This window comes from Sander vitreus, chromosome 21 (genome assembly GCF_031162955.1).
Source record: "Sander vitreus isolate 19-12246 chromosome 21, sanVit1, whole genome shotgun sequence".
Classification (NCBI taxonomy): Eukaryota; Metazoa; Chordata; class Actinopteri; order Perciformes; family Percidae; genus Sander; species Sander vitreus.
Window position 1 is genome coordinate 6,760,007 of NC_135875.1, and position 144,179 is coordinate 6,904,185.

Sequence of the window (144,179 nt, forward strand, 5' to 3'; positions counted from 1 at the left end):
GCTCAGCTTGGATTGGAGTGGGATTTGATTCCATAGACAACACGTGTGCTTGTAAAGGATATTTGCACCATTCATAAAACAAATGTCAATGCCATATTATTTTGTGTACATATATTAAATACTGAATGAGTCCCACTTGTACGGTACATGTCAATTGCAAAATGAGATTACCTTAAATTAAACTAGCAAATAAACAACAAGGAATACTTTTTTTTTTTTTTTAATGGTTAATAAAAAATAAATTACCAGCATACAAAACACACAATTTAGAAAATTAAAAAACACATCCCCTCTCCCCGAACACCACCATTCACCATCACCACTTAAATCACAAACTAAGACAAGCTACCATAACAACCATTAGTATTCAATACATTACAATAAAATAATAACAACATAAACAGCTGTAAACTGATAAACATATGTATATGTGAGAAAACAATAAGCACATTGTATATCTCTCCACAGTACATGGCTTCTTAGCAGCCCTTCAGAAAGTTCAGGTACTTTCTCCATTTTCTAGTGTAGACATTCAATCTGGCAAACCGTTTATATGACATTTTTTTCAAATGCTGCCACCCTAGCCATCTCACAAGCCCACTCCTGGATTGAATGCACCCCTTCATTCCTCCGTCCTCTTAGAAGAATCTGTCTGACTATCATTAAACTAGTCCAAGCTTCTTATGTGCTTATCCATCCTGCTTAGGAGTAGGGCTGGTTATCTTTTTTGATACCGGTACCGTTTATTGGTGTTTTAAGCCCCCAATGTCTCCTTTCAGGCAGCGCTGCCTGGAAGGCACCAGGATTAGGCAATGGTTATGGTTAGGGTTAGGGTGTTAAGGTTAGGGTTAGAGTTAGGGTAAGGGTTAAGGTTAGGGTTAGGTGCCTTGAAGTCAACGGTTGCAGCGCTGCCTGGAAGGCACCAGGATTAGGCAATGGTTATGGTTATGGTTAGGGTTAGGGTGTTAAGGTTAGGGTTAGAGTTAGGGTAAGGGTTAAGGTTAGGGTTAGGTGCCTTGAAGTCAACGGTTGCAGCGCTGCCTGGAAGGAGACGTTGGGGGCTTAAAACACCATTGAGCGATATCAACACCGTGACTTTGACACCGGTTCCTAAACAATACCTTTTTCAATACCAATTTTACAAAAAAAAACATTACACATTACGGCACAAATCTTTTTATTTTTTAGCTCCTACTACATTAGCCCTGTCTCTGTGCGTAACATAGAGTTAACGTGTAACGTTAGACTGCCAATCACATGCATTATTAGATCTTGGTAGACGCATGCGGCATTCTTATTGGCTCACTGACGCTGGTGAGATTTACTCCTTAGGTATTGAAATTGAGTATTGAATGAACAGGCATTTTTTGATACTCGATACTTGAGAGGCAATTTGGTCGGTGCCTAAAAAGTATTGATTTTGGTACCCAGCCCTTAGGAGTGACCCATCTCCCAGAACAAATAGTCTTAGGCCGAATAGAAGCTGGGTCCCTGCAATCTGACATTATCATGTATATAACAACATTCTTGGACCTTAACACAGGACCACAGGACAAGAAGTAACTGCCAAACATTTTTTTCTTTATATAGAATATGACCTCTACTTTTAGAGCAGCATTATAATCGTCCCCCCTGCATCTGTAAAATGTTATTGTTCGTGGGAAATGAAACACTGTGCCGAAACAGACAATCATACTGTTTCATTATCTTTGTTTGAATAAAGCCAGGCTGCAAAGTGAAAGCAGCGGAGATGGCATTAATCAGAAGGTTTCCATCTTGTTGGCCGTGGCAGCCAGGGCCAATGAGATGATCACACACATAAATAACAGGCCAAACAGCGGGGCTAGTCAGAGGACGTACAAGGGCAGGAGGCAAAAGGCCAGACATTGAATTAGATGGCAATTTAAATTAATCCCATCTTTAAATCAGATTTATTGGTCAGTGACAGAGGTTTTCTGGTAACCTGACTTCTGAAAAAATAAAACACAAAGTAAAAGTAAACAAGGGGAAGTTCTTCATTAAAGGAGTCTTGCTGGGAATACATTTGCTTCCTCTTGAAACTATAGCACCCAATCATTAAGATAACATACTGCTACAGACACAATTGTTTGCAATTGGAAGAAACAGGGTTTTCTCCACTGTTTTAGTGGATCATGTTGTCTGAAATGAGGACCAACATCACAAGAAATGAATGTACTTTTTATGAAATCAAATGTCAACTATCAGTGAAAAAGAGCAGAGGCACTTTTTCACACAGCAAACGTCAAATATTTAACAAGTGTGATTGTTTAGTCTGTCATCGGCTTATTGCCGCCTTTGCTTAAATTCCTGGGGGAAACCCTAAAAAGGCCAAGGAAATGAAATGAAGTGGTTAAACAAGGATACAAATAAATTTCATAGATCATTTTACACCAAATATTTTTGTGATGTCAAAGCACAGGTGTCAATAATAAGATTAACAATTGCTGTATTCTATTAAGCAGTAGAAGCAATATATGGTAATTCCAAACGAAATCTTTAGAAACGTCTTTTTTTTTTTTTTACCAATGCTTGTGTTTGTGTTGCAGTGTTTTTACCTGATGGTTGTTTTATTTTCTTATCCTGTTGTTTTAATTAGATTACATTTGATTTAATTTTACTTATTTTTATTGTTTTATCATAAATGTCATCATTATCTGCTTTTATGTTAATAACTTTTCTTGCATTTTATGCATGAATGGTGCTAGGCTAAATGTTATTATTATTATTAATATAATTATTATTATTAATTGTATATTATTACCACAGAGACTGGTAATTGATTGATCAATACATATATTATTATTTTTTTTTGGCATTTCTGCGTTGTTTTTTTAGATTATTTTGCTACTTTTTAAAAGTGTCGGCAGCACAGATCAGAGCCAGAGCCAGAGCCACAGACTGACGTATTGTGTCCCGGAAGTGTTTCTCTTTACAACGAGGTCGTAATGGCGGCTCGCTGCATGTGAAGGGGTCGAAACGGGAGCCGGCTTTATGAGACGGGAATATGTATAAAACGCCATGTAGCAGACTGGCAGGTAACGCAAGAGGAGGTGTATTATTTTGTTTGACATGCCGATGCGTTTTAAAGTCATTTTTAATGTGCGACTGCTGAGAACAGCCTTTGAAGCTAAGGCGGATGCTAGCAGGCTAGTTAGCATGTTGCTAGCTATCCGGATAGCACCTAAGATGTTTGGCAGGAAGCTAGCAGTGACCTTAAATAGAAGTCAACCGCATCTGCATCTGCAGAGACCAAACTTAGCTAATGACTGACTGGTTTTTATAACGACAGCATTTGAGCTATTTTATTGTAACTGTGTGTCACAACAACGTGAAAAGCTAGCGTACTGATCAATGTTGATGTTGGATTTAAATACGGTCAATTTACGTTGCAAATCTGTATAAGAACACTGTCAACAACACGTTCATGCCCATGTTATTATCAGAACTAAACCCATCTTACTCTAAATATAGCTATGTAAGGAAATGAAATGAGTAACGTTAGAGATGTATTATCTACACTAATGATACACTGAAAATACTCCAGTAAAGTCCTGCATTCAAAACCTTACTTACCAAAAGTATGTAAGTATTATCAGCTAAATGTAGGCCTACTTAAAGTATTAAAAGTAAAAGTAGTCACTGGGCAGTAAAATGTTCCCTGTCAGTTTTTTTCCTTTTATATCTGATATTTCTGGATTAATATGACTGCTGCATTAATGTGTATGTTGCATTTTACTGCTGTAGATGTTTAAGGTTGTGCTACTTTTAACTCCTTTTATATACTGTTTGGTAGTTTAATCTACAGCGTTTGTGGTGATGTTGTCCTGTGAGAAACGCGTATCTCTAAAAAGTCAACTTTTCATGGTCAGAAAAACAGCCCTGTTTTCACCTTGGTTATTATGCATTTTTCAGCTGATCCAAGAGGCTTGTTAAAGACTTTATTTAGCTTGTAGTATGAGAATTTTCTCAACACATAAAGGAACACTTCATCCTTCAGTTTATTACAGACATTTAAAATCAACACATCTGGAGATACATAGTTTTCACTTGACAGGAATGGTATGACCAATTTAAATCTGAAAAGTAACTGAAGCTGTCAGACAAATGTAGTGCAGTAAAAAGTACAATATTTCCCTCTAGTATACTAGATAAGTATACTGTTGCATAAAATGGAAACACTCAAGTACGGTATGCACAACATATTGGTTGTGTTACATGCTATTTTTGTTTTATTATATTTCATCAAAGTTTTGTCTTTGTGTGTTCCATGTAAGATTGTACCTGTGTTTTTTTTGTGTCTTTTTTGTCTAGGATTAGGTCATTATGTGTTATTTGTATATTGTTTTGGCACAAACATAAATAAACCCATCCAACGATATATTTTTTTTAAATGACTAAAAAACCTTTACATTTCTTCTAGGTTTGGTTGGTGTAAACGTGAAACAGATCTTAGTTCAAAATGTTCCGCAGTGTAACCAGACTGCTCGCAGCCTTATTCAGCTGCACAGAAGAGATCCATCTAACTGGCTGACGTACCAGCACCTTAACTTCTTGAAACGCCAGGTATCTTTCACTGGGCTCAATATCTCATTGTTTTGTTTTCATTTAGCTTCCTTTGCACTTTTAAAAATGTTGTGTTGCTTGTTATCAAAGCATTTTCTTTACCACACCTGAACGTGAACTTATTTTAGTTTGTAGTACATCTCTGCATTCAGTTTTATTGTCATATAAGCAGATTATCCTATAAATATCTTGTGTACCTGGTTTCCTTTCAGTATGTAGCAAAGAACAACAGTGAGCTTCACCAACGTGCCATCGCGAAACCGGCTCCTGCCCTGACCATTGTGGACGAGAGAGACGACAGCATTGAAAGACAGGTGCAAAGAATCCCAACTATTGATCCTGTGGTCACAGATACTGTTTCACAGCCAGAGGATGTCACGAGTAAAGCACAGCCTGGAATATCAACCTTGAAGCCTAACACAGAAGACGCTGCAGTACAGAAAGATGCTATGTCCAGTACGGTTGTGACCTCAGTCGAGACTCCCCATGTCCATGTGGAGACAGATGAGGCAAGGGAGGCACGTCTAGACAGACAATGGAAAGAGATGAGGGTCGATGTGGCTGACTTGCCAGATATTTACGCCAAGCTTGCCAAAATCAAACTGACAGGTATAGTACAGAACACATCTTTTCTCTCATATAATATGAACTATTCACATATAGAGGTTGATACATGCAAAGTATTACGTGAAATACAGGCAGAATGTGATATATCTCTGTAAAAGTAGTCAGAAATTTGTAAATAAGCCAGATGGATTAGGCACATGCAGAGATGTTTATAACTGCATATACAAACTTGCCTGCTTATTTACCATATGCAAATTAGAACTGTGCAAGCAGTAAATAAATTGATAGAAATGCAAAGCATAGTTTCCGAGAACCATCATGTTGTTCATTCATTGTGGGAGTCTACGGCACTACTGCTGGGTTGCTAGGCATCAGTGTGCCTTTGTTGTCTTAAGCGTGTTTTACAGTAACCGCTGGCGCGCGCATATGTGACGTCATGAAATCGCCGTAACTATTTATACCCGTGCTGAAAAAAAATCCGGGCGTGCCGGCAAGATCTACGTCATTTTGATGTCACGATGGTGCGCGCCAGGTTTGGAACGTATAATTCACCTCTTAGGCTTTGGGCATTGTCACAGGAGACAAGACCTGAAGCATAATCTGCTGTTGATCTGTATGCTGCTCACTATGTTCCACACAACCTTTTTTTTTTTTTTTGCAATAAATTGAGAAATATGCTACCTCCAGTGAACCTTCAGAGCTACAGGGAGCCTGTAGTGTGACACATAAGTATTGGGTTTAGCTATGTTTGTGGAGAAACTGGTGTTGGGAACATACAGATCAATAAGTAAATTGTGTGGTCAGTTTAGTCATTTATTGAATTGAGTTTGTGAAGTTGTACTCGCTTCACCACTCCATATGACTGATTGGTTGACTCCACCAAGGCATGCTGTCGGCTGGATAGCCTATGGATAATTATGTAATGACTGATTTGAATTGGTTTTCAAACGAGGCAGTTCATTTTGCACTACAAGAGATACTGTGCTCTAACTGCTCTTTTCCTGTTTACATTGAAGCAGGCTTCTACTAGCCTGGAAATCCAGACCCAAATCCGAAAGATTAAGGGTCTGGCATTGAGTAATGAAAATGGCCCAACTCGAGGAGCGGCACCAAGCATGCATTTGAAAATCTCACTGCACGCAATTGGGTAACGCTACGACCAATCACAATAATACACGGGGTGACGTATCCAGAGCCCCAATACGCTTAGCTACCAGAGGACCTAACTGGTAGATTAAACTGTCGTCATCTGTTTAGCTCGCCTCTGGCCTCCGCCTATATCAGATACACCGATGTGATTGGTGCAGCTCGGCTACAAGGGCATAGTTAATGAGCATCATTACTCAATGCCAGAGTGACTCGCTGAGCAAATTTCAAACTGTGCTCTCGTGAGAACTCTGGATTTCCAGACTAGGCTTCTACAGCAACAAAGCATAATATTTACAGTGTTCTTTGCCTGTTACTTTAAGAAGTAATAATTAAAGGAGGACACTTTTAAACTCCTGTTTTAATTTGTTTCATTATTCTTGCTTGGTGATTCCAGCACTGGTGGTTACAAGTGCAGCAGCCGGCTATGCAATGGCTCCAGTGCCCTTTGACCCCCTCATCTTCTTCGTGTCTTCTCTGGGAACAGGCCTCGCCTCTTGCACTGCCAATTCAATCAACCAGGTCAGTAATCCGCAGAAAGAGGTCAAACAAGGCCATGCATATCTATTTCAGTATGTAAGAGTGTGGGTTTTATTTTGGCTCTTTGCACGCCACATGTGGACCTAATCACAGCACAAACCTTCTGAATGTAAAACTCATTAATGTGTGATTAATATCATTCACCTTTCACTGTTCGTGGCCTTTAATCGAAACCTCTTCGGCACATTGTCATGAAGAAGAAAGGAGGTACTGCAGGATTATACAGGTGTATCTAATAAACTGGTAACTGTGTAAAATTAATGGTTTGACTCGAGTTAATCTACTAAAACTAAAACAAAACTACTCATACTTCAAAGATCCCATGAAGCAAAAATACCAAACACATGGCTTGTGTAATTGTTTGAAGAATTGTAGTAAATAGGACAGATGTTTCTGGTCTTAAATCTGTTTATTTTTTAAGTACCAATTTCCTTTTGGGAAGAAAGTGCTGAGAGATCAGAGCTGGCAGGATATATGTTGGTCTTATAATGCGTAATACATTTTATATTGACATGTTATACAAACATGAATGTGCTTGTTGACAGACACCCACATTTTTCCTCATAGTGATGCCTGTGTTCACGAAAATGCTGAAGGAGCCAGCATATCCCCTTTTTGACCCACTCCACATTCCTCTTTTGCTACGCATCTCAAAAATGCATTGAGCTGACTTTAATGCTATTATTATTTCCCGCCTCAGTTTTTTTTTTTTTTTCAAAGCTATAAACAAAGGTGAACTAGTGTGCCTGGGCATTTATAATGCCTAGACAAGTAGGGCCTCCCTCTGCTGTCTAGGGTTGACGTTGCACATAGGAATTTGCTCCGTGACTCAAGAATATTAGTATAATGGGTGACCTCAGCCTCAGCCCTAGATTGAACTCTGCTTAGTAGTGTCTTTGGCCTGTAATTTGGCAAAGGCCTTGATTACACTGCAGGTTCCTGCCCTTAGGGCCAACCTCCTGTCCACCTCCTTCCCTTCAACAGCAACGTTCCAACTGCTGTCTTCAACAATAATGAAGTGCCCCACCAAGTCAAACAAACTTGGTTTATACTGACACTGATTATCGTCGACCTGCCTTCTGTAATATAGCTTCCCCCCCCCCCATGCATCACCTTAGGGAGTTGCATCTATAGATCTGAATGTTTAGTTAACAGTTTAGTTTTTGTGGTCAGGTCTGAATGGTGTCAATTAGTCCATCGCTCAGGTTAAAATTGTATTGTCTCTTCAGTGGCCTGAAACAGAGTTGGCTCCAACTCCTCTGTGCGCCTCTACCTCACACTGAGCATTTATGTAAATATCCTTCAGGTATTTGAAAACTGTCCCCCTCTCCTCGTGCTGCTGAGAGTAGCCCAGACTCGAGCTCCGAGACGTTCAGAGCGTTGAGTGATGTAAGAGGCCGGTGCCACTGCCCGTACCCTGGGTGTCCCTTTATCTGTGGGCCGACCCTCACATCAGTCCTGTCAGTCTTCATTTTCTCCACTAACTCAGCCTGAGGTTAGGATACGACATAGCTTCATATTTCATTGAAACAATGTTATTTGCCTTTCAGTGCCCCTCTCTCTCGGCCTCCTCCAGTCAGGTCTAGTTTCAAACCTACAGTGATGGTAAAGCATGGGCAGAGGTGAATTTCAGAGCAGATGTAGCTCAAATTGTAGTTGCAAATTAAATAAGTGTGTGTTAAAACCTGCAGGAAATACTTAGTCAGGGCGTCTATCAATTTGAGAAATTTAGGACAAGTAGAAATCTTTTCCAGGTCTCTTGTAAAAGCCACATTCTTTTTGAAAAGCGTTCCCATTCTTTAAAAAACTTATTCTGAAAAATATGACAGAATTAAGCAGGCCAAAAGTGTTTCCAACTTCTTGCTGTGTCACTTTTCAATTTCTATTCTAAAATAATATACATTTTTGCTATCATAGTATTTTAAATGTCTTGCATTAAACCAGACTAGACTATTGATAAAACGTTAGTGTGAAGTCATAAAAAGTAAAAAGTTTTGATATTTGATTGTATAAATTGACCCTCCAGATACAAATGATGGGAAGGAAGCTATATGACAAGGTTGCCGTTGCCTAAAGATATTTCTGAGTAAATTTTGCCTCATACAAAAAAAGGGCTCTATGATAGAATGTGTGGTATTCTGTGAGTTCTTCACATGGTTTCTGTAAATAAATATACAGTGAATTGTAAAGAGATCCTGGTGGAATATTACTTCAACATTTCTCTCTGTTTGCACAAATGGCCTTGTGTGTGTCTTAGCCTGAAAGTCATCAGTGCTTACCCTGTTAGAGGCCAAGAACTCCTTTTTGTGGCTAGTAGCTGGTATGTGAGCCTAAGCCTTCGCCCTAGTCAGATTAAATCTGCTCCCTTATTCCCTGTTCTGTGTGGACATTTTTCGTGTCATCATAGTCTTAATTGGCAAGAATTGGAGATGGGATTATTGTTTCAGACAAAGTAGACACCTGTCTTGTATTGAGGCTGACTTTGAACTAGGTTATCGGACAGTCGTGCAAGGGCACATTTTTCATTTAAAATGTGGTTGAAAGGATAAACATCAGTACGAAAGTAAACTTATTTGTAGTCGGTTGTGTCTTGTCTCCCTCTGCTTGTCTGGTATGAAAAGTATGTGCCTTTCTACATACGATGTAACGTTAGTTGTTGGTGTTGCTTTGTTTTGAGAAGAATGTCATTTTCCTCTGTAATTATACACACAGAGACACAGGGAATGTCATGTGTGACACATAATTGCCGCTGTGGTGGTCCTCTGCACTTCTTTGCAATAGGCTAACACTTTGTCGGCTCTTTTTGTCAAAGACACACCCTCACCTGTGTGTAATTGATCTCAACACTTTGGTCATCCTAAGAAAAACATCCTACCTTCAGATCTGCTGCCAGTTTTTTTTTTATTTTTTTTTTTTTTTTTTATTTATTTGTACTCTCTTTCATCTTTAAAAAAAACGATGCTTCACCATTAGTGTGCGATCAAAGGTAGAGGTCTTTTTATATGAAAAATCAAACAAAAGCTTGAAAAAGAAATCAGAGCAGAGAAAGACCCTTGTGAAGATCTTTTCCTATGGATTCTGCTGCTCTGTCCTAATCCCTTAATGCTCGACATCTAAAGAGGCAGAGGAGTGTGCAAGAATGTGACCACACAACTGTTGAATTACCTTGAGGTAAAGGAGGAAAATGCCTTAAGGGAAAGAAAAATGCTTTGGCTCTTGGAAGTGGAAGTCGGACCTTCAGTGGAGCTGTCAAAAGCCAAGGCTGCTCTTTGTCCCATTGGGAAGTGCCCGTAGGGCAAACAGAAATGTTGTGGTTTCCTTTTAAAATGTTACTCTATTTAGGAAACTAACAGAAGGGTGTAAGCACTTGGAGTCACGTAACAATGGCATTTCACCGTCTAGAGTTTCTCACCACAGTCAAAAGACTTAATGCTGTCATGTCTGTCTTACAATCAGTAAGAAAAGACAGTCCGCTCCAACAGCAAAGGGATGCAATTATTTGAGCTTCCAGTTCAAGTAGCTCTCATGGGTTAGCAATTATGAACTTTTCTTAGCGTGTTGTGTTTTGCTTACAGCTCCGTCTTGCTGCTTAGACTGCCATCAAAGCCTGTGTGGGGCTGAAAAGCGTAATACTCTGTAGAGAACCTACTCTGAGAGAAATAGCCCAGCTGGCTCGAAGTCGCAGCAGAAGTTTACATAGTTCCTTCTGGATAGAATCCCGGCTAACATTGGTAGAAAAACTGCTAGTTGGTGTGGTCTTCAGAACCCGTGGCCCCACACCAGGCACAACCTCCACAGGTGTTCCAGCCGTCATCACCTTCCAGTCTGGCCACTACTTCTGCTAATTGGATAATTGGGTCAGACGAGAGTTTCAGGCCGGAGCCTAAAAGACCCCAGGGAAGTCTGAGGTCCCCAGCAGTGTAAACAAGACCTGATATGGCCTTTTACTGTCAAATAAGTACCGCTCGACTATTTTGACAGGGGCTATAGTGTATGTCACACCATGTCAGCTCGCATGTTTGTTTTGATGAAAATTCACGCTGGCTTGTTTTGTGGCTGCCTAGTGTCATTTCTGCTTTCGTGACCATGACAGTGAGTTTTCTTTTGTGCCTGTGTCTCTCCTGTGGTGAGCTGTCTGAGGCTGGCACGCATAAGCGAGCCCCCACAAGCCCCCAGCCCTTCCACTTCAAGCTACGCCCTTCTCTCTTGTCCTGTGCAGGCATGCATTATTTACCCTCCTGCATGCCTCCTTCTGTGTGTGTCTTGGTCAGGCCCTTAGAGTGTATAGGTACATGACTGAACGTGAAGATAAGTTATGCAGACAATTGCATAATGCACATCAGTGTGCATTATGAAAACGTGTTTAATTTTACTTTTTTTAAACCTTTAAAAAATCCCAAATCATTTTCTAAGGATTCAAATTATTTTATAACCTTTTTAAAATGCTTAAAATTTGGTTCTATAACTGTAAACTGTGACAGCCAAGTTACCCCTTTATGTAGTACTATAAAGCCATGTTAAAAAAAGTAGTTCTAGAACAAAAGTTCTATAATGACCATTTTGACAATGATTTAAATGTACAGCTTCATGTAGAAGCTTTTAATCAGCAGCATAATGGAAATTGATTAAAATTGATAGCCATCTATACCACACACTATATCAAGGGGACGCTCATGCTTTCAGTTTTAGAAGCACTGTCAAGCTCCTTAGCGTCACAAAGTGAGCATGTCGGGAAGATTGTTCAGGCATATGCTGTTTGAGGCTGTTTTGTTGAGGTTATTTGTATGCCTGTTTCTTATTAAGATAAAAATAAATGTCTACAATGCTATTACATTTACCAAAGGGTGTATGCGTTTTAATGAATTCCACTACTCTCCCTGGCAAGACACGCCCTGCGTAGCAGATGGTTGATGTTAGGCATTGACCTCGAGCGCTCTTGTTCAGCACGGCACCATTGGTCAGGGGATAGAAACTGAATGGATGCCTGGCCAATTCTAGCGCCTAAATTACTTAAAATTGGGCCTCTTGCCTCTGCTGTCCGCTCAAACCTGCACAATTTTGGGGTGATGTTTGATAAATCTATATTGTTTGACTCTCATGTAAAGCAGCTAACCCAATCTTGTTTTTTCCTTCTGAGAAATGGTATCAAATTGAGATCTGTAATTTCAATTGCTAAACTTGAGATGCTCATACACGCATTCATCTCTTCCCGCATTGACTACTGCAACTCACTGTTTTCTGCCCTTGATCGCCTTCAATACATCCAAAACACTGCCGCAAGAAAAACGGTCTGTCACGAGTGACAGAAATTTGTCTATGACAGGGCAGGCTCAAATGACATAAAATACATATAAGAACATAAAAATACATATAGAAACAGTGTAACAACATTGACTATACAAATGTGCAAAATGCAAAAACAGTGCAAGAAGAAGCCAGAATTGGGCTGTTTGATTTTGCTCCATGTATGGCTGTTCAGTGTGATGATGGTGGTGGTGGGCAGGAAGGATTTTTTCATATGTTTTTCCTTGACTTTATAGCGTTGATCTGATGGCAGTAACTGAAAGGATTGGTGAAGGGGGTGGGATCCTGCGTGATTATAGTGGCTTTCCTGAGTGCTGACCGGGTGTACAACTTCTGTTAGGGGGGGTTTGGGGGGAGCCAAAGGCTACTTACAAGGTCAAATATAGAATTCAATTTAAGATTCTCACATTAAGACACAGAGCATGTGACCGACCTACTGGAAACTTATTTGACAGCGCGCCCTCTAAGGTCTGATATGTCAAATGTGTTAGCTGTTCCTCACACCCAGCTTAGGACCTGTGGTGATCAAGCTTTCGAGTCAGTAGCACAGAGACTCTGGAACGCTCTGCCTCCTCCTATGCGATCTGCTGTCTCTGTTGACTCATTAAAAAATCTGATAAAGATCTACTTTTTGAAACATTTATTATTTATTTAAATAAAATTTTGTATGTATTACTTTGTGATTTTTTTAATTGTGCACTGTGTTTTTAATATGTATCATATTGCATGTTTTATGTAAAACTTTTTTATCCGTGAAAAGCGCTGTATAAATACATTTTACTTTTACTCACTTAAATTTCTAAACACATTTCTTGCCAAGAAAAGTAGTGGAATTCATTATAAAAGTATGCCGGTGTTATAGTCAATAATTAGCCATTTAGCCTTTTTTTTTATGTACTCCATTTACTTTGTAAGATGGTTGGCTGCAACTACAATGATGCTTGCCTTCTTGACTACACCAATATGGTTTTAGACTGCTTCAGACAGACTCCAGATGTAGATAGCGGTCCATCAGCAGCGCAGTAGGTGGTAGTAGTCCACCTCAGGCTGGGTTGGCTGCAGAATTGCTGTGCCCCAACAGTCAAGGCTGCCACAACAATTTTCCAGGATGGGGCCCTCTCATTGTAGATTAAGGCACCTCACATAACATGGTACCTCTTGAGAAGATCATTAGTTGTAACAAGACCTTATAGCTGCTAAAACCCCACCATCCATTGTGCTCTTGAAAGAAAATGAAACCCTTCCACTGCTGGATTTGTGTCTGTTCCCTGCTGAGATGTAGTGACAGAAGATATGGTTTCAAACGGGCGCGGGTGGAATACCTCTAGCATGATGACATTTCCATCCTTTTTATGTAATTTATTTTATTCTGCTTGTAAATTACCCCCCACCATTCTCATACCAGAGTCCATTTGATGAATTGCAGTGGATACCTTCAAAACAACCCCTATATTGACGGAGTACTCTATTTGTTTTTCTTGCGTGGAAAGCTTTAAAAGTATCTTAAGACAGATGGAGTTTTAAAAGTATCACTGTGTGTCATATTAGTTCCACTGGCTATGTACTGTAATTGACTGTTCAAAAGGGTTTTGTCTGTCAAAGGATTACTGTATGTTTTTGCTTTTTTAGAGTTAACGGTCAACACATCAGAGGCTTAGTCAAATGGCAATTTAACAAAAAACTAGATCCCTTACTTAGTACAGATGCTGCTCTTAAGATCGTGTTTTCCAACAGCTTAGTAAAAACAAAAGAGCAAGATGAACTTTGATATTGATAGTTTTGAGTTTTTTGTTTTCATGGTCTCCACCAAGCTGTTAGTTCAGCCTGGGAGAAGGAATGGAAATTCCTTTTTAATTGCCTAGCAAGATGGCACGAAATGGACTCGATGGGTGTCTCTCTTTAGTTGCTGGATTAAAATGAATATTTAACTAGACAGCCCTGTTTAATAGTTAATTTCTTTAAAGGCTTTTTTCTTTGTCAACCACAGGGTGCCAATCCATTTCAAACTGTACAAATGGGTCTCTTGCAGGCTCAGACGGGAGACAGATGCTTTCCTCTGATAGTCATGAAGGGTAAATCCACCTTTTATATACCCCCAAGATAATGCCTGAGGGAGCAAATACTGTTGCCAGGCGAAGGGTTAGCTCGGCATAGATTTCCATCCAATTGTGTCTTTTATTGTTTATTTTATTGTGTGTTTTTAATATAATAATAATTTCTTTTAAAAAGAATTTTGCACCAGTGTTGCAGTTGAACGGCACCTTTATTCATTATCTTAAATAACTTTAATGTGTTAAGTTTGGCCAAGTCTGTGCTTTACACAAACGGTGTATTAAGAACCAGTGCCAAAGTGGCATTGATACAAGTCCTGGTTCTGATATATATGTTGAATCCAGTTAAAGATTTCAAAAAACCAGCTGTCTATTATGTAGCTGTTGGCATTGTCCATATACATTTCAATCATAGTTGAGGGTTTAAAACATTTAAAGGTGGAGGATAAACTTAATCAAGTAGATTCACATGAAGCTGGAAGCAATTCATTTATAAAAGAGTGTTGGCAGGCAACAGCAGCAGTCTAATAAAGTACTTGTAGGGTGTTGATTTTACACGGCACAGCTTTCCTACCTTGTGAATCCTTAAAATACCAGCCCACCTCATGCAGTCAATAAAACCTGCCTTATCAAATGTAATGAGTCCAGTAGAGTGAATTTATAATACTGGAAACGGCCAAAGCAAGATCTTTCTCCCTGTCAGTTTTTAATCACTTTTTTCAATTCAAAATGAGCCAAAGCTCCGTGTTTAAAGACTCCAACAATTATGCCATACATGCCATAAAATGTTACTTTTTTAAGGCTAAGATGGCTAATAACATACCCTATTCACATGTTTAAAATGGTAGCTGTATCATTCTGAAGTTACACTTCTTCAGTGGTTGTCTTCCATTGACCCTGGCATCAGAGATTCTAGTTGTTAATATATATTTACTCTAGGGAAATGATTATGACCCCCAACCTCAATGATACACTTTCCCTTCCATGGACACGTAAGCTAACTCTAGCTAATATAAAGGATAAAAATAGGCAGTATAACATAACAAATCGATTGGTACTGTCTTCACTTTTGGCTTTGTGTCTTAGAGAGTAACAACGCACACAACACATTGTATCAATATACATATGAATATGTACATGACTGTTTTTTTTTTTTTTAATACTTCAACTATATATTCTTTTTGAATACTCATGTCTTTACAAATAAAGGGTGTCCTTACTTCAAAAGAAGAGTAACGAGGCTTCTCATTGCAGATGTCCGCAACCTGTCCTCATGTTTTGTGAAGATCACACTCGCAGTACTACTCACACGCAGGGTGTCTCTCTGAGCTTTCAATGCCGCAGCTTGTTTGGGCAAACGCACCTCAATACAATCCGTCACCCGAGGGGATAAACATGACTGACTGATGGGCAGATGGAGCCCCTCCTCTCCACCTACCTGATTAGCCTTTTAGTTTTTCACAAAACACTGTGATTATGGGCTTCAGTGACCAAAAAGGCAAAATGCAGACACCATTGAGACTTGAGTCAGAGAGGGTGAAAAACCACCCACCTTAGCACTGTCTGGCACCAATGAACCTTTCTAAACCTCACGCTGCATTTGGCAATGGCTGACCTCATGCAAGCTGAGTAAATGTTGTTACACCAACTACAACATGCCATCTGATGTATTTGTTTTCTCTCTTTCTTGTTAGTGCTTGTGGCGGTAGTTTCTGCATGTTAAAAGTAGAGGCTGATTATGTATGGCCAAAAGGTTTGGACCATATTTCTGAATCAGAATTTGTCTTAGAGTAACTGCCTGAACTACCTGTGCTGAAAGCAGCTTATTGAGCTCTCTGTAACAGTGTTGGTGCTGTCTGTGAGTGTCTCAATTTCAGTTTCCTTTCCCATCCTGGACCTATTTTCCCACTGAAACAGATAGTGGCATGTCACCACCTCTATCGTGCATTGTGGAGGTATCGGTGAGTGAAGGCAGTCAGTGTAGAGGCCCCTGTATGTCTAGAGGACAAACAGTTCCTCTGGCAGTAGTGTCACACTGAAGCATATTGTAAACCATGGTAATGGGTTGCTGAAGATGCACTAGTTTTAGAAGCGGCCCTCTCTGCTTTCCATAAATCCTTTGCATGGCTGAACATTAGCAGACTGTGGCCAGAGTATTGCATGTCTATTGAGTGGATGTAATATGACTGAATATTGCCAAGCCTTAGCCCAAATGTTTTTGGTTTAGTTGAGCAGCTCAAACTTACCCATTATGACATGAAGAAAGTAAAAAGTATTATAGGCCGAAAAAGCAATGACTTTACAGATTTATATGATGCTAATTTTAGTCAGATGAATATATACTGTGTTTTGTAGTTTGGTGCAGTGTTGCATTAAAATCAGTGACGGAGAGTTGAATAACAAATGTTATTAAATGACCTGCTCTTTTCTGCTTAAACATAATAGTTATTTAGCTTTCTGTTTTTGGCCTCCCTTCTTCTGTTTAGTTGCTGGAGATATAATTGTACATGTGGATGCAATGATAGCGCCTAAACTCTGCTCTTTATTTAGATGCATCGTAAGCTTTTGATCTTAGACCTCTTTCAGACATAAAAAAACTATTTGCTTGAGAATAAAAGACCTGAACAAGTTCTTCTGGTTTTACTGTAGCTAAACAATAAACAAGTAGAGAATGGTGTGTTTTGGCAAGGCTAAGAAAGTCGAGGAAAAGACATGTTTTTAAGGCATCTACTTTGTTAAGACGTCACGTTTATGTATTTGTGTACAGTTTACCGTTTTTTTTCCAGCTTGAAACTCGAGTTTACCCTCTCTATCTGAAGGTAACTTAGCCAAAGGCAAGTAGGAACACTCTTTGTAATGCTGAGATCCGTGGATAATTAACAAAAGCAGCCCTGTTTATGGCGTGCCCGTGAGCCAACACTGAATGCTAATTTGATTCAAACCGAGAAGCTTTTGGGGCAAGGGCATCGCTGCTGGAAAACAAAATGGTTACCGACATACACCAAGGCTTCCCCCTAGCCTTGGCTGTTTCTCACGTTCTTAAAATCTCGGTTTAATAATCAAGTTTATTTGTTTAGCCCAAAATCACAAGGTTGTCTTATATGGCTTTACACTCTGTACAGTAATGGCACGTGGAGGGTTAAATTCATTTTCCATTTTGCCTTTTGCTGAAAGAGTTAAAGCTTTTTGTCGAGATTAGTTAAACCCAGATTAACATTTATGTGGTCAGTTGAGGGCTGTTTCACAAAAGCAGGATATATAAATCCAGGATAACTGATAAAGCGAGGCTTGACCTAGTCTAATCTGTGCAGCCTGGCTTGGTGCGTTTCACGAAGGCCAAGCCAGGCTGAGGAGGAGCGACTAGGTCGAGTCAGGATGAAGTAATTTGGATAGATGCGCGTTCACGGCTTTCCTTAACAGACCGTGAGGTCGATCACAGATTTACTGATCCTAAAATGGAGAATACGCATTGTTCATACTTTATATAGAGTGAGCAGCTTCTTGTGGAAGTATGATAATGTGAAACACTTGATTTGTAAAAAAGAAGCGTGGCCGCTGTAATGAAACGGCGAGAGAAAGCGTGGCAGACGATCGCAAACCGACTGAATGCGTTAGTAGCCTAAATACATACATTAACTGGCTACTCCTCTGAATTGAAACCGTCATAATCATACCATTTAAGGTATGAAAATCAATTTTCTACAACGCTAGAATATGATGCGTAGCCTAAATATCTCTTTCACTCTGTTTCTCCCTCGCTCTCATGGGCTAAAATATAAATGTCCTAAGTCATATTAACTTCCACTGCTCGCTTTTAATGCAAAGTGTACAACTATTTGTTTTTGCAAATGACAAGCTACTCATTGAATGGTTTCAGTTAAGAGCAGTAGTTCCTAAATGTATATTTTTAGATATATCATTCAGTCGGTCCGCTATTACCTGCCACACTTCTTCTCAGTTTAAAAAAATGTTTTGTTTAATTTTTTTACACAGAGGCCGAGTTTCCTTCTTTACATATTATATGCTTTGCTCCCTCGTATATATGAACATATAAAAGAAAGACACTGAAGAAATTGGACTCTAAAATCTAGAAACTATAAAGATAATTAAGTGATAAATTCCATGCACACGGTAAACATGAATGTAACAGAGTATATTCATCAGTTATTTCCCCCCAGCTAAATATATGGTCAAGTCCTCTCCCTGTTGTTTCATGAATGTACAGTAGCCTACAACACTAGATAGTTACTGGTCCAGTGAACTAAGTCTATAATTTGGGAGGATTCTACAATTAGGATACAGTAAGTGCTTAAAATTGTACAATCCTCCCAAATTATAGTCCCAGTTTACTGGACAACACAAATTATGTACTAAGAATGCCAAATACAATGCACATGGAAGAGGAACATACATGATCCTTTTTATTGATAAAGAATACCATTTTTTTTTTTTTATCAACTAAAATAATTTAAGGTGCATTGGTCCACAACACACATATACAGCATTTTATGTATTGCCCTTAGTAACAGACTTCATTATCCTTTCCTAATTATCCCATCAACAGCCGTAATATATTCATCAAACTTCTAACAACAATATGTGAACAGCAGTTTTCATACGGCAATATAACCGTAACAATGACACAATGTCACATGAATAATTCTAAAAAATAATGGTCACAACTTTAAATAATAACAGTGCTTAAACGAACAGCAATATGCACCTGTTGTGTTTTAATGCAGGCTGATAATAGGGTAAAACCAGTGCTGAGTGAACAGAAAAAGCTCCACGATTAATAAATCCTGGCTGTTAGCCTGGTCAGGAGCAGGCTAGCTGCACAGAATAAATCTCTATGGTGACTTAGGTGCCTCTGCTTTTGTGAAACCGAGTCGAGGCTAAATTGAGCCAGGATTACTGGGAAATCCCGGCTTAATCCGCTATCTAGGTTTTGTGAAATAGCCCTCTGGTCCTGTAATGTTGACAAATTGACATATAAAAGGAATGGTATAGTTTGGTTGTTTATTTGCTACAACTTTGACTGATATGAATACTCTTTTCTCTCCATAACTATGGGTCCAGAAGCCTCTCTCGCCTTTAATATGTATGCATTACATTTCCCCTCATCTATTAAAGAAAAATAAGAGCTCCTTTTGCTACACTATTGTAAAGTGCTCTGTATCGGCAGAGCTTTATGAAGACATCGCACCATTACCACGTACCTTAGATTTACACTCACTGTATTTTCTCTCTCCTCTGTAGTTTGAGAAATTGTTTCTGTGCTTTCAGCTTCTGCTCTTATTACTTGAAATTTAAAAAGGGCTCTTCTCTGGTCTCCAATGTCTATTATTCAGACTGAATTTCCTGAATGTTAAGTGCCACCCAGGTCCTCAGTCCCTCATTATGTAATCACACTGCATACCCAGGTGATATTTAGCATACAAAAAAGGTTGTTTTGTATGACCATGGCTTTTGGGTGGTTTTGCTCATAATAGTCACATTTACAAGCAGAGGTGAGGACTGTATTGCCATTTCAATAGTAACGTTCAATACAAAACGTATGTTATCTCTCACAACTCTCTTAATATACATGCTCATATCTGCTAATGCTTTTTAGCGGTGAACCTTAGTTTATCCAGGATCTGCTCCTGATATTTGTGTTAACTACCCTTAAATGGATATGCGTACAGGATACAGGTGTGTTTCACTGTGTATGTTACAGGTATGTTACAGCACACCAGGTGATTAGATAAAGCAAACTGCACTACCAGTACAGTATACGTGTTTCATTGAAATACTGTATCCTCTAGTGTCAGCATAGAATGTGTCTGAAATGATACATTCAGCCCCCCCCCCCCAAATTTACTAAACCCTGTTTTCCAACATAGTTTTTTTTCTTTTATACATTTCAGTTAATCTGTTAATTTATCAGTCAAGTTAAACAGATGACGGTGTGCATCACTAACTGCTCTAAACAGTGAGTGACAAGACAGTAGTAAATTACATTCTGTTAAATTTGCAGGGTTTTTCCTGCATAGAGGAATTGTTGGCACCCCCCAAAGAGGTTTTAGCCAGCCCCAAAGGAAAATCACCAGCACTAAAACGAAAAGAATTGAGAATAAAAACAGCAATTCAAATCTTCTGTGAATGTGTTTAAGAGCAATTTACCAAACAACCGTTGACCAAGTGGAGTGTAAACTTGAGAGCTAATCTCAGTTTTGTTTCCAGAGTCATGCTGGTGATTTATTTGACCAGTTTTGTTTATATGGGTTTTATTTCATTCAGCATAATATACATTTTTGTTTTATCAAATTTTCAGAAATAACGTCACATAGATTTCTGTCAATTAAGGTAACACAGAATCATGCTTACTGCCGTGTGTACTGTGGCATTATATAGCACAACAGGCCTAGGAAGTCTGCCTTTGTGTCTCTGCCTCAGTGTAGCATTATGTGTTCTGTCAGCATGTTGGTCCACCTGTTCTTCTCCACCAGCCATTCGTGTCTCACCTGAGGAAGTCATCCTGCTGTGTTGGGTGTGGACCCTTGTCTGTCTCTGTGTCACAGCAGACACTGCAGATAGTTAGTTACAAGGATGTTCAGCTATATGATGACATGGCAGTCTGGCAGACTCTGTCATGTAGTAACTGTTGATTACTGTTTACATGACAGACCAAAGTGTGTGTCTCTGAATGTGTGCTGCTTGAATATAGGTACTGGTTCTAATGCCTAACTGTACATATCCCTGTCTACTCTATAAATGAGGCAATGCTTTTTGTTTTGTGGCTAACCCCACCTGACGATCACAAAGGGATTGTAAAACTACACTTTTTCTTTCTTTGTTTATGTCTACAGCATAACATTACTTTACCCTCTATGCTGTATGTCTTAATTACTGTTTTCTCTCATTACCAAGGCTCACCTTTAAGCCATCTTTTAGAAACATTGCTGCATTGCCAGCCTTACAGACAAAAGTGACATATCTATTGCAAGTGTGGCTGTATACTAACCTCTGCTTGGAAGGATCTGCCTAAAGCTGTGTTGTTTTATACATTCCCAAAGTTGTGTCTAAAATGGCATTTTATTTTTCCTCCTCATGAGCACATTTTGCTATTGTGAAAAAGGAGACCTTGTATACTTATTCAGGTCCAATTCAACTAAAACTCATGCTGCAATAGAGGATGAGTGCAACATGAGTTTTAGTTGAATTGATAATGCCATAGAGTCTATGGCATTATCTGCCTGCCCACATGCCTCCAACACACCAGCCATGAACACACAAAAAAGGCCTTGAAACACAACACGTGTTTTACTCTGAACACCATTAATGCCACTATACAGTCATTTATTCAAGTAGAAGGAAGTAACCACTGCTGTGTTCCCATTCATTTTACACCCACACAACTGTAATCAGTTTGACAATGATAGACATTGGGGTGTATACCCATGAATGGTTATACCCGTACATGTGTGTATTACTTTGAAAGTCTTTGTTTCAGTTAGCCAGATCCTGGGGATTAAGACATTTCCGCTGTCTGTGCACTGCTAGTGGTACTGGGTGCGTTTGCTCTTTCTCCTGCCAGTGGACCTTTTATCTGTATGCTTCTCTTGCAGTAATTGCTTATGAAGAGACAGGGTGGGTAGGGGAAGAGTGGCTCCAATTTCACCAGCCCACAAATTTTAATAGCACTTTACCACTTTGAAATATCACTTTGTTTAGGACTTTGTTACATCCTTTTATACAGTGTGCTGTAAAGTAGACAAGGAAATGTACCTTTTTAACTATAGCTTTAAGGAGGCTGACAAAATGTTGGTCTCCTGAAACAAATGCTGTGATCTGAACAAGTTGCATTTTCTTAAACTTTCAGACATGATCCCATAGCCATGTTGATTCTTTAAACTAAATAAACCTGTAAAATAACATTTCCAGATATTTATTTGGAAGATTTGACTATTGTGCTTCAGTTGTCGTTAATAATCTAATCTAATCTGTAATTCTCTGGTTTGTGACCATCATTGCGACTCACCGCTAGGCACTGTGCCAACCCTTACTCTTGCCCGTTCAGACACACTGGAAGCTGTGTCATGCCACATCCTGACAAGAAGAATTTATGTTACATTCACAGGACAGGTGGTTGACTGCTCACTTTTAGAACCCGTTTAGAAGCTAACTGGTTGCCTTTCCACTTGAGGGGATGGTGAGAGAGGCGAAGGGGATACAGAGAATATGGCAGAAAGTAGGATGGGTCTCGGGGGGGGCGTTCTGGCAGTAGAGGAGGACAGACTCTGACAGGAACTTTGTTACCCTGTGTTCACAGTCTCCTCCCATTTGCTCCAGCAAACAAGATTGAAACGCATGGCTAAATTATTTACTCATGCTGCTTTTTGCCACTGTTTACTGTCTGTGCCCTTGTGTTGAATGTATCAGCAAATGTTCCACCTCCATATAAACATAGTTCAATCTTTTTCTTATTCTGTTTCCTGTCACTCAAAAAAAGTGAAACTATAAAAGAAGAGGTACGCACACTGGGGTGGGGGTTGTTCAACTGACTTTATAGGCTGAAAACCACAGCTCTTTGTAGTTTATAATCAGAGATGTAACAGTTGGATGGCATTTTTTTATTTAACACCAGCCCAATGTGATGGTTTAAAGAGTACTCCCCTGCTTCTTGAGGCCTGTTCAGAGTAGAACCTTGATGTTTACCATGTGCTCTTTTTGTCTTTTCCTATTTGGATCAAGAAGGAGGTGGTTGTAAAGTTGGGTGGGATGTGATTCAGTTTCTTAGCAGTTTTACTTCGCTGCAGAGACTGAAGAGACAAAGCCAGCAAATCTACTTTCACATATTACATTATAGGGAGAATGCTAATGTCTTTCCATTCTTTCCCTGGCCTTGTCCCTGAACCAAACTGTTGTGCAGCACACCAACCTGAGCTGCATGTGTGTTATCAGAAGTCTAGTTTACAGATCATGCTGGCGAGGAGAAAGGGAAGGAGAACAAAGATGCTGATTGAACAATGTAAAGCCTGTGTCACTTTGTGTTTGGTTTGTTGGACCTGCAGGATATTTTCAGAAACATTACCAGTGAGGAAAAGCAGGCAGTACGAGGTCTGTGACCCATGTCCCAGCGTGCCAGAGTGCTTGCCACAAGCCAGAGATAAAAAAATAAGTAAAAAGAACAAACCGAAAACTGAATAATTAGTTTTGTTTTAGTTTGCTTACAGTATGGCAAACTAATAGAAAGGATGTGTTTCTCATTATGGTGGAATGAGATGGATTATGTTTTACTGCTTTTGATATACATTTTCCCTCCAAATAAGTTAAAAACTTAATAAAAGGTAAAAAAAAATTATATTGAAACTGTGAAAAAAAAAAAGACTAACATTTTCGAGCTTAACTTCCTTTGGAAAATTTCTGGAAATGAACTGACCCTTTGCCACTCTACTCTTTACAGAGCGTGGCATGACCTGCATCTTGTGGTATTCCTAACAATGTAGCCTATTAAAAGTTTAGTTTTTTTTCTGCTAAGTTGACTTTTATTAATAGGTAGTTGACCATTCATTCAAAAATAAAATGTAATATCCTTAAAAGGTAATGCTGTGGATTAGTGGGGAAAAAAACAGTCTGTACACAGAAAACTAGACCTCTCTATGTGTCTTCTTCTGAGATCCTCATCGTTTTGATTTGAAAGGCTTGTTGAATGAACCCGTCTAGATGAATGGTTGTATTTTGCCATGGGTCACTGCCACAAATACAAATCTGCCAGAGGTGCTGATGGCTGCTGTCATGTTTGAGAGAACAGTGAGGGCCTTCATACGTGTCCACACCTTATCACTTGTAATTTCCAAGGGATGCTTTTCTTCAAGATCTTCAGGACTAGCTGTATCAGAGCAGTATTTGAGACAACACACACACACACACACACACACACACACACACACACACACACACACACACACACACACACACATTCACATCCAGTCTACTTGTGGTCAGACACAGCTGCAGACCAAAAATCTAAACACTCACATTCTCTCCAACATACACACGGTCATGCACATGCCTCTTTTCCGACGGCACCCAAACTGTTGAGAGCCTTTCAAACTGTATGTCATGTCAGTCACACCCTCAGTTTTTTGCAAATGCCCACTAATGGCGGAAAGGACTGTTTATTTCTCTTTAAACAAGTGACCACACAGCCTAGTTCTTTGTATTGACCTTTCCCTGATATCCTGTTATATCTGTTTTCCCACAGTATGTGAGACTGAATAGAAAGCAGTCAAGTGTGTGCAAAGTTAACTGTAATCAGGAGCTGGAGTTAAAGGCCCTCATTAGTTAGAATGTTAACTTATCAGGCTCAGACTAGAGATATGGCTTGCCAGCACTCCAACTAAGGAATTTGTCTTGTTTGCACAGTCGATATGTTTACAGTTGAGTGAAAATGTATGTGCTAGCCAGCATGATCCAGTAGTTCAGTGGCAAATGATAGCAAACCACTTTCTAAGATTAATACTGAAACCCCATTTCACTAAAGGATTTGGCTCCAAGTCCAAAGATTCTATATTATGTCACATTCCTATGGTGTGATGCATATTTTGACTACAGTGGCAAATTTATGAATTCAAGGTCTGGGATCTGAAGTGGTAGGTGCTCTTTCTGTGACTTTAAGCAAACATACCCTGTAATGAAAAATCCCTTTTATTAGAGAGGGTCTCTTGATCTAAAGATTTGCTGCCGTCCTCACTGGCATCCACCAAGAGTTTGGCTTGTAACCCGAGTCCTCCCTCACACTAGGAGGCACTGTGACCTGGATGCCACGCAGCGTTATTGATGAAAATGGTGATATGGTCCGACACACAAGGCATCACTTCTAAACACAAGAAACGTATTCCCCCAGGCCCCCTATGTTAGCGGCTTCAGGTGGCCCTTTACGCACAACAGAAATAGACAACCCTCATTTATCTTAAGTTGCACACCAAAATCTTTTCTTTATGTTGTTTATGGAGGCAAAGCAGCAGCTGTCAAAGCATAATTTGACCAGATGAGTTTGGGGGAAAGCAGCATGTAAGAATAATCCTCTGTTCTCTCTTCGTGGCCCAGGCAGTGACAGTATAGCATCCCTCTGCCCTGCAATACGCTTTCCCAGATCCTGCCCATACCTTCAGGCAAAGGGACTGATTATTAGGGCAAAGGCAATGTGGCTCTGCTCAGCATTAATTGGCTGATTAACATAAGGATAGTTTAGCACTTCACTGTCCCACACTCAGGCCATCAATCAAGAGAGAGGCTGTGCCAGCTGGAGTGCTGCCAACAGCTCTACACAGACCGCTGTAAAGACAGGGAGAAGAGGTGTGGGTTCAGCTGAAAGGGAGACTTGATCCACTCTTTGGCCAGACAGAGTACCACAGTCTCTCCAGTGGTGCCTTGAGAGAACTTGGTATACTTAGTATATAGCAGCAGGATAGGGCAGTTCTGGCATTTAGAAGCACGGGTAGCTTCAACAATGCTAGGTACATGGTTTTGAAAGTCTGAAGCAAAATGTCTCATGATTCTGTACATATGAATGAGTGTCTGCAGACATGGATACGTAGATTATTCATTTGTGGAAGGATGTCTTTCTCATAGGTTATGTGATTTTCATGAATTGAACAGTGCAAACACTTAGCTTTTCATGTCTAATCATACCAGCCGATATCCCATCAAAGGATCGCAGAGGGCGAGCGACCCCAGAAACATCTGCCAGCTGTCCATATGTAGCATACCAGACACAGACGCACGTCTCTTGTTTTTATCTTTCACCTCCGCTCCAGATAGTGTGAACTAAATATTGCTATTTTTTTCAGTGACATAAATGAAGTGATGGAGATATCCTCTGCACTTTTTTCCTAAACACTTTATTGCCAAAATCCAGTTTCTAGTGGTATTTCTGTATAAGTCCCATTATGTATTTTGTATTCAGACTTTTTACAACCAAACTTTTTTTCGTTATCATTTGGTCCTGCCTGCATCATTTCATCTTTTTGATTTTAGAATTAAAGGGAAGCCTACACTATTAGTTGCACAGGTTAACATGCAGTAAGTTGTGCACATTGTGCATTTTATGTAATGTGCCAGTTAAAATCCATTCTGTACCTGCCCACGAATAGCTGAATCTAGATCATGGCACACATCTCTAACGGTTTCTATCTTACTATCTATACCAGTTATAAACCACCCATCCCTAATTACAATGCACATTGCTTGCTCAGAGTCTGCGTTCAACCTTCCTTCTTTCTCTATACTTTATTTTTTTAACCTCCTCCTTAAGTTCGTCATTCTGCTTCGTCATCGTCTTCTCTTATTGCCCTTTCATCATTACGTCTATATTTTCTGACTTTTTTCTACACAGACACGCATGCAGGCTCTTGCTAACAGTTTAATAAGTACTTTGGAAGTGTTTAACAGGTTCTTCAGGGAAGCAGTGTAAAATCACAGCATTGCTCACATAGCTCTAAGACTATTCATTTGACTCAAGAGACATCAGTAGCATATCTGTGACAGAACAGCAGTCCTACTTCTAACGTAAAAAACACCTTGAAATAACCTTAAACTGCCATTCCAGCATTTTTGTGTTGTGACTAGTTAGGCTGCATGCCTTGTCTGTTTTGTTTCTTTTCTTTCATTTGACTTCAAAACATTGTGAATGTCTGCCAGAACCATTGAATTGACTTCTGAGGAGAGCTTAATCTATGTAAATCTTTGGCTGCTTGTTTGTCAAGTAGTTGATCAGAGACAGTTCACAGTTGGTGTTGAAGGGGGCTTTGAGAGCTCTCGTGCTTTTTTAAGCAGACTTGGCTCGCATGCATCGGAGCACCACCCTCACCCTTGCCCCTGTGGATGTTTGAGTCTGCCATTCAACTCCAGTGTGCAAACAGGTGACATTCTGACAAGTGATGACTTGGTCTTATTGTTGGGTTCAGCCCATGCACCTGGGTTTCCCTCAGCAGATTGAGAGAGACATGCTGTTTAGGCCAGCTGATGTTCCTGTGAGCCAAAGCCATACAGCTGCTCAGCTGTGTGTGTTCTTGTGCCTGTGTTTAGGCATACTCTTGCCCCTCGAGTAAACACCGTAAACGCACGGTGTGTAGTTACTGTATCGCTCCTCTCCCACCTTCACTGCACTTCCTATTGTTTTAGCAGGCAGATAGGAGGTGTAGCGTTGGTAAGGCAACACTTAACTCATGGAGAGCACAAGGAGTGGCTGCTGCAAAATCAAATTATAAGGTTGTCTTTTTCAGCCTTGTTTATTCTCCTAACTGTTAGTGGTTATATAGGTCAACGTCACGATATCCACCGAGTGAAATTAAACATTTTAAACACTTTGTCAAAACTACGCAGCCCTTAAACTCCTACTGCTAATGTGTTGCATCAATCATATCATGATACAAAGCTAAGTTGTCTTCCGTAGCTTCTACACAAGAATAGGAAATGCCTGCCTGTAGCCTGTTATCAATTGAGCCCTGGTGGTTAGCAATGGATCACGTTCCGTCTTTGATAGCTCGGAGGATCCGGCAACTGTACACCCCCTCTTCTTTGCTTCTCACTTTGGTCTCGCCTGTTTTCCGTTCTCATCTGGCGGATAATTGTCCCTACAGTTATGGGTTTTTTGTGTGTATATGTGTTTGTGTTCATAATTGATAGCAGCAGCCAGACTCTCCATAACTTCCGGTTCAGTTCACCAGCTGCTTCTTTATAGATGTCTCGAGCTGTTCTATAGGGTTGGCGTCGGTATTGTTCCAGGCAGTTTTTGATGTAACTATCTGTGATCTGAAGCCTGATCAATTTTGGATCTTTGTTTGTTAAACTTACGCCACCTATCAAGAATGTCCTATTATGCTCCACTGCTCAGTAAGTGAATCATGAGTGAACTGCAGAGCTCACAAAATAGCAGTAGCCGTCAGTTTCAATCGGATATGTCAAGGTGTGTCAGTGAGCGATCAGAGCAGAGACGTATTGGGTTCAAAACAATCAAACAAATGTCTGTTGCCAGAGGCATTTTGCACATGTCATCACGATAAAAACGGAATTTGAACATTAGTAAACTGTTCATGTTGGAGCTCGAGAGAGAGAGGCTGAAGAAATCTTGTCCAGACCTTCCTGCCACAACAAGCCCCACTGACTATCCTCTTTACAGATAGTATTCAAATTACTGCAGGACACAATACAACATATTATTTTTTTTTAAACTTGTATATGATGCATATTTTTATATATATATGTATGTATGTGTGTGTGTGTGTGTGTGTGTATATATATATATATATATATATATATTATTTTTTATTTATTAGTATTATTATTGTAGGCCTTTGATAGGTATAGGCATCTGTAGTATAGAGGTAAAAAACACTGATTTAAGAGAGGTTGTTACTTTTTTAATTTTATTTATTAATAAAAATGAAGGCCTTTACAGATTGTATTTATGTACTTATTTTGTGTCAGCATTAGGAAAGTGTTTATTTAAAAATAAACACTTATTTACTTAATAACAGCATTATTAACAATATTCTATTCAACTTATATCTATAATTTATGTTAATTGAGTGAGTATTTCGGGAGTAGGCCTAATTTGTTATAACAATTGATTAGCATTTAGTCAGAAGTGCCCTACTGGAGATTGAGCTTGTGGCTAATTACACAGTCAAGTTGTCCCTCCTTTGGGCGGTGGCAGTAGCTCAGTCCGTAGGGACAAGTCCCCGTACGGAGTGTGGACTGGTAGCTGGAGAGGTGCCAGTTCACCTCCTGAGCAAGGCACCAAACCCCCAACTGCTCAGGGCTCCTGTCCATGGGCAGCCCCCTCACTCTGACATCTCTCCATTAGAGCACGTATAGTTCTTGGGCACGTGTGTGTATTTCGGGCCTGTGTGTAAAAACTATAACGGAGTGGAAAAAATTTAATTTCTTCTTCGACTCAATTTAGGTAAAGACCTATCCATTTTAAACGGATGCTCTCTGAACCAATCATTTAGACCTACCTGTAGCAACACACGTGCAAGCACAAAAACGGCCCAATTATTTTAATGCCCTGACTGTAACACATGGCAGCATTGGGCGGAAATAATGACATGGGCTGAGAGGGCCACTGATGCGAACCAGATGAGGCACTCTGACTTAAAAGGCAGAGAGGGAGGAACGAGAGCACAACTGGACAAACTGTGAAATGACAACAGCGCACGCAGTGGGGTGGACTGAGTGGCTTTGACATTCACACAAAATCATCCGCATACACACACGACAGGTTCATCCAAACAATTGCAACACTGTAGATCTTGTATTTTAGATACTGTTCTTACTCTGGAAAGTTCTTTATTTCTTTTATTTACTGTGCAGGTGCATTATACAGTATGCCTGTGGGGGCACAGAGCACTGCTATGCACAGTATCAGTGTCTTTTTTTTCATTTTCTTTTACTACATGTGGGATGATGTTATTGGAAACTAAGTGGATCCTTTTTATGTGAGCATTGTTGCAGTGAGCTTGGCCCTGGGCCTGCCCGAAGCCTGGTTCAGCACTGTTCTGCTCTGTTCTGGCCTGGCCACAAAGTGCATTTCTCTCTCATGCGGCCCCTGACCTCCTGACGCATTTCCTGACCCAGGAAATAGAATTAACACCTCAGCCTGGGCCTTGGGTCCCACAGGCGCATACACAGCTGTCCATTAGCCTGGCCAAGTCCAGTCAGACCTGGCTAGCTAGTGCTCCACTACAACTAAACCAAAGACTGAAAAGGGAAGCAGGAGATTTTCTTTGGAGCGTATATGGAGAGCGCTTATACATGGTTGCTTGAAGGGTTTTAGTGCCACTGCAATTTCAGTAGTAACTGGAGCCAAACTTTTCTAACTGTTGTAGGCATGGCCATCAAAGGCTCTGTTTCTCTTTTTACTCATGCTACATTTTGTCTTCAAAATATTACAAAATAGAAGCATAACTTCATTTTGACTAAACTGTAGCTGTACTGGGTCGCTGTGATCAATTTCTGGCCAGGAATCCTGAGGAGGCTCACTATTGGCTCATGCAAACCAGGGTAACATACAATGACAACCTAACAGCCGGTCATTTCGGCGGTCATTTTGGAATATTGTTGACCCCTGGCTCTGAGAGGATTGGTCTTTCTCCCAAAAGCACATCTAAGAAGGCCAAATTGTTTTCAAACATGTTTGCTCTTTCCGTTGCTGATTTGTATTCGGATCTTAACTCCAAGTCTCAGTCAGGTATTGCGAGAGAGCTTGTGCGTCAGACATTAATGGTGCAGCCCACTCCCTAATGTTCTTCAAAATAAAAATCTATACGAAATGAAATGCAATGCCTTCTACCAGTATTTTTTTTTATTTTTTATAATATGGTGGCTTTCTGATGTCATGAGTGCAGTAAATCTGGGAACTGGGGTTTAAGAAGAGAAAAGTGGATTATCTGTTTATTAGATATTTTATGTGAACCATATATCAGAAGAGATGGGTCTCGATATTCCGTAGTCTAAGTGCTTATCTGTTTTCTTCATTAGTCAAAGGCTCTTATGCAGGCAAGCAAATACACACACACACACACACACACACACACACACACACACACACACACACAGATTAGCCAGTTCCTGCGTTTAAGCACCCCATGTGTTTGCATTTTAGTCACACATTGCCAATCTCATGGGAGCACTTTGAAGCATACTCCTCCGGAGCAGATCATAAAACAGGAGTATAAGTAGTTTTTCACATAGTTGTATCCCAGAACACCCCACACCACCACCTCCCACCCAACAGCTCACTGCCTCCACCTTCCACCTCCAGTCCATATACTCTCGAAGTGCAGGGTGAGCATTTAGTTCAGAGATTTGCTATGAGCATGTGGCTCCCCTAACATTGTCCAGGCACCCCTGGTTGAAGTCCTGTGTTCATTCAGAAATACACCATTCACTTTGTTTGTTTGCATCTGCAGAATAGTTGCGCTACAAATCTTTCTTTGTCTGCTGTAATGTATCTCAGCCCAACCTTTGCACCTCAACATTTACTGAAAATTAACCAAACCACATTGTACCTTTTTGAGCTGCAGTGTAGGTGTGCAAGAACCACACATTAAAAAAAAAAAAAAAAAAAAATAGTTTAGTTCATGATGTAGATTGTGTCATGGAAGAAGATCGATGCGTTTGTGTGCGTCGGCCTGCATTAACACACTTGTATTTCTGTCTCCACAGTACTTTGAAGTGCCCTTCGACTCCAACATGAACCGTACAAAGAACCGTCCACTCGTCAGAGGACAAATCAGGTACAGTTTTATGTCTTTGTGCCTGTGTAACAGATCATGGTCTACTGTATGGACGATTTGGCATAGCAGCCTCATCTGTACTTTTTATTACTTTGAAAAGACTGTGAAGAGTGACTCGAGAGTGGAAAGGAGGAGAGAGAGAACAGCTCAGCATGAGTTGGAGTTCAATTCAGTATATGAGCAGCCCAGCAATGCTACATGACAGCTACTAAGCCTCCCAAGCTGCCTTTTGTACAATTCATACTGGGCGAATGTCAAAGTCTGCTACTGTTCTCTTTCTCACTGACCTTATCCTCGTCTAGGCTTGCTCAGGGACATTTTTCCAGGTGTGAACTTACGGCTTGTGATGTCAAAGCATGTGTATTTTCAGGCAATATTATGAAGATGAAGAACACAGTAGCACTGAGCACACATCCCATATTGATTTACTCTCTTCTGTTACACTTTTAGTTATTGAGTTATTGGTACTGAAAAAGACCAGTAGCTGTGTACAGTATGTGGAGTAGTAGTAGTAGCAGCAGCAGCAGCAGCAGCAGCAGCAGCAGACACAGACCAGAGCTGCCAATAACAAAAATGTGTGCCAGCACTGATGACCCTCTGCTGTACACCTGTCAGGTGCACTGTGAGCTTGTTACCAGGTTGCGAGGGAACGAGGTTGAGGTTAGGGTGTAGTGTATCTGGCCACCCTTACTTTGCTACCTCCGCTGTTTAGATGTCAGATAACCTCTGCATTGGTGCTCAGTGAACTGCGAGTTATCGCCACGCTCCTACAAATCTGACTCAGTGACTTTATCTGCTCGTCTCTACCTGCCTTTGGGAGAATGCCACTCTTAAGCAGCAGGCAGACACAGATACTCACTGATGCATAACCAAAAAAACACACACCAACCTCATGTCCTCTTCGCCCTTTATCAGTGCCAGGAAACTGCTTCCTTTGCATTTCATTCTTACAGCAAAAGCGCCCTGTCTCTCCTTTCCTGTTTTTTTTCTTTTTTCTTTTCAGGAAGAACAAAAGCAAACAACCTGTTGACATAAGCGGATGAAACACAATATACAACAGTCCAATCGACATGCAGCTAAAAAGTGGAAGCTAAAGGCCTCTGTTGCCTGCTTATATATACCAGCAACATAGTCACTTTATGACTGAAACCGCCTGTTGGTATCATAACTGGACCTTGACCCACAGCTATCTCATCCCAGTTTCAGGAATTCTCCATTGACATGCTGTTTAAACGTGTACTCTCGTGCTGTTGAGCTGGTGATTGAAGATGTTCTCTCACTATCTAAACACAGCCTCTTCTCTCGGGCTTTTAGCCTGTCCCTGACCAGAGGAGGTGTGTCTGTCTGTCTCTGAGATGCACAGAGATACAAGATCTCTCTCTCTTCTTCTCTCTCACACATACGATCTTGTACAGAGACAGCTGAGAAGCTGGACTGTCCTGTCAAACAAGCCATCAGAAGGCAACATTTTACACATTTTCCATGCTTTCTTCAGTACAACGCTTTGTATAAGCCAAATGACGTGCCTCCTCTACATCTGTCTTATTGCGGAAATAGTGTGTCATCTTGTGTCTGGACAACAATAGTGTATCATCTTTCCCACCTTTTTTATTGTTTTTTTGTAAAATGTGGATCACAGTCCCCAATCCTTTTGTAGTGGTTTTACAGTGTCAGCCTTCTACATGTGGTGATGCTGACTAGCTTTCAGCTTAGTAAGGGAAGGAACACAAAATATTAGTTAGGATTTGGCTGCTTTCAGCCACATCTCACAGTCTTCGTCAGCAAATTGGGTTTGTTTTATTAAGATTACTTTGTCTAACTATTAACCAGGTCAAGAACTAACTTTAACTTTCAACTGTTTTGATTATGTTTAATTTTTATGACAGGAATCGGTAGCCAGAGAAAAAAAAGCTCTTAGTGCAGAGCCACATCTCTGCTAAAGTTCCCCTCATTCTTATACATGTCCCTTACCTCCTGCTCTCTCGGCATACTTTACCTTCTACACCAAAAGTAGCATTCTTCCTTGGTTTCTTTGCCTTTTCTGTATACATTGCAGCATAAATAAGCAGAGCAAACTGTTTCGGTAAAGGAACACTTCTTTTGCAAGATGAATCATATCAAGGTGTGTCAGTATTTACATTTAATATGTGCTCTTTTCTGGCTGTCAATACGCAAAATATCTGTGTATGTTTGTGGAAATAGTTTTCATCTGTTTAATGTCTGGTCTTTGTAGGTTTCGTTCATCTGTTGTCTGTTCACAGTTTTACACCAGTCCCTGAAGCCACTGTGTTGTAGGCAAGCCTTACACATTTGGAAAGTTTTCCACAGTTTACGTTGACCTCACTGACCACTTGAATATTTAACAGGTAACTACGTTTTAAGTAGAATCATCCTGTTTCTTTAACCTAATGGGTAATCCCTCATGTTTTACATTTGGATCCCTGGGCTCGATTGTGGTCTAACCAGACGGCCACATCTTTAGCTTTCTGTATTGACGTTACCCACCTGACGTTATGACTGCTGCTGCGTCAGACTGTAAGCAGAGGACAGTAAACCCACCTCAGGCCGTGTGACGCACTCCCTCCCCGGACCCCCACTGAGCCAGCCCACAGTCAGACTGTCAACAGCCCATAGCCAGCCTGTACGGCCCCACCTCAGCCCACATAAAACAGACATAACACCACTAATCACATTAATGTACCAACCTACCCTGCACGGCCACACCACCAAAATAAAAGCCCCATTTGCTTTTTGAAGAAAAGGCCTGCGTTTGGTCAAGATTTTAATCTACCCTCTCTTTAATTTATGGAGCATTTACTGGTGAATTTGAACCAGACCTTGCCAGCACTGCTTTCAATAAAAGATGAGGGGGGGAGGAGGAGGAGGAGGAGGAGGAAGTCTTCATCCGGCTAAAAGCCTGAGCCGCAGTGGTTTTCACGGCTAGTTTTGATCTCTGGCGTGTGCACATGCTCTTCATCTTGCAGGGCTACTTTTATCCCTGACAAACTCTTATCAGATGAGCTCCCTCTAAGCCTCCCTTTTGAAATGTGTGTGTGTGTGTGTTGTCTTAGCTCGTGTCTGCGTAAGCCCACAAAACTTTATCATCCTATAGTTCCCATGGTGGTTTTTCTGAGCCTGAATCTGTGTATTTTAACTTCCCTTTATATATCTTTTTCTTTCTCTTGCTGATTTAGCCAATTCTAGGGGTGCACGATTCAGAAAATGTCACGATCCGATATCAATTGTTAGGCTCAAGATTCGATTCAAAATCTATATATATATATATATATATATATATATATATATATATATATATATATATATATATATATATATATATATATATAGCACACCCCTAGCTGATTCTCATCCTCTGTTTCTCTTTCTTTTCTGTTCCTTCTTCATATCAGTCCCCTCCATGCGGTGTCCTTTGCTCTGGCCTGTGGAATTCCCGGAGTCGCTCTGCTCACACTGGCAGTAAACCCCTTGACGGGCTTCCTGGGTGCCCTCAACATCTTTCTCTACACCTGTTGCTACACACCGCTCAAGAGGCTCAGCATCACCAACACCTGGGTGGGAGCAGTGGTGGGTGCGATACCTCCTGTCATGGGCTGGACGGCTGCTACAGGTTGTCTGGAGCCAGGTACGACTCTCCAGCTGGGATGTGGGTTATTAGTGGACCCACGTGTATATATGTACATGTCAAGTTGGTTGAAAGAAAATTATTCAGTTGAAACAGATCTTCAACTTGAAGTTGTTTGTCATTCACTGGATCCAGCTGCTCAAGCAGGTCAATTTGCTGCTTCTCTCTGTTTTATATCAGTATAAGATATATCTTTGGTTTTGGACTGTTGATTGGATAAAATAAGCTATTTGAAATAATTTAATAGATTAAACGACCAATGGATATTGGCAAATAATTGTTAGTTGCAGCCCTAGTTAAATGACATAGCTGTGTTCCTGCACTATTACTCTTTAGTGAGCTGGGTGTGTTGTTGCTCTCCACTGGGTTCATCAGGACCTCTCTGACCAGGCCTGCATAAAGCTTTATTTACATATGGCCCCAGAATCCCTGCAGCGCTGTTAGTGCTCTAGTTCCTCGTTCCTGTGGAGTTTGAATGCTTTGGACAAAAGCGTCTGCCAAATGAATGTGATGTTAAGTTAGTAAAGAGACAGCGAGTAAGGGAGGGATTATTCAGCTTGTGTGCTGGACACATTAAGTGTTCTGTTATGGCAACTGTATACAATGTGTTTTATCATGTGGCTTCCGTATCCCAGAGAAGTGCTCTAGCAAGTTTGTATTTATGCCTCAAATATTTGGTTGGCTCTTTCACAAAATGTTAAAAGAATTGATTGGCTTTTCATTTGTATAACGAAAGCAGTTCTATTCAATTCAAGGACCCTTGATTCCATGTTCAAGGGTCTGTAACTCATCCTGTTCATGAAAGCTTTAAAAAAGAAAAAAAAAGAATATAGAGCCTATACTGTGGATGACCCTTTAAATCAATTGTGTGTTATCAAATGATTAAACCTAATGATTACAGTAAATAAATCTATATAGCCGATGCTCTCTAAATGTCCCCTCAAAGCAGAGTACACTATCAGACGGGCACAGTATCATACCAAAGACTTGCACTGTTTTCATATGGGATTGTACATGTTGTTTACTAAAAGCATGACAAAAGAAAACCTGTATTTGCTGTTCTGTTGTGGAATATTCTGTTTGTTATGCTGACTCACTCAGATTAGTACTTGCAGAGAACATGCCAGTCCACAGGTCTGTTTGTGCCGGTCAGTGCATTTGTTCTTCTGGTTTGACTCATTTACACTAAATGTAACACTAATGATTACCAAAGAGCTGTAATGTTTTTTTTAAGAACAGCTGCCCCTAGGCAAGAAAGGAACCAGTAAAGAGAATCTGCAACATTTTGTGCTGGTTAGGGTTGAGACTAGAATTGAGATAACTGTATATATGATAGGAAAGACATTCACAGTTGTAATTCTGCTATCAGTTAGTAGTGGCATGTCTTGCAAAAATAGTCATGAAATAAAGCACCTTTTATTCCCCATCAGTCACTCAGGAGCTGAGACATCTAAAGTCACAGAAGTCTGAATATGAGATTACATGAAGACAGATGCAACACTGCTGCATTGCTTGTTTTATTATAGTGTACAATATTTTGTTGAAACAGTAGTTTTTGTTAAAATGGGCCTGATGTTTTTGGTTGAATATACTTAAAGTAGTTTTTGGAAAGGCCAAAACACTCTAAATATTCTATATTTTAGAATAAAACAAAGTTTTGCAACAAGGTGTTCAGTTATGTCAAGTGATGTCTTTTATTACCTTTTGTAAGGTTAAAAATAGATACTTTTCATCTAAAGATTCACAACATAAAACTTTAATTTCAGCACTTGGCTTAATATTTGGCATGCTGAGCACATTGGAGTCCCTCAGACTCTGCATCGTCAATCCTCTCCCTCTTCATTCTTTTTTTTTTTTTCTTCCCTCTTTCTCACCCCCCAGGTGCTTTGTTGATGGGTGGTTTCCTGTACAGCTGGCAGTTCCCCCACTTCAACGCCCTCAGCTGGAACTTGAGGGAAGACTACTCCCGTGGCGGCTACCGCATGATGTCCGTCACCCACCCTGGCATGTGCAAGCGGGTGGCCCTGCGCCACAGCGTGGGCCTGATCGGCCTGTCGACCTTAGCGCCCGTGCTGGACGTCACCACCTGGACCTTCCCTGTCATCTCCATACCCATCAACGTGTACATCAGCTACCTGGCCTTCCGCTTCTACCGCAAGGGAGACCGCAACAGCGCCCGCAAGCTGTTCTTCTGCAGCCTGTGGCACCTGCCCATGCTGCTGCTGCTGGCGCTCACCTGCAAGAAGCCTCGCAGAGATCCCGAGGATCCAGCTCTACCTCCAGCTTCTTTACCCCTCACACTGCAAAGCTAACAAGTTTCATAGAGGCTTAAACACTTCGGAGACCTCTGAGTCCTTTACTTTAACTGAGATACTCCCTCAGTGTCTCCCTTAACCACTCGTTGTGCTCGGAGGGGTCTGGATGATGGACTCATTATTTTATCGGTGTTTAACTGAAGCCAGTGGCGCTCACTGTAATTTAAGGAAATGAGCTGGAAATGATTTGGATCCAAATAACTTGATTTACCGAAAACACACTGAATCATTTACATGAGGTTGTAATCAATTCAATGTGTGTGTGTGTACTGTATATATTTATTTATATAGGATCACACCAGTTCCTCTCCATGTTGTACATGACGGTTATTAAATATCTTGTACAGTGTAACTTGCTCCTATGGATCTGCACAGGGATCGCTGTCTGCAGATTATTGCATTATACAAATGCAAAATAGAAAATGAATATATATATATCCATGTATAATGGACATGAAGACATCATGTAATCACAACATTTCTGTTTGATGTTCAGTCAATGTATGAAAATAGGACAAATATAAACTCTTTGAAGCAGCTGACACTGGACTTGATATCTGTTCATTGTGTTTTGACTTTCCCCTCATCCCCATTACTATTTTGCTACTCAGCAAACGCACCGATGGCTCTTTATTCATTTTCATAATGCTTTAATTCAACACGGTTCACCTGTACCAAAACTAAGGGAATAGCTGACCCCTGAAGGAAACACAAGGGCACATGTTCGCCAACAATAAACACGTCATGATTGTAATTCTGTCTTCTGTCTCATCATTTACTCATTTGCTGTTTTCACTTAAAACTCCATTTATAAATTGTGCATGAATGGCCGTGTACCTGAAGACCTCATACACAAAGCACTACCACGCCTCGTTAGGTGGTGCCGACTCCACATAATATATGGATTTACGTTTCAATTATAGCCTTAGTGGATATGTTCGCTTTAAGCACAAATCACCATCCCTCCAATAAGCGCTATTTAGCAGGCCACCTCCGCACCTGTCAGTCAACATGTGCTCCCCTTCCGCCCTTTTACCCCTAGTTTTGGTATTTGGTTACAATTCCATCACCGCATTCAGAGAAACACTGCCATCCTCCCTCCATAAAAAGGGGGGGGGGGGAGCTGTGGAATTTAGCCAAGGCCGGGAGACCTGAAACGGCTCGACGTCCTCGTAAAGTGTCTGACCGGATACAGAGTTTCATATCAGAGGGTGAAAGGGGAGCGATCTGGCCAGCTGTTACAGTTGAGAGAAAAGTGGAGAAAAAACACACACACTCACACACACACACACAACCTGTGTGGAGATTGAATGTCGTAGCCAGCCTCCAGGGCTCAGTGTGATGGCCTGTCATGGTTTACAACATCCGCTCCTATAGAGGTGGAGTGGCGGCGCTGTCTTGTCCTATCAGCCAGGAGAACACCTCTGCTCTCTTTACTCTTCTGGAGTTATTCGCTTTTGGTGTTACTTCTGATGCTGATGAATTATATTTAGTATTCAGCATTAGGCCAATAGTTGTAGCTTTCAACTGCTGACTCTTGATTTATTAAGCCACAACCTACAGAGGCATTCCTCCTCAGATTATACAAGAGATGTCTCGGGGCTGCTGTTCTGATGAAAGGTAAATTTATTCATTATTCAAAAAAAGTCTTGGGCAAGTTTATCCTCCGATGTAGACATGTGAGTTGTTCAAAAACTTTATGAACTTTACTTAAACCAACAAGTGAAGATCATTTAAGCCCCCAAGCACTAGCAAAATGTGTTTTGCTGTTTGTAGCTTCACTTGGGTGTTTGAGCTTCCTTGGGCAGAATGTTACATGTGCTGTTTTCAAATGAATCTTCTGAAGGGGGAACGTTTCTGCACTCGCCTTAAATCTGACTTCACGGCCTGTACGTACGATCATGATTTTGATCACAGCGAGTGTGGGAGCCGATGTACAACTTACGCAAGTGTGATGTGGAAACTTGAAGCCTCCAGTGCACATACACCGAGAATGGACTTTTCAGTGAAGTAGGAAACAGCTTGTGTGCAGTAGTTTCATTTTTGAAATGAGAAACATTTGCATATGCATAGATTATTGAGGATTTTGAATGAGGATAAACATCACACACTAATTATTATTCAAAGCATATCATATACACTATATATACTGTATATCTTAAAAATGTGTTTGGAGAGGATTGAGAGATTTGTGCATTTACTCAAACTCTAAAAAGTCTATATTTCATAAACCAACAATATTATACTCCTCTCTTATGTGACTTATTTTTATACATTCAAACATGGAGGTTTTTCTCTTTCCCATTGCTGATATCAGTCCTTAAATTATTCATGTTATTTGCTGTTCAGTGTGCAGTCTGAGCTCTCTTGCCAGAGTCAACTAAACTGAAGAGCAAAATGTGGACCCAAGAGTCCCCAAACAGCAATCTGCAGTCCGCCCCAGAGCTGCAGCTTTAATATCCACACTGAGTCTCGCATCAGAGTGGGAGAAAAACTGTACAAGGATCCTTCAAAGCGAGCAATGCAATATCAGGATGACGGATGACCTCTGGTCTCCCTTCAAAGGCTGCTTATTGCTAAACACAATCCAAAGAGCTGCAGCAGTACTAACACTAGACTGAAACTATACAAGCACTAATGTATAACTATATTCCTTTAAGTCCCTGTATGAATAATAGAGTTATAACTTGGAGAAATACTTTTCAGATATGAACTCGCATGAACACAGTCAAACTCAACAGGTCTTCCTACTGGGGATTTTTCATGAGGAGAATAGACATTAACTGACGTGAAAAGACGAATCTCCTCTTTAAAATACTTGTATTTTTGCATTAAGTTTGGCTGCGGTTTCGCTCACATTATCTCTTTCTTCATCAAATGTTATTATAATGACTCAGACCGTTATTTCGGCGTGACTTTGACTACGTGAAGTGCAGCCAAAACTACAAAATGAAACCCTTCATGTTCTTAATACAATACAAAAAAACATATCTAAGTAGATGTTGTACACATTTAAAGGATCTGTTCGTTCGTTTTAAAACATAAAAAAAACAGGCGTACTGTCAGTGGGTCTTTTTCATAACGCGGCTGGAGTTCCCGGGGTTAACATTACAAATCTGTTGACTCATCTCCAGTCTCGGATGAAAAAAGTCGCTGCAAGTTTCTTTTTTCCTTCTTCTTCTTATTCTTCTCTCTCTCTCTCTCTCTCTCTCTCTCTCTCTAAATGAAGTGCATATTCCCAATGTTGGGCTTTTTATTCAGAGCTGGGCTCTTCAAGTGCTCCCAGATATTTAGGAAATAGAAAGTAGAAACTGTGTCGCCTGCCTTTGGAACGCGACTGAATTATGTCCAGAAAAAAAACAAAAAACTAATTATATTTGTTTTATTTAATTATTTTTGCCCCATATGTAGAGCGGAGTTTTTCATTAGCAGGCTCTCTTTGCTGTGATTAAGGTCAAGTAAAAAGACATGAATAAAAAACGATCATTAATGGGCTTTTTCTGCTAATTTGTTGCCCATTGAATAGACATCTCAAGTTTAGAAGGATGCATTTATGTCACAAATAAGGCAATAAGAAAACAACAAAGCCAGGAATAATGTTAAAAAAAAGTGGAGATTCGCTGTCCAACCTGTTGAATAAGTGATTTCACCTTAAGGCTCCTTTATTTCAGCCGTGTATTGATTGACATTCTATTAGTAGGCTACCGTAATATCCCTGCGTAAAAACAGGAGACTAAAGAACGTTTCTATAATGCGGAAAGACACATTCAATTTAGACTTAATGAAGACTTAATTAAGATGTGAAGCGAAAAAAAAATTGAAACAAAATGCATTGCAAGTATAGGCTAGTTCTTGTTTATAGTTATTTTGCCATAAATGTTATTCAATTATATGTGTTTATTATTTATTATTGCAATTCTCGGGATAAATAAAGTTGTATCTGTTCTAATCATTATAGTTATTATTATTATTATTATTATTATTATTATTATTATTATTATTATTATTATTATTATTATCATTCGTATTGTTAATATATAGTTTATCCAGGCTAGGCCTAATTGTGTAAAATAACAAGTACCACGTGCACAACATGAATGATCACTAATTATCTAATTAATTATATAACTAAAACGATATCCATTTGTAATGAACGATCTGTTTGACTTCTCTGTTTGATTGTACAGATAGAAGAGTGAAGTGACAGCATGACCTCTGATTTACTTCTCATTCATTGTCAGAAGTAAAGTCAGACTATCAGATTTCACAAAGTGTGTGTTAAGATTTAAACAGATTATTTTGGTCTGCTGATGTTATTTTTCCAAACGCTCTCTCCCTTACTTTGAAAGCTTGTGCTGACGAAATTGATTTGGAAATTTATATATATATATATAAAAAAATAAAAAAAAGCTGACACAAAAGAGTTGCAATGTGAAAAACCATGTCAAAAATAAACCTGCAGGAAACATTTAAAGCCGTCTGAACTCTTTGGAACAACATGTGTGTATGAATGAGAAACAAAGAGTTTATTGGCGTCTATGCCTCAATAAGAAAGTTTTCCAAACTCTCAGCAGAGTCGCGCACACATGCTTCATCTCCATACTGAAGGCTCCCACGGCTGGGACCGCCCGCGCCTCTTTCTGATTGGTCCGCTCCTATCAACACACGGCTGCATATTTAACCTCCGCGCATCTATTGGCTGCTGCTGCTGCCACTCTCCCGCGTGTCTCTCTATAAGGTCTCGGGCTCCAGCAGCAGTTTTAACAAACCTGAGATGAGCCCGGAGCAGCACCGCGGTGCGCCTGTCGCAGCTCAACAATCTTCCATAGTGTAGCCACAAATATGATTACAAATTCCTCAATGCCTTTTTATTCCTGGATCTATCATTCTCTTCGATTACATTTACATTAGTGTTATTGTTTTTTATTTGCAAGTTGTATTTATTTGTAGTTTAAAGGTGAGCATGTGGTTCATTTTGCGAGGGATTGTCGAGGTGCCACCGGGAATGAGTTAGGCAATATGCGCCGCTGGGATATGATATTTAACCGAAAGGCTTATGGAATATAGCCTGGTGTGTCACAGCCTGTATGCCCTCTGGTCTAGCCCCGTGAAGAAGAAAATAATACTGCTCAGCATCATGTTTTTAATCTGGGTATACATGCTGTACTCCTGCGTGGGCTACTGCTCCACCATGCCAAGTTTAGTGGTGGACAGTTACCGGGGCAGGGAGACCGGTTCGGCCGTGGGCAAGAGGACAGAGAACAGCAGGACGGACCTGGTGTCCAGACTGCTGGCCAAACCGCAGCCGTGGGAGGATATAGAGAGCGACTACGAGGAGCCGTCCATCAAGACCGCTGCGTCCAGAGACCTGCTCAATAACGAGCTGGAGACGGACCGAGCCGACGACTGGGACGAGATGCGGGCCGAGCAGCTGCAGCAGAGAGCCCCGGAGCCCAGCGCCATGTCCAGCTTCTCCAACGGCTCCGGGAGCAAGAAGCTGCCGCAGGCGATCATCATCGGGGTGAAGAAAGGAGGGACCCGGGCTCTGCTGGAGTTTCTCCGCGTTCATCCAGACATCAGAGCCGTGGGAGCGGAGCCGCACTTCTTCGACCGCAACTATGAGAACGGACTGGAGTGGTACAGGTAAAAACTACACTCCTGTGTTTGGATGATGGGTGAATGGGTGCAGAAAACTAAATGTATGTACTTGGGGGCTCATTTTAGATTATTTTAGGCTACTACTCCATAAAATGTATTTATAGGGGAATTGGCAAGGCAGTGCTGGAAAACAGTCACGCTGGTATTGAGCAGTCAGCCAATGCGGTCCAGTAGGCTATGTATTTTTTTTTTTTTTTTAAATGTATTTGTTACAGGGTATTTTATTTTTTTTATTTGTATTATTCATTCCCGCAGAAACACTAACACCGTTAGATGCAGCCTGAGAAGCTAATTAACTCCAAATTGGTTTACACGGTCAATAATTTGGACCTCATAAAGGCATCCCAAATGTAGGCTATGTATATTTTGTTTGTATTTTATTTTATAGTATCCAGCCTGAGTTTATTCCAAACTGAACCTATTAAGCTACATTAACACGGTGGCAACACTTTGCTTGGGACTCTTTGTTTAATGTCCAATTACGCCTCAGGCTGTTGGCTCGCACATATGGCTATAATGGCTTATTAATTACATGAGTTATTTTTAAGGTTTGATTGCAGACGTATTTGATCGTGTATGTCATTTAAAATAAGTATTGACTTGTGTCACATTATGAGGCATGCTCGGAGACCCCAGTCAGGCTGGCCTGTTTCTGCGATGCGCAGTGATCTCTATTGGACACAGTGCAACACTGCACCTTCACGGTGACGCGTCCCAAAGGCTTCTCCGTCGAGTTCAAATACGAGATTTGTTGTTTTTTACATTTCGTTACGACTATGAAACGTCTTTATAAATTAGATCCGATTTATTTGGATCAGGCTTTGGCATTGAATTCAAGTTGTGCTGATGTGTTCCCTGTATTGTCACAGTGTTTGTGTGAGCGCCTGTATGACAACATCTGACCCAACAGACATTTTATAGGCTACTTTTCAGTGAATGGTGATATACAGATTCACGTAAATGGTATAATTTGCACAAATCTGACTGATCGCAGTGTGATAAGCTCCTGTTAAACTATTTTTGAGAGTCAAAAAAAAAGAACAAAAAAAAGGAGTAGGCCTATATTACCTAGCTAGTGTTTTTGTCTTGTAGAATATTTAACCTAATAGTGTTCACAGACCTGAAAGCGTTTATATTGTCCTGACCATTCTACTGTCGATGGGCTCTACAGGCCTAACAGCCCACGTTGCAAGAAAAAGAAATCTGCAAGACAAAGTGGGGCTCCTTCTTAGAACAAAACCCGCAACAAAACCGCTTAACATCTTCAGAGGTCCACAAACTAACATTATCCTTTTTCATTTACATCACAAAGTGTTAATATAACGAGCCGAGAGTCTGTCGAGCTCAACCACCGTATGGAGTTTTTCTAATCTTCCACCAGTTTGTTTTTTATAAAATACTTTTTGTTTGAATATTGTAAAGTTTGAATCAGACTGATACATTTACGTTTGTGTTCAAATAAACAGGGTTATGTTATATGGCTAATAAATCGCCGATGGCCAAATCAATGCATTGATTGGCTTTTAGTCATATTGGATACGCTGTGAAATGTCAAGTCTTTTCCCTTCCAGCGTTTTATCAAAGTTGTATCTGAAGTAAAAACAAAGGGAAAGATCATCTGACAAATTGAAAAAATAAAAATATTTTTTTTTTTTTTTTGGATTTCGTGGCTTGAATGAACGGATTTACTCCGTGCTCTTATTGTAGGCCTACACGTTAAATATCAAAGACCTGGAAGGGGGCCCAGCGATGTTGGACATTATGAAAAAAGAAGAGCCGAATGGGGGAAGCAAGTGTTGTCAGCATTCAAAAGCGAAGCTGCATGTGCTTGCTTTGGTTTGAGTTTGTAGGGAGGCTGTTATTTAACTTCCACATAAAGTATTTCTAACTTTTTGGGAATTGTGGAAAAGTGCTGTGTGCTATAGTTTTTGAGCCATGCAATCTAATACATGACTCAAGGTTTTCTGCTGATGTGGAATGGAAGCATATTGTCTGAAGCTACATTTCATTTTAGTCCATTTTCTTTTCTGTTGGTGCCAAAAAAAGTAACCTCATATGCTCAGTCTTACTCGAAGAAATACAGAGAGATGAATTGTCGAGTTTTCATTCGGCATTGAAAACTTATTTGAGAACACTTCAGATCATTTTGGTATTCTGAGGGATTTCATGCTGCAGCAGGATATCCAAACAGTGGATGCTTTTGCCACAAAAATCCATTAACTTGTAGGAAGTGCTCGTAGATTGGGTTTTGAACAGTGAAATCTGACTTGACATATTTTTGAAGTACTGCACTTCTAGAACTGCAGTGAAAAATGTATGCTTCAGTGAAACAGCTGGTGTAAGCAGTCCCTGTAGTGGAGAAAAAAAAAAGTTTTTAGTGATTCTATTTCTCGAGCGAGGATGCACCGAGAAAGGAAATCATACTTCATTCATTGCTGAGCCTCCATAGTTTCCCATCAGGACCAGATACTGGAGATGACTTCTGGAATGTTCCAGACAGAGGCAAAATTGCATGGCATTGAAATATATAGGCTGTGGGAATATGATCTGATCACGGTGAGGGTCATTTATGGAGGCGGTTATGGACGGTTGTGTGTGCCAGTTGAGCAATTCACCTCTCCCTGTTTGTTCATTTGCACAATCTCTCTGCCATCCACTGTCGTATCGAGCTTGCACCATCTTTGCCTCCCCCAACGGACGCACATTTGGAGCTGGAATTCCACCAAGTATATGCAGCCTTAGAGGGAGCAGAAAAGACTCAGGGGAAGTTTACAAAATGAATGGAGGTGGTGATAACAAGTCTTATTGTGGGTTTCTGATGTACTTTGACCGTTTTTTATTTGTGCCAAAGACAAACACATGATTCATGCTTTTGACCGAGGGGTCCTTGTATCAGGAGGTACACATTTTCACAGTGAGGTCATGCATGAACTGGCCACACACACACACACACACACACACACACACACACACACACACACACATAGAAAGAGAGAGTCAGGGCTCAACAGGCCAGTGTGACTGAGTGTGAACAGGAACGTTGGTTCATTATTTCTCATTTTCTATTTGCACCTGTTCACTGAAAGTGGACTGGTGTTATCTGATAGCGATAAGTTAAACATTTGACTTATCTTCGGCACATACATTAAGGGCAAATTCAATGAGTTGATTGCTGAAAAGATTATTAATCCATGTGTAATAAAGCTCAGGGTCAGCAGTGTGAGCGAGTGCAAGTTATCTTATCGTATGTTTTTTTTTCATAAGTTGTGGCATTAAAGGTTATGTTGCAAGCACTTTTTTTGCACTTTTCAAAACAAGAGAAATCAAAGATGAATAGGTGATAACCGGCAGAGATGACAATTGTTAAAAACAAGGAGACAACGTGCACAAACCAGAAAAATATATAAAGTTATAACATCTTTAAAAAGCCAAAGAAGAAATGCAGGATTAAAAAAAAAAAAAAAAACGTTTGCAGTAATTGTACTTCTTTGAGACTTTCTGGGAGATTGTACCAAAGTTGAGGAGCAACAACAGCCAAAGCACACTCACTTTTCGTTTTAGTTTAGCAGTTGTATGTAGGATTGTCAGACTTATTATATATTTGTTTCTATATTCACAGTTTGTTTGAAGGGTTATGTCACTTGTGACTCAGACAGTTCAAAGTTTACTCTTTCCACGCTGCTGCAGTTCTCATAAATGAGAGGTATTTTATTTACTGCTAACTCTTGTTGACTGCGGCCTTCATCTCACCCTGTCAGTCTGTGGTGCATGTCGCTCTTTTCATATTCCATTTAGCCCTATTGGCTATGAAGGGGCTTTGATATATAATTACTGTACTGTGGTTTTGCTGTCGTGTCGCGGGCTCTGGTCTTAGCTCTCTGTCGGGGCCCGGCAGTGTTGACGCTGTCGCTCCTCCCTCGCAGTGGCTTTAGCATTAAACAAGGAGTTCGGAACATGTTGGAGAGAGCATAGTCATGCAGTGTATGGCCATATGGGGTGCTATTAGGATTGTGGTGTTGTGTTTGTAGTTTTTGGAAGATTAGTTTAACTTTGCAGTTTCTTGAAAGTATCAGAAATTGTCTTTTGTTGAGGAAATCTTTTATGGTTAAATGTTTGTGAATTCTAGTTGTCAACTGTTCAGTAATAATAATGCAATATATAACTTGGAGCCCACACACTGAACTATATAATCTTCAGTCCTTGTGTGATGTGGTTTGTGATCAAAGGATAGGCTTCAGTCGCTGTCGAGAGCGTGGCGGGATTGAACCGGCGCCATCCCCGTGCAGGATGTCTCTCTGGTCAACCTTTGTATCTCTGTGATAAAACACTGTGGAGGTAAACAGACTGACAAAGCAGCGTCACTAAAAGCTACACACACACACACACACACACACACACACACACACACACACACACACACACACACACACACACACACACACACACACACAAAGACAAGTGGTGCATTGTTGAAAAGGAGGCTCCCTAAAAACAGGTTCCGCTATCAGACTTTGGATGCTTGCGGAAGTCTGCGCCGTTTGAAAGCCGTTATCTAAAGGACGGGTCACCCCCACTGGTAGAGCCCGAGTCAGACTGCAGCTTCTGGCCAAGTCAGGGACAGTTCTGGATGGGTGCACGTCCTTTTATCTGCTCACCACAGGGGTGCTCCTATTTCCATGTAGGTGACCCATCCACTCTCTGTTGCTGCTGACCTCGCCCTCCTTCCTTTCCTCTCAATGGCCAAAAGAGGCCACCTGGTTTATATAGAGCCCCAGTGAAGGGTATCAAATCATCACTGTTTGCAAAACATCTTGTGCTGATGTTTGCATACATGGGATGTGATGTAGAAAGCCAACAGGTATAGAAAAGGGTTGTATGTATGGTTGTGACAGGCTTGGCTGTGAAGCCCGAATCATTTACATCCCCAGTCACAAAAGAAGGAAACACTCAGACAGCGTGCCTGGCTCCTCTGGGATAGCCAGTATTGATTGGTCAGGCCTGATTGGAGGTAATGTGTAGGGATGGGTGAAGGGCCTTTGGCTGGGGTCAGACCCACGTTTGCCTGCTGACAGGGTCTGTGTGTTGACCATCTGCAGTGCAACAGAAAGCTGCTGGAACCTACAAGCCCCACTGGGAATTTTATAGCCGCTCCTTGCAGAAAACAATAGCACGGCAGAACAGTTTTTTTAAGCCTCCTGAGTTATGTAAATGAGCATGATTTTTGTTTAGTTTTAAAACTCTGCATTTGACAGAATCAGTGAGCACTAAAACTTGAAGTGGCTCTTATATTATCTGTTATAGTTCTAGACAGGACAAAGATGATTTCAGATGGTTAGATACTTTGGTGCTCTGATTGTTTCCTGATTCCTGGAACTCCATGGACTCCTTGGGGACCGAGCGCCCGGCCAGCCAACCGTACAGCTGACAGCAGGTTCACATCCTGCGCTCAAATCCTCAGCGGCAGCGGCCAACGTAAAAACAAGCGGTTTGAAACTGTGCCTCCGTGTTGGCTTAACTTCCACCTTGTGTTCCCAAATGAGTGGATTATTTGTTAATGGTACCCTGTTTCCCCCTCAGTACCTCCCAGTTCCTCCCCCAAACATCATTCCCAAATCCCTCCCTTATGAACTGCTTTTCTCCGTTCTCCAGCTGTGCACTTGCTCTGCTGGTGTGTAAGAATAGTGTCACATGTCATGCTCGGTTCGTCCAATCCTGGGCGGGGCTCGCTGCAGGCCTCACTGACCACGAGTGGCCGTCTCTGAAAGAAGTCAGTTTTGAGGGACGGAGGCCCTCTCTCCTCACTGCCTAAGCTGGCATGGCTCATCCGAGAATGGAGAGTGACCGGGGGGGTGGAGAAACAGAGAAAAGGCAGCTTTCATCCCCAAATTACATGCAGTTAATTGTGAAAGGAGAGACCTGTGGAGAGGGGAGTGGCAGTGCTGCACTGTGGTGGCCTGCCCCCCCCCAGCCTCCTGATAGTGTCCAGTGAGCACTACCCACACCAGTGAAGACAATATGGCCGTCACAGACAGGAACCTCCTGCTGGAGCTGAGGATAAAAGCCACAGAGCCTGACAGGAACTTGCTGTCAAACATTCACACACTCCTGAACTCACACAGTAAAACACAGGCACACACACGCTCATTTTAAAAAGTGTGGACTAATTGTGCTCATTCACTCTGGCAGAAGACTCATACGACCGCTGCTAGAGAATGCCTTTTCTTTTCTATGCAATTCAAAGTTCAAGTTCAAAAACAATGAAACATACTCATAAAGAAGTGTGATAAAGTAGCACTGGACGAATAAAAGGAAGGGTAGGATGGAGAAAGCGGCATACAAACCCTCCCTCTGTGTTACGCGTGAGATGTTGTTGCACATGTCAGAACAGAACCAGACATCCTCCCTCCAGAGTTAATGGTCATTCATCACTGCTAAATAAACAATAAACTCTTTAGCACATTAAAAACTTCCCCTGGAGTCTGGGAAACACAAACTAATCTGGTTGTTGTTAATCATTCGCTGTTAAAGATAGGTTAATCAGGGAACTCCTCACTGCTTTCTAAAGAAAAGATAATGTAGTCGAGGAGAAGGTGAAGGAAGAGGAGGAGAAAGTGATGCCAGTAAACCTGTAAAGCTTCACTTGTTCCAGGTATTAAGTCCCAGAGGTAGCCATTAGGGTGCTGGAGAGTGTGCCTGCCTCTGGGAAGAGAGGACACACACACACACACACACACACACACACACACACACACACACACACACACAGAGAGAGAGAGAGCGGCTGAGGTCTCCTGAGGTTTCCATTAGCCTGGCAGTAAAAGAGCAGCGCTCATTAGAAGCCCTGAGTTGTCTCTCTGCACCATGGCTGCTCGACACTAGTCCCTCTCTCTCCATTTAGATGAACTCCCAGAGCTGTTGGGCTCTCTCATAAGAGCTGTACGAACACTACAGCTCAACTCCAAGACAACCTGGCCAAACTCAACTCACTTCCAATTATTTTCCGCCACAAGTAGTTTTTCTCACCCTTGTTTAACTGATCGAAATCAGAAGGCGGTCCTGGAAACTGCATGCTGTATCTTTTGGATGCAGCAAAACTACGACACCGCTATTAAACAGCTACATTTCTGCTCTGACTTTTCATTTTACAAAAACAACAAAAGGAGCAGGATATCCCAAACCTTGGCAACAGATTTGAACAAATTTGGTCAAAGGTTTAGTTGCGTGGTTAAGAAACAAGAGGTGTCTGTGTGGATTATTTTTCCTTTTTAAAATGCTTTTCTTTTCTTTTATCTTTTAGCAGGCATTGCAAAGTATAGGGCCTTTTGAGCATACTGTATGCGGTTTTCTTATAAACTACTGTACTCACTCGAATGGAAAAAAAATTCTGGCAGATATACCCTATGATTTGTGTCTCTGCGCGTTTAATTTGATCCAAATCCGAATAAAAAAATATTAAGATTTTCTATTTTTCAAATTAGGAAACTTCGAGGATTGTGCATTTTTTGGCAAAAGTATGCAAGTACTCTCTAATTCTGGAAAAAGCAAAGTGGATATCAAGTGAAAAGGAAGAAAAAAAAACTTTATTTAGCTGTTGAAAACAAACATCATCCGAAGTTCTCCAGTCAAGGGCTGACATATAGTATTAAGCTAACATTTCTCAGATATCTCTTCCCATTTTTTTGTCTTTACTCCCTTCACAAAACAGCTTCCTGGCACAGAGTTAGAGCAGATCCTGTTTCACCTCTAACCAAGAGGCTTACTGATAGAGATACAGCGGAGGGGTGAAAACATTTGCTCCACGACCGTCTCCTGAAAGAAATAACGGCTTTTGGCAGCACTTTGTAGCAGAAATGGTTAAAACGATGCCTGATTTTCTTAACAGTAATTATCCTGTCTTGGAGGTGCTCAGAGATATTGTAGGAGACAACATCTAGGCTCAAATCCAAAAAAAACTGTAGGATTGCCTGAGGAGTTCTGCTGCCACTCTTTCCATCTGCTAAAGGAGCAGGTTAATGGTCGCGACTGGTGCTATCGTTAGTCAATTTAGCTAATTATACGTTAGCTTGGGAGGCAGGCTGTCTTCAGGTCAGGAATTTGTAAACCATTAACCTGCAACAACAGCTGCAGTGTGAGGAAGCAAAAAATAATAACCCAAACACACAGGAAGATGGTTTTCTGCTCACTGATTGACATACAGCAGAGAGGAAATCCCCTCTTTCTCGCACACACACTTTGTAGTTACCCCTTCCGGTAACACTTTATCATAACAACACACTATGACGCATTAGTCAAGTATCAGTAAATACTCAAGCATTGTTCCTACATTATTACACATTAGTACGGTGTTCATAAACACAGTTATACATGTTTTATTCCTGATTAATAAGCTCATCTATACTGTGTTTAATGATTGTATTACCATACTTCACAAATGATGGATTCACCATTTTTGTAAATTAGGCTTAACATAAATTACAAATCAGTTATTTAGGAGTTGTCAATGGTTCACAAGATCATTAAGAACGTGTAAAAGTAAATGGTTACCAAACTATTTAGATGCACATTTATGCATGTATATACATACACATATAATGATTGAGACATGCACTAATGGTCATTTAGTGTGTTAATATATGTTTAAAAAACACTTCAACACTGCAATTTATGATTAAATCAGGTAGTTACTTGTTGTTAGTTAAGTACTTTGTAACTATCTATGCCTTACAAAGCATTTATAAATGAGATTGAAAGGCACTTTCTAAATAATCTTGTGAACCATTTACAGCTTTTAAATGACAGATTTAGGGCTGCATCTAACGATTATTTTCATAGTCGATTAATGTGTTGATTATTTTCTCGATTAATCGATTAGTTGTTTGGTCTATAAAATGTCAGAAGATGGTGAAAAATGTGGATCAGTGTTTCCCAAACGCCCAAGATGACGTCCTCAAATGTCTTGTTTTGTCCACAACTCAAAGATATTCAGTTTACTGTCACAGAGGAGAGAAGAAACTAGAAAATATTCACATTTAACAAGCTGGAATCAAAGAATTTTTATTTTTGTCTTAAAAAAATTACTCAAACCTACTAGTCGATTATATAAAATAGTTGGCGATTAATTTAAAAGTTGACAACTAATCGATTAATCGATTAATCCTTGCAGCTCTAGATTGGTTTGTAATTGATGTAATACTTAATTTAGAAATGGTGAATCCATCATTAATAAAGTATGAAAGTACATTAATTAAACACATTATAGATGAGGTTATTAATCAAGAATAAAACATGTATAACTGTGTTTATGAATTACATACTTATGTTTAATAACGTCAGAACAATGCTTTATGAATTATGAATTAAGTATTGACTGATACTTAACTAATGCTTCATAGTGTGTAGGTATTATAAAGTGTTACCCAGAGTTCTTCAAAAAGGTGTGCAGGCAGTTACGGGTGACAGCCAATTCAAACAGGATGCAAAGTAGCTTGCTCGCTCCCAGTTTGTGTGTGTGTGTGTGTGTGTGTGACTGTGCGTGCTTCTAGGGAGTGGGGGTGGTGGCATGTATGTTCTTCTCGAGTCTGTTTCATCTTTTATTCATCTTTGCTGTAGCTAGATCAAGGAGTCATGTGCTTCTTGGTGCATGTCAAGTGTCAGGAATCAGTCAGAATGGCTGATTCTGCCTGCACACCCACACAAAAAGACACCCAGAAATGCACACCTGCAGCCCTTCATTGTTGTTTTCCCTGTTGTTTTTTATCCTTTCACGGTTCATCGGTTTATTTCGTCCGAGCTATCAGCCAGTCGCGCCCTGATCCTGATGGAGCGGTGGTATGTGTGGCTAGCTCAAGGCTAACACCTTCAGCAAACACCCAGAGCAAACACACTGATTAGTGAGGATTACTAGCGCTAAACATATTCTGGATTATATCGCCAAGTGGTGGATTTCAAAGAGTGTGTGTGAGTGTGTCTACTGGCAAGAGTTTGCGGTATGTTTGGTGTTGTTGAAGCACAGACCATGAGTAGCCGGATTGCTGTGGCAGTGTCCGGTGACGCAACGTGTATCGCATGTCAAACAAAGCGGTGAGATGTTGTGTTAAGTGTTACCAAAACGATGGCATCTTTCACCTCTCATAAGCCAGAAGAAGGAAGCTTTTTTGAACATCTTAAACTTGAAGAAAAAAAACACATCTATAAGAATGCTGTTGCACATTCATGAGAGCAAGGGAGGAGGTATTTCTACTTACTACCCTCCACCATCCCCTTTCACCAACTCCTCTGTTTTATTTATACCACATGGTGGACTCCTTCACTTCACTGCAGGGTTATTAACACTCGGTAATTCCATGCAGCCGTCTATGACCACAGGCCGATGTGGTTCCAGGCCTGAAAAACCCTTATGGCTCCACGCATTCCTGTGTTGTTTTCCAAAGGTGCCAAATAGCAACAAATATACTTAAAAACAGATTTTCTGAGTGGGGAAAATGATAGTTACTTATTGAATTGAACAATTTGTGCTTGTCACGACTCTGCGATGCTGCCCATCACAAGGCAACCACATAAGAGTAGAATTTCTCAGCATCACTTAAGTATTTTCAGGACCTAACAGAGGCGATATCTGAAGCTGCGGCTCGGGGTAATATGCTGTTGGGGTGTCTGACCCCATGTAGTCCATGACATTATATTTGGTGGTTAGTTCTCTATTTATTTATTGTACTTTACTAGTATCTGATGTTGCCTCCAAAACCAAGCTGGGTTTGAGCCCAAAACCAGCCTGGATGGTCTGTGACCGCAAGGCCTGACTCCCCTAATCTCTCCCTCTTTGACTAACATTCTCTCTGTCATTCACTCTCCCTCGCCTACACACTCTTGTACACACACACTCCGGCTGTGAGAGACACGACAATAAAAAATGCTCCTCTCTGGCAAAGCATGACTCCCTGATTTCAGTGAAAAATGATGGATGGACGGGTTGCGTCAGGCGGGTTAACTGCTTTGTTTACATGGAGGGTCAGTCGATTCCCAGGCTTCTCTGACATAGTGCAACTTCTTGATGGAGTAAAGGGGTCTGGGAGCTGCATTTATCAACCAGATCAGGACACCAGCACAGAGTTTGGGTGTCAAAGTGTCCCTGAGCAAGAAACAAGATGAAGGCTCCTATCAGTTTGGTCATTGCACTCAGTTTATGTTGTTCTGGAAAAGCTTAAAATGGTCTTCATTATACTTTGACCGTAGATCGTGTTGTGGCGTCCCTTAGTCTCCTTTCTTTCCCACTTGTTAGTAGAAAAGTTCTAACCTTCTGTAACATCTCCTTGTAAATGATAGCCTGTTAGCCTAAGATCTCTGGCTATATTTTGATTTATTAATAATTTAGAATAGTAGGATCTCCAACAATAAGGTCCCTCTCCACCCCCAGTTGTATGTATTAGCAGTAGGGGTGTCAACATAATCTGATACATATCAGAAAACCAATACAAGCTAGACATCGATCCACACTCACCGATCCACACCAAATTCTTTTTAAAATTTGTCAAAAATAAGTTTCTCTCTCTGTGCTCATGCACCTCTAACGGTGTCATAAAATATAATGGCGGCACCACATGAAGAAATATTCAACCCAAGGAAGGAAATACTAGCATTGGCACCTAACACTCCTTCCAAAGGATACTTGCAGCAGGAATCTGGAGGAAAAATATTGCTTTTAAACTGTTCTCCTCCTTATAACCGCCCATCCCATGCAGGGCCCCGTTATCCAGGTCTGAGTGTGTGATACGAGGCCAGCCTGCATTATTAATCCTTTTAGCAGGCAGATGATTCAGAGGGGCTTCCACTCAGCCACCTTCCTGGGTTTCCAGTGACACCATTATTCAGTGAAGCCTGTTAATTTGAAACCTCAGGCTCGGGAGGAGCACTGACAGTTGACTCTGATCAGGTTGATGAAGCTGCAGCATCACTTAGGGTTCATCACGCAGGTATTAAATTACAAGCAGGTGTCAAAGACAGATATGGAGACGTACTCATCAGCAAGTGCAAAGGTATGCATACTTTTTGGTATCCAAACACAAAACCAGAGACGTACTGTATATAAGACACAGATACACACAGACCCCCTTCAGCATGTACTCCTGCAAGGTCTCAGTTTTAAGCAGAGAGCTCTGGCTCTTCTCAGCCAGGAAATGAACTGTCAAAAAGCTCTAAGTGGCCACATACTAACACCTGGACTCCACTCCAAGTGCTTGAAAGAGAGACCAGATGAAGCTTCTGTAACTGCAGCCAGAGCTCCTCGCCCGAGTGTCCCGGGACGACAGCGCCATAAACCATCTTCTCTATTCTTTTAATTTACAGCCAAAGCCATGCTTTGTGGTTAAATATAATGTCAGACTCCAGGCACAGTGGAGTGTATTTCAAAATCTCTGGCTTCTGTATGTGCTTAAATGCTACTTTGACAAAATTCAGTGAGCCAGCAAGACATGCATGCCTGCCTCCCTCTGTAGTACCCATATTGTGTATGTGCGTCGGCATGTGTGTTACATGTTACATAAACATGTTGCTCATTTCAGTTCCGTTTCATAGCATATAGGCTTCTTCTACTGTGAGCTGAGAGCTTCAAAAGGAAGCGCTGGTAATGACCACTGCTTTTATTTATCAGTGACTCATCCATGAATTTATGCATGTCTGCATGCATCTATCATCCTTTCAATTGTGTTTCTAACACCAGGAAAGAGATTTTTACAGTATCAGTTTTCACGCATTGTCTTATGAAAGACGTTTTGTTCAAATTTGCACGTTACACTCAAATGCTTGTTGTCTCCGGGATTAAAAACATCAAATTTGTAACATGTTCAACTCTGAACGAACAAGTGGCGCTCAGGATCATTATCATCCAATGAGGAATAAAGATGTTTCTTTGTATTTCCCGAAAACGCTTGTGCGTCCACGACATTGGTTCATGTGAAGGGCTGGAGTAAGAGGCCCTTGGGAAAGAAAGGGAGCCTTTCAGTACTTCTTCCCTCATTTCCTCCCTCTCCATCTTCCTACTTGTGAAGTGTCACTTTGCTATCGGACCTCAAGGCCTGATTGTCAGGGGTCGGGGGAACCTCTGGGATCAATGGAAAAGAGAGCGGGGTGAAGAGTGGAGACTGTGGAGGGTTTTAATGTAAAGACAACTCAGGACTTCAGCACAAAGAAGTGAATTGTTGATGATGAATGTCGGTGTAATTTACCAAAAGTAGCCAATTTTTTAGATTTGTTGTTTCGATTAATTCAGCCTCTACTTAGAGCACTGTTCAGTGTACGCTGTTGTTTAGTGTGGTGTTAGCTCCCATGAGGAGATAACACTCGCTCCAGGGTCTTCAAGCCATGGAAACCAGACATCTTTAGCTCTAAATGCCCATAAGAGTTAAGCCACACCCTCCCTTTTGCTGGTGGATACAAAGTGCCCTCTGATTTGTCTGTATTCAAATAAACAAACCCTAATTTGAGATTCAAATGCTTTCAACATCCAGACATGTGAGACAATTGAAAACCTTTTGTATCGAACAGAAAAATCGGACAGACACACGCCAAATAGCTTTCATCCCTTTTGTCTATGGGCAAACTAGTCATTTTGTCAGGGATGCTGGTACACAGACAGCTCAGTGGCAGCCCGTTATCATCAAATCAAACATGACAGGCGGGAGGCAGAAGCATCAGACAGAAATAACCCTTTTCCTGCCTGCCGTTTATCTCCACTGGGATGAGGGCTCTTTAAAACACAGGCCAAAGGGCCACTCCGCCGGCCCCTGTTTGATGCTGTCGTGTGACAAGGGTTTCTGCTTTGTGTCTTATCGCTGTTTTTGGCATGTCTTTTAACTTGGAAATATTCTCAATGGACAAAGGTGCAGAGAGACAAGGAGAGAAAACAGATATATATCATGTAGAAGTACAAGCAAGGCAAGGAAAAAGTTTTGCCTAATGACGTTTATGGTCAAGTTAGTTATTTACACTTTTTACTATTACTGTTACCCATATTAGAAGTCAGTGGAGTCCTTGGTATCTAAGGGGGACAGGGTGATGTTTGTGGGGCAAATTTGGCACACGTTCCACTTAACGGCTCTCCAAAAGGCTTCTCTCACTCGAGGTTGAGAAGGACGGAGAAGTGCTCCACTCAGCCGTCGATAAGCACCCCTCCCTCCCTACTTCTCCTCCTATCTGCCTCCTCTCTACCCTGCCCCCATCCCCCCCCCTGCCCTGACCACTGCCCTGCTCACCCCTCCGCTCATGGACAATGGCTCACTTTCAAAGAAAAGCAGGGAAAAAGAGGAGCCCGGTGTCACAGAATTGCCTGTTTGCTGACAGAATCTTTAAAAGCAGCACCTCATAAATCAAAAAGGAGCATAATAGGCATTGTTTCTCCAAGAGCTAGTTGTCCCACTAAAATACCCCTCCTCTCTTCTCTTTTCTCTCTTTCTGCCTTTTCTTTCTTTTTACCTCTTTGGCAGAGAACGGGCAACCAACTCCTTGTTATATGTCTCCAACCCCCAACGCTTGATTTTATTATTTTTTTTTTTGTTGAAATCCCTGAGCTTGGATCAGCATAATCTATCACTATGCACAACTCAGGCCTCCTCCCTATCTCCATGCCGCATTGTCATGTTGAAATCGGATTAGATGGGAAGCCATTTGCCTCTTTCTGTGTCGGCTCTGGACTGTTTTTGTATGTTAGCACAAGGAATGACAAAAAGCTTGCAGGCAGTATCACCATTGTACATCAACAGAATGACGAATAGCGTGCAGTTTAAGTCGAGCATGTTTGGTTTATATTCCTTGAAGACATTCAAGTGGGCGCTGTATAAACACCTTTAAGTTGTGGCAGATAATTACTGTATGTGCTCATAATGTGTTGTTTGCATTTATACCTCCAGGACTGGTTTGCTGGCGGAAAGATCTGTCATGCTTTTGCACAAACCCACATGCTGTGTCTGTTTAGATTTAAATAGGCTATTAATGAGCTTGGGCCGGGACTGGCCATCAGGAGCACCTGGAGAATTCCCGGTGGCCTGGCCAGATGATTGGCCCGGAGTATTAAAAATGCTAAATGGAATGGGTAAACCAAAGTGAAAACAACACTGGCCAGCTATAGTAACTCAGAAATGTAGACAGTCAGCCCTCCGCCTGCTTTTAACCTGATGGTATGATCTCTGCTTGTCATCACATGTGATTGGTTGCACGCACATAAGACACATTTTGTTTTGTTTTTTTTAACTATTTTGGATGTTTTTTTAAGCATTTTTGTGTGTAGAAATAAAACCAAAAGAGCTGGGCTGACGTTAGATTCCCGGCTTGTTTATTTATTATCCAGTCTGGCCCTGAATGAGCTTTTGGAAACAGCTTTGCTTTACCCTCATCCACTCCATTCACCCCTCTGATGTGTCAGGAATCAAGAAGATATTATCATAATTAGATCACTGGCACTGCATTACGATACACAAATCTGCCAACACCATTTCCATGAGGCATTTTATTGGTAACCTGACGTTACCGTGAGTATTTTTCTCATTCCCCTTACCATTCCCTCTTTCTTGCACACAAATATGTGCATTGATGGAGAGCCGATGTTCCATGAATTATCCATGAGCTGGATGGACGTGAACTAGATTCCAGCTTTTAGAGAATATTTCTGAGGAACAGCTGAAGCTCTGGGGAGGAGTCGAGTATTACAGACTTCTAAGTGTCCAACATTGTAGTTTCGACATCTTTTACCTTTCTCAGTGTGAAAAAACGCTGTGTAGGATTAAACAGAATTTGAATGGGATGGACTACAATAGTACTGTCTACACAATGGCGTATCAGTGCCCTAGCCTTAACAACAAGGTGAGGCTCAGGGTACAACAGGCTTAACAGGAGTCTTATCTGCAAGAGCGTGTTCACCCTGATAAGTGCCCTCTGTTATCTTGTCCTTTGTTTTTTCCTCCTTCAAGTGCTTTACACTGCTTATTCACTGTCTTTCTGTCTGTCTGTCTTAGTTCTTTACTTGTGCAGTTGTCTTAGCACCAGAAACACATTGGATCCCATGTACATTACACATATTTTTCTTCCTGGTGCGGGTCCCAAAGAAGGAAAGGTGATCCACATCCCAATGTCAGTCAAACCGCTCTTATCGCCTCCACCATAATCGAGACTCTGCGGTTGGCCACCAATTGTGAAACCTAATACTGAGAGAGCAGAGTGCGTTCACTTTTCCTTCAAAACCAGTTGTTCTCAAGTGCCTCTTGATTATATGTCTGCATGTAACATATCTGTGTAAATCTCATCAGCCAGCCCCCAAAAACCAAACCCACTCTTGTCAAAAAACAGATTCCCTTTCCCTTTTATCTTACAAGCCTCATCATCTTTGAGCACTGTAGCGCTTTAAAGTTTTTTTTGCTGGTCGGATGGAGGGCGAGGCACTGTGGCAGAGCTATGCCTGAGTCAGCAAGGCAGATCAAGTGTTTTTTGTTTGTTTGTTCCTCCAATGGTATAAAGAGGGGAGGGTGAATTTTGATTAAGTCTGAGTCTGGAAGTCTGGAACATCCAGCTGGGAGGTTTGAGGAAAGACCAGCTCAGTGAGGACACATCAGATAATGGGATTCACACATGTTGTGAGCTAATTTATAAAAAAAATGCATTGTAAGGCTAATCACAATGACCATTATTAAGAACAACACAGAAGGTTAGTTGCCAAAAGATAGGGGGAGGATTGAGTAGTCTGCACAGACGTGGGAAACGCCAGCTCCTAATCCCTGATATGGTAAAATTCAGGGTCGGTAATGTTTAGAAATTTCTGTAAATGTTTCCCTGTGTTTGATTATGTAGTAAATAAGGGTTCTCTGTTTTCTGTCAGAAGTGAGATATCTTATGAGTGAGTGAGTGAGCATGTTGATGTTGGATAGCTGCCTGCACTAATAGGTTTTTGAGCCCTATAATAAGGCTAAACAGGCTCAGTGAGTCATTAATTACAGAACACAGTCACTCCGTCAACTTGATTACATTATGCAAGACGTTGCTCCACCTTACCCTTTTTCTAACCTCCTTTTTGTATCTTTTTTTTCTGCAGGGAGCTGATGCCCAAGACCCTGGAGGGCCAGATCACCATGGAGAAAACCCCCAGCTACTTTGTGACCAGAGAGGCTCCAGCCAGAATATCCGCCATGTCCCGGGACACCAAGCTGATCGTGGTGGTGAGGGACCCCGTCACCAGGGCTATCTCGGACTTCACACAGACACTGTCCAAGAAGCCTGACATCCCCTCTTTCGAGAGCCTCACCTTCAAAAACAGGACTACGGGGCTCATCGACACCTCATGGAGCGCCATCCAGATCGGCATCTACGCCAAGCACCTGGACAACTGGCTGCAGTACTTCCCCATGAAGCAGATCCTGTTTGTGAGCGGCGAGCGGCTGATCAGCGACCCGGCCGGAGAGCTGGGCCGCGTGCAGGACTTCCTGGGGCTCAAGAGGATCATCACAGACAAACACTTTTACTTCAACCAGACCAAGGGTTTCCCATGCCTCAAGAAGGCAGAGGGCAGCAGCAAGCCCCACTGCCTGGGCAAAACCAAAGGGCGGACCCATCCCAACATTGACCCTGAGGTGGTGCAGAGGCTACGGGACTTCTACAGGCCCTTCAACATGAAGTTCTACCAGATGACAGGACATAACTTTGGTTGGGATTGATGTGAAAATCATAAAAGACATTTTTGTTTTTGTTTCATTGAGACGTTATTTTTTTCCATCTGTAATTCAATGGCAAGATGTGGAGATATTGCTATATATATGTAAAATGTACAGAAATCTATTTTATAATAATTTATTTTTATTTCTAAGCAATTAATTCACTAAGCTGCCTAACCATATTTGTACATAACATCTGGCCCACATGTTGTTTTTAACATTCCTCATTTTAATTTTGAATTCTCTCGCTCCTCCCTCGTGGTCCTGTAAACTCAGTGGATTTACTGGTGCTTCGTAATGCAGATAATCAGCGATGACTGAAGTAGAAATTAGGGGGGGAAATGTCAAAGCACCATATTACGGGTACAGAGTGCTCACAGAGAAATGGAGAACACCTATCCATGTGCATCCTCATTTATATATGCATCATAACTTTACCCTCATCCTTTTCAAACCCTGTCATTCTGAGTGTGATTCTTCTGTAACGTGTTTTACTGCAACACAGACCTTCCAGTTAAGTTTTCTACAATCCAATTTTCGTGCAATGGCATAGGCCTAAACTGCAGATTTCATGTCCCTTTTCACTCAACAATTAGATCAATAGGCCTAATTGATCCTCATTGTGTCACTCATGCTTAAAGTATACAGCTGCCCTTTCATTCTCAGTGCTCCTGCTGCCTGCTCTAATGAATGACCCATCCATCAAACGTTAAATTCTATCCCGGACCACATAAGGGCCCATGTTAACATTATGCTAATTGGGTAAAGGTAACTGGCAGATCGATCGAGCTCTCGCTCTCTAACTCCCCTTTAGAAGCAGTGTTGGCTGAGAGCCAGGCTCTTTGCCCTACCTGCTCAGTTCAAAGGTCACACAAAGTCTCAATCAAATTTCCTTGAGAGGCATTTGATTTGTTGAGTAGAGCAGGGGGAGTGAGTGCCTTGTTTTCACGGTAAGTTGGAAAAATCTTTGCGTGAGGTAGCAGAGGCATATCTGTCAGAAATAGAGCATAAAGATAAAAAAGATGACAGACAGACAAACAACATCTTGGCTTCGCCTCACTGGAACGTTTCTTCAAACAGAAGTCCACCAGGCGCATTTTATATCCCAGGCTAAGGAGATCAAAGGAAGAGGAAAGGTTTTTGTGAAGCACTTTCACCACAGCAAGAATTGCCTCAGGCGGGCATGGGGGGGGGGGATTGTGGTTTCAGTGTCTAACCTCTCTAGTGTCGTCCGAAAACCTCATGTGCCATCGTCCATGGCCTATATACTTTATGCCTTATTCACACTTGTCATCCTCACTCACTCACACAATCTCTACTTGTTGCCAAAAAAAACTTTGGGTTGATATCACGTTTCACACAGCTTGAGTCGCTATCTCTGCTTTTTCCCCCTGCTCGCTTCTTTGATTTTGTCTTTCTACTTGAATTCTTGATATGCAAGAGGGAGAAAATGCGTAGTTATCATTCTTTGATGTGCTTCCCCATCTCTTTGCAGCGGATGGCATGCTATTATAAGGGCACAGGGGAGGCGGCCGTGCTATGCTGCGTTATGCTGTGCTACACTATGCTATGCATGCTCAATGTGGTGGCCATTATGAAAATGCAGGGATAATGGGAAGGGATTATTAGCATCCAGAGGAGGGCTGTTTAAGCAGGGCCCAGACTGAATGTACACAACCTATCCTCACACTAAAATACCCTCAGATCAATTTTAAAGGTCAGATTGTCACTCCGTTTTATTTAAAAGTTACATTTGATTGTCCCTCTCTTTTTGAAGCTAAGAAAATGTTGTGCCTCTTTATCCATTCAATACAACACAGTTAGCCTGCTCCTGTCATTAAGACAGATAATGACCCCAATTCAGCTATTTCTCTTATTTTCCAGCTGCCTGGTTTAGCCTCAAACCAATGGTAAGTAGCAGGGGAGATGGAGGCTTGTTACACTGCATTTGTTGTAGTGCTATACTTTACTTTCACTCTGCCTGAGCGATGATACTCCTAGTGAGAATACATGTAGAGAAAGCCTTCATCTCCCCTTCTCTCCTTAGTGCAATGTTTGATTATTTAAAAAAAAGCATTTATTATGAACTCTCTCAGCAAGCTGTCACATTCTGGAAGGAAAGTCTGACATTTTCCCTGTAATTGATGTAGAACTGCATTTAAATTCTGTTTTCATGCAACTGAGGGAATAACTGAAAAAACCAACAACAACTTGCACTCATGGGTTTACTCCATGTGGCTGCATCGGTTATGGTTGAGTTTTATTCAACCTGTTTTAAAATCTAAAAATGTTAAAAATGTTTGTCTTACCCACATATAATATGTATTTAGACTAGCAGATCTGTATGTACAAAAATGAAAAGGACATGTAAATCAAGTATTTTGTGGTATATGTACATCAAAGGAATTAATTTTACACAAGGCAAAAGCAAAATGGAACAGATGTTTCTAGATGATTAAATACTGAACATTCAAAATATTTCTTTGTATGAAGAAATAAATAAAAAAGTATATATTTTACCAACTCCTCTTGTGCCTGACTTTTATTTCATTGATTCTCTCCCAGAGTTTTATTATTTAAGTGGCAAACTACATTTAATGAATACCACCTTTAAAGGGCATGATGACTAAGGTTAGAAGGTCATGAAATCTTCCATAAAAGTTGTGACATAAAGTGTACTAACAGAACCAGGCATTAACTGTACTTTTTGTTGGGTTTGGAGAAATCTACAACTCAAGTGTGTCAATTTTCTTACAATCATTTACAGGAAGTATGAGTGCAGATAAAACACAACTTGGGGATGTTCAACATTAAAGGGTTGGTTTGCCAATACAAAACAATAAAATAAAAATGCATCCACCCTAATAATTTGAGGAGAATGGGATTTTATTTGTGGTGCCCATGGAGTGTATAAAAGTAGTGGACGTAGCCACCATGACGTCACCCATTGGTTTGTATAGACTACTGTTTTGAAGCCTCAAGTTTGGCAGTTTTACTGTCGCCATATTGTTGTTGTTTTTTTAAACCATTTGGACGAGAGGGTGGAGCTAAGATTTCCAATATGGTCGCTGGTTAGCAAGATGCAAAAATGAACAGCCGACTCCTTAGCCGACTCACTGGAAATACAATTTTAAAACCCATAGAAATGTTATTCAAAAAATCTATAAAAATACTTGTTCAAAAACCTTTGTCATTCCATCAGTGTAATATTTTGGGAAAATACAATATGCTCAACTTTGAAAATTGTATTCATTTTAAAAATAGTTGTTTAATTTCTAAAGTTTTTCATGGACTGGCCCCACCTTCACTTTCTACATACATTAAACCAAGGTCTGACAGAGGTTGTTGTACCAGAGCTTCATTTAGAGGAGATATAGAGATCCCGCATAGAAAAACTACCTTTGGATAAACTGTTCTGTCTATCAGAGGAGGTCATTTTTGGAACAGCATCCCAACAAACATTAGAGAATGTCCAACTTACTGCACATTTAAAAAGCATCTTAAACAACTTCTTAAAAGTTCCCAGTTATGTCATCATTTTGACTAATTTTATTGATGTAATGTAATCTGCCTGAATGTGAGCTAATGTTTTTCTTGCTTGATATTGTATATTGTCATATTCTTTTGTGTTGTATTATCTTGTATGTATGTCTTCCTGCCTCGGGACTACAGGTGAAAATTAGCATTTATGCTATTACCTGGCTCATTTACAGTCTGTACAGAAATGTTAGATTGTTCATTAATGTGCACTGTCCCGAATAAATAAATAAAAAAAAAAATAAAAAAAGATTAGCAAGCTATCCACCAACAAATGTGATTATGTCACTTCAAGAGGACTTTGTGGAGTAAATAATGCGGTTTAGACACTCTGTTGCTGCTGCTTGGATCCCGAAAGATTTTTATACCTTCATTCACATCAGCTGTGGTCCACACAGGTGCATTTCAAGTCAGAAGTCCATGATGTTGCAGCTTCTTCCCAAAGGAGAAGCCAGGGGGACCTCTGCTTCACTAAACCAAGGCAAGCTAAGTGCTAACTGCTTGTGCTAACGTGCATGTTTCGAGTTGGTGTATTAGCTCTGTTTAGTTAGTATGTGCATGTTAACGTTAAACGTACAATATGTAACTTTCTGCCGCTAGGGGTCTCTCAATCAAAACAATGGATTGTAAACACAGACGTTTGATGACGTAGGGAAGTTGCGTGGAATTATGGGAGTTTTTATTGCTAAACGCTATCGTTGATTAGAATGCTGTTCACGGACGAGTTTACCCATTCAAGTTTATTCACGTTGTGTTTAGTAACGTTTATTCATATCATGCTAATAAAATGGCTGCAGTTTCCCCAACATAATTACGTTTTTCTTGATTCAGTCTGTATTGGTAGCTGGCTGACCAGTTAGCCAGTGAGCCGGCAAGCTAATATTAGCGGCTAACGTTAGCAGGTTTTACCACACTATCACAGTCTATTTCACATGCCAATGTCACCTTTTGGATTTTACTGGGCGAATGGGGTATGTTGTAACGCTAGCTAGCTACTCAACGAGGCTGAGAGACGGGTGTGGGTGGGGATTCTCCGTGATGGCGATGATGTTTGATGCCTGTTGTGCAGCAGCAGAACATCTCCCGGCTGCCCGATCTCCCCCTTCACTTTTCGTTTTGGTGCTTAACACACCTGTTGTCGGGTTAATTTAGCTAGCTAACTGTAAAGACAGCTAAACGCGAAGGGGGGAGAAATTCGTTAGGGAGGAGAGTTTTGGTTGCCTGGGTCTGATATTCTCTGTTTCCTGACGCTTCATTAAACTAGCGTTAGCGTCGTAAGCACCGGCTGGGGTTAACGGTAACTAGCTATTGCTACATGTCCCGGCTGCGTTGTCAGCTATCATCCTGAATGATGTCTCTTTGTGCCGGGGGAGTGAGGCAGGCAGAGCAGAGTATGCTAGCTGGCTAAATTAGCATTAGATTAATCGTCTATCTATACAGCTAATGTTAACGTTCCTAGTGAACTTATTCGTGGGTTAGCGCAGTGCTGCTTTTATCCATAGTCAAAACAATCATTTTACTAATAACTTGATGAGCGTGTTGAACTATGTTGTAACCCTATGATGTTATCCACCAAGCATTAGCTAGCATTAATGTTAGCTACTTGTCAACCAGCACATACAGTGTAGTAACATTAAACTGGATTAATATTGATATGTATCAATAAATAAGGTTTCTGCTGTATTACTGTGTTGCAAAGTGGCATGTTATTATTCACAAAATGATGCATTTTGGCAGAAAAAGCAGTGTTACCAGTATTTTTTTCTGTGACATTGTATGATTTACAATTACTCTCGGAACGTATCATCTGGGTGCCCTTGTTTTGACGGAAGTTACGAGTAACTAGATGGTGAAAGGTTATGACGCCACTGACAGGCGACTAGCTAAATGAAACGTGACGTGTCTGAAAATAAAATAACAGATCTCTGGGTTTGCCATTTGATGGAAACATTTGGGATAGTGTAACTACACAACTCAAAAAAATATATAACATAGGTATGGTCGTTTTTAGACATTTTAATGCAGAAAAGTTACATATTGTACCTTTAAGTTGGCTGCTGGCTGATCATTTCTGCTGTTTGGCATATTATGGGACTTTCGTGCTGTTCATTTAGGTGCTGATAAAATATGAATAATCATGTTTAAAGTATTGTGGGCTTAATTGTAACATGTTTCTCCCTTGGTTGCTGCTGTTGTTTTGGGGTTTTCCCTTTTTGGCTCCCTGCAAAACCGGTTGCTAGTAATGTGTCTGCATGTTGCTTTTAGGGATTTAAACATGACAGGTGTCTTGAACGTAGCCCATCTGCTTAACTATTTCCTTGTACAATTAATTTCTGGTTGGAAATTCAACTTGGCTTGTCATACATATGCTAGATGGTAACATTTAGGCCTATATTTTCTCCATACGCTTTGTGTTCAGTTCAACATTACAGAGATGTTTCACCTCAAAAGAAATGGCTTTTGGGTCAGATGGCTGTAGGCTACTATTCTTCATGCAATTAACTGCTGACCTTCCGTTCTGTGCTTTATGCTGCTGCCACACTCCACACTTATTGCAAACCTGAAGCTTATATACCGATGGTCCTCTCCTGCTTCATTATCAACACTACATCTGTCTGCTACAAGCAATGTGTTCTTGTAATTTTAATGTACATAAATGACTATCTGCTGCACACCTAATGAATCTTGCACTGCTGCTGTGGATTGCTGGGTTAATGTTAATCCATCTCAGTTTAGTGCATAGTACATTGCAGTGATTCCCAACCCTGTGAGTCATAAGATAAAAACAATTTATAGGATATAGGATAAGAAAGCAGAAAAAACATTTATGCCACATCAAATTATCTTTATGCTGTCATGTGTCTAATGCAGTTTAGTCAGGAAGGTTCATCATCATCCCCATTCTCTGCTGTGCTTAGCTTGGTGTGTGCTTGCTTGAGTATCAGCTTTGTATGGTACATTGTCATGTAATAATTCACCACGTAAATTGGCTTACTGAATTGTACACATAATCCTTCAAAGTCAAATCTTGATGGGGTAGGAACCCCCAAAACGTTTGTGTGTTCTCGATACACAATACTAAAGTTTCAAAGAGGATGTGTGTTCTCGATACACGATACTAAAGTTTCAAAGAGGATATTTGTCATATTTGTTATTGTTATTATACCTTATCTTGATGTTGTGATGTTTGTGGTTCTTTTTTTGTAGGACATTTAAACTTGATGTATTGGATTGGCATTAAACAGGAACCACAACCCGAAACAGATATATTAGAGTAACTTGTGTACCTCCTAACTATTTGCTTTAAAACATTTATAATTAAAAGGGTTTCATGTATCCAGTAAGGCTTGTGTCTGTCTGTGTCTTTGCTTTTTGCTGTTCACACTTCAGAATGTTGTGAATGTGAAAACAGAATCTTTGTGAACCATTTGACAGTTCAATATTTACACTTCTTATACAGCGTGCACAAACAAGGTTTTTTTTAAGCTAGCCTCCTGTTTAATACATGTGGTGTGATTGAGTAAGCAGTGTAGGCAGACAGTGTGTGTGATGTGTAGAGTTGGTTTTCTGTGGCGTGGTTGCAAAAAAACAAACAAACATCCTGGCTATTTTTTTTTTTAATTTTTCTGTTTCCTGCTCAGCCTTGCAGCGTGGTTATGGAAGTGGGGGGTCTGTGTGGTTTTAGGTGACCCATAGCTGTGTGGGAGGTTTGGTTGCTGGTAGTGGTGGGTCTGCCTGCTTATCGGAAATGCCACCACCCTCACTCCCTGTAAAAGCAGCCTATGTTTCCTTATGGCTCATAATGAGATACATCCACAGGGCTGTTTATTTACAAGCCTCTGAAACACCTCTGTGTATTTAACAGGGCTCCCATTCACAATATTAGAGGTGATGTATTTACAAACCTGTCCATGGACGGACAGGGATGTTGACATCTGCAGCAAATTGTGGGTGAAGTTTTCATGGTCATGGGGATTTTGGCAATTCTAATGCTGGTATGTATCCCAGCAGATACATTTCGCACCAAGTTACAAATCACAAAATGGTGCAGTGCAAGGGACTTTTTTCTGTTGACAGTTATGCCACAGTTTTATATTCGAGTGCATGCGCACAGCTAAAATCAAGTTGTAATGCATGGCTGTACAATATTGGGGAACATGCCGTTTTTCTTTTTGTTTGCTGCAGTTGTGATATGATTTCAGAATATGATGGCATATAATTGCTTATTCACTTGTTCAAAACTTCTTATACTTTGCTTATTTTTAATACAATGTTCCTGCAACTAAACCAGTAAACTGCATTTTGCAAGAGATCAAATCAAGTTAATACAATAAGAAAGCATTTGCAGTGTGGAAATCAAATTAATTAAAAAGAAAATAGTCAGTATTTGCATTTTAACATTTTTTTTACACCCTGCAGAGCCATATTTAAGATATTTTACAGTATTTTTCATCCAACCAAGTAAAGTGTGGACTGGTCTAGATTTCTTAAGTTATAATTAGCTCTGAATCATTGTTTTCTCTTTGTGTTCTCAGGAGTATAGATGCTCTATATTTGACTGACACATCCTGCTCCTTGTTTGTGTGTTCCTTTTTACGTTGCGCATACAAAACCAACAAAAGATCCCTTGCTGCAGTACACAACTCCAACCGGAGCTTATTCAAATAAGGAAAAGTTATAAGTTGAAATATTTTGGATGGATGGATGGATGGGTATTGATCCCAAAAATGGGAAATTATAGTGTTGCAGTAGCAAAATATCAGACACACAGCACACATACAGAATATACATGAAATAATAGGATACAAAATACATGAAATAATAAATAGGATAGAATACAACAACAAATTAATAAAAAATTAAGATAAAAAACCAAAACAAAGTGGAGAATGTACAACATATATACAAGTTAGGAATAAAAATGTACAACTACTTAAATAGTATTAATAAAGATGTAAGTAAACCTATGTTTGTGCAGTTATGATGTATACTGATGTCTATGAGTCTTATCTAACACTCGGTGATGAAGTGTTATAAAGTTTTAGTGCCGGTGGTAGGAATGATTTCTTGTAGCGGTCAACGTGACATCGAAGCTGTCGGAGCCTCCTCTGTTGGACCAGTGTGGGGTGGAGAGGGTGGTCGGGGTTATCCGTGATGGATAACAGTTTGTTCAGTGACCTCCTCTCCACCACAGCTAATGTAAACAATATGCAACAGTATACTTTATCTTCAAGTCCAAATTCACTTTACTGAGGCAGACTCGGATGGAATAAAACATTTCATAATGCAATTAAACTTCCCATCCCAATTTGTAGTGGTTAAACCCACTAAATAGTCTTGTTCATGCTTTCCAACCCCCAAGGACGAGGTGGGCTGTAATGAGTGGAACATAGCAGAAATCCCCACAGTGTGCATGTAGTGGCAAATAAAAAAGGTGGGTAAATTATTTCCTTCTTGTCAGTCACAGACATCCTAAGGGAATAAAAACAATAATATATAAAGTAAAAAAAAAAGCTATCAGTGGTATTTCCACATAGCATTTACTTTATAATATTTCCATAAAACCCAAAATATATTCATAGTTTAAATCAGTTTTTCTAAAAAGCATGCTGTGGTTAAATGGAGATTAAAATCCTATGTATGCCAACTGTGTTTCCATAGGGAGAGAAGACTCAAGTCTCCCACAACAGACAATGCAGATGTCCAAACAAGGACACAGATGTGGCTGAGACATTGCCAGTTGGAAATATCGGCTAATGCTGCTGTGGGGGAGGTGTACGCTAGTTGCACTGCTCCTCCATAGAGCCACTTAACCTCAATGGAAAATGTATCGCACAAAGTAAACAGCGGCCCATATTACAGTACAATATGATGCAGTGCAAACAGAGCTATCAGTATCCACTGAAGTAAAGCATGTGGTTTTCAAGCCCAGTCCACATGCAGGTACTGACTTGCTTTTCATCAGAAATCATCGTTGATATTTACAAGTCTAGAGCTGGATAATTGCTCAGCTGGAGCATTGAAAGACACACCGGAGGGGAAGACAAACAGGATGTGGTGTGAATGACGATAAAAAGAGTGGAAAAAAAGCCATGCTTGGCAGGTTGAAGTGGAGCATGTTCTCTTGGCGAGCACCCAGCTTGTCCCCTGAATCCAAGCCACCTGTATTAACTCATGACTAACCTGATTAACCTGTTCATGGATCAGACAGATGCAGATACAGTAATGATAGATTCCCGGGCTGGCAGCCAAGCGAGCTATCTTACAGAAAATGGTTTGTGTAATTAACAGAGAAGCTCAGCAGAATGACAGGGGGGTAATTGTGGCGTTTGCAGATGATGTCTTATTGTCATCGTGTGTGCCTCCTGGGCTGTTTGGGTACAGGCGGCTGCTGCTTTGGGCTTTGGGATGGGAATAGACACCTGGCAGCACTAGACACGCAGACCCCCTATTGACTCTTCCCATTCATCGCCTCCTCCTTCCCCGATCCAAACCCCCTTCTCCCCCACCTTGACACAACCTCCAGAGCAGGTTGCTATGTGGTGTGTTTGATCATATTAGCTTCAAGCTGCTGCAAAGCAATTGCACAATATCCAAACAGCCTTGTCACAATGGCTGGAAACATGGCAGAGGGGTGCAAGGGGGGCATTAAAGATTTAACTGTCTACCCTGCTCTCCTTTGAGAGCGCAACATGGTGCAGCTCTTTAAAAAGGAAGTGATGGCTTGGTGGATGGCTTCACACGCAATCTGGCCTGTGCTGTACCCCTTGTTTAGTCTGCACGCTGCACACCCATATTACGAAAGAACCCATTTTCTCACTCAGTTAGTGTTATATGGTAGATATTTGTTTTTTTCCACCCAGGTTTTGAGATATATATATATATATATACACACACACACACACACACACACACACACACACACACTTTCCAATAACAATGTTCCTTGTCTAGATAGGGTCCTGTTGTTTCGCTGCAGGTCTTGGATCTGTGTGTCGTGTATTTCTGTGTAATACCCAAGTACATTTTGATATGAGCTCTGATTACATGGTGCATCGTAATTATCACAGGAGAAAAAAAGGTGGATTTTGATGCACACTGCTGCCATTGTTGCTGTTCTCTCTCTGTTAGGGAATGTTCTGGTTAAACACACTATGTATTGGATTTAATTATCTGCAGGTCCCTTTCTGATCCACACCTCTGGTTCTGGTTACTTTAGATATTCCATAGACCTTGGCAATGAGCAACTTTCATTTGAGCTACTATTTTACCAAAAATATATTCCCTTTAACTGTTACAGCAAGTTCTGTGGATTATTCAGGATAACGGGGGACACTGTGGAAATAGTTTTTGCTGTTACATTTATTTATTTATTTTTATTAAATTGGGTGGTGGTGGTGGTGCAGTGGATATGACACATGCCTTTGGTGTGGGAGATCTTGGTTCAATTCCCATTGCGATACATCAACCAATTTGTCCCTGAGCAAGACACTTAACCCATAGTTGCTCCAGAGGCGTGCGACCTCTGACATATAGCACATAAGTTGCTTTGGATAAAAGTGTCAGCTAAATGTAATGTCATGTAAATTGTTATTAAGCACCAAAAAGGAAATATTCCATTCACAACAGATATCTCAAAAACAAAAGTTAATGTTTTTCATACATTTGGTGAACTGACTCTGGATGTTGGACCTGGACCTACTGTAATGCTGCCAATTTTAAGTATTTTAAGTTGGTGTTATATTCCTGTATTGTGTATGCTACCTCTCTGGAGGTTTTAATTTTAAACTGAATCAACATCATAGGTTTATAGTAGATGTGAGATTGGGTCAGAGACATTGGCACAAGAATTTCTTTTACATTCAGCAAAAAATAGAAACGTCGTACAGTAAATTTAGACTCCCGTATACACGTGTCAACGGAATTACGTGAGAAAGGAAGATAAAGAAAAGACATCACATCTATAAAGGCAGGGTTGTCTCAGTGGAATTCCCCACAGTCTACAAAACAGATCAAAAGTGACCTACTGCTTCAATAAAACATATAATTCAGTTTATGAAAAAAATTGGTGTGTTTTATGCTGGATACGGAACTTAAATCCATATTTAGATCATAAAGACGACTAATGCTTTGAATTAGCATTTTCAGAAATGAAACAGTTGACTAAACTGATTTCAGGTGGATGTATAAGTTCCGCTGCCAAATATAGCCCCTACATCTGGGGCCTCATTGGATCATGCTTCGCTCCCCTCACTGCAGCCCCCCTCCTTCCCTTCCACTGTTTCCTCTGTCTGACAGATGTCAGACATGTTGCGACAGGCTCAGCCCCAGAGATGTTACGGCGAGAGGAAACGCAGGGATCAAGAGGGAGTCTATCTTATCACCGCAGGTATAAAAGGAGATTAGCCAACGCACCTGAGGAGAAGCCCGTGCTGGTTTACACGAGGGTAATGACCGGTTAAACAAAGGTGGTGTTGCAGTGGGGCCCTATGCAGCTGCCCTATCAGGTTTGTTTTCCTCAGATCAGTCAATTACACCTCACCTCCGCCGCCTTTATCAAAGCCAGGATCAGGTTTTGGCTTGTCCACACTTTTTTTTTTTTTCCTTCTTTTCATATAGAAAGACGAGGTGAGTTTGGATACCTGCTCCCAGGAAACTCCAGGGTCATGTTATATGTACAACTTCTCATTAAATATGAATACAAATATTGAAGATTAAGAGATTGATTGGCATTTGCATGTTTGGAAGCCCAGGAGAACAGACAACCTGTTCACAACGTTATCTCCCAGGCTGTCAGATCCTCTTATTTATGAATGCAGATTCATGCTTGCTTGATGTCTCCTCCATCTGATGACAGGATATCTGACAGGAATAGTGTGTGCTACACAAGTGTGAACCCTCCCCTCTGGTTACATGAAGCCCCTGCTGGCTCTATAGACATGTCTCTATTACCAGCAGACTCCGGAAGCAGCAAGCTGGCTCACACACCTGTCTGTCTCATGGTGGCCAACAGCGGGGCTGTTCTTTAAAATGAGGAAATGTAAAGGTAGAGGAGATGGCAGGTGGCTCCACTGATTAAAGAGAATGAATAAAACAACTGTATGTTAGACAGATGTTTGGACTGGTGTTCATACACCAGCAAGAGCTGCCTCAGTACGAGCGATCAGTACTGCTAGTGATTTTTATGGCGTCTGGTTTTTCTAATTGTGTTCGAGTGATTTTACGGTTCCCTCTTTATGTTTAGCTTCAGTGTGCAGTCCATTTCAAAGCATTGCTTTTCCGACGTGTGATTTATTTGCCTTTTTTTAAAGCATTTTATAGCTGCTACCTTGTTTTTGTCAGCTCAAGTGCTACCCTAGTCCAAAAGTAATGTTGTTGTGCTGTTTAGGTTTATACATGCTGCGCACATGCTGTATCCTCAGCAGATGCTGCAGCTCTCTGCATCTACATATGTGGTTGTACAATGTATCTGTGACACATAGCACACAAACATATGCATTTGTTTCCTGTGTATGTATCCCTGTGGGCAGGAGGGAACCAAATGCATACATTAGCAATAAATGACCAAAAAGTTAGTTACTCGTTAAATACAATGCACATCTCAAATTTATGCTGTATAATTGTGTATCTGTGCTATGATAAACTGCCCTACTACAACGCCAACACCAGCTTGACCGAATGTTCCTTAATGAACTCAAACTGCTTTGGAGAATAAATAGTTGGACTGGGACCAGTCAATATACTGTGCATCAGAGTCTTATTAATGATGTTATCTTGTCACATCCTTTTTGTATATATTTGCATAAAGGTAGCTGATGGGAACATGCACTGATTCAGTATTTTATTGTTTTCAACTTCTAAAAGTTGCTTAAAATTTGCAGAAAACATTTAAATGGAAACATAACTTGACTCAACATGCAGACACGCAAAGTAAAGAAAAATTAGCTTAACATCAAAAAACACAATTCTGCCAAATCATATACAGTGTAAATGTGTCAGTAAACAGGTCCCTATGTACAGCACATGCCTGCATCCTTGTGTGTATTTGTTTGTATGAACACATCACTTGTGAGTGCCAGTTTCAATGTGCCAGTGCACACTTGATGATGGACTACATGAGAGGGGGAGAACGAACTGGAGACAGCGCTGTGTGTATGTGTATTTTGATTACTGCACCCCCCACCCGCTGAGACACTTAAATGTGGTCAGACACACGCCGACCGATGGCCATCAATAATGCACATGGCAGGGAGATCCTCCAACCCGCGTTATCATCAGGGACAATTGGTCTGTCCCTGCTGGAAGCCCCCCCGTCTCTAACAGACGGATGGCTTCAATTTCTGATGAGAAAGGAAAAGTAGGGAAAAAAAGATTCCTCCATTGCCAGACTAGCCTGGCAGTCGGGCCTAGTCTATGAGTGAGTATCATCGTCCCATCTAATGCGTGATTATTAACATTAAGTCCCTGCATGAGACAGTTTGGGTGTTTGTGCTGGAAAAGTGGGTCTTTATAATGGTTAAAGCATTCACTTACAGATGAGGCAATATCTCACAGTTGGTCAGCAGGGGTCTTAGGCCAGCTGTTGGCATGATAATGTGTGGGAGAGAAGGATGTTGTGTGTGAAAGTGGGAGGCAAAGAGGCAGAGTTAGGGAAGTGTGGTGTCAGTTTGATGGTGATCAGAGCGAAGAAAATCTAAAACGATTCTGTATTCCAGCACATCATTTCAGCTTCAGCAGTGTTTATATGTAATGGTTATCATTCTGTCATCAGGAATAATGCGTTTATCTAATGTCAAAGAAAATGGAAATCATTTGAAAGGAGATTTTAGAAGTCAGACTGTCTGAATGTCTGAGAATCTTTTAAGCTAGACTTGTGAGGCTGATTGTTTTTTTGTTTTTTTTTTCTATTCCAAGATATTTATTTTTTTTGACAATGCTGACTGTGGTTGCATGTTGCGTGCGTCTGTGCATCAAAGAAAAGAGGAAAATGTGGGCATGTCCACACGTGTGTGAGTGTGCACGCGTGGGCACATGTGTGCACAGCAGCGTTTCCACATGCGGCTGCGCTGGCATCACTGTAAACCACTGCCTCTGCCTCAGGGAGAACAGAGCTACATTTCATCTTTCTTTAGGTGATGTCACATTCAGACTTCAATGGTAACGCTTCCAGTGCTGCACAGTCAATGGCTACCAGTCTTTAGTCTGGAAACCATTGCCCTGCCACTTCCTCCTACTGGTCCATGACCGACGGCCCACTCACAGCCTTAATCAGGCCCTGATGAGGGAGACCCGGCCTACCGCTCAGGGTTCCTTGATGGTTTGAGGTGGTTTGCTGGTGATGGAGGTGGTGGAAAGTCCTTAGCCACCATGCGTTCCCAGTCCTGGCATGGAAACGGGCCCCATTTGGGGTTTTCCTCTGGAGACGTGTGGACCAAGCTGACGCGGTGGCAATGCGGAGGCACATGTGGTGAGATGGTCAATGAGAGAAGAATGGAGACGTAACACAGGCTGAGGAAATTCTTGCCTGCAAACATTTCCCCCTATCCTTAATGACTGTTACATCAATTGCCTGCATCACTGCAGCGTTTGAACGTCACTTACAGTTTTAGGGTCAGTACATTAGTGTAATAAATTTATTCATAGCCTTTTCCCAGCCCCAGGGGCTGACGGGCATCTTTTTTAATAAGGCGCTGACATCTGTCTGCGGAGATTGCCCACTGAGCATCATCTCTCTAAAATGGGGGCCAGAGACCCTGAGTGTGTGTGTGTTGTGTGTTTGTCATTGTTTCTGGAAACACACATAGTCACACACACTAATATTTGGCTTCATGCCATGAATGCACCATGAACACGGGAATGAAATAAACATTTTAGCTCAAGTCATTGAGCAGTCTCCCACCCGTACCAAGTCATACCTGTATTTAGTGTATTGTCCACCGTGTGACTGCCGGTATTGAATACTAATGCATTTTTTTTTGCTCCAGCAAACACATATGTAACTCGCCATATCAATTATTTCCTCTTTCTTTCCACTCGCTACATCTTTCCACTGCTCCCCTCCGCCATTATAACTGCATAGGCACTGGATGCAGCGTTTCTGAGCAGACTCCAGAAGTCTATACGTGAACTGCACAGATAAAAGACAATTCTTCCTTTTTCTGCATCATTAGGTGACATTCTGATAAAAAGATTAGAGTCACCGATAGTTCACCAGACTAAATTTGTCCTCTCCACTTTTGAAGCCTGGTTCAAACGTTCATTTTTTTCTGTCTTCAGGGCTTTGGCTTCTTCATACTTGTTCAAAGACAAAAAGATAAATCAAATGGGGGTCATGCATTCGATTATCATGCTTTTGGTAGTATCTGCATCAGAAAATTGAATCATGTCGTGCATATATGTGAGTGTGACAGCTGAGAAAATGTAAAAGGAACAGACAAGGAAAATGTAGCGTAAAGGAAACAGTCAGTGATGTCAGTTAGCATGTACGTTATTCTGGAGATTTAGCAAGTATAGGAAGGTTAGCCAAAGTGCATTTCTTTCTTTTCTTTCATGGGATTTGGTAACAAAAAAAAATAAATAGAATACACCATCCTCGTCGTTGATTTAGAAACACGCCAGCTGTCAGTCATGGCTGAATCCTCAAGATAATGTGCTTTGCAGTTGGCAGCTTGTTCATGTTTTTGCACCCAAATAAACACTCACATTTCTTGTAATGAAAAAAACAATTCCCTTTACAATAAGAAGACCCAATGATCTGATTTATTCCTTTTATTGGAACAGATTTCGCCAGCTTTTCCACCAAATGCTTACCCGGCGCAGTGCTATGGTGACTGATGTTAATAAACCAGCAAAGAGGAGCGTTCACTTTTCCCCAATGGAAAGGCAGTCACGTGGTGCAAAATGTAGCTGTGCGAGTCCCATTTTAGCAGCATGCTAAACATTCTATGCGCTTATATATACTAGATGGAATCATGTAAATACAGACTAAATATTTGCATAAAATAGTATCTGTGTACAAGATATAAAAAGTGTGATAGTCAAGCAGCAAACTTGGGAAGGACAGCAGGGAGAGCATACTAACCTCATTGCTGCCGAATGATGCTCCATGTCCTTTTTTTAATAAGCCCCAATAAAAGCAAACGGCCAGACTGCTGATATAACTGCTTCCACTAGACTGTCCCCTAGCAGGGGAAGGACAGATGGGAAAAGTGTGGCTGATCTTTTTGTTTTTGTTTTTGTTTTTATAGGTGTCAGAGGGTGGTACTGTAACCTGCATGAAATGAGTCGCGGGCAAAAGAAAAGAAAAGAAGAAAGTCACCAATGTCCAAAGATATGCTGCCATGCATATTTTACAGCTGCTAGAGAGTGCAATTTCCATGGGTGCAAGTGGTGAGAAGACGTGGTAGAGGTGCCTCCTGACTTCTTTCTTCCCGAGTGAAGTAGATAGTATGAGAAGTGTTTTAAACCAAGAAAAAAAAAGGACATTAAATAAAGTGCAAAAAGAGGAATAGGAAATTAGGGGTGAGAGTCTGGAGGAGAGAGTCTACAAACCCCTTCCCTCCTTGCTACCATATTCTGTCCATTAGCGTGAGTGGTGCTTTTCCACACTGTGGTTACCCCTCTCTTCAGGTTGACCTGTCCCTCTTGAAGCATGTTTGAGTGGGGTGGGGAGGCAGTAGATGGAGAGGAAAATGGAGGTGGAGGCAGAGGTGGGTGGTAATTAGAAACATTGCTTGTCATCAGAGGGTTATCTGTCCATCTTTTCTGCCGGTCTGTTTTTTGATACTGGCAAGTTTTACGGAGAGAAATTACCCCCGCAGCCAATTAAAGGGTCTTTCTCTCTCCCTGATAAGAGATCTATTAATACTGTGGCATGGTTGGCACTTAACTGGCAATGAATGCCCATCGACGAGCATTGAAAGTTTAACAACTCCTCCCTGGGCTCCAGTTCTTTCTTTCTTCTGGAGACCATTAACTGATACAGCGAGGGGGCTAAGCTCCAGGCGTCTTATCAACTGATTACTCTCTAAAACCATCAAGTGCATTTTTAATGGAAAAGGGAAAAATTGTTTCTGCTGTGAAATATAAAAGCACCTCTGGGCGTGCAGTGTATGTGCTCTGTCATAAATTCTAGCAACCGCGTTGTGGAGTCTTAGTCTCACGTCTCGTACTCGGTGAAGGATTTTCCCTGCCTCCAGGAGAAGGACGGGATTGTTCAACAAGCTGTCTCCTTTAAAGACTTTTTCTTAGATGTATTTTTCAGATTTTGTTTTTGCCACGGAGTAAGGGTGTGTAGGAGTGTGCAGCATAGCTCGCCAAGAATTGGATGCATGCCAAATGCTAACACCACAATAAATAACGTCAAAGCCTCCTGCTCCCATTGTGTTTGATGGACATTTCTATAGTGGCGTCCTCAAATGCTATCAAGTGTTATTCAGCTTATAAATTATATAACTTCATTTATTTATAATAAAACATTTAACAGCAAATTTTTGTGCACAGTTTTAAAGTGCGTTCAGGAACAAGTACAGTTTGCACAGACTTTGGTGAGCTAAGTACACATCATGAATGCAGCCCAAAGACTGGAGACACAAGTGGCTTAAGTTTGTCTTACGTTGAACTAACCTGGGGGGTTTTGTTTAACCTGTTGTGCCTATTCTTAATAATATCGCTGCGTTCGGAGATCTCAGCAGATCTCATATCATAACTCAAATAAAACCCAAGTTGAAATAAATCATGATTTAGTTTAATGCTTTAAAAAAATAACCATGTTTCCCTAACCTTAACCATTCCTTGACTATACTTGAATTGTCCCCCAAAGTAAACAAAACCCAAAAGCAAACAAACAAAGCAAAACAGAACCCTAATTGAATATAATCTGGGGATTGCAGAATTATCAATCAACATTCCGTCTAGTTGTAGGGTTGTACTAAATTTAGGTTTAGGTCATTTCTGCAAGTTACATCTACCAATATGATGCAGAATTGAGGAAGTAGCTTGCAATTATGGTTGTTACCGAATGCAGATAATAAAATCTTAGGGTGTGATGTTAAAATGTCCTTTATTACATCCAAGCTGGGATGCGCAAGTGTCAGTGTTTCAGTGTCGCTCATGCACTCACGTGACACTGACACTCAGTTAGGATGTTGATTTCCTGTGGGAACGTCCACACTAAAATATCCACTCACAGTTGTGTAAGTCACTTTGTACTCATGGGGTCCACTTTCTCTCCTCAACTGCTGCAGAGATGAACAAATGACTCCAAATGTGACACAGTAAATCACTCCATCAAGATGCAGCAAAGTGGAATGTCAATGTGTGCTGTCTCGCTCTCTCTCTTTCTGTCTGGCCCTCTATTTATGCCTGTGCGTGCGTGTTACCTGTCGCTGTGCATGCCTGTATATGTTTATGCTCATACAAGTGTGCATGTGAGTGAGAGAATGAGGCTAACCATGCAAACTTGGTGGGAGAGAGTTTTTTTTAGTAAAAGCAGTACCAGAGTGGCCCTTAAAAGAGAAAGGAGAGGAAGGCGAAAGATGCAGCTTGACTGTACATTTACGAATGAAAATTTAATGACGCTAAATCTAGACAGACTTTTAGTGTCAGTCAGGATTACGGCAGCAGCCCGAACATTCATGAATTATTAAACCGGGAGAGAGATCCCTGGGTGCTTGGACCAGCCGCAGATGAGAGGAGAGAGAACGGAAAAGGCGAGAGGAGGAATCAAGCTCAAAGTAAATAAATAAATAGATCAATACATGCAAAAGCAAATAAAGTCAACACGGGGGGGCCTTTAAAGCTGGATTGCACCTTCGTAGGGGGTATAAGGGCACATTGTTTGGTATTAACTCTGGCTCCTTGAAGATGTCAGTGCTTGTCTGTGTCTGCTCAACTTTCAGACTATAAGCTCACTGTGACAAGATGAGGAACTTGGGAGTGCTTGTGCCTATAAATTGGGGGGAGGGGACCGGCAGGGAGAAGCCTCTAATACAAAACCCTGTGCTGTAGAGGAGAAGATTGCAGTGCGGTGCCATGACAACCATCCAGTTCTCTGCACTCTATAGCTCTAAGTATATTTAAACACAATAGGGAAGAAGTACTGCAAAGGGGTTAAGTGTCTGTATGTCAGAATGCAAAATGCCTCCAGTGATGCAACATGTATGTGATTCCAGAAAGAATTTGTTTGTTTTTTAATCATTCACATACCTGCCTACACTTTCACTGTGTACCTGGAGGTTTCAGAATGTATATATTAAGCGACAGAAAAGGGCAGAACCAGTGAACATGCAGCATTATTTTCTGCAGATGTGCACAAGCATTGCTCCAAAGGAACGCAGGATAGCCATGATGTGCATACGAATGTGTATTTAAAAGAGCTGCAGGTAATGTCCACACTAACAAAGATTGAAAAGGCTGTTGAAATATTGTTTGTTTTAAAATAACTATATCTATTTTCCATCTTGTGCTGGCTGCATGAGTCAGCTGCCCAGCAAGAGGCTTTCCAACATTTCTGAAGTGCTTTTCTTTTGTCTGCACCATAATCACGAAGAACAAGATGTGCCACTAAGTCGGGATTCTGAGAAACGTATGACTCAACAGACCTATTGAAATCTTCCATCAAGCAAAAGTTTTTGCTGCTTCCAGCTTCTCAAATGTGAGTATTTGCTGCTTTTCTGTATTTAAAAAAAAAGAAGGATTTTTTTATTCTTGGTATGCAGTTGGAGGAAATTACCTTTGGCTTTTTTCATACTATACGCTGACATTTTATTGACTAAACAATTAATCAATAAATCAAAAACATAAGTGATAACGATAATTTATTGCAGTTCACTCCTGCAGACCTGCATTTTGTTTAAATGCATCATTTTTCAAATGCATCAAGCGTTTTTTGAGCATTTTTGCGCCAGTGATTGAAAACACCAGGCCAAAGAGCAGCAAAAAAAAAAAGGTTTTTATATTTAACTGCTTTAGTGTTGGCTGTGGCCTGACTTGCAAGCTCTGCAAACAGGACGGTAAATTAAGACATCACTGATACCATGAACAGCTAAACAAATATTGTGGACAGCCGCACTGCTCCCCTACTGTCCTCTGTATGCCACACAGCCAAAACCAGGTGAGCTGACACCCCCATATCTCTCTCACTGTTGGAATGTCAAAGGGTGCACTGTTGACCCAGACGGAGCTGCCACTCAGTGTGTGTGTGTGTGTGTGTGTGTGTGTGTGGTATAGGGGGTTGGGGTTTTATGGGCATTTGGCAGACTTTACCCCCGTGCTCCCCAAGCCCCGTCTGCTGTTCCCATGGTGGCCTAGGGACGCCAGCAGACGGGACAGACGCAGGGTCTGGCTTCTGGTTTGGTGTATCCACTGTCCCTACTGTATCTTTCTCACCCTCCCCATTCAAAGACATTCCTCCCATTCCCCCCACAATGTACTCCTCTTGAGCAGGATTTATCTCTTTTTTCACTCCTTTCCTGCTCTTCACTCTATGTGCTGCAGGGATTCTCCTGGGAAAGAAAAAGAAAAATGAATCAGGTTTCCAAAACAAATCAGTGCCTTGCTCTGTTTTGTTTCTGTGAGTGTGTTGGTGTGTGCATCTTGAGAGCCAGAGTACCAAACACTTCAAGTTGTGGACTCCGTTAAAACATGGTGACCTTTACCCCTTACACTTAATATATGCTATCATCCTAAGAGATAGAATGATGTTAACAACAAACAAACACATTACGTAGATTTTGAGGAAATGTGTCAGCCAATATTTCAACATGTTGATCCTAGGGCTGAAACTAATGATTATTTTCATCAACAATGAATTTGTCAATTGTTTTTACAATGTCAGAAAATAGTGAAAAATGACCAATACCCAGAGCCGAACAAAAACAAAGACCAAAACACAAAGGTAATAAATGTATGATGATAAAAAAAACGAGAACAGCAGCAAATCCTCATGTTTTGGGAAACATTTGCCGTTGTTGTTTAATCGATGACTAAGGATTAGTCAAAAATGTTGATGATGAATGAATGATGAATGATGTATGATTCATGATTTCCCATAACCTGAAGTGTATAGCTTTGCCAATTGTCATTCTTGCCTCGATGTTCACCGGTGGAGTTCAAAGTGTATTCTATATTGTAGCATATGATAGGAAATGATAGTAGAAGTAGGGATGCACCGAATCCAGGATTCGGGTTCGGATTCGGCCGAATATTGGGCTTTTTGACGGGGTTCGGTTTCTGCCGTTTGGTTTCTTCCACCGAACCCCACGCTTGCACTACTGCGCTGGTCGACGTAATGACGGCGCCGTTGATTACGGGAAGGTGTTTACGTAGGTGGACCGTTCATTGCAGTAGGCTGTGAGAAAGTGAAAATGGAACTCGGGAGCAGAAAAAGCGCCGCCCAGCAGCACCCCCAGCCAAAAGAAGGCGACCCAAGCCGAGCCACACACCCAACCCGCAATGCCGACCTGTCCCGCGGCGGCAAGGACCCCAAACAACACACAACATCGCCGCTGCCAAAATACCTGCGCATGAAACATCCGAAAGAATACGAGTCGCGCATGAAGGAATCCACAGACAGCAGCCAAAACGCAGCAACCCGGCAAAGGTACGGCAAAGGAAGGACAGTCACATCTAAAAACTTGTGTTAACCAGACAGCCTCTCCCGGGCTGTCAGCTGTTCTCTCGGCAAATGACAGCTCCCTACAGTGGGAGCGGAGCGACCGAACGGCCGGCTGCTGCTCGTTAGCTAACGTTAGCTTTCTAATTTCACCCACCCAACATGCCTTCATCATGAATTGGTTAGGGAAAAAACTAAATTGTCACTCATCTGGCGATAGCGATGTGCTTTCCTACGATGTGAAAAGAGCGTGTGAATTCACCATTAAGTTGTACACCTTTTCAAAGATCAATAAACCTTTATTTCTATAGAATATTTAACACTGGAACTGGAAGACATTGTAAGGCGATTTCTGGCAGCCAGCCTTCCAAAAGAAAACACAATGAAATTAAATAACCGATCATTAACCGTTGACCGACAAGCAGGTAACGGAGTCTCAGTTCACCGTCTGGGAGCCTCTGACACACTTTCCGCACTCCGTATCCGCGGACAGCTGTAGGCTTGTACCGGTTAATGTTCTGTGCATTGTCGGACACATGCAGCCACTTTCCTGAAACTTGCGAGACTGACAAGTCCACAGCGGCGTGTATGTCCGAGCCTGTCTCCACCTGCAGGTTGTCAACTGTGTGCTTTGGAATGAAAGGGAGAAAACAGGACGCTGAGTAACACGGCGGATATCCGGCCGCCTTAACTGCAAAGTGCTGCGGGAAACCCTGCTCCAACAACTAGCGTTTTCTCTGTCTCTCTCTCTCCGCCAGGAGTCCTGCCCCCCCCCACACAAAGACCATGCGACTGACAAGAGGGTTCACTCCTTGTTACGCTAAGGAACCGAGAGTGGTCATCCAGTCGGCAGAATCTTAACCAGTGGAGTCGGTATTCGGCCGAACCCCAAAAATCTGGATTCGGTGCATCCCTAAGTAGAAGCGTTTTTTGTTTTTTTTGCAGGCCTAACGGGGTTTGTGCAGGCCTAACATGGGTTTAATCCTGCAGATAAATTCAGAAGCCAACCAACAGAGTGCCGTTGCAGCGGGTGACAGTGACACAAGCCTGAGATGCATGAGGCACATATGTGTGTCTCTCTTGCCATCTGCTATGCCGATCATTAGAAAGGATGTCACACTGAGTTGGGACCCTCCATAGATGCATGTGCCCCTCTTCGTATGCCTCTCCCACTCGGTTATTCCTTTGTTGTTTTCAAGCTTAATTTCAGGGCAAATATGAGATGGGATCTGTGGGGGAGTTGATTGTTTTTACTCAGCAAAGGAATCCCCATAAGATGCTGAGTTCGTGTCACAACACCACGGGCCTGGTCCCTTGTGGCTTGGCATGAAAGGTCAGATGATGCCCGTCCATCTTTGTGTGTGTGTGTGTGTGTGTGTGTGTGTGTGTGTGTGTGTGTGTGTGTGTGTGTGTGTGTGTGTGTGTGTGTGTGTGTGTGTGTGTGTGTGTGTGTGTGGTTGCAAACGCTTGCATACGCTTGCATATTTATTTTCATTTACACTTCTTTTTAGCGTACTTTTTGTCTCTTGGGTCATTTGCATCTCCATAGCGCAGTCAAGGCCCCTCCTGTTGTTTCATCTAAGGACTCTTTCCCTTCCTCCCTGCATGTGTTCGCTGAGCTACCCACCTTCTCACAGAGCCTTAACACCAGGACTCGCATGTACAGTACAACACTAATGTTGTGCATAATGTACCTAAAACAAGCTCTGGTGAGAGTGTGTTGCAAAAATGCACAAATGTTATTACAAATATTGTAGAATTTACGTCTCATGTAAATGAGGCGTGGAACCTATAGACCGTGATATGTTTGCTCATCAGTGTTAACCAACACCCTGGTGATCAACAGGCGTGTGTGTGTGTGTGTGTGTGTGTGTGTGTGTGTGTGTGTGTGTTGCTTGTTCAGATAACAGAGATTCAATCTGTGACCTGAGGGATGGGGGCCCTCTTCTGCCTTGTGGGGCCCCTGTTCTTCATGCCCTTGCAAACCCCAGCCAGGACCCCTAACAGCTTGGAAGATAAATATCTAATCAATATACAACTGCGTTTGCATAGAAAACACAACCTATAGCACAAAGCCAGAAAGCTGTAGAAACAAGTATGTTTAACATGAAGGATTTAGACTCTAATTCTTAATTTAATTCAGATTTTGCCAGGGCTAAATGCATTATGTTTGTTGATTGTCTACAAATAAGAAAGCTATCTTTGCATTCTTCACTCAAGAAAATCATATTCAAGGTGAGGTTCAACAAGTCGTGTCTTAACCACATCAGGGAGTTTGGAGGAGATAAATGTGAGAACGTAGCAAAGGAGAAGAGAGGGAAGCAAAAGGGACGATGAGAAGAGAAGCTCAAGGTGACAAAGCTGCCTAGTGACTAAGTCTTAAATAAACAAGCCAGCTGTTGATGTGACCAAGCCACAGGACCTGCTCAATAAATCACCATCTTCTGCTCCTGAGGTCAGATTTGGCTTTTGTCACCCTGACCACAGATCTAATATGATATACAGATAGGAGGCTGATGGAAGTAGAGACTGTACTGGTCCACTTTAAAATCTTAGCTATACCCTAGCTACATTCGTTCACTTCTAAAAGGACTTAACGGTTACGTAAATAATCATTAATTGCCCCCCCCACACACTCTATAGTTCCTAAAAATTTGGTCTCAGCTTGCCGTGCCATGTGTGATCTGTGACGGCGGTGATCCTGTCTGGCCCTCAGAGAGCTGCCTGAGTGGCGTTGCTTGGACGTTTAGCCAATATAAGGTCAAGCGAGAGCACATAGTCCACGCCCCATGTGTCAGCAGTTCAATCTATCCTGTCAAAGTTGAGGTCCTTCTTGATCCATGATGGATATGGATGTCATACAGGCCCAACACGAGGGATCTCTATCCATTGGGACAACATAAGGAGCAGAAACAAAACAAAAGAAGCTAACGTTAGCAAACACTGTGGTCCCTCTGCCTCTTACGCCCCGCTGGCCGCTGTAGGAGACAAAAAAGAAAAAAGAAAAAAAAGAGACGCTGTATTCCTCCGACACGCTGTACTAACGTTACTGTTTAAAACGCTTTCTAGGTTAGTGGGGATGCATACCGCTCAAAACAAACATTAAAAACGTAGTAATCTTCCCTCTGTGATTAGTTTTGTTACTAAACTGTGTGTAAAATGAGCGGTGACGTTAAATCATCTGTTTCAGGTAACGGCACTCTAGGGTGCCGTCTATTTGCTGGATTGTTCCGAGGTAACCGTCGGTAGCTAACGTTAGCAGACAAGCCCGTTGACAGCAACGGCATTGTTCATATTTATGCACAATGACACATAAAGTAAACTTCCTAAAAAAAGGAAATACATGCTGTTTTCAGGTAACTGATCAGGTTTCTGTTGACGTTCAAACAGGCCTGTGTGTTTTTTGAGAAATATCTTCATACTGCAAGGCTATATTTATTTTATTTTTGTTATTTATATATTATTTTATTGCCATTACCTGTTTTCCCTGTTTTCATACATACAGAAGTTTAGTTTGCTAAATATATCACATTTTTTTAGTTGGATATTGGATGTGAAAAGAAGGAAATGGTTCTTCCATAACATTGTACTTTAGATGTGTGTTAATTTCCCACACCAGGAGTACTTTATATAGTTCTATTTTATAGTGATTGATTATCTATTCAAAAAATGTTCTATGCAAAATGTAAAATTTTCTATTAAAGAAAAGATAGAAAATAAATATTTGTGTGTGCTGTAAAGTGGTCAATGAAAAATCGGAAATCGGAATAGGCCTAAAAATTGTAATCGGTGCATCTCTATTGCAAACTTAAAGGACCCTGAAGAGTGTAGAGTGTAAACAAACAGTTCTGTTTACATTCAGTGTTTCTCACTGATTGCATTTTTAACATCAAGAAAACATTTGCAGCACACATTTGTTATGAATGTTTTCAAATTGTTTACATCAGCTTGCAGGCTTCTTATTCTTCTTCTTTGCAACCTTTTTATGGCACAACCGACCGTCAATATGCATTACCACCCGGTGCAGATGGCAGACGTGGGTATCACTTCAACCCAGTGATGTAATGTGAATTGCATCACCACTGGGAGTGGCATGCATGTGCCGAAAGGACATGTGATACAAACCATACAGGGAGGGACACATCAGAACATTGCTCTACAGTGCCCCTAGTGGTCCAAAAAACCTAAACAATACTTAAAATTTTTGCTCATTAGTCATTTTTTAATCACACCTCAGTTTGAGACCTAATCAGAGCTAGTGGATCAATCTTGTAGTGTGACACACTACTTTTTGCTTCAGGCAAAAGATGTACCTGTTTTCTGGCAGATTCACTTTATTTAGCAAAGTTGAGTGCATTCTTTTTTTATTTATAGAACTTGTTCTTTTCCCTCTCAACAACTTATCCATTATATCCTCAGTGACTTTAGTAAGATTCTGTTTCTCCCTTGCTGAGAAACAGAATGGGGCCAGGAGGAAGAGCTGGTGTTTATTTTTTGAAGTGTCCCCTGATGAAGGTGCCAGAACATATGACAGGGTGCGAGAGAGAGATGGAGGGAGAGAGAGGGCGACGATGAGGAGAGAAATGGGGGAGAAGTAAACTACAAGCTGGTTGACAGTCCCGGGGCTTCTCCATCACTTTACAGCCATGTATGGAGTTCTCTCAGGGAGCCGTGCTGTACCCTGCGGAGCTGCCCCGACGACAGGCACCGGGAGAGGTGTTATCACCCCTTTAAACACAGAGAGAGGAGGCATTAATGTCTGAGGGGAGGAGTGGTGACAGCTCTCTCCATGACAGGAGACAGGAGCAGATAGCAAGATATATGAGCTCTTCCTTTAGGATTTCCTCAGGTGGTGGGATGGGGTGCAAGGTGATAAGAGGTTGGGGAATTGTAGGAAATTTCATATTGCCAAAATAGTCCTGGAAAGTTATCTTCTCTATTGGAAGAAAGACTAAAGACAAGAAAAGGAAGAAGGATGAGAGACGGGAAGAAGTACATAGGACAGAATAAGGAAGAAAGAGCCCCTCGTTGAATGTATGTTCCATGGTGTTGATACCTTTTGTGGCAGACGAGGACACTTAAAGAGACAAATTCAGGCTAATTGCTGCTGCATGTCCAGGATCCTTGGGACAGGCCATGGCTGGGGTCAGGCCAGCATCAATCATAGAGGGGTGGCCACACAAATCTGGTCTCTCTCTGGGGACCATTACAATGGGTCCACAATAGCCTGTGGTCAGCCTCCGTTGTCTTATAGGAGGGGGTGGACGGGGTCAGAGTGTCCTGAATGGACAATGGCCGACAGTGACCCACTCTTTATTGGTATGCAGAATAATGGACAGTGGTCAGTGATGTGGGGGGTTGTGGGAATGGATTTAGTAATATAAAGAGGTGATCATGGTCACGATGGTTTGTTTCACAATGAAAGGGAGAAGAGAAAACACAGTTTTGTAATATATTTTGTGTGGGCATATATTTTGTGTGTCATGCCATTATCTGATCTTTTCCCCCCCCTTTTGCACATAAAATACCCGTCACTTCACACCTTTTACTGCTCTACACATTCTAAAAGTATCTCGCGGAATAAACACAGATGTAAAACACATGTTGTATGTAGTCTGTGTTAACTGACTTCCAAAATCCAACAAGCAGTTATTCACATGGACACAACATTTGAGCTCAAAAATGCATATTATAGTGGCTGTAAAGAGGATATATTTTAAATGACCATTCCTTTCCTGAACCATCTTTTTCGTAATTCCTTTCCCTGCCTGTACATCTCCGCTCTTTGTGATGAACCGTCTCATTTTTAACTTCAAACTCACAGAACGTCTCCTCCAGATGTTCAGCAAACATCTTACTTTAATTCAATTGGTAGTCTTTAGAAAGCACTGTACAACAAATCATTTATGAAATATTAGCCTTGATCATACCATGTAGTGTTGTGTAGGTACGATCAAAACTAGGGCTGAAACGATTCCTCGAATAACTGGAATAATTCGATTACAAAAAATCCTCGAAGCAAAATTCTTTGCCTCGAAGCTTTGTTAAATAATGTAATTAAGGTTGTACGGATCACTGTGTTTCCGCACGGAGGATTATTACTAGCGCACAACAGGTTGACGCTTCTGTGGAGACAAGACTGACGGCCCAGATTACAAATGAAGGAAGACGAAAATAGCGAGGGTCTAAGAGAAGAGACAGGCGAGAGAAAACGACAGAAAGTTTGGGATCATTTTAAGCTGCAAACATGCTGCTACATCATCTCTGTAGAAAACATCCAGTCTACTCATCCATTCCACGGAGCGAACCCGACACAAGGTAGCTAACTAACGTCTGCTGCTCTCGTCCACCGCGCTGTTTTACACAACTAGCCTACAGCATGCTACTCTGCAAATAGCCATGTTTTACCAACGAGCTAAAACGAAAGCTGTCGGTTTGTAGTCTAACTGTTTATTAGTTTGCTACTAATCTTTGGAAACTTAGCTGCTGCCGGAGACAAACCGGCTCCTCCCCCCAGCATGGCCACTTAATATGCACGTGAATGACGTCATCATGCCGGTGATGTCTGCATTCTTTATTCTTTCTCCTCACTGTGTATTAGGCTTCTGAAAATGTGTCCCCCAGAACAGTGTAGTTGAATAGCCCTGCTGTAAGCTTTGCACCGTCACATTTACCCTCGGCTTAGTGAACAGCTCTTTTGCATATCCAGTGCAAAGAGCCAGAGGCAAGAAGGGGACGGGGGTGAAAAATATTAACATTTGGGCCACCAAAAATTTACCTTTTTTTAAATGTCTTGGAATTTGGCAATAAAAAATGTTGCTTTTTCTAAAAAAGGAAACAGGTTAACTTTTTTTTAAGTAAACAGCAATAATAAATATTTACTATTGCTGTTTACTAAGTATTTCTTACTAAGTATTTATTATCCAATTACTTGATTAATCGATGGAATAATCGGTAGAATACTCGATTACTAAAATAATCGATAGCTGCAGCCCTAGTCAAAACTATTCTAAACTTGTCTCGGATGGATTAATCATTTACATTTTGCTACACAATACTATCAAATAACCACTTGCATATCTATGTTTATAGTTTCCAACAATTATACGTGTTATTGTTGGAAACTGTGAACATGAATTCGTAATTGCAAATTCTGACTTTGTGATTGTGTTCAGTCACTCAAAATACAGTCAGCTTCACTGGACTCTCCCACACTGAGTCTGTCACTCCTGATGGGAATACCAAGTCATGCTTTAATTCCCGCCGTTTCACCTTTCCAGTCTTCGAGGACTCATAATGGATAAACCACCTGATGAATCCCCCAAATCCTTGCTCTTTGGGGCCCAGACGTTTTGGTCACAGTACAATCTTTCACTGTACCCCCTTTGTGTTCTTTGTATTCTTTAAATCCGTGTTTCCTGTTCTGTCCAATTGACCTTAACATCTTTTATGTCATCCAGACAATGCTTTATAATCGCTAATAAAAAAAAACCTTTTCCTTATGGCCTTATTACCTCCACCCAGGAAGTCATGTTTTCAGATTGGTTTGTTTGTCCGTTTGTCAGCAGGACTACACTACTGCTGGTCCAATTTTCATGAAACTTGGTGGAAGTGTGTAGGTTTGACCAAGGAAGAACCCATTCAGTTTTGGATCGGATCCCAGTCACAGGGCGGATACAAATAGTTTTATACTTTCGTTAACATTGCGAGATAGGGCATGGGCTTATTGGAGGTCTGCGAGTGCCCTTCTACTTTTGAGCGTGGTTTAGTTGATCTCTGTTACCAGTGCCTTCCTTGTTTAGACTGATATTATTTAGACCAATATTGATCTACATTCTTATACATATTCAGTAAAATCATATAATTCTAATTTTAGCCAGTGTACAATATACACTACAGTACACGTACAGATGGGTCGAATGCTAGATTTATGAAGTGAGTGTTTTCATCATGCAAAATAAGGTATAGCCTATACTGTAGGTACATTCTGCCTCCTTTTTATCCTTGCAGAGCTTTGGGTTTTTCTTGAATTGCAAACACCTACTATAGCGGATAGCTGGATTATTATTACTATCCAGCGGATAGCTGGATTATTATTACATTATCTCCAGTGTTCTTTCGTTGCAGTTATCAGTTGTTTCATCTTCATTGGCTGTATCTACTCTATTTTTATCTGTATATAATTTTTTTCTGCTCTCCAATTCCCCCAAAGGCATCATTACAGTTTGATGTAAACCATACTAAAATCTAATCTCATACAGCAAGATGAAGGTAGAAACTGTAACATTTCCAAAATGTGGCCTGTCTGCAGACAATGTCACTTTAAAGTCTCTCTATACAGTATTTTCGGCAGCTAAAATCAGACCCTTCATCTAGTGTGAGGGTGGCTTTTATGTGGCACTTTAACAGCTGGCTGTGTGAGCGAGAGTTACACAAAGAGTTGTTTAATGGAAATGGGAATTGGCTACACTGTGACTATTTTCCATAATTAGTTGTACCAGACATTGGAATCATCTGGTCATCTTCGACTGCCTTCAGCAAATAATTTCTGACCAATAAAGCAAACAAAAAAAAACAACATACAAGAATAGTTTTTTAACGTGGTTCTGATTTTCCAGCTCATTTCCCAACTTGGAGCTAATAGAGTTGGCAGTTTTATCTTCAAGAGGAATACATGTTCAGATTTATTAGTGTGTTGATAGACAGACCTGGACTCTAATCTGTTCCTTACTGAAGATCTCATTGCTTCGTTGGCTTTCAAGTTGCCTCCAAATGTCATCATGGGCTCATTGTGTTACGAACATTTGTGAGCTCATTTGAAGAATAAGTGGAGAAATGGGGTTTAGTTATGAGGTTAAAACTCTGGCCCTTGATTTCTTCCCTTCTGAGTTGATTGCATTAAATACGCCAAGGTTTAATCCTAAAATTTTACAGTTTGAATTCTTTACCATCAGTAGAAGAGAATGATGTTCCCACAACTCATCCATACACCAGTCAGCTCATACACAGCTGCAAAATGCATCTGCATGAGGGAAGTGTAGCATAGCCAGTGGGCTAAATGTACGTATTCAATCATAATTGGCCTTGTAGCTGCTGGAATACATCAAGTATTTTGCTTTTGTAGATAGTAATACTGCAATCAATTTATTAAAGTTCAGCATAAGTTCAGTTTACAAATTTAAAAAGAGGAAGAAAAAAAAGCAGGAGCAAGCAATACATTTTCATCTGAAATTCATATATGCCATTAACTTTAATGGATCTCAGCTTATCTGCATTCAGACCCGTCAACGCAAACTTGTTTGCCTCTCAGTAAATTTCCATGCAAGGTTTTGATACTTCACAACTTGCAAAGGAAGTGAGGCTCAGTGAAATATTTATATAGAGCATGCTGTTACTTCTGCATGAGCGAACCCTTCAAGATGACATACAGTTAATTTAGGCAGAAATACATCGGCTATTAATATGTGTATACTATGAATATTTCAATGCTTCTCTCAGTTGTGTCTGACACTGGGGACAGTTGATGTAAGGCAAACAGGAATGATGGAATCTGAGACACTGCTTCCTTCTATCTATGTAACTAGTTTCTCAGCTTTGACGCTTTGGAGACATTCTCTGTGCTTCCTATATCCTAAACCCTGACCTGTATACAATCTCAGTGGCATAAAGGATTGGATTTAGCTAATGTAAAACATACCAGCAGAGTGAGCCTCCCAAATGAGATTAGAAAACCTCACATATGGCTCCTAATCCTCTTGATTTAAGGGCCATTAAAATGTTTCCAGTTCTTGTTAGATCCAGGCTTATTATGTGTTACTGTTTACTGGAGGCAGAGCTTGTTTCATTAATAAGTGTAGTGTTGATTCTTACAATCACTTGTTGGCCATTTTAAAATCCAAAACTGCTGCCAAAAATATTGTCTTAAAATGACAGTAAACATCATTAACTCAGTCATTAAGGAAGAGAAACAATATTGAAATATTAAGTGGTTTGAGGTCAATAAACAAGTTGGCATGGAGAGCTTTCTTTCATTCTGTTCTGTAATGTTCATCATATCACATTAAAACTTCAAAAATATAACGTGTGTCATATGTTAGCGATGTAACTATTACACATATTGTTTAAGGTACAGATACAATTTTATTAATTTATTTATACATTTGCATATGTAGAAGAACGTATAGAGCTTTGGTTTTATCCAAATCTGGGAATTTTTAGGTATTTATTGTGATGAAAAGAAAATCAATAAAATAAATAGGGTTAGGGTTAGGGCAAAAACAGTTATTTTAATTATGTAATTAATTTGTTCTTTTTTCAAAACTTGTTTGCGGGTGTGTGGGGACATACAATCTGGGTGAAAATCTGTTTAAACCAATCTGCTCCTTTAAAACAATTATTATTATTTTGTGGTAAAAATCGTTAAAAAACAAATATAACATTTCACATTAAATCTTTAAAATTTAAAAGTAACTTATTTTAATGTGTTGTATATAATGAATGCAAAGAAAGTGTTACCAGGATGTATTATTTTTTTTGTATATTTTATGTACTTATTGATTTGATTCTGTATTAATTTGAGATTACTACACACTTGCGTAAGGTGCCGAATCTGAATGAAGCAGACTTTCCATGGATGTGTGTCAATCAGTGAAAATGCTTTCAGTGTGCAGTTCATGTGCGTGTGGCACCAGAACAAGAAGAAAACACTCGTAAACAAATTAAACTGCGCACAGCCACCTCCACTGACACAGAAATTTAGTTCCAGCAATGACACACACAACAAATACAACATCTGTAACATATTACAGTCAGGAAGGAACGGACCAAGAAGCATGCAACGCACACACACAAACACAAACAAGCACACATAAATCAGAGCAGGTGGCTTCCACGCTGAACTGGACTTTTAATTGAATTCATCTCGAGCCAACGGCAATGTTCAGCTCATCCCATCTGTAACACTGTCCTGTCCAGTCTAGTGGAAGGTTTTACTGACAGAATCTGCAGTTTCTTGCACCCTTTCAGTATTATTCATAACAAAAAATAATAAATAAGCATACATCCATTTCTGTCCCTCATACAAATGAAATTAATTGTTTTGCTTTTCCAACTTTCTTGATCCCTTTTGGCGCCGGGTTAGTCATTAAAAGTAACCATGAGAACAAACAGAGGGAGAAACATCAGAGTGGTAAAAAAGTGGTGTGGTAAAGCAGAGCACATGCAACCCGCTTGGTCAGGCGTTTCCTGGCAGGCGGCTGGCCTGATGAGCGGCTAGCGAAGCCCGGGTGCTGACACTGATCATATCCTGGCCACAGGCAAACACTGTCACAAGCTGGAAGTACTCAGAGGTGGACAGCCATCTGGCCAGGCCTGCAGGCACCCATGGGCTTACCGGACCAAATTATACTGAATGTACTTGCTCGCTTACTCTTCCAAGTTCCCAGAGCACAAGGCATCATCTTCTAATTGCTTCATTTGTCCTACCAACACTCCAAAACTCAAATATTTTTTAAACCTCAGTCAAATCGCATCATGGATGCGTGTTATTTTTTGCTCATTTAGTGACGTCAATGATTAATCAATAGTCACAATTTTTGTGTAATCATTCAATGCTCACACTTGCATGCATGTTAAACAATGTTATGTCAGGGAGGGCGAACAGGTTGGAATGCAAACCTGCCAGCACATTGTAGGAAATGAGATGAATGTACAGACGGACAAGCAGAGGGACGAATGTTAATCTTTCCCTCCCTCACATTCCACCCATGCACTGCAATATGTGGACAAACAGCTACTGAATTAAGCAGCAAACTGCGGATTGTTTTTATGGTATATAATAATCAATATTCCTCTCATGCTTCCTCTTCTGCTGTTGGATCAGTAGTAATGGATTTGCTTGGTTGAAGGTTTTTTTTCTCTTTTTCAGAAGACCTACTGTTTGAGCCAATATAATCAGAATTTACTTTTGTCACTTACTTAAGGTAGCATCAGGGACCTTTTTAAGCTCTCTAATCCTCCCAAACTGAACTGAACTGAACCCCCCCACAGTATTTACTCTTCCCAGCCCCCCTGAACCTGAACCTTTAATCCAGGCATTAAGATAAACACTGGAGGAAATTCGGCTTCCTTGTGCAGGCCCTTTGGCTCGCCGATTGGCATTATATCCTATTTTCCTGTAATGCTCTACCTTTTCCGCACATTTCCCCTTGTTGCTTATCCTTCGCAGTCACTCAGTCCATTATCTGTTAACCCAGGTCATCATCGAAATTTGCGGTACCACCATACTCCCTTTTCTTCCTCCCTCCCTCTCCTTTTCTCGTGTCATTTCAAGCTTAATCTGGAGTACAGTCGTCCTCTCCTTCTCTTGGTGATTACAGTGGGCCTGTGTCTCCTGTCTGGCTGCTTCCCCTCCCCAGTCCACCCCCGTCTCCCTACCCCTCCAGCCTCACTCTCTTACCTCAGCTCCCCTGGTTGGGCTGATTAGCCTTCTGCTGAAGGGAGCAAGGGTGTGGGTTTATGGGAGCAGTTTATGGGGGACTATTCAGTCTTATCATCACAGAGAAGCCGTACTGTGGAAAGCTGAGGGCTGTTTCTGGACCAGTAGGTTCATGGAGATTACGGACCAGTCGTCTGACTGACTGGCAGGCAACAGATTGCATGAGCCTTAGTGGGTCTTGGTTGATGGGGGCAGATGGGTTTTGGTTGAGTTGGAGAATTGCCCTGCAGGATGCATGCATGCTGACTGCATGGTGTTAAGTCCAGCTAATGCACTTCAACAGTATTGTGCTCTTTTTGTTTTGTACTTTTTTCCTCCCGCTGTGCACCATATGAAACTGTGACCTGTCATTTGTCAAAGATGTTTTTTTCTGACATGCCTTTGTGGGAGAGTGCACAAGAAAAACCACAATTTAATCTGGGTCATCTGAGACTGAGATAAAAGAGCAAAGATTTTAGATTCATGAAAAAAACCCGCTTTTATTTAATACTGTAAATACTTTATTTGTAAATCTAATCCTGCTGGTTTTTATCAGATGTTGACTCTCTGATGTCGTAATATGTTTGTTCAATAAAGAATCAGGATGTGTCTGATTTAAAGAACGGGGAGACTACATATTGATCTGTGCTGCTGGAAGAGACGGGTGAAATCAGTCAGGTGTAGTGCAGCACCAGGGCATTAAACAAAGACTACAACATATCTGTAATCTATCAATGTGGACAGATCTATAAACAGCATGGCGGTCTGATCTCTGCCAGCTGGAATGTTTTCAACTGAGTGTGGATGGACACTCAGTGGAACAAGAATTGCAATCTTTTACTTAATTAAAGTAGCAATAAAACAAAGTAAACATAATCCACTACAGATAAAATTCCTGCATTCACAATGTTACTTAAGTAAAAGTACAGATGTATTGACAGCAAAAGTATCAAAAGTACTCATTAGGTAGCAGGATGGCCCTTAAATGATGAGGTTAATTTTGGGTTCATTCATTTTTCCTACTTCATACACAGTTGGGAATTGTAATCTTCAAAGTAACAATTGCAGTCAAATAATGGAGTAAAAAGTCCACTCCACTTCATTTAAGAGAATATTTTTCTCTTAAATGAAGTGGAGTGTAAAGTAGTACGTTTTATTTTGGAGATTTTACCTGTGGAGAGGTGACCATGAATAGAATCTGGAGGCAAACACAAGGAGGATCATCCCACTTCTGCCTGAGGGAATCATGCATGGAAGTAAAAAGGCGGCACAGGGAATGTGGGGAATCCCAGACTTTGTTTTTAGCAGGCAGGGAGGGCAACCTGAGGGTTTCTACAGGTGGCACTAAAAAGCACCACACCTGGTGAGATGGGTAAGATAGAAATTGCACAGCGGAGGCAGTTTTAAGGTATAATAAAACTAGTGTTTCTGGAAATGCAGATGTGAAAATCCCTCACACAGCCTTTTGCATGTATGAACTCTGGCTCTGCATATTGTATGATTGCATACAATCAGATGTAAATGCCTGACACATTGCACTGCACATACATTTCCACAAGTTAATCATAAAGGCACTGCATGAGTGGCTCCCTGCAGACATGTCAAAAGCCTCATACTGTGACCATTAATCAAATTAGCAGGGTTGGAGTCGGATTTGATGAAATGTATTCATCCCATTCTGGGGAGCAATTATGTTCACATGTTATATGATGTAATTTCATCAGCCTTTCAAAACACTTTTCTTTTTTTCTCTTTTCCAAGCGAGCTGAATGAAAGCTGGCATGTCGACAGCTCAGCACAAGATGAATGTTTCAGTTTCAAAACACCTGTTTCATTTTCATCAGCCATTGAATCACATCGATCATGCATCACAAGCATGTTATTGACTCATCCTGAGGGAAATTCCCATTTTTAGGGGTAATTGCACAGCGCTTTCAGGTGAATGGGGAAATCATCCACGTGTACCTTTTTTATTCCACACCCCTCTCCCTCACCTGATGGCCTTATTATTTGTTTTTTCAAACTTCTGAAGTAGAGTCAGCTTTATGAAAATTGCATGAAGGAAACCATAAAACTGTCATGTTGTTTTAGAAAATGGCTCCATGGCTGCTTTCTATTTGTAGGTTCAGAGGATAAACATCACTGCACTGAGTCCCGTGTAGATCCATCAAATTTCCCTGATTTACATCAGCGTTTATGGATTATTTAGTGAGTTCCCTGGATCTAATTTAGGTCTGGTTTAAAATGTGATCAATGCACTGATTAGGCAATTCAGTTTGTCCATGAAGCTCCCAGCTGAGGGATAGTGAAACATTTCCCCGGGCAGCTGTGCCTGCATTGTTATGGTCAACTCATCCTCAACACACTGTCTGATCCTTTAATGCTCCGAGTCTCTTGTTTGTTCTGTTTTTTGATTTTGTTTTTTTTAACCTTAACGTCACTTTCTGATGACGGGACATTAAAAGATAGGCTTTCAGTGTTTTGTTTTGTTTTCATGAAAAAGTATTTCTCTGCCGTGGCCTGAAAGTGAGCGTGAAGAGCAGACAAAGTATTTTTTGTCACAGTGGGACTTGGGGTCTATCCATCACCCCTGTCAGTGGCCAAACTGCACCCTCGCATGAGTTACCACAGACACATCTGCAGAAAATACGCCATGAAATTGTGTGGCTCCTGCACCATCAGGGCCATCTGCCCCCCTACAACCCACACCCACCTCCATAGCCTTCCCTCCTGCAGTCCGCTGGGGCTCCGTGTCAGCGAGACAGCTTTACCCAGTAGGCTGCCTCTCGCTTCCATGTCATATCTATGCCAGCTAGTGAAAACTACCACCTGGGCACAGCAGTCAATAAGAAGACACACCCAACATTTCTGCTTTCGTCTTTTGTTTAAAATATTTTTCCATTTATAGTATAACAAGTATTACCTCCGCCAAGGAGGTTATGTTTTCGGTTCAGTTTGTTTTCGGTTCAGTTGATCAGCAGGATTACGGAAAAACTACTGTCCTGATTTTCATGAAACCTTGTGGACTGGTGTTTCATGGACCGAGGAAGAACCCATTACATTTTGGAGCTGATCCGAATCACGGGGCGCATACACTTTTTATTTACTTTTGTTAACATTGCGAGATGGCAGAGGTCTGCGCTCTCCAAATGCCCTTCTAGATATTAACTTAAAGGTGCAGTAGGTAAGACTTATAAAACTAACTTTCTGTCATATTTGCTGAAACTGACCCTATGTTCCAGTAGAACTGCATGAAGCAGGTCATTTAAGGCACCACCCACAGCCTGTAGTGCAATTTGCAAAAATCCACAGCTCCCTGTTCAGATGCACCAATCAGAGCCATGGGGGGTGTTTAACTGCGTGTCAATCACTGCTCATGCACACACATTCATTCTCCCTTGTGGGGGGTGGAGGGGCTTAGGAGACCGTTTTGGGCTTTAGCGGAAAGGAAGGAGGGACTGACAAGTTGCTGATGTTCAATTTTTTTGGCTAAGTCCTGGATCTTCACAATCCTACCTACGGCACCTTTAAATCAAGTATCTGTAACTTTTGCTTAACAGTGCTGCTGTGGACATGAGTGGTAATTGTGGGCAAATGGAAAACGCACAAGTGAGTGAGTGATTGAGTGAGGGAGAGAGTACTATTTTTGAACTTTGGAGTGACCCAAGCTGGCTGTTTCCCCCTTGCTTCCAGTCGTTACGCTAAGATACTCAGCTAGCTAGCTCCTTACTTAAAGCACTGACGTGGGATGGCATCAATGTTTTTTATTTGAACTCTTGGCTAAAAAGTCAATAAGTGTATTTCTCAAAATGTGAAACTATGCCTTTTTAGTTCTTTAACTCTGCAAACAGGTTAAGGATTAAAGGCAGTGACACTTCAAATGTGACGATTTGCTTCATAAGATGAAAACATCAAAGTAAAAGTGTAATTTCAATTAAGTGCACCATTTTTTTTAACCTATACTGTATATTTCAAATGTAAGTTCCCTGTTCTGTACATTAGTAATTAAGAAAGGCCTTAGATTTTTTTTTCATCTTTACACTTTTTAGATTTTTCTCACTGCTAGCACACATTCCTGTGTTTTTTTCCCAGGAAGCATTCACTCACCCTTTTGTGCTGGTAGGCATATTTGATTGTTATAGTGTGACAAGTTGTGGTTTGGTCTCATTTGTGATTTCCTCGAAGAAAATCTGCTGTACTGTAGCCATGTCACGATCACTTTTGCAAAAATGGGACTTGAACTTGGAAAATCTTGCATATTTAACCTTGTTTACTGTGTCATACCATATTAGTCTTTTTTTACATACCCTGATCTGCCTTTTATGGAATACAAATTCTTCCTGTGAGCCGGTTGCTCATCTTTATCTTGGCTCGAGTGCAGTGCTACGGCAAATAATTGATGTCCTAATAGAGTGGAGTAATTGAATAATGGTCCCAGGTAATGAATTTAGCACATTTGGTCTGAGACACCCCTCTCAGACAGACAGTTATTATCTGTGCAGAGATCCTGAGGCCAGAGTTGCCAATTACACGCCACACAACTCTCCAAACCAATGAAAAAAAAAAAAGGAAAGAAATAACTGCCAGCCATTTTTACTGCTTGTCTCAGAGGACCATGTCTGTCTGTATGTGTTTATGGGACAGAAAAAGGAAGAGATTGAAATGAAACAATCCTCCCCTTATGTCAAATCATATTGTATCAAGAACATTCTTGCCGTTTCACACCGCCTAGCCTATATTATTTGGGAGGTTTAGGAAAGGCAATCTAGCCTTGCTGCAGGCATAAAAACGCTGCGATGCGAGCTCAGGCCGAACCAATTCAATGACTGAATTCCCCCATGTCTCTGAATGAGAATGTTATGAGAATACTTGCCCTAATACTTAACAAGGTTAGGCATTTTTATTATTCCTTCTTAAATAGTCTGTGTTTTAGCTGGAACAGGAGAGATCTCAGGGGTGCCCACCTCCCCTGCTCAGGTGTCTCTTCTGGGGGCTTTGGCTTCTCCCCACTGCTGGTTCCCCCCGTCCCACCGCACAGAGAGGTATGTGCGGTTTTGTAACAGGATCGAGGCACTTCGGCCAACCAAAACAATGGGGAAAAACCCTAATCCAAATTTACCGTCTGAACAGATAACTCAAATTCTCATTTCTTTTAAGTGTTTCCCAATCAGAGTAGACTACTGTATCAGAGAACTATGCTGTGGGATTTTAAGAGGGGCAGGAGTTGATATGCTTGATATATGATAGATATATATATATATATATATATATATATATCTATCTATATATATATATATATATATATATATATATATACATATATATATATATATAGATATATATATATATATATATAGATATATATATATACACACATACACACACACACACACACACACACACACACACATATACATATACACACACACATATATATATATATATTTATTCAGCTGTCCTTCATTTGCTTAACATTTGAAAACATGAGTTTTAATAAATATATGTGTGTGTATATGTATGTATGTATATATGAATGTATGTATGTATGTATGTATGTATGTATGTATGTATGTATATATATATAGTCATGTGAAAAAATTAGGACACCCATGCTAAAGTTGACTAAAAAGAACAATAAAAAAATCCTGACATCAAATGCTGACAGCTAACGCTAAACGGTGTAAAGTTTGTCTCAGGCGGTGCGTTCAATGAAACTGGTAATTTATAGTGTCATGGTGCATTCAAAGTTGTTGTTAAATGCCCTTTTCCCATCTGGTGGTTGTTTTTGTCGTTCAACAGTTATTTACTAGTGAAATAAGTTATTGTTATAGTGATTACATTATTATTAAACATTTCATTTTGATGATATGGCCTTAGCAATAAACAAGCTATTCTTTAATGTCACCAACTGTTTAGTACCCTTCTTTCTTTATTAAAAAGTATCGGTTCAGGCACCGTTAAGGCACCGGTACCATTTTAAAAGTACCGCTTTAGCACCGGTATCCAAACCAAACAATACCCAACCCTAATATTAACTCTAGATTCAAATGTGTGACTAGATTAAATATATAATAAACAAATACAAATCTTAAAATCAAGTTCATAAAGTCACTTTCTTTGCATTCATTTGATTCCCAATCAAGATACACTGGTAAGAATTGCTTTCCATTGTTAATATGTACTTAAAAACAGTTCTGAAATGCAAAATAATAGAATTTTAATCATGTGATAAAACATGCGATTAATCGCAATTAAGAAAATGTAATCGTTTGACAGCCCTTATATATATATATATATATATATATATATATATATATATATATATATATATATATAATGTCTGTGTGAGCCTACTAGAGAGAAAATAGGTCTTTTTTAGTTCATGGCGCGTGGTGGGTTAGCGAAGTTCAATATTATTATTATCAATACACCATTGGCTGTTTAGCTCTTTAAAGATACAATCCTTAAGCTATTTCAAGAAATCAAACTACATTTTCGATACTAGTTATGGTTGGCAGTTTTTCAGACACTGAAGGAATACTCAAGCAATAGAAAAAAATCAGCAGATTAATGTTGAAAATAATCGTTAGTTGCAGTCCTAATCAAATCTAAAATGCAAGCACAGTCATCATAACTCTGAATCAAACGCACTTTGTCTTTTTTTTTCTTTTTTTTTTTATTCGGCTTCAGTCTAAATGCAGACGAGCTGTTTCCCTGTTAAGTCTGCATGAATAAATTCTCTAAGAAACGCTCAGACTTTCCTTATAGATCACTATCTGCCTTACACACACACACACACACACACACACACACACGCACGCACACACACACACACACACACACACACACACACACACACACACACACACACACACACACACACACACACACACAAAAACAACCTCCTCATTCCCCTTTATGAGTCGGTGCCTTTGAACTCCGAGGGCCCACAGATTCGTCACAGCTGAGGTTATTTTCACCCCCTCCTCCACAGTGCAGCTGAAGTAACTGCAATCCACTTGTTGCCACAATCCCTGTCTGCACCTGTCAATCAAACTCCCTGAGGTATCACAGTGTGCACACCCACCCTCCCGAAAGCACCGCCCACTCCCACCACCCTCTACATCATTCTGACGCCCATTAACTCCACCTCCACAGTGGGCCCTCACACCCTTGCTGACTGATGAAATGCTCAGGCAGGTGCAGGGGCAGCTATTGTAACAAGCCAACGAGGACCCATCAGGTTTTCTGAGCTTTCCTTTGGTAATTTCGGAATCAGAATCAGAAAAGGTTTTATTGCACAATAAGTACACTTATGTGGAATTTGCCTTGGTGAAAGGTGCATACATAAACAAACAAACATATTAAACATTTAAGGTAACACTTGAAGGTATCTACATAAGAGTGACATCTTGTCATAATTCTAACCCTAACCATAACTTGTCATGAGCATTATGCGTTTATGACTTTTTTATAATGTTTATGACACGTTCATGACAGTGTCATGTCACTCTTATGTACAGTTAGGTACGGAAATATTTGGACAGTGATACAATTTTCATAATTTTGGCCCTGTGCGCTAACACAATGGATTTGAAATGAAATCATCAAGATGAACTTGTAGTGCAGACTTTCAGCTTTAATTTGAGGGTATTTACATCAACATTGGAGGAAGGGTTTAGGAATTGCAAACATTTTCATACATAGTCCCCTTATTTCAAGGTACCTAAAGTAATTGGACAATTGTGTCAAAAGCTGTTTCATGAGCAGGTGTGGACTAGTCCCTCATTATTTCATCATCAATTAGGCAGATAAAAGGTCTGGAGTTGATTTCAGGTATGGCATTTTCATTTGGAAGCTGTTGCTGCGAATCCACAACATGCAGTCAATGGAACTCTCAATGCAAGTAAAGCAGGCCATCCTTAGACTGCGGAAAAAGAAAAAAGAGAGATAGGAGAAACATTAGGAGTGGCCAAATCAACAGTTGGGTACATTCTGAGAACAAAGGAACGCACCGGTGAGCTCAGCAATACAAAAAGGCCCGGACGTCCATGGAAGACAACAATGGTTGATGATCGTAGGATCCTTTCCATGGTAAAGAAGAACCCCTTCACGACATATAATGAAGTGAAGAAGACTTTCAAGGAAGAAGGTGTATCATTATCCAAGTCTACCATAAAGAGAAGACTTCACGAGAGCAAATACAGAGGGTTCACCACAAGGTGCAAACCATTCATAAGCCTCAAGAATAGAAAAAAACAGATTAGAGTTTGCTGGACAACATCTAAAAAAGCCAGCCCAGTTCTGGAACAGCATTCTTTGGACTGTTGAAACTAAGATCAACCTGTACCAGAATGATGAGAAGAGAAAAGTATGGAGAAGGCTTGGGACGGCTCTTGATCCGAAGGCACTATTCTGACAAGCCAGACCCACATCAAGATGTTGGGTCTGGGAACTCACCATTGGCAGGGCTCAATCCGAGGGGCGGGATAAACGGTTGTCTTTCAAATTCCCTGTGCACTCATAGCCAACCAGAGCAACGCTAGCTGATAAATTAAACTTTTGCCGTATCCGGTCGGCAAAACTCCGAACACATCTTCCTTTTTTAAGTATGACTTCAGTGCTTAACTCCAAGTCTTCCAGAGTCGCGGCCAAAGCCGATTCGAAAGGCCGCTGTTCGCCAGCAGCAACAGCCATCTTCTTTGTTTTCAAGTAGCAGGGAATTCGCGCGGAACCTTCGCAACTCTGCTGTCATTATGTTAAGCCCGCCCACCGAATCTATACATGATGTGATTGGCCTGACCAGAATTTGGTTTTTCCAGCTCACAAGCCAACGGAGAGCTGCTAGACTGACCCTGGCTGCAAATTACATTTGCTGCCACTAGGATGCGTCTAGATTTCTAGGCTACCGAAGCACACCACATCATCTGTTAAACATGGTGGAGGCAGTGTTATGGCATGGGCATGCATGGCTTCCAGTGGCACTGGGTCACTAGGGTGTATTGATGATATGACAGAAGAAGGAAGCAGCCGCATGAATTCTGAAATCTATAGGAACATTCTGTCTGTTCATATTCAGCCAAATTCAACAAAGTTGATTGGACGGTGTTTCACAGTACAGACGGACAATGACCCAAAACATACTGCAAAAGCAACCCAGGAGTTTTTCAAGGCAAAGAAGTGGAATATTCTACAATGGCTGAGTCAATCACCTGATCTCAATCCAATCGAGCATGCATTCCACTTGCTTAAGACAAAACTTAAGGCAGAAAGACCTGCAAACAAACAGCTGAAGACAGCTGCAGTCAAGGCCTGGCAAAGCATCAAAAAGGAGGAAACCCAACGTTTGGTCATGTCTATGGGTTTCAGACTTCAGGCAGTCAACCAGTCCCTCCAGGATTTTGCGATGATCGCACCAATAACCGGAGTTTCCCACGACTTCAACCAATCCCAGCAGTCACATGTGCCAGACTTTAAGTCAGTATAATGTGACTCTGACTGCCACTGACCAAGCGGGAGTGAGAGAGAGCTTGTTTCCGATATGAAGACGAGACTCAGGACTGCGACCAACAGTCTGGATGAGTACACAGAGGCTGTGACGTCATACATCAGCTTCTGTGAGGACTGCTGTGTTCCATCAAGCACCAGGGTGAGTTACAACAATGACAAATCCTGGTTCACAGCCAAACTCAGAAGGTTAAGGCTGGCTAAGGAAGACGTGTTCAGGAGTGGGGACAAAGACAGATTTAAAGAGTCGAAGTACAAGTTTAGCAAGGCAGTGAAGGAGGCTAAACGACGGTACTCTGAGAAGCTCCAACGCCAGTTCTCAGCTAACGACTCTGCGACTGTGTGGAAAGGACTTAGGCAGATCACCACCAATAAGCCTAAACCCCTCACTCCTTCAATGACCGACACCTGGCCAACAACCTAAATAATTTCTACTGTTGATTTGAAAGACAAAAGGACAGTCCTGACACCATCCCCCACGACACCTCCCTACAGCTACAGCCACTGTGCATCACCAATAGGTCTGTAGACGATGCAGTCAATTTGGCCCTCCACTACATCCTCCAGCACCTGGACTCCGCAGGAACCTAAGCCAGGATCCTGTTTTTAGTCTTGAGCTCTGCCTTTAACACCATCATCCCGGCTCTGCTTCAGGAGAAGCTCTCCCAGCTAGGCGTGCCTGACTCCACCTGCAGGTGGATCATTGACTTCCTGTCTGACAGGAAGCAGCATGTGAAGCTGGGGAAACACGTCTCCGACTCACAGACCATCAGCACCAGATCGTCCCAGGGCTGTGTTCTTTCCCCCCTGCTCTTCTCCCTGAACACCAACAGCTGCACCTCCAGTCACCAGTCCGTCAAGCTTCTGAAGTTTGCGGACGACACCTCCCTCATCGGACTCATCTCTGATGGAGATGAGTCCGCCTACAGGTGGGAGGCTGACCACCTGGTGACCTGGTGCAATCAAAACAATCTAGAGCTCAACACTGTAAAGGTTGTGGACTTCAGGAAGAACCCAGCCCCACCTGCCCTCATCACCCTCTGTAGTTCCACAGTTGACACTGTGGAGTCTTTCCGCTTCCTGGGAACTACCATCTCCCAAGATCTCAAGTGGGAGCTGAACATCAGTTCCCTCGTCAAGAAAGCACAACAGAGGATGTACTTCCTGCAGCAGCTGAAGAAATTCAACCTGCCAAAGACAATGATGGTGCACTTCTACACATCCATCATTGAGTCCATACTCACATCCTCCATCACCATCTGGTATGCTGCTGCCACTGCCAAGGACAAGGGCAGGCTGCAGCGTGTCATTCGGTCTGCAGAGAAGGTGATTGGCTGCAATCTGCTTCCACTTCAGGCACCATCCGCCACTAGCCTTATTAACAAGGCCCGGAAACCACCCTGACTCTCCACCCCTGGCTCTTCATGCCACTGTTCTCTCTCTGCTGTAATGCTGTTTTTTATTTCTATCTTTATTTTTAATTTAATTTAATACATACTGTGTACATATACTTATACTTATATTGTTTATACCTATACTTATATTGTTTAATATTCCATCTAGAGAATGTGTGACGTGCACCAACAACACCAAAACAAATTCCTTGTATGTGTTAAAAACGTACTTGGCAATAAAACCCATTCTGATTCTGATACATTTTAATATCAATGTACGCTGTAACGTTTTTTTCACTCTAAAGTCAGCGGCTGCTGTTTCAATCCTGTCGGCTGTCTGCAGTGGGCGGGGCTGCTGCTCATACAGTTCCCCCAGCTACTGACGCGCACACACACGGCAGATGCAGGAAAAACCGCAGATGAGACGACACGATGACCTAAATTGAGGACAGCTACGCTTGTTATTGTAAGTGCAATAATAAGTTAAAGTCCAATAAGTACTTTTTCAAACCGTATGAATGTGTGTCCTAGGCCAGGCCAGGATAGGAAATTAACTAACAATGTAAAGATCAACAAGCCACTGACACATTTGTTCAAATTTGATTCATTCAATAAATTATAATTTTTTGTCTTAAATCCACCAGCCATTTTCATATTATACCAACATTTGCAGCATCCTGAGCCTTTTTGGTAAAGTTACTAGGTAATCTCAGCCCAGAGTAGTTTTATTCTCCCCAAAACAAGTTTCCTTTTTATTTTTAAAGAACTATACAAAAAAAAATCACAACTTTTTTTGCAACTTTCACTGTCTCCCACAACTTCATTGCAACAAACATACAAAAAAGACATAGCAACTTTTATCGCAATTTCTTACAAAAGCTCCCGCAAAATCAGGCATTTTGGGCTGCAACAATCTAAAAAAAAAGTGGGTTAAGTGTCAGTGTCAGTGCGGGTCCGGGGTCTTGTGGGATAGATCAATAAGAAAATGTGATTCTTAAAACGAAAAAAAGGGTGTTTGCTAAAAACAAGGCAAAGAAAATGAAGTGTATGTGATTAAATCCTCTCCATGCAAATGCCAAAATCCTCCCCTTGGCTCTTTCCCAAAACAATAATGCTGTTTCTTACCCAATGGTTACTGTGCATTGGTGCTACTCTGCGGGCATCTCGTAAAAATGCCATTGAATGCCACTGAAAAATCTTAGGTTTCCACATGTTTTTTTCATTTTTTTTCACTGTAGCACAAAAACACAAGCCATAGAAATGTCCTTTTACCTCCGGTTGTTTGTAAGAGAAAATGGTCGTTGGTCAGATGCATGTAAGGAGCCTGGCAGCACTCATGATAAACAAACAGAGTCTGAATGGTCACGGAGATGCAGAGAAAAGCAGCCAAAACCCTCTCAAATAAGTACAACTGAGATATTCTATGTAGCTCCTATAAACTTGGCAGTGAGTGTAATGTGTTCAAGGTTTGAAGTTTACACTGGAAATACTGGAAATAAGTATTTTTTTATTACTTTCATGTGTTATTCCCAGCTTAGATATGCATACTTTCCAACATGTATATTTGTTTTACTTGAAGTAAATTAAACCAAATCAATTTAATATGTATTTATAGCTCATGTGTACAGTGAGTACAGAAAGTTTGCGTGATACACTTTGCCGACATTAAAAACATGCAAACCAACGGTCACTTTATTATGATCTATTATGTCTCCTGAGCTTTTTCTCAGGTTTATGTGCTTTCTGTTTAACCACAGAGTGGAAATGTGATCTGCAGCAAAGTAAACACAGGTTGAAACGGCAGCTGGAACCCTTTCTGCCTGGCTTCACTTTATGTTTAGTGACACATGGCGAGTGTACAGCAGCATAGGCATGGGGAGTTATGTCATGGTTCTTGTGCGTGCTCTCATGTGCAATGTCATGTGTAGGATCATGGAAAACACTGTGTGTGTGTGTGTGTGTGTGTGTGTGTGTGTGTGTGTGTGTGTGTTCTGATGTAACTGCATGAATGATACTCCTCCTACTGGTGGTAACCAAATTGAAACCAGTATCTTGATGTGCAAGCCCCCTGGAGAGCTATTTCTCTCTCTTTAAAGTGCTCATATTATGCTTTTTGGCTTTTTCCCTTTCCTTTATTGTGTTATAAATCTTTTTGTGCACGTTATAGGTTTAAAAAGTGAAAAAGCCTAAAGTCCACCCAAAACGGACTTACCGTCTTCCAGAGAAAACACTGTTCACAAACTGCTCCAAACAGCTCTATTGTAGTCCAGCCTTTACTTCCGTGACAAATGTGTGTCACTTTGTAACAAGCTTATTATATTATATACTTTATGTTAGCGTGGCACTCCCTCATACTCTGCAACTGACTAGCTAGCAGTGCTTACCTAGGTAGGTACATAATACTTCATAACACTGTAACTCCAGCGCAGCAGTACAGTTCACGTTGATGGTCGGTCAGAACAAGGCAGTGTGCCATAACTTAAGGTCAGCGCACCGTAACTTCATTCGAGTGTTCAGGAGCAGCGTGAAACGAAGGCATAAAACAGTATCTGACTTTACGGGCTTCTACCACAGTTTCCCCTTGGCTTTTTGAAGTTATGGCAAAAACATCATCTTATTGACCCCCAAAAACAACCGAATTGAAACTTGATGTTTATCTACATGATAAAACTTATGTTTATTGTCCTAAAAATTACAATAACAAATTTTTGCCAAAAATCTAAGTTATGACCTTTTGCCTTTAGTGCGGCAGCATAGCTCTTACTGTATGTAATGAACCAGGGATTAAACATTTTAAAGGTGATAATTCAGGATTTATACAGCAACCTAGTTAACTGACAACTATCTTTTTCAGCATTTTACTGATAATTGTATTGAGAATAAACATAATTAATACGAAACACAATTTTGGCTATTCATAGCATTATCTCTTAATGTGCTAAAAACACTAAAAAGTGTTACTATGTATTGGTATGTAATTTACAGTGGTGTAAGGTGCTGGAAAAAGCTTTAAAATGGACCTTGAAAAGTGCTTGAATTAGACCTTGGAAAAGGTGTACAAACCCTGAATATAGCATTTTTTTTTAATTAAACCACATAAACCTATTCTGGTACAACCTCTAAATACAATTATGAACCTGAAAATGAGCATAATATGAGCACTTTAATTCAACTATGCTTTATTTGCAAGAATGGGTGTTTGCCATCGTCAGCTTTTTTGAAAAGCTATTAATGGTTTTCATTTCTGGTTACAACTTTTAGAGTATAAGAATTTGCTAAAACTTTCCTTTTTTTTCTGTGATTGCAAACTGAATTCTTCTGTGTTTTGCACTGTTGATCAGACAAAATAATAATCATGTGATACACAAAACGAATTTAATCAAGAACAAAAATCAGCAGCTTAATCAATAATGAAAACATTCCGTAGCTGCAGCCCAAGTAATGATTCAGAGGAGAATATTAAAATTAGGGCTGTACCATATGAGGAAAATATGTGATATGCGATTACGTTGTTCAATATCGTGATTATGATATTACTTGCAATAAATGAACTGATATTAAAGTGTAGTCAGTTCTGCATTTCTGCTGCTTTCAGTGTTCTTTTAAAATACAAGCAACTGCTTGTTGAATTTAAAACAAACAAAATAATTTCCAACATTCTTTTATTGAACAAATTGAACATTGAATTGAATTTAAAAAGCACCACTAAAAAAATGACAGTTTCATTTTAAAGTGCAGTGTTCTGCTGAAACAAAAATGACTGAGTGTCTCTCGTGATACGTTGCAGCCTTTTGCGGTATGTATATTGTGCCAGTTGATACTAATTAAAATGCATATACAATTTATATACAGCATACTCATATGTAGACACTATTGTTGATTTGTTGGCAGATCATTAGACAGCCGTTTCCTCTCTGAGGTGATGACAGGTACTTTCACCCACACACACAGACAAATGTTTAGATCTTAAACATCCATTTCTTACACAGGTTTTGTGGTTGTGGGAGATGAAAATTGATTTATCAGGTCTTTATGAGACCGTTTGAGTGGGTTCTTTTTTTTCTGTGTTTTTATATTATTCTTTCTTTGGTACAAAAGCTCTCTGTCTCTCTCTCTCTCTTTCAGGGAAACCAAAAACACACATTTCATATTTTATGAATCTGTTCCCCATAGTTACCTTAGGTGATCCGCTGAGTCGACACCACTGCGAAAACATCTTCTGCCCTTAAGACTAACTACTGGTTACGATCCCTAATGAACCTCTATAGTCACTCCAGGGGGCCAATCAGTGGTACCACATGTGTAAACATTCACCATGCTCTAAAATCCTTAATTCAGCACATTATCTGATTAGGGGTCGACTTTCAGGCAAATTTCCATGGGATTATGGAAGATTGAGGAGGAGCCTGCAAGCAAAAGGTAGCACATGAAAAGTTTCAGTCTAGAAGTAAGGTTTGCTGACAGTGAAAATCATGCATCTCCTTTTTGTCCACTCGTTATCGCTATACCACACATTGTTGTGATTTTCAAGCTTCAATTGAAAGTAGATTCATTTGTTTTATTTAGCTGCTAGGAGGAAACTAAATTGAAATCATTTTGCAAAAACAGCTGTGAATGCACATCACAAACACAGAATTAACACTCAACAACAAGACAAGGACTTTATAGTGCAGACAAGATCATAAAACATGCAAAATAGTAGGTGAATAAGTTCAACCTTAAAAGCTCAGTTCACCCTAATTGCAAAAACTGTAATATCTAGCCATGCAGTTAGTTTTGGTTTTATTTGCCCATGTTTTTCAGATATCGGGACAATGTCTGAGATTTCTGCCACCACAGTGATACAATGGAGATGAATGGAATTTTGTTTACATAGCTCGAAAACTGAAAATTGCATCTGTGCGTTTTTCCTAAAGACTGCGTTCCGGTTTCCTTGGAAATACTTTTCTACCGAAGAAATAGTCCCTATATGAAATCCATGTTAAGCATGGTTGAAAGTAACGTTTTCAGTGCTGTGAGCACCATATATAAAAATTCCATTCACGGCGATTGTATTGAGATGATTATAAGAATCTCAGAAAATAAACCATAACTATGTGCATGACTTCATACATTTGTGGTAATTTGGACGAACCAACCCTAGAAGAATTGTAGCAGCAATAGAGTAGTTAGTAGCAGTATTGTCAAAGACAAAGAGGAATTGGTGAGGAAGAAACATTCTGTGCCATGGCTCGTCAGTAGCCTCCGACATATCACTAATATCCGCTTCATGTTGTGCTATGATCATGGCTGCCAAGTGAAGATGGTGATGGAAGGGAACGGGGCAAGAGGCCCAGGGCCAGCGGCCGAGGTGCGTGTGTGGGGTTGGCATATTGCTGACATGCATCACAGGGATGCCCACCTGACTGGCCTTGGCTCTGGTTCTGTCTCACTGCGGTGTAAAGGGGAGATAAGCCCTGAGAGGCAGCCTCTATGCCTTTCCAGAGCCCTCAGGGCCTGACAGCACCAGAGTTTCCTGGGAAGGCGGCACAGGTTTTTATCAGTCAGATAAGCCCACGCAGGAACCGGTGGCTCCAGGACCCGATTGAACAGGAAGACAGAGGGTCAGCTGGACTGGAGGTGTCAGGGTCTGATCTGTTTTTTATACAGTGCTTGCTGAAAAAAGCTTTGACAAGTAGAAATATCAGAGGATCATTGGCATTATATGTCATAATCTGCTAACTACATGAAATAAAAGAAAACTCCATACTCTATTGCATTTTTGGAATTGCAGGCCTTGGAAACTTATTTTCTGCTTTGTCATATATTAAGTCATTATATATACAATTTATTGCTAATGTAGTTTAATTTCTGTGGGACAGAGGTTCCAAACTCCCCCCACATCTTTGTGCCTGTCCTAAGTCATAAACATAATTTCAGTACAACCTAGAAACCAAATATAATACAATCGCAAACTAATGGATCTACAGTAGCAAGATTCCAAATTCTCTTTGCCATATTGTGTATGTTTTTTTTCTGATAAAGTGCAAAATAATGGTAAGGATGCTTGGGGAGAATAAATGGAGATCCCAGCACTGGCTGGCATGTCAGCCAGAGCAAGAATAAATGTGTCTATTATGACTTTTAGGGTTCCTGCGGCTGGGAACGGCCAAAACCCACAGATATTTGGGGGATTTTCCTTCAAGTGATTGATACTGATTTTGTCTACAGTTGTTTTAGATACTTTCAGACTAGCTATTTCCTCTGCGCACATGCATGCCATTAAAAGCGGTGCAGTCGATAAGGTATGAGATCTTTTTTTCATCAGCAAAAGGATATGGTAAGTAGAGCTGACACAGACTTCGAGCCAGGCCAGTAGCACATGCCTGTACGCCCATATACACATTTGGCTGTGATAAATCATCATATTATAAGTTGTCATGGGGTTAACATCACTTTCACAAAGCATTTACTTAAAGCATTTGTTTGTATCCACTTTTTTTTGACATTTGGAATTAGAGCCAGATACTTTTGTGTCAGTTCCCGACAAGAGGAAGCAGAGAGAACGATGATAATGATGAAGAGAAAAAGTGGTGATACTCAGGTATTTGCTAAGAGAGGTAAAGAAAATAAAAGTGGGACAGATGAAACATTGTATCGGACAACGAAAGAGAAAGTGGGCAGAAATAGCAGTCTGTATTTGATCCTAGATACTGAATGTATCGTACCTCCATAACAGTAAAAGTCTGCATCTGCAAGTCTGTTCTATAACAGTTATTCTGTTTGAGCCGGGATGTCAACAGCTACTGCAGCGGCACATCGCTATGATGACTGAGGCTAAGTGCTTTCCACTGTTTCCACCTGCCACAGGCTCGCTCAGTGAATCTTTCCTACTGTTCCAACAGCTTGCAGTCACGTGTATACTCCCTCTTTATTAATTTGCCATTAAAAGGTTTCCATCCAACTGCTCCAAAGACGTTTCTGATCCGAGTTCAATCCGTTGACATAAACAAAAGGTTGGAAAAATATTTCCTCACATAGACAGAAACAAAAGAATTCTGTAAATAAAGAATACATCAAGATAATTTAGCCAGTGGTGACAGCCCTTTTGCTTATGATAGGCTTGCCCAAACCAGACACTTCATTAAATGTTTATTATAGTTCAGTATAGTTCTGAATCTAAGGGCGTTTTCACACCGGTAGTTCGTTTGCTTTGGTCTGAATCAGTTGGTGAGTTTGTAAACTTGGAGCGATTTGGTTTGTTTTGGTTTCACACCTGGAAAAATCCAAGCGTACGCCATTACAAATCACGCAAGAACGTCCACTCCTCTTATTGGTCGGATGTGTCTGGGGGTGGGAGCAAGAAAGTAAATACAGGAAGAGCGTCCTGTGTTCTGGACTAGTGCATATTTCTTGCATCTCCATGGTTAAACCAGCTCATTTCATTAAAATGATCAGACATTGTTTCGCGAGAGACGTTACTACGTCTGCTCTGGTCACCGAGACTTTGCTCTGCCGTGCTGGTGTCCGTCTCCAATTTTGGCAGCAGCTAGTCTGACCACGGAGGTGCGAGTGCGAGCTTGACCGCAGTCTATTTCTGTGAGAGAAACACTGCAAGCTGCTACAGTTTGCTGCTCTGCCGCATCACAGATTGCTAAGCACACCTGACTACAGGAGACATTAGCTGAGACTTGCGGAGTATGTAGAGTTGGTGCAGTTTGAGTACGGATCACGTTCTCACCACAAACGAACCGCTCCAGACCCTTAGGGACAAATAGGGACAAACTCTAGTGCGATTCAACCGAACAAAACGAAGCAGGTGTGAAAACGCCCTAAGGGCCCCTTTACACCTGCCTCGTTTAGTTCGGTTGAATCCCACTAGAGTTCATTTGCCCCGCGGATGCGGTTCGTTTGGGCAGGTGAGAATGCGGCAGTCGCACTCAGGTGTGCACCAGAAGCGGACCAAACAAGTGTACCGAGACCTGCTCGATGAGGTGGTCTCGGTACGTCGATCTCTCGTTTGTTTGTGGTGAGAACGTGATCCGACCTCAAAGCGCACCAACTATACATACTCGGCAACTCTCAGCTAATGTCTCCTGTAGTCAGGTGTGTTTAGCAATCTGCGATGCGGCAGAGCAGCAAACTGTAGCAGCCTGCAGTGTTTCTTTCACAGAAACAGACAGCAGTCAAGCTCACGGTCCGATACTTATATCTCCGTGGTCAAACCAGCCGCCGCTAAAGTTGGAGACGGACACCGGCACAGCAGAGCAGACGTAGTAACGTCGCTCGCAAAACAATGTCTGATTATTTAAATGAAATGCGCTGGTTTGACCATGGAGATGCAATAAATATGCACTAATCCACACAGGTCCTTCTACCTGTAGCCTATTTCCTTTCTTGCTCCCACCCCAGACACATCCAACCAATAAGAGGAGTGAACATTTTGGTACGCAAGCAAAGCAAAGAAACTATAGGAGTGTAAACGCCCTAAATTAAGTTTTAAAAGGTGCATTTAGTAACCAAAATTAAGGGATCCATTACAAAAATATCTGTTTAAATTCTGTATTTATGTTAACCCTTGTGTTGTGTTCCATTCGACCATGCATCGTCCTCCCGGGTCAAAACTGAAAATCACTTTTTCCAACATTTTTGTCTCTTTTGGCGCTTTTTTCAATGTTTTTGGTACTTTTTTGACATTTAATGCTTCTTTTCACTACCATGTATAAACACCACTAACACCATCATATTACTAGATTTACACTTATTTTTGGAATTTGTGGTCAATAAACCTCATTTTTAGGAAATTATACCTAATTCTTGAGTTAAAAAGCAGAAATTATGAATTTCTTTAGACTAATATTAAAGGAAGGATAATCACAGAATGGCATATGTCAATGTTCAGTCGAGATACTGTTTTGAAAGATTTCTACTTCTTTTCAAATGCAATTCAAAATTCAATGGAAGTAGAGATTTTTGTTGTACTTGCGAAGTGCGTTGTATGGAATCATCCATGTTATTTTTGGATAATCAAAATTAGGTAGTTAAAAAGAAACCCGTATTTTTGATATAGACATTTAGACAACGGGTCAAATTTGACCCGGAGACAACACAACAATTAAACTGATTTTGATATTTCTTCTTGAGGTTTACATATTGATATGCGTTGGCCACAAAAATCCATCATTGCTTGAGCTATTATAATTATTATTATTAGAAATATAGTGGTTATAGTATACAAATAAGAAGAAGTAGTATAAGTAAAGATAAAAGAAAGTATTTTCTTTTTTTATGTTATTGGAGACATGTTTCCTGCAAATTCCTTAATTACAGAACAGCCCCTTTAGCAAAGTTTCCAGTCTAGGAATCCTGCTGTGGATTTCCCTTTTTTCCTCCAAAGCCAAAGCTGGTAATTATTTCCCTCGGCCATTTCTACTCTTGTTTTTCACCTTATACCCAACTCCCTGCACACCCCCTCCCAACTACTGAGGCCCTGTATATGAATAATCATAGGTAAATCAGACTCAGAAGAAAAATCTTACTATGTAAAAGGAATTCCTGAGGTGGTACCGTGGAGCTACTCTGCACTCCCTGAGAGTTTTTTTTTTATTTTTTTTATTTTTTACATTCAGCACATGTTGCAAAGTTCTATTATTGCATCTGAATTGTGCATAGAATAAATTCAACATGTGCACCTTTTGTGAAACGCTAGGCCTGTTTTCCAAAAGACTCAATCAATTAAACCTCTTGATAGGAAATGCAGTGGTGGAATGTAACCAAGTACATTTACTCAAGTACTGTACTTAAAGGTGCTTTAAGCCAGTGGTTCCCAACCTTTTTTCCTTGGCGCCCCACCTACTTATGTCTAAGAAAAGCTGACCCCCCCCCCCCAGAAACCAAAGTTGAGGTAACTCTCGAGATAGAGCCTTACTTACTTAGTTATCAGCACTTTTACGTTTCTCCGCCATGTTTCATTCATAAAATAGTGAAAATAGGAAAAACGAGGATGATAGCAGCTAGCAGCTGACCTGATGACAGCAAGGGTCCCAGGTTAAGAGGTCCCGGAGGTTTGGCCTACTAAGTAGCCTGCCAGAACAAAGATATATAGTTTTTATACCGACTTTTGTATAAATTATATATTCTAGTGTATTATCATAATTTGTTTTGTTTTTACCTCAACCTCAAACCAGATAAAGACTGTGATCTTTGCCGCCCCCCTGAGGGGTCCCCGGACCCCAGGTTGGGAACCACTGCTCTAAGCGATGTCACGCGTTTTTTAGGCTACATACAGCAAACATCTGCTAGCTGCCTGTCCCCTGAACACACTGTAAAAAACACTGGGTTGTCTCTGTAGACAGCCCAGGCTCCACAAACGCCAACAAAAACAAACTGTGCCAACCTGCACCACGAAACATAACAGTGTTCCAGCGTTCCAGCCAATAACCGATAAGAAGGATTTGGGGGTGGGGAATGTGGGGTTAGTGCGCGGAAGCGCGGAAGGGAGGGGGAGGGGACGGGATGAGGAGGAGGGAGGGGCGAGCTAGCCTCAGTTTTGTTTGGCAATACTTCGAACATCAACAAGAAGTAACGTCACCCAATATCGCTTAGAGCACCTATAAGGACACATTTGAGGTACTTGTACTCTACTTGAGTCTTTTTTACTCCACTACATTAATCTGACAGCTTTAGTTACTTTACAAATTAAGATTTTTGCACACAACATACATGCAGTTTATAAAATACCATGTTTAATAACATTGAGGACGTTTATTACTTGAAGTACATTTTCCTAAGATACTTACATACTTTTACTTAAGTAATATTTTCAATGCAGGACTTCAACTTGTAACAGAGTATTTTTACAGTGTGATATTAGTACTTTAACCTAAGTAAAAGATCTCAATACTTCTTCCACCACTGAGAACTTGTGTTGGTTCCCTTTTTGGTGATCCAACACAGATATTTCTCCAAAGGCTGTCACGTGGAGCTGATGCTGAGAAAAGCAGCATAACAGCGCTTGACTTCAAAACCAGAAACCATTCCTCTAATCTTTCGATCCGTGTTGAGAGAAATAATCTCCTCTCCAGCCTCTTTATTCTCGTCCCTTATGTGAAACTTCACCCAAGCTACAGGGGTATCTGTAAATCTTCCTCTTGTTTGGGTTTGTCTGCGGGAGGCTCGCTGGCTCTGTAACTTTGAATCACCTGAGAAAACTCATCCTGAGAGCTTTGAGGGCTCTTAATGTGACAGATAGGGGGATTCAGATACCTTATCCATGTATTGTGTGAAAGAGCAGGAACCACAGCAGGTATTTCATCAAAAGATTTTCTTACATAGGCTATCATTAAAATGCTTTTAAAATATGTTTTCGAAATGATTTATCAAAAGAAGGATTTTCACTACTCAGGTTTTCTATTTCATAGCTTCTAGGGTTCAGTGTGCTACAGTGCTACTTATTAAAGGAACACTGCTGATTTGAAAATGTTTAACTTCTAATAATCACAGGGGAAGCTGATTAATGTCGAAAGAATTTAACAATGTTCTCACCTGCATGTTTTCTGCACTTCTGCCGTTGACCATGTCATCCTCTGATTTATGTATTGCAACAGTACAATAAATTACTTATTCTGTTTTACGTTTGTCATATACAAATATAATTTCAGTGGAGGATGTGATAAGAAGCTAACGCAAGCATCCACGTCGCTCCTCAAGCTGTTCAGGTCTTGTGGGTTCACTGCTGAGAATCATATAGTTAAATGGACTAAAAACACCCCCAGGACTGACTAGATGTTCATTTTATCGTATGAGCTTTTCTCAGCTGGAAATCAATCCAACTTCCATTAACGTTCAGTCATAAACCTGATTTCAAACTTTTCCATTTCTTTGCTAAACCAATTTCTCATGTACTTTATCAAAGGATCTTGCTCAGGTTATTGTACCATTTAAAACTTGTTCACAGTAATTTTAGATTATACCAGATACTGTACCTACTCTATATGGTCTCTCTGTAGATAGTTTTACGTGCATGAATTGGCAGATGCTCGTAGGAAAAGGTATCGGCCTCCTCGAATCTCCTGCCACTGAGAGCCAACTGAGGAGCTACTGTCTGTTTCAGTGTCTGGCTTAGTCATCAGAGAATGAGTATGAAAGCCGGATTGTAACTGAAGAATGCGGCTAAGCGGAGCTGCGTGGCGTGCAATAGGATGATGAATGGAGTGACATCCTGGGGAGCGGATGAGCAAACAGACGGTGGATGTCTGGAGTTGGGGCACTTGTCTACCCACTGGACCCTTAAAAATCTATCCTCTTTCTTACTGGCACTGCAGACCTCTGCTCACCACTGACGCTGATAATTTCAGCTGATCAGATTTGAGTTATGTAACTTGAACTGTTCACAACCCAGGTGCAAAATATCCGACTCCAAGTACTCACTACTCTTATGACATGAGCTTTCTGTTGTGTTCTCATGCACATATGCTTCTAATTGTGTGTTTGCTGATGTGTGTTTTTGTGTGATCAGACACAGGAGGCCTGAGCGTGATGAGTCTCATCTGGTCTCAGAGATCATTAGGCTCCTGTTCAGTGGATCCAGGGGGAAAAAAAGAGGCCATTATGGTTCACAGGGATCATCACTCGCCACTACTGATCCAACTAACACATCATCATCTTTCTGGATGCAGACACTGTTGTTCAGACATATGCACCTCTACATTAGAGTGCATTGTAGTTGTTCTACGCTAGAGGGACTTGAATGAGTGAAAATTCCTAGATTACAAGTAGCACATACTGAATTTTAACATTTTAAGTAACCAATAATGGGGTGAAACTGCTGAAACTAATGATTAGTTTAATTATATATATACAGTATATTATATACAGTATATTATATATTCATCTATAGATTTTTCCACCAGTAATTGATTAATTGTTAAACCTCTTGTCACCAATTGCCACCTTTTGCGACAAAAATGGCACTTTTTATTCTCAGTCATAACTCAAATCTCAACAAACGATTCACATAATCTTTGATTCAGTGTGGCTCTCGGAGGACAATATTATCTTGATGTCCATCACCAATAACCGTGGTAGGCCAAAGCATTACTCACCGAATCCATAGCAATATTATACTTGTTTTGATACCCCCAAAGCGTTATGGGAACAGTGAGTTGCAAAACTTGATGCTGGAAGCAGTGATTCTTTGGCATTTTGACATAACATATTAATCAGTTATTATATTTCTGTCAATTTTATTATTTTTGTTGTCAATTGACTGCCTTAGCATCTAAATTATAAGCTATTTATATTAATATACATTATATTGTGATTACTATAACAATATAAAATGAAAAAATAGATACTGTACACACAGACCCATTGTGCTTAGGCAACACATTGCACAGACTCCATCCAGTCAAATGAACGTTCAAAGATGAGGTGAATAGGAGTTAATAGAGATGAATTACGTGGCGTCCGCTTCTGTGGCTGCTCGTCATCACTGACGCTTCCCAGAGTCCGTACCACATCTCCATGTCTTCATCACATTGAAGCATGGACAGCTCTCACTGCTGTGGCAGATCTCCATATATGTACATATGTGAACTCCCATCCCTCCCTTCTTCCTGTGGCTGGTTTGCATTATTTTCTCCTTAGAGCAAAATGGGATCTTTCAGTCTGCGCTACAGTCGACTGGCCTGTATCAAAGGCGCTGCATGCTCTAAAACCCAATGGCAGTTTGATTATACTTTTCTTCCATTTCCATCGTTAAAGGGGGTGTTTTTGCTGGGTGGCCTGCATGTAATGCTGTTGGATCATCTCCCGAGTTACATCGCAGGTTTTAATGGTGCCAGTAATATATGGCCTACAGTTTTGTCCAAGGAGCCCCTTTGTCCTCCTCATACACACAAATACACTCACACCTATGAAAGCGCGCACACACACACACACACGTACAATACACTAAAAGTATGACTCACCAGCCAAGTAACATTGACCATGGATGGACAAAGGGAAAAAAAAGATTAAATGCACCTTGCACTTAACATGAGACGTTATGTTTTAGGGTTTCTTTTTGATCTGTCCCATTGGAGACCTTTCACTAATGTGCTATATAGCCATGAGTTTGAGCTGAGGCAAAATAATGGTATTTGCAGACAATTCATGGAGTTTGGTTTAACCTGTTTGGAGAATGGGGTTTGCCACAAATGACAGTGCCAGAAAGTAGTATTTTTTTGCCCTGGAAAATCAATTTCTTTAACTGTTAACCTAATCTGATATTATCTAAAATGTCCTGATGGAGGAAAGCTATATTCTATTTATAGACATATTTTTCTTGTCATCTTTTACAGGTTGAAAGGTGACAGAAGCTCCCTAAGGTATTAACCGCGCTCCTATGATGTTGCGCATATGTCTTTTTTTATTTAAAGCGTGATAACGATTTTATTTTCCTGTTTCAGAGGGAAATAAAGAGTAAAATGGAACTTTTTTTTTTTTTAGCTCTGCTCTCAAATTCCTCTCCAAAAATGCTTCTGGATTTTATTTCCCAGCCTGACTGTACATTATAAAGGATGGATATGGGCTTTCGGGTAGATTCCAAATGGGGAATGTGAACTTCTCTGTTTCTGTTTCCTGCGGCCTACTGTGCCAATAAGTACAAAACAAACTTTTCTCTTTTTTTTTTTTTTTTTAACCGATTCTACCCTCCAAAGTTGCAAATGTGTTTTCATTTTCAAGAGGTTTAGCAGACTGGAAGTCTTTCCACACAAATGCTCATACAGTAGAAAGCCCCCCAATTTTCTTACGAATTTTTTTTTACACATTTTTCAAGTGTTACGGTCGGTTGACTCTGAATAGAATCATTTCAAATTATAAAGTGGTGTTTGACAGCTGGCAGCTATTACATGTTTGGAAAATGTTAAATGAAGAGTACATTTAGATTCCTTTAATGCCAAAGGGTGTCCATCTGTGAGTTTGTATCGTGCATGTTCCTCACTGCCTGTCACGGATTCCTTGAATGAAAAATGACTGTGGAGGTAAATGAGCTGTGAGGTATCAGCTTTGAAGCTGATTCTGCTCTGAATTGATGTGGTGTGACTCCTAAAACCACTATGGGATTTATTTTGGATTCTCTCCCACTTTTTGTCTCTGGAGTCTTTAACTGGTTCTGTTCCATTTCACTGAAGCACTCCTACACACACACACACACACACACACACACACACACACACACACACACACACACACACACACACACACACACACACACACACACACCCGCACACACACACACACACACACCCACACCCACCTAGGTGACCTAGAAGTATCACTTCACCTTAAAGGAGGTCATCCAATCAGTGGACATTATGATATTACAGTAGACTGTTAAAAATATGGCTGAAGTGATGAATGGACAGCTTAGCTATGCTGTATACCGCAAGTCTTTATGTACCCCACAAACGAGGCCAGACGAATAAAAGATGGAGCTGAAGATTTGTGGCTTTCTTTACCGTCCTAGCATAAAAGTTGAATTGACAATTTAACATTAAATAATGCGCTGGATGAGGGTGTAGTATAAACTTTTTTATCAGGTTTGGCACATAAAGAGTTTGCCGGCTGCCGACGTCAGACTGAACGACACTCTGTGTGAAATTGAAATAGAGTGGTGTGTCAGCATAAGCGCAGACTTCTTTCGGTGATGCACATGTGAGCTCATTTTATATTCTTTCCCCAAGAAAAGCTTGAACGTATGGAGAAGTCATCTCCGAGCTTTGGAAATGAGCTTCACTTCACTGTCGAGCTCTGTAAAGTCTATCCATTTCCTTCTAGATGATGTCTGATGTCGCGTCATGACTGATTATGTCTCACTGAATGGGTAGATTTTGTAGCATTGTTTGAATTTTAATGGAGGAGAATGAAACCTGAACCTTTTACTTTAAATATGGTGGTTAGATGTCTGTCACAGATAGAAAGGTCTTTCCTCCAACATACATTTTTTTATTTCATCACTTCACTTTGCACTATGAAGCATATGCAAAGATACTACAGTGCGACATGTTACTGTGTGTATATCTGTGTGTTTTTGTTGTCTATTTATTGGAGTCTGCACACGTTGTGTGCCTGACTCTTTTGTTATATACGTGGAGTTCTTCTTGCTATAAACAATAATTAAGTCTTTCCCTCTGTTTTACTGAGGCTTGTCCAACAGGGGTGCTGTGATTAATGACCACTCAGGGCCTAATGAAAGCATGTAAAAGCAAAGCAAGTATTTCAACATGGCACAGCACAAGGCAAGCCAGGACCGGACCCATATTTCCCTAATGTTTGACCTGCAGTTACTCATTAACCCTTTTCAACTTGTATTTGTAAGGCTGTTTGTTGTCCTTGGAGTCTATTATGCCACCATCATTATCTGCAAAGCAAGCATGTTCGGCAGAGGTAAACAACAATTCCAGGAATGGGGAACTGGTATTAGTTTTGTTGGACAAGGTATATTTGTTATACTTTTCTTTTGTATTACTTTGGTCATTTGTGCTGTCATAGAATTTAATTATGAGTAAACATGTCACCAGAGTTTCTTAGGTGGGGAATTTTCTAATGTATTGCTTTGAAATTTAATCAATTATTGCCTGATATGAGGAAGTAAGGAAATACTGTGTGTGTGTGTGTGTGTGTGTGTGTGTGTGTGTGTGTGTGTGTGTGTGTGTGTGTGTGTGTGTGTGTGTGTGTCAACTTTGGTGCCTGAATGCAAGGGCAAAGGTTTGTTTGAATATGTGTGATTGTATAACAATTATTTTAAAGTCATTTTTCAAACAAAATGGCAAATATTTGCTTGTGCCGGCTTCTCAAATGTGACAATTCGTTTCTTTTGTCTTCATCATTATGAACTACATTTTTAAGTTTTGGACTGTTGGCTGGACGCAGCAAGCAATTTGAAGATGTCAACATGGTCTCTAGGAAATTGTGATGGCCTTTTTTCATTCTTTTTTGACATTTCATAGACTCAAAGGTTGACTGAAAATATAATAGAAAGATTAATTAAGGATGAAATAATTAATTAGTTGCGGCCCAAGCGTGTCTGCTAGTGTGTATGTTAGTGCGCATTTGGCTGTATGTAGTGTATCAGTATTTTTATGTGGCCACCGCAGTGCGAGTCTGGCTCTTCCTGGTTACATGTGGCAGGCCATTAGTGGGGCACTGACTGAATAAACAGCCATCAGAAGCACGCTGTGTACTGGGTCGTCTGCAGCTGCACTCATCCCCACAACAAGCCAAGAATGTCCAATATAGCTCGTAGGCACCATGAAAACTGCAGCTACTGTCTGCCTGGTCCTGGCTTTGGCCTGGCATGGAACAGCTCGGCCATGCATGGTGATGTCACACCCCTGCTGAATGATGAATGAAAGACCAGCCAACATGGAAACCTGATTTGAAAAGCAAGGACATTGAAAAATAGTTGGCACTGTGGCACCACCACATGAAGGTTCTATGATGAAATTCTCCTTTCTTGTAAATCTGATTTTAAAATGCGGCACCGCACAAGGTGACTTTGTTGATGTGACATCAGAGCTGCCTCAAAGCTGCTAGACACGTTTGGTAATTTGTCAAAGATCAAGGTAGGCAGAGGTAAAGACAGGTGGGGTCTGTGCTGTTTGAGGTGCAGCTGAGTTATTATAAAGCAGAGACAACCAGACACATGCATATTTTAGATGAGGCCAGTAGCAAAGATGAGGGAGGGAGGCCGGTAATCGGGACAGATTGTGTGCTTTGGCTGAGGTACTGGGTGCTGCTGGGTAGGGAGAGGGGGAGCATATGGGCTGAATTCTGAGGGGTCTTGGCCCACCTTAATATGGTGGGCACGCAAAGACTGCCCCCTGAAGACATACAGGCAATGCCAGGAATCTTAAGCCACGTAGTCGTGCCAACAGCTTGCTATTGAAGTCCTCCCTGCTGCCTTGGCTACGACATAGCATCTTATCCCCTCACATCCACTTTCCTCTAGCCGTATTTCTACTGTACCCCTTCATTTCGTCTCTGTGCACTTCTTCAAAGTGGTCCCCTCTGGAGATTAACCCATTTGAATAAGTATCTCTTTCCAGAGGACAAGATGAGCTAAGTGGCCACAGGGGCACACGATGTGAGTGGAAAACGGAACTAACTGGCTGTGATTGGTTCAAACCAGCCTGTAGTAGAAACGCTGGCCATGCTTCTCACATCCACGCGCAGTATAAGACCCATACGGTAAAAAAAAAAAAAAAAGACATAAAGGACCCATTTTAATATCTTTGATTTGATGTTGTGGCTTGTGCTTGTTGACAGCAGTAACCAGACACTGCACAACTTCTCCTTTTTTTCATCACAGGACACTTTTGTTTCTGAAATGATGGTGTAGACATCAGCACCCATGGTGGGCTGGTGGTTTTTGATATGCCAGAACTTTATTATGTGTACTGTATGTGTGTATTTGAATGTGTGCATGCGCTTTATTTGTATGTGTATACTGTAATACATGTGCGGAATGATACGCACACTCAGCAGAACTAAAGTTGAGTTGGTTTGTCCAGTTAATGACTCATCTAATACCATATTCCAATAGCCACAGCAAACATGTTTTGCCATGCGTGTGGGAGATGATAGAAAACAGTGTCTAACATACAATAACCTCAAAAGGAACAACATTAATGTTCCTTTTATGCAATGAGGTTTTAACCTCAAAGACAAGATGCAGGACATCACATTTGCCATCCCTGCATGAATTAATCTTTCATGGAAATAGCTTCGACACAGACTAAAAGTCCATCCCAAGGGGATAGGGAATTAAAAATCAAATGAACTTCTGCGACTTGATACTAACAACACTTGATACAATGATATTAATGCTTTTTGGGGGGGTTAAAACAGCTGAACCAGGTTCACATTATAAAAGTGGAAAAACGGCCTCAGGGCTGTACTACATGGGGAAAGATTTTGTGCCATGTTCTGAAGATTTTTTGAGGTCTTTCAATTTACCTAGTGTCATCACAGGCACCATAACAAGTACTTTTCAAATACTGGGTTAGAAAAAAGAAATGGGCCTAATGTAAGAACCACTCGTACGAATAGATGTGTTCTGAGATTTAAGAAATTTAGTTCTAGTCACCAATGTTCTTGTATTGAGAATTAGGTATACCAACAAAATACTTTTTTGAGATTTCCTGATTTAATTGTCAAATTTGTGCAACTTATGCATTGTTGTTGTTAGGAAAGTTTTACTCCACTTGCTGCCTCAGGGTGTTATTGCAAGTCGCTGTCCAGCGGAACATCCTCTGTTAGATCATCTAACTGGGTTCATGTGGCCCGAGCAATTTACAACATGTTTGTGTAGTCAAGAGGGTTTGGTGAATCCGACTTGGAACACACGGGCACACCTAACAGAAAAAGGTAAGGGAGGTTTAGGATAAGAACATTTTTGTATTATTATCCCGAGGTCCAGTGTGGGCAATTAGTGTTCTCAGCAAATGAAGGGATTTAACTCAATGCTATTTCTGCATGAAGAGTTTGTTGCAATGAAATTAAGTTCCCTCAGTTGTTGCGTTGTTGCTGAAAATCTTGTGGACGTGTAGGCTAATTCTCCAGAGACAGAAACTGTTTATTTATACAAATTCAAGCAAATCAGCAAAGGGCAGAAAACAGTTTCTCAGTTGTTTTTAATCAACATATAAGTAAGAAAAGAATTCAAGGAAACTTGAGGAGCTTTTGTGTGTGTGCACACACATATTTCGGTATGTAGCTGAATTTCTTGTCTGACAGTGCAAAACTCCCAGGGTATGACACGTGGCTGCTTATAAAAATATGATACTGATAAAACAAAGCAGACGCCTAAGAGGTCTGACACCATATTAGATATTTCCACTGTACACTTATATAAGTCTTTTCAAAGATTATTTTAAAAGGAACACCCAAGAATTTTCAGGCAGGCTTCATAACCCAGAGGAGACGTGGGGTTTTGGCTGGTGTTTTTCTCTACTCAAATCACTTACTGTGCCCAAATAGTGGTGTCTGGGCAGAACCGAACTGGTTCCCATTTAGAGACAGTGGCTGGCTCCGGCCTGTAATTCGCAGAAGGGGAAACAAATTGCTCTCTGGTCTCTGTCTCTCCTCAAGCCAGTTTATTTCATACTACTTTGGCTCTGCCATTCTTTTCCTTGCGTGTGTCATCCTTCCAAGTATTTCAAACACTTTTGAGAGCCATTACCACGGGCCTCTCAGGAGGGGTGGAGGGTGGGGCCGACTGGTTGCTTGGCTCGCTAGTTGGTAGAAAACATGTGGCTCAAAAAAACATACACACCACACCCTCCGCTCAAAGCACTGCAAGTACCTCTGTAGTGGCAGCTCAATCGTCGCAGCACTCATCAGGAGATTTGTCTTTAACTGCTCGGTAGCTATTACTTTACCGGTGACATCATTATTAGCTGTCAGCTAGCCTCTGAGGAAAATGAGGAAACAGAAACAGCTCAAGATCATTGGCCTTCGCCAATATCTGTCTTTGTCTTTTGCTGTCTTTTGCTCTGTCAGCTGGGCTCAGATCTTCTCTGGTCCAGTGTCAGGAACCACAACAAGGACTGGAGGAGCAGCAATGAGGAGCAGTTGCCCTCGTGGCCTCTGTTCCTACAGTAGATCACTCTGTAAACGCTTTTTTCTATCACATATCAAAGGGAAGAGAGGATTAGGCTTAAACTTCACATTAGAATAAACGACTGCACTCTTGCTCCACGCGAGGCCTAAAGACACACAAACAGCTTTGGGGGACTTGAGATTTAGAAAAACTATGTAAGACTTTACAGTCTCTCAAGTTTGAGGACATATAGAGGAAGTAGACGTATTCTGCAATGTGAATACAGATGACAGAGACATAGGTTTTACATTTATTTTGACTTAACATTAGCTGTTTACAATAAACGTATGTACATGTTTCTCTTTTCTCTCGTACATACTTGACAGTTATGCTGGCAATTTTCTATTGCTATAAAGTTTAAGATTTTTGGATGTAGTTGTCTGCCACCCTAGGCAGGCATTCATTTTGATATAATATAAATTTATAGTATAATTAGACGGTATGAATAAAAAAAAACATGCAGTAGCATGGTTTACTGAATGGTTGGCTGTAGTATATGGGAGAAAATAGTCTGAAAAGATGGTAGCTGTTTGTTATTTATAATTCTCTTTATCTTAATTGAAAAATACAAAAGACAAAAGAAGATATTAAGTGATTAAGTCACGCCCTTTTCGTTTTGAGCACAAAGACTTGGTTTCACTTTATTCTCTTCTATGCTTTGGTTTTCCTTTCAGTTTTGTATTGTTCAGTGGTATAAGGGACAGACAAATGAGGTACAATCCAAGCCACAGTAGCTCAAGAAGAAGCCTTGATAGCGGAGATAGCGAGAGGGGAAGGACATTCGGCCACCGAGGGACGCGGACCTGAGCTTAAATGTAACTCTAACCTTAACCATGAAGCCCACTCCTAATCCAGCTACTCTCAGCACTCAAAATCAAATTGGTCTTCCCAAAGATAAAGGTACAAGAACTCTTACACGTAGCCCATATCATCAGACCTGTCAGCCCCATGTGCAGTAAACATATAACTAAAAGCACTTAGCCACACACTCCTGTTTCATGTTCACACACGTGTTCCGCATGCTCTGCATCTGGTTTGTGTTTATTTAGATGCCTCTGGCTGTCTAACCAACCCCCACCCCCTTTCCGTCTCTCTCTCTCTCTCTCTCTCTCGCTCTCTCTCACACACTGCGCTCTCTCTCTCTCGCTCTCTTGCTCTTTCTTGCTTCTTTTTCTGAAGGTATAGGGAGTGATTTCTAAGACTTAACCTTTTTTTTCAACATGCTTTCATTTACATGCTCTTTAGTGTCTTTCCTGCCAACAAAAGCCTGAGCCAGTATTCAGTCATCAGATAGTGAGTAATACTGAGAGAGCCCATTGTGCAGAACAAAGGCATCGCCTGTGCTCTGTCCGCTGATGTACAGTATATTTTCAGCCAATAGGAATATTGAGATACGGAGGCTTGTGTCCCTAAAAAATTGCTTTGCAAACCCACTTGAGACTTGCAGATAAGTTATATTTTCATCGGCTCAAAAAGCTGTCATATTTGGAGTTTCTAAGGCTTTGCAGACTGTGTGAGACTTTGTTTCTCTTCAGTAAGAAGTGGCTAATCTGTCCACAGTAATATTTGGTTTGATGGCACTGAGTTCAGTGCTTTTTTTTAAACAAAGATTATGCGTTTAGCAGTCTTACTTCAGGGGAAGGAAGATGTTAAGTGGCAGTCCAATTTTCTGTGTCCCTGATTAAATCTAATAATGTGGTTTGGTCTCTGTAGCTGGGAATCCACATGAAGGGCCCAGTGCAGATTGCATGTTGAAAAGCAACAAATACGACACAACCTTTGCATCAAGTTCCTTTTCATTCTGATTAAATAAATCCATGAATGGAAATTAAATCTTTTAATTGGAGCATAAACAATCTTCAATTCAGGTGTGAGAGACAAGAGCACAATTTTAAGAAGGCTTCTCAATCGGAATGGCTATATTTTCTTATCCTCACTTTCCTACGCTTCCCTCACCACAAAGAGTTAAAACAAAACCTAAAATAAACTGACAAATCTGACCTAGATTATGAGAGGCAAATCTATCTAATTAATCTTTCAAAAAGCTTTAGGGTGGGAAATAAATAGGTCTACATGTTGCTGCAAATTCTCTTTTAGTCAGTCTCCCACCTGCCATTATAATATCTGTCTGTCAGTGCTGCCAGGTAGCCTCCAGGTTCCCTCCTTCATGCAATTAAACAATTACCACAATTTAGCCTTCTCTCATGTACACAGGCGCTCATTTTTACAATTTGGAGAGTCTTCCTCCACCCCTCCGACTCCTGCCCATTTAATTTTTCTCTTCAGGCAATCAGCAGAGTCAAGATTTTGTTTTACTGTGCAGGCCTGTCTCAGCCAAAGTGTGGCCAAAGCTCCAATTTAATTGTTTTGCTCCATTTGCAGTTAAATAAATGGGGTACGCTGAGCAGAAGTGGGTGTCAGCACACAGCATGGGGGAGCACGCAGGCGTGGAGCATGTGATTGGAATATATGGCTCAGGCGTTTTCCCAATTGCTAGAGGTCTCATTAAGCCTGTGTAAATGTTTACCCTGCACACATTTTCCACAGTTTCCATTTCAGCTAGCTAGCCCAGCAACACCTTATCACTTAGTGGTTCGTAGGTTTCAGTTCTGTCAACGCTACTGTCCCGCAGCTGGCGCAGACCAGAGGTAGGGCAGCAAAGGCCTGTTTGTTGCCAGAGCTTCTCATGACATTGGCTTTGCGTAAGCACGTTTTCAGCTGCTATTTATCTTGTCTCGCTACGTCATTTATGAATGAATGGCTGTGTGTACATGTAACGCAGTGTCCCTGAATCATTAACAGAGGAAAGTAAATAGCAAATTACATGGACTCTGTTGGTTTTCTGCCATCGTCTGGTAAAGCTAGCATCTGATGGGGGAGGAAGGGGGATGCTGACCTCAATATTTAACATTCAAAAACTGTGAAACACTACATACAGTAGCTGCTTGAATTAGATGAGATTGACTATTCTACATAAAGGACTCGTATAGAAATCTCTCAAAATAACCCCTCGAGGTGGTACATAAGGATACATAATGTGACATGTGAAGAATGATGTGACATGTGCAGAAAACTCAATACCAGAAAATTAGGCTAGATGGGATAAAAAAAAAAAAAAAAAGTTAAGACGACAAATGGAAAATTCCTGCATTCTGAAACTTCCCACTTCTGTTTAATTCATGGTCTACTTTTTCTGTTTGTGTGTCTCCTTTAAAGGCTTGCTAAAAGACAGATTTGGGCTACTTAAAAGCTCATTGTCACATTTCATATTTCTCATTTTCATTTTTCTCTATTTTTGCTCTAAAAAGCTTCATTTTTTAATCTTGCTTTCATCCATCTCAACTCCACCTTCAGTTGCACATGTGGATGTGGAAAGACACTACAGTAGATCAGAAAGCACAGCCTGTACTCTCACAGTCCAAATAAATCAAGAAGATGCAGGGGCCCTAAGAGACAAGAGCTGCAATCTGTGATCCTTTAGCCACAGTTAAGGGCTTTGGCTCAAATGATTCATCACATGATGATTAGTTGTGGCCAGGCTGGTATCCTTTCTCTTCTAACCCTGGGCCTGTTGGAGGCTATTTTGGAGATGATCAGGCACTCGCCGCTAACCAAGCTTCAGATGTGGAAAAGAAATAAGTGTTATGTCTCTTAACAATCTGACAAACCTGGAAACCATATGAGCTGCACTGCAGATTTGGTTTTGTGTGTGTGTGTGTGTGTGTGTGTGTGTGTGTGTGTGTGTGTGTGTGTGTGTGTGTGTGTGTGTGTGTGTGTGTGTGTGTGTGTGTGATTGTGTGTGTACTGTATGTGTGTGAGAGAGAGAGAATAAGGGAGAGAGAGAGAGAGGTTCTTTTGGTGGACTCAATATGTAACAGATTATAATTCAAGATTCAGTAATTACATTGCAGTCTTTACTGATCTTTGTTATGTAGTAACCAGTGATTTGAAGTGAAACACATGCATTTCAATCTACTAACAGGTGACTTTAGATTTGTTCTTGTGGTAATGTTACTATAAGGCAGTTGCATTTTTAAAAGGCAGCAACCAGCCTTACCTTTAATCCGTGTTTTTTTTGGTGTCAAATCCTTACACACTTCACTTCTCAGATTATTTGCTATCACAATTAACCGTTTAGAGCTCATTTTGCAGAGACAGGTGTAATTGTCTAGTTAACTGAGAGGACAACAGGGCGATAAGATACATGAGACTGAGAGTGAATTTTATGAATGCCCCCTCGCTGGAGTACAAGGCTCTCTGTTGGGCTAATACACTGTGAATTTTTAAGGAATTTGGGCAGATCATTTCAATTTTAATTTGGAATAAAAGTACTATCCTAATTCTTAGCTGGCTAGCTGGCCACTGTTAAAGGCTCATTTATGCTCAACGTTAGATACGAGTGATTCAAAATGAACGCAGAGTACTGACAGAAGGCTCTGTCTGTGCGTTCATTTGTGCACGTTTCCTGAAAGCTTTCCGATACGGAAGAAACGGAGCCCTACCGCTGCAAATAGTGGTGGAAATGTACTGTATGTAACCGCATGTGTGTCCGCGTGACCGGTACAAGTCTACATCCGTCCGCGGATGCTGAACATGGAAAGTATGTCAGAGCCTTTAGTGGTATATTTTTAAAACATTTTTTTGTGATATTTTGAAAGTAACTTGCCCAAAGCTGCTGGTTTAAAACAAGAATGAGAGTGAAGATGGTGAAGGACGATATGGAACAGAAATTTAAATCTTGGTACGTGGCTTATGGCTTATTGTAGTAAACACTTGAGTCGATCCATTATTCCACCCTACTTGGCATGGCTTTGTAGAAAGGCAGCATACATTGTCACATGTTTATTCCCGCTGTTGAGTTTATATGTAGTTATTGTGAAATGGATGCATCCTTCATCTGGAATGCATGTAAACACTCCTGCTTAGTGATGGGCTTCACTGTCCTTGGGGCAGACAGAGAGTCAACCTGCAGCCTGTGTGGGCTCCCTTTGTGTCTTGGGTCTTCTCTGTTGGTGGCACTGTTTTAACAGCCTCCTTCCCTTAAACTATTACCCAGCAGCAGAGAGAGGCTGTAAACTCCTATGTTTAATTAATGGTTTTGTGCAACTTATTTATACACCATAAATGGCTACAGGGGGAATATTAGAAGCATGTTGTTTATCACATGTCTGGCTTTTTAACAGCATGCAGTTTTATGCAAGGTCTTTGCTGTTGCAAAGGTGAAAAAAAAAGAAAGAAGTTGTCTAGAGGGGTTAGACGTGCAAAGAGCGGTATGGTTCTATGATAAAAAAGGTTGCGGTTTTACTTGGACAGGTCTCAAGCAGGGAGGTGGTCGTGCAGGGCTGACACACGCTGACGAGACCACCAGAGGTATAGGTCTGAGAGAGCAGGAGGTATGGAAATATGTCCCATCCACAGAAAAAAGGCAGATGGAAAAAGCAAAGATGAGTAATGAATCATAACATCATATCAATATCCTGGATCCTGGCCTACTATAACAGAATGAAAATGAGAAAGAGGAAAAGGAAGAAATTGAAAGAAAATGAAAGAAATTGAAATTGTGGTGAGATGGGAGGGGGGAGAGAATAGGCAAGTTAAAGCAGGGTCAAGGCGGGACAAGGACTAGGAACTACAAAAATAGTGAAAAGGTAAACTGACAGCAGTGAATGATGATGATGATGGGGGGTGTGGCGTCTCTGTAATAACGTGCAATCAGACACGTGGTACAGCAGTAACAGGAGCCACAGCTGTCCTGTACCTCAATGACTTGTAATGAGAATGAAGCCTGTGCTCTCCTCACCCTGTTTCCTTCTTTCCTCTGCAGCTATGTCACCCTTTCGTCCCTTCTCACTTTGTCTCTTGACTTTCTTTCATTCTCTTACCATCTCCCCTGCTTCCTCTTTTTATCCCTATCTCCAGCAACCTCTTCTTCTACTTTGTTTCTCTCACTCATACAGTTTTTTTTGTTTCATGTATCTTTCTTGCAGACATGGAGACCAGTTCCTTCATCCGCCCTCTGCCCACTCCTCCCCTCCAATCACTTCACCTCCACCCCTCTTTCCCCACCGTCCTCATGTATTGAAGCCAACAGATCAAACAAAATCCCCCCATAAATACTAGCCTATCTAATCAGCTAAATTGCAGCAGAACACTGTGCCTGAGGGGAAAGTTTTTCTTAGCTGGGAAACATTACTTAATGGCATCAAATCAGCCATTGAGAGCATGCTGCTGTCTCATTATTAAAAAATGAGTCTTTCTGCAACGTTTTAGTTGAATAAAGGAATTTGCAGGTTTTGCCAACAAGGTCTCTTAAATATAATCCATTACAGACTATTCATTATCTGTTTTAATCAATCATTTATTACAAATATTCAGAAATTAAAGTCACTGAAGTTCTGAAACATAATAGATGACCGAATGAGGGTAAAATAAAACAAAGCTTTTCATGATCTGTAACTTGTACAGACTCTTATTTTTTTCTCTCCGTAAGTCCACAGACTTAACCACAGACTAAACCATAAATAGCACTTTATCTACACTAAAGCGAGTGAGTGTACACAAGAGAGGTGAGCTGGAGACTTAAATCACCTGCCACTCGAGAAGCCAACCTCCCTTCCCTCTACAATTCCGTCTCTCACCCACTTTCCATTATTTCTCAACCAAAATGAAATTTCAGTGAACAATTCAGAATAAAAAGGAGGAAAATAAAAGCTATTCCAGGAAGCAACGGCAGTGTCTGCAGTCTTTCTACCTAATGACTCTTGCAAAACGTGACCGTCAATGATGAAATAAGGTCCTAAGCTTTTTCTTTGATTGCTTTTCTTGTTACCTCAATTATTTGGTTGCGACTTGAGTGCTGTTCTTATGGACAAAGTGTTTCAAGCCTAACTCATTGTGCTGTATCGTAGCCTTGGTGGTTGGGCAGGACTTGGCCAAGGACAGACAACAGCCGGACGTTATCAGAAGGGCTGATGTCCTCTGGTTCATAACCTTGGCTCATATCCGCTGCTGCTTCCCACTAACTGAATTGGCAGCGAAGCAGGGCTTTTCCGTGATGTGATCTATCTGCTGGTGTAGCAGCAGAAGCATTACCATCAGTGGAGAAAACATCAAAACAGAAATTATTCTAATATCTACCTTTCAACATAGGGCATATTGTTTATCTTGAGCATCTATTATATACTCTAAGAGCTCATTCTGCACAGCTTTTTGGTATTTCATGTCTGTTCCCAAGGTTGAAAACAGATGATCAGTTAATAATGTGCATGCAAAAGAATCCATTTGACTATCTCCAATTAATTAATTAATTTCTTTGCGTTGCTTTGGCAGGCAATTGGCAGCAAATTCCATTTTAATCCCAGGTTGCTTAACTTCAGTTTGGCATATGCTATTCGACAAAGCTCTTAATTCAGTGGAAAATCATTTAATTACTTTGGCTTTCCTGCAAATCAGCCATCAGGAGTGCAGTCTTGTCTTCCCTCAGTAAACCAAGGGTGAAGAGTTTGTGTTATTATTAGCCTGTGTGGGCAATCAATCTGTAGATCTCAGACTCTTCAAATGAGAAAAGCGCTGGTCAAGGTCTTGGCCATACAGACAATTAGGGAGAAAAGCCATGCGAGAGAGAGCACGAGGCAGCTGTAAATCTTCACCACAGCCAAGTTTATGACAGTGGAGGATAATGCATGTCTAGAATGAGGGTGAGGGGATTAATTTGGCCGTTTCTTGTAACTCTGTGGGCTTAGACCAGGCAACCCTTCCTCAATGTGACTCCGACCACATGGCCTTGGGATTCTCTGGTCCTGATTGTAGCTGGAATGGAAGCTCCATTTATGGATGATTCAGTGTTTGGCCTCACATGGATCTTTCAGAAATAATGGACCATCACCAACTCATGAATGTGACAGTCAAAGGCCATATAATTCTATCCAAGAATACTAAACCAGGCATATATACTATAGGTTTATGGGTCAAGTCTGAAGTCCTCATTTTTGTGACTGATATCAAGTCAAGTCTACAGCTCTGATAGTCCCTCTGTGGGTCATGCTTAAATGTTTCAATAGTAAGCATGTTAAATCACATCCATGATCAGTATTCATAAGCAACACTGACAAAATATCTCTTTTTGATGTGGTCTTTACCCCCTTGACTGTTTCCTTTCATGCCTTAGTGCACATGGTGCTACGTTTAGTTGCACCTCATGGCCATTCTCTGTTGCTATTGGCCATGATGCGAGTGATTACCCCCGACCCCAATCGATATAGATGTCGATTCCCTCGATTGGCTTGACTCTTAGCATTAAATATCAGCCTCAGTCTGCACTACTCTTGCCCCAAGGGTTAATGACACATCCTCAGAGGCCTCTTCTGGATCCCAGTCCAGCCGCTGATCCAAAATTCCTCATCCCCATCCCATCTAGATCCACGGCTGTCTCCATAGCAACAGGCATGTGTTTTGTTTACATGCAGTGGTCCGGATGGGAAGGGTGTTTTGGGGAAAGAGGAAATGAATCACCGTGGGGAAATACAGGTCTCCGTCCCCGCAGGGTCAAAGGTGAACAGAGACTGGGGAACCCAGTGATTCCTTGGAAAACGACCCCCATTCTCCATTCTCTTTCAACCACTCAGCCTGTGCTCGTCGGCTTCCTCTCAAGCTATGATTAGAAACCATAACCTCATGCTTCACTGTCACACTGTGTCTACATCCATTTCGCGAGGAGAGCTAAATGACCTGCTTGTCGGACTGAGACTTTACCCACATACCCCTCAGCTCTGGGAGAGTGGGGACTTTAGGGTCTAATCACCTTTTGCATGCTGATTATAGAGGCCCACCATCTTCCTGTGACATGTTAATCAGGCCGGTGTTGTGGACATATTTTTGAGACACACAGAATCTGGGGCTTTGATGCTTCCTCCACTCCGGTCCTGGTCAGGGTCAGCGCTGATGACTTCTTTGATGTTACTTCTAGGGCTACTCAACAGGGTGAATATGTCAGCATCAATTATGGTATTATGGGAATGTAATTGCTTAACACATGGTCTGATGGTATAAGTGGTATAACTACTTAACCATTCTGTTTTTTATTTTAGAGTCTGGCCTTCTCATCTGCTGCCTTAGGTAGCTTAGGTATTCTTCTTCTATATTACACAGGGGATTTGCCAAGACTTTCCAGACCATTTGTCCTTTATTTCACAGTTTGGCATTCCTTAACTCCTTCATTGATTTTGGGGGCACTGCTACATTTTTTGAAAAATGAGGGTCGGCTGTGGAGATTTTAGATTAATTCCTTGCCCATTCTGTGGCTAAAGAACTACCAATGCGGTCTAACAGTGACCTCATAAATAAGGCTATTACAGCAATCAAAGTAGAAGTATAAAATAGGTGGATTTTGGTTTGGAAAAACGTATGGGCAGGAAGGCTTTCATTAATGACACAAATGAATCTTTGGTATGGGAGACTTCCAGCGCAGGCCAAGTGATCCCCAGACGATGGTAAATCAATCTGAATATCCGTTGGTGTCATCACACAGTTAATGGTTATGAAAGAGCCCTGTGAGAGAAAGAGCTAAACTTTTCCTTCCCTTTTCCTCTCTGAGCCACAGTTGAACCTCTTTACTTTCTTCGGTCACCCTTTTGAAGGAGGGGTTTGATAGAAGACACACATGGCATTGAGAAGGAAAAAAAATACCTCTTACCATCTGTCATTTCTACTCTCATCTTGTCATAGGAATATTTATGTTCTTCAACCATAATAACCATTGCTTTAAACCCCCTTCCAGTGACCTCATCGCCCGTTACAGGCCTGTCATGCAAATCATTGTTATACGGCACAAAAATGGCAGCAATAACTCATCCTTACAAACCTAAAACAGCACTCTTGTGTCTTCCCTTCCACTGCACACCTGAAGTTCATTGATACTGGGATTGGGCCTGATGGTGATGAATTTTACATCACTTTTTGAGATAAACCCTTTTCAAAGGAGCTAATAAATTCGAATGGGGTCACAGGAGGATGCCCTCAAGGATGAAAGAATCTGAGTCTGAGTGAGGAGTTACTTTCTCTGAAAAACAATACGTTTTACCTGTACTTTACCACATATTTGCTCCACTTAATATATGGATTCATATTTTCAATTTAACAACTCCTTTCAGAATATTGCACCTTATCTTCCAAGAATTACATGAATACACAGATATTTTGCATTAAAATAGCATGATACTGCATGCTTTAGGGGGACTGACTTATGCACTACGCTTGTTTTTAGAGTTTCTTTCTCAAAGCAGGGACTTCAGTTCACTATTACAGTAGTTTATCACATACTAGAAAAGAGTTATCCTTCGTAGAATGAAGTATAATAATAAAGTTTATAAATAAATAAATAATAATGTAAATAAATAAATAAATGTAAATAAGTAAATAACGTAGAAACCAGCGCAGATATGAGCGCAGAAATCATCTTACGACAGGCGTCACGTGTGATTCATGAAACGTTCGTATCTCACCAATCAGAACTTAAGAATGGTCGTACATTGATAAATGCAGTGGCTGGAAACGATCGTAATTTCCAATATATTCTGGGTTTTGAGGCCTCGCCCCTACAATTTACGACGTGGCGAGACGTAATCTAAGAAGCGGCACTTTTCAGAGGTGGAGATTGAAACCCTGATATCTCAGGTTCACTTGCACTTACGTTTGTAGATTTGGCAGCCTGAAAACTGGTATGAAAGGCTGTAGAAAGAATGGATGGAAAGAGATCACTGATGTAGTGAACAGTGTTGCTGTAGTAAATCAGACTCCAGCTGAAGTTTATTTAATTTATACATCCTTGACACATGTATGCTATAGTCCTATTAGTAATATACAGGCTTATATTGCAATCTCTTAGGCCTATATGGTTTACCTATATTTAAATAAACACACAGTAGCAGAGTTTATGTCTTTTATTTTACTCGTGTTTTTTTTCATGAGTCAGAACCAGGCAACAGCTGTGAGGGAGAGCGTGTGTCCTCCGTCCCCCCCCCCCTTCTCCTTATCCTGTTAAACTTTTTATATGCTGCACCACAGACTCGAAAACTTGCGTACACGAGTTCAGACCAGACGTGAGATTTTATCGCAGCCTACGCTCACGTTCAAATTGATAAATGACTTGCTTCGGAATCGGCGTACGCCCGTCCTGCGCCTGTTTTTGGTCGTACGCACGTTTCATAAATGAGGGCCAGTGTGTCCAACTTTGTGGCAACAGTTTGGGGAAGGCCCTTTCCTGTTTCAATACGATAGTGCTCCTATGCACATGGGTTAGGTTGATAAAGAACTTGGTGTGGAAAAAAACTGTGACTGGCCTGCACAGAGTCCTGAGTTCAACCCTATCCCAACACCTTTGGGACGAGCTAGAACACTGACTGCGGGCAAGATCTTATCACACGACATCAGTGTTGGATTTCATTAATGTTCTTGTATCTGAATGGGAGCAAATCCTTGTTGAAAGCCTTCCCAGAAGAGTGGAGGCTGTTATACCAGTGTGTTGATGCCGATGGTTTTGGACACCCCAGACTTTATTTTCTTAATAAAGGCAATGTAGACCATGCAAGGAAGCTTCTTATGTATCCTTTTTGTACGATATAAGATGCAGGGAGTCTTTATCCTACTTTCTATCAACCTATCCCCTTCACTCCTATGTTCTCTCTCTCTCTCTCTCTCTCTCTCTCTCTCTCTCTCTCTCTCTCTCTCCCTCCTTATGTATGGACTCCTTCACCTGTATTCCTCCTTTGCAGTCTCTCTTTTCTCTTGTACCTGTCATGCATGTTATGGCTCTAATGGATGAGAGAAGAAGAAAGAGTCTGTAGGCCCAGAGCTTGAAAAGACTGGGAAGCAGAGGAGGGGAGGGAAGAGGAAGAGAGCGGCAACCAATAACTCCCTCTGAACATTTTAAACTTCTGGCTGGGCTTTCAAGTGCTGCTCCACTCTAATCCCAACCAATCTCTGCCAATCCCACAGGCTTGCCATGGACTCGGTGAACGGTAAAAACATACCTCTTTTCCCTCCTTTCTCTTCTTTTAAACTTGCTCCATTCATTTGTACCTGGCCTTTATTCCCTCTTTATATTAGCCAGCTATTGCACTAAAACTACTCATTCTTCATTAAAAGGTGGAATGTGAGTGTGTGTATCAGTGAGTGTGTGTGTGATTGTGCATGAATATACTTTTGAAGTGTGTTACGTGCTTTCTGCAATTGTGTGTCTGAATGTGCTTGTGTCAGTCATTTTTGCATTCTCATTTTCCATTCCCCCTTTCCTGAACTAATTTTCAGGAAACTAGACTTTGGAGAGGATTACTTCTGGTTGCCAGATATTTATGTCAGAGTATGAGCATGAGGCGCGAGGGTCCCAACTGTGGATCAGCGGAGGCATTCATTCTGTCAATCTGCACTGAGCCACCACCACATGAGATATCTCTTGGCCTTCCTCGTCTAGCCTCGGAGAAGTTTCTGTCCATAAAACCCACATTGACATCCACACTTTAGGCAGACATGCACAAAATAGCAGAGGAAATGTAGACCAGTTGTGCTGGTAACATGGTTGACACTGCCATTTTTTCCACACTGAATCAAAAATGTATGCATTTGGGATGTTGTAAGGCATTTTAGTTAGTCTTGAAAGGTACTGACCTGAGATGCATTTGGGCATTATGATGAGTATCTTTCATTTCAGGGGTAACCGTCCCCCATTGCATACAATGTAACCCTTCTCTACAGCATTATAACCAGTATAGAATAAATTGAAAGTTGTTTTAACCTGCAGTCGATGATAGGGGGGTCATTCAAGGCACAGTTGCAGCTGTTGTTCCACAACATTAGTAAGGCAATTAAATCACACAGTGATGCATACACAGTTTGAAAAAAAGTCCTTTTGACAAATGTAGTTAAATAATATCTCCTAATAATCAGCCTCCTTGATCACCCTGCATAAGCCCACTCCCTGCCTCCCTCTCTTTTTCATCATTGATACAAGTCACCTAGGCTTTCGATCAGTCTTGTTGTACATTATACAGTATATACATAACTTGCTATTTACCATACCAAGAAAGCTTTTCTTTGCAGCTGCTACAGTATGAAGCTTAGTAGTCATTACTGTTGCTTGCTTTGACTGAGTTTACAAGTCTCTCAAAGCCCCACGGGAACAACTCTTGTGTGTGTGTTATCTGTAGAATGTTTAAGTCTGTTTTTGTTGACTATCATACCATATGGCTGCACTATAATTTAATCTCAGGCTGTGTTTTCAAATAGTTCTGTATCAAGTATCACAACCAAGTATTATACCGTATCTAATAATTTCCAAAAATGATAAGTAATTAAGTGAATATACAGTATTTGTACAGCTTTTTATTGCAGATACAATACAATCGCAAAACGATTCATAATACTTACTTGTGATTTATGATTAGCTACTGAACCAAGACCATCTCTGAAACAAGTAGAAACTCGCATGGAAAGCCCAATAAGTCATATTCCTCTGGCAGAGACAGGAGCATGCTGATTGATGGCACACTAAATTACACGTTATTATACTGGTCTGTAACACACTGCCCTGACTTGACTTGCATTTGAACAGTTGTGATGCTTTGAACCCCACAACTGGGATAGGAACACGGAATGTTTGATCTCATTTTTAATGTAAAGTTTACTGTAAAGATGCACCGACAATTTCACATTTCTTACATTTCTTTTACATGGAGATGATGCAGAATGGTGTTTACCTAGATACAGGTTTTCCCTGACAAATGCTGCCTCACACAATATGACTGTGAGTAATAAGAACTAAATCACATTTCAGAGCAGAACCTCATAGTGCATCATTATGACTGTATGTCCCCTCTGAGACACAAGGCAACGCAATTCAGATAGCCTGGGTGCCTATAAAACCTCCCTCACGGTTATTGGCTCCTCTCCTGATGGGGGCCAGGGTCAGAGTTCAAGCGTTGAGGGACCACTACTGTCCCCACAGAGAATGCTGGGTAATGGAATGGGAGATTCAGGTCAAATAGAATGATTTGGGAGCAACCATGGCACCGGGTTAGATTCAAGCCACGGTGAAGGTCTAATGCTCGATTTGGGACCTCAACCAGCAGCAATAATGGCCATTAAAAGTCCATCGAGTGACAAAGAGAGCTATAAATCTAATCCCATATTGGGCCGTGCACATATGTTGGCTGTAATTCGGTTACACCTAAATAACTTGATGTCTCATTGTATTTTCTCAGCAATTATTCAACATCATTACTCGTCTTAGAAAACAGATTTTACCTCCAAATTAACCTTGTAGTGTTTGTGTTTGCCTTTTCTAGCATGAAAAAATGTATATAAGCCAGAGCGTATTCCAGCATCAAAGGTATACACACACTCTCAGCCCTTGTTTAAATCTGACAGCATCAGCAGCATCACTGCAGTGGGTATGTTTTAACTTCAGCAGGGTAGACTGCGATCAAAAGATGATATGCTGCTGTGTGTAATGGTGTATGTAATGGTGAATATGCTTGCATGCTGAACTCTTTGAGTGTGTGTGTGCTGATGTTTATACATACAGCGGAGGCATTAGTATTAGTGAATGTATATTTCATTAGCAACGTTTGATGTGTTTCTCTCTGTAACTTGATTTGTACTGTATGGCCCTTGTCTGAGTACATATTACATATTATATATACAACCTTACCATACACCGTTCAAACCAGTCACAATTTAGAATGTAAACAGTTTCCAGTCACGCTTACTGAGCAAAATGAAGTGAGTGCAAATGTGAAGTAAGTTCACTTTTTTTAAAGGAATAGTTCAACATTCTGGGAAATGAGCTTTTTCGCTTTCCTGGCAAGAGTAAGAGGAGATGATTGATTCCACTCTCTTGTATGTGGGCTAACTATGAAGCTGCAGTCAGGAGATGGTTAGCTTAGCTTACAATACTCAAATTTCTGTGCTTCCTGAAGTCTCTGCTGGTTGCCTGGCAACAGAAACAGTTGTCTCATAAAACCATAACTCAAAATGTTTTCAAAATGTTTGTACTGATCAAACAAAAGCGATATAATGTGTTAATGAGTGCAAAACGAAGATGCTGGTAGATTTTAGGATTTTTTTGTGTGTGGAATATTTGGATAGAAAGGCTAGCTGTTTCCCTATTCTTCCAGTTTGTTATACTAAGCTAACATATCCCTCATTTAAGGGCACAAATATCTCATCTAACTCACAGTAAAAAAAAGTGGTAAGTGTATTTCAGAAAAGGTCTAACTATTCCTTTGAAGCATCGACAGGCTAAGTAACCACATAGTGCTATGAAAGCAATGCTAATTAAGGAAAGGAAAGAAAGAACTTAATGCCCTATGAGTAGTGAAATGATTAAAGTGCTCATATTTTGCTCATTTTCAGGTTCATAATTGTATTTAGAGGTTGTACCAAAATAGGTTTATGTGGTTTAATTTTTCAAAAAACACCATATTTTTGTCGTACTGCACATTAACGTGCACAATAAGATATATAACACAATAAAGGAAAGGGAAAAAGCCAAAAAGCATAATATGAGCACTTTAAGTCAGAGCATGTGTGTGTATGGTCTGTTGGATGAAGTGCTGGAGGCCAAGTGCAGTCACAGGAGATGGATTTTCAGCCTGGGGAGAAACTGTTCAATTCTGACTGAGGTGATGATCATTACAGCTCTCGGGTGATGTGAGGGAGAAGACTGGGGCAGAGTCATGTTGCATTCAAATATTAAGGTTCTACCCAAATATCTATTTTTTACCATTTCTGACATTCAGATTGATACCAGTGCAGTTTATAATGGTCATTTCAACCCCAAAAGGACCTTGTAATCCCATCCCAGTGACTTAAAGCAAAAACAGAGCAGCTCTGTGTTTGAACAACACTGGGTTATGTATGAAGGTTTAAGTGTCTGTGGCACTTGCTGTCTGGCTGGCTTCACCTGTCACCTGTCAGTCTGTCACTGTTCTTGACACCCCCCCACCCCCCACCCCCCAACCTGCCAGCGTGGGGGCATGACAGGGGACAAAGCCGGAGTGACAGACAGTGACAGGGCGGTGATCCCTTCTGTACGCCACGGGCAGGGGGCTGCCTCTCCATGTGTCACCCTGAGTGACAGAGTGGAAACCTTCGCCTGAGGTGAGTATGATGCAGCTACTAGATAGAAGACTGGTCCATGATGCTGGCTGTATCTCTGAGCCACACACACATGCATACAAATGATTGTAGGAACGAATCTACACATTTTAATGCACGTTGCTACAAACGTGCGGTACTCATAAACACATGTATCTGCAAACAGTTTCCTGACGCTATGCGCTCCTTCTTCCACTCAAAAAGGAGACTGGAGAACAATTTTGAAAAAAGAGAGAATAATAAATAAATAATGAAAATACTCATTTTACTGGCTCTGTTAAAGGCTGCTGAGCACATGATGAAGTTGTAAATTAGATTTTATGTGCGATGTAAAAAAAAAAAAAAAAAAAAAAAAAAAAATATATATATATATATATATATAAACAAGCTTTTATAAATACAGCTTGATTGGATTTTAGATCAATCAGATTTTTGGACACACCACATCAAAACCCAAACAAATCCCACCCTCTGCTGTGTAAATTTGCTCTTTATTGCATACATAGACCATACCCACCCGCATTGCAGGGCTGTTGCCTTTGCTGCTTTTAAAATTGAATTGACTCTGTCAGTACCATTCAGATAGATGCTGAATGTTATTAAAAACAATATAAAGTGAAGAGCAAACGGCTCAACATGCGTTCCAAAACAAATGCAGGCAGTATCTTTATTCTGCTGCCACCATAAATATGTTTCAGCATCACAACCCTCAGCAACCATCTGCACGAAACCAGTTCTTCCAAGATCAAGGCAATGATGTGTGTCCAGTAGCCCCAGTAGCCATGGTATATCTTTACTATCTGGCCTCAGCCCCCCAGGCATCACTAAACCCAATCAGGCTTGCAATGAGTAGCGTCATCACTGTGTGAGCTATTTCCCCCTGGAGACCCCCAGTGTCTGATCTCTGTGGGCTCTGGGTGCAGAGGAGGGGAAGCAGAATCCACATGAAGGGCCTTTTTGGAAGGTCTGCGTTGGAGGAGGGTCATGAAGAAAACCCCATTACAACATCAGCACCAATATTTATTCTCGGAAGTTCAAAAGGAGGCTACTGTCATTCCTGCCTCCCAGTCATCACCTCAAAGTTCACCTTCAAAG

The 144,179-nt window shown here is 40.9% G+C and overlaps 2 protein-coding genes across 3 annotated transcripts; both read left to right on the forward strand.

Moving 5' to 3' along the window:
• Positions 1–2,940: 2,940 nt before the first annotated feature.
• On the forward strand, positions 2,941–38,192 carry cox10 (cytochrome c oxidase assembly factor heme A:farnesyltransferase COX10). 2 transcript variants are annotated; one of them, XM_078279552.1, is made up of 7 exons: positions 2,941–3,056; positions 4,442–4,584; positions 4,797–5,193; positions 6,695–6,819; positions 31,410–31,480; positions 34,891–35,123; positions 37,005–38,192. In XM_078279552.1, exons 1-7 carry the CDS (start codon positions 3,026–3,028, stop codon positions 37,433–37,435), a joined length of 1,431 nt encoding a protein of 476 aa, XP_078135678.1. In that variant the 5' UTR covers positions 2,941–3,025; the 3' UTR covers positions 37,436–38,192. The 2 variants fall into 2 exon arrangements, with proteins under 2 accessions (XP_078135678.1, XP_078135679.1); XM_078279553.1 differs by lacking the exon at positions 34,891–35,123.
• A 4,025-nt stretch (positions 38,193–42,217) lies between these two features.
• hs3st3b1b (heparan sulfate (glucosamine) 3-O-sulfotransferase 3B1b) lies at positions 42,218–63,306 on the forward strand. The gene is made up of 2 exons (XM_078279637.1): positions 42,218–43,081; positions 60,168–63,306. The coding sequence occupies exons 1-2, from the start codon at positions 42,495–42,497 to the stop codon at positions 60,784–60,786; spliced, it is 1,206 nt and encodes a 401-aa protein (XP_078135763.1). The 5' UTR covers positions 42,218–42,494; the 3' UTR covers positions 60,787–63,306.
• Positions 63,307–144,179: the final 80,873 nt, after the last annotated feature.

Bases quoted from the DNA above. Each gene is read 5' to 3' on its own strand.
- cox10 (XM_078279552.1), top strand. From the start codon at position 3,026: ATGTATAAAACGCCATGTAGCAGACTGGCAG. The intron at 31,481-34,890 runs GTACAGTTTTAT...TCTTCATATCAG, and splicing joins CTCGTCAGAGGACAAATCAG to TCCCCTCCATGCGGTGTCCT. The intron at 35,124-37,004 runs GTACGACTCTCC...CTCACCCCCCAG, and splicing joins TACAGGTTGTCTGGAGCCAG to GTGCTTTGTTGATGGGTGGT.
- hs3st3b1b (XM_078279637.1), top strand. From the start codon at position 42,495: ATGGAATATAGCCTGGTGTGTCACAGCCTGTATGCCCTCTGGTCTAGC. The intron at 43,082-60,167 runs GTAAAAACTACA...TTTTTTCTGCAG, and splicing joins AACGGACTGGAGTGGTACAG to GGAGCTGATGCCCAAGACCC.